Below are 120455 nucleotides of genomic sequence, written 5' to 3'. Positions count from 1 at the left end.
CTCTTCAGCAGCAATGAATAGGGTCTGAAATATGTACACCCCTATTCTAAGGCTGCTGGACTGAAAAGATGAAGATATGAGCTTCTGAGGGGGAAGAGAATGAGAATAGGAGAGGGAGGTTAACAAGTTATTTTAATACTTTATGCCTCATATTAAATGTTTTTATATTTGTTCTTTTTTGGTAAGGATAATGAGGGTTGTTTACGTTACTCAGGGGTGCCACACAGAAGGGCTGCCAGGAAGGCTTAGGAAAAAAAAGGCTTTGTGGATGAACTACAGGTTCAAAGGTTCAGACTCTGGGCTGCAGGGTGTGCCAAGGGCATGTGATCCTGTGCAGCTATGTAGTGGTTTGCAGGGATGTGTGGCATGCAAGAGGCAGTCCGAAGAGCCCTTTGGAGTCTGAACAGGGATTTGGATGCTTTTGAACCATGTCTTAATATTATTCCTGCACAATTTTGTTGTTTCAGAAAGTTCAGAGAAACAGATTACCTTTGAAGAGGCTTAAAACCAAACTGTCAGGTGTATTCTATTTTTTCCATAATTTACCCCAGCCCTCAAAGTGTTCCACATATTCTGCAGATAAGGAAGGAGGCTGAAGGATAATTCAGCAATCTTCATGCACAATAGCAGCCTCAGCAGCAAGGCTTACTCTTCACTGAGGGATTTATGATTTCTTAGAGAAGGGGCAACTAAATAAAGAAATACAAGAAAGTGATGGTGTGGGAAAACTTAGCTATGTCTTCTAGTTTGATATCACTTTGCTGTTAATTTTTATATTTATATTTGGCATCTTTCTGAAGTGCTTCTCATCACAATGGAAGAACAAATCATGTTAATTAATGAGAGTAGCAGCCAAAAAAAAAAAAGAGCTAGCACTTCTTTGCCATAGTCAAGAGCTCTTGAAAAACTTGTCCTTGATGTTGTTTTGGCTGAACAAAAATTAGATGCATAATCACTATTAGGCTTGATTGAGTACATAATTCTTTCTATTACACTGATGAAAAGCACGTGGCAGGAATTCTTTGCCTTGTAGAACTTTATTGCCACATGCACACATTGCTAAATATCTGAGCATCTCCTTGACTTGGACATTCATCACTGAGGGCGTTGAAATGTCTGAGGTAGCCCACAATAGTTTTGGCATGATGGAGGAAAAATCCTTCCTGTTGATGTAAGATCTCTGTCAGGCACAGGGCTGGGGTAGGATGTTGTGAATCAGCACAGTGAACCTGCAAACTCCAAACCCTTGGTGTCTTTCTTGTACTCATCCACAGTCATTCAGTGAGGCTGAATTTAATAACCCCCATTTTTACCTTGGGCAGCAGCTCTCACTGCTCACTGTGGCATGCTGTCCCCAGGCCACACAGCAGCAGAAAGGCTCCAAGAGACCACAAAGTCTTCTTCGGTCACCAGACACAGCAGTGCAGCCCGTAGATCCCATGCCAGAGGGGAAGGGTGCAGGTAGTAAAGTGCTCAGCAAAGGCTGCCTTGTGTGCCATTCAATTCATAACCTATCCATCGTTCAGTGCCTGCTCCCCAACCCTCCCACAGCAGCCAAATGTTTTTCCTGTGGGCTCAGATATGACAGTGAAAGAGAAATAGAAATTTACAACCAGAGTTGATTCAGTTCCTTCCCCATCTTTAGATGAGTGATGATGAAAATGGCTCATCATGGCTCACTCACCACCAGCATCAAAGTGATGCAAGTGGCTTAGCAGGGACACACAGAGTGTCTGAAGGACAGACTTTCCCTGCACTTACTGCTCATCTCAAAGCTGAATCAGGGTTATATGTAAACAAGGAAGAAAATGAGCTGGGTTTCCCCACAGCTAAAGATCAATGTAGTCTGAAGATTTTAAGTGCAAGACTGGTCTTGAAAATGCACTTACAACCTTCCTCTTCCTCTAAGAGCCTGCCATCGTTCAGAGCTGCTGTCTTGGCAGGAGTTAAATGGGGCAGAGCTGGGTTCCTGCCCTCCCACCTGAACAGATAATCTCTGAGATCCCTGGTACAGTAGCTTGGTGTTGAGTCAATAGGCAGAGAAACAAAAATACCTCAAATTGTTGACAGCTTAAAGAGCTTGAAAGCTGTGGCTGACACAGCTGCATCTGTGGCATTACTGTGGTGTCAGTCATGTGCTTGGGAACCATTCTTCTGCTCTTACAGCAGATCACCTCTTGGTTCTTCTCCCCTCCTAGATTACTCTGTCTTTAATGGAATGCTGTTGATTGCTACTGGGCTAGCCAGGCACAGATCAGGCTCTCAGGGAAAATTCAAGTTGTCTTTGTGGCCAATTCTTGACCGTGTTGTGGGGTGGTGGGATGGGAGAGGCTGCAAGGGAACGCTTTCATCCAGGAGGGGAAGGGGGAGAGGATCAACAACAAGCAGGGGATGTCGGTGGGAACAAGGAAGCTCCAACAGCCCTGAGTCAGGCAACCTGAGCTGAAGAGGGCAGCCAGAAAAGGCAGGCAGGACACAGCAGGATGTGGGAGAGCATCTGAGGCTGGCTGCACACGGCCAGGGGTGAGGAGGGGTCTCAGGAAAGGGCGGATCTGCATGGCTGGAGGTGCCAGAGGGTCAGAGCAGGGCTCTCTGCTCTTTGAGCAGCAAGTGGGCAGAGCAGGAGCAAAGGGAGCTGTGCAAGACAAGATGTAAACCTGGATGTTACCTCGTCTGGCAAGCACAGGAGGTACTGCTGGAGATGGGGCTTGAGGAGAGGCACAGCAGAGCTGGATTCCTTCCTCTCAACTGAAGAGCAGCCACAGCAGACTCCAGCAGGATCCCCAGGAGTTGGGGCCTGGCATAGAAACACATTGAGAGCTGCTATTCATAGGAGCAGTGCAAACAACCCAGGGGGCTGGCTCACAGCTCCCATCAGTCACACATGAAACCCTATTTATACCTTCCTACACAACCAAATGAGCTGTGATTAACAAACACAGGCCATTTCAAGCATCACAGACTAGGCTTGATGGTAATTTAAAAAGGGGATGGAGAAGGGAAGAAAATGTTTTCCAGCTTCCCCTTGTGCCTCTTCTCTGTCTTTGTTTTGTTCTCAGTTTTGCTGGCAGTCTCCATGTCCTGCCTCCCAGAAGTGATTTAAAGATTGTTTGATTATACGAGGACTGTTTTGTCTTACAGGACAGAACATCATCCCCTGGGAAACTTGGGAGATGCTCCTGCTGCAGGTCCTTGGCTGCAGCTGATGGTCCCCATCCAGCCCCAGGTGCTGGAGCCGTGTTTGTGTGTGCATGTGCACTCATGGGTGTTTGTATTTCTGTGTATCTGTGTGTGTGTGTGTCCGTGTGTGTGTGTGTGTGTGTGCATGTGCACTCATGGATGTTTTGTGTCTATGTGTGTGTGGGGGCATGAGCACTCATTGTCTGGCCAGGTGGAATCTCTGTGTTTAAACAGGAGAAAGTTAACTTGTGAGCCCTCCTGGGTTTGGGAAGGAAAAAAAAAAAAAAAAAGAAAATCAAGAAAAGGTGAATCCTAATACACAGATACAAAACAAAAACAACAACAACAACCAAACAACAAAACAAACAAACAAAAAACCAACAAAAAACCCCAAACAAGCAATAAGTAAAAAGGAGGAAAGTTAAAGGTATCTGGTATTATTATTTCCAGCCCCCAGAGAAAGCACAGAGGCTGGTGTTGAGCCCTGTTCTGTAAAGGGCTGCTTGCTCTCAAGGCTCATTCCCTCATCTTTCCACCAGCAGAAGCAGCAGCTGAGAGGGGAGAGGAGTGGCAGGAGCCATGGGCTGAGACCCCACAGAGACATCCCTTTGATGCTCCAGCTCTAATGCTGCCACACCTCCCCCCTTCCCTCACCAAGTGCCCACTGAGAAGCTCAGCAGACCACGTTGCATCCCAGTTATGCTCAGCATTGTTTTGGGGCTCTTCCCCTGCCCTGATCCCCATTTCCCTCCTGCTGCCTTGCTGTGTTCCAGGGCCTGTGCCTGTGTGTGGGGCTGATGCTCTGCCCAGCCCCGGTGCAGAGGCTGCAGTGAGGAATGGCTGTGCATTGCTGAGCAGCTGGAAGCAGTTATTAACTGAATTTGGCATCCAAGCTGAGCTACAAATGCATCTGGGTGGCTTGAATTGTCCTTAATTATATTTTTGCTTTATTGTTTTCATTTCGCGCTGTGCTCCACCACCGCTCTCTGTACAGCTCTGTGCTGTGCATTTTCTTTGCTTCCAGCCCAGGGTAATTGCTCCTTGTCGTGCTGTGTTTGCCATTTTAATTTTTTATCATCTCAGATACTTTCTTTTCTTTCTCCCTTTTGATTATTTGGTTATGTCATTCCCATTTGCCCTGACATTTCAATAAATTCACTTCTACATTATCTTTGTCCCTAGAGCAGCAGTTTATCCCTCTCTTTCTAATGTCTCTGTCTCAAAGCTGGATATGAACTGTTTATTTTTTCCCGAGTCCCCCTTTTGGGCTGAGCAGCAGCCAGCAGCAGAGCGCAGCGTGCTGGGCTGCAATCCTGGAGCCAGAGTGCCCCCTTCCAGAAATTGTAAGGAATAACACAGTTCCCTTCAGGGCAGGAAGCACAGCCAGGCAGGACCCTGCAGCTCAGGGTCTGGCCACAGGTTAATATCCAGGTGAGATATTAGATGAGACTAACTAAAAGGATGGTGCTGCAAATGATGTGTAAGGAAGTGAAGTTTATGGAGTACATTCCTAGACTGAGGGAATGGCCTTTGTCTACTGCATTTCTCACTTCCCTCTCTCCTTCAGGTGCTTCTTTTGTCTCTTTCAAACCTGCATTTTGATCCTCCCAGCTAAGAGCTCAGAGGAAGGGTGTACAATGGTGGTGGCCCTCCTGCAGGACAGCACCTCTTCCCTTTGCAGCAGCTGATCCAGCCCAAGCAGGCAGCTTCTGTTTGGCCAAGGCTTTGAGCTTTGGCAGACTCTGACAAATTTCACTCTGTGGTTAAAGACTGCTCTCAGCTGGCCAGTCCAGTCACTTAGGGAGGGAAGAGCTCCTCTTGCAGCATCGCTGGAGAAAAAATGGCTCAGGGGAGACCTTATCACCTGAAAGGAAGTTGTAGACAGGTGGGAATTAGTCTCTTCTCCCAGGAACAAGAGGGGGTAGCCTCAAGTTGCACCAGAGGAGGTTTAGATTGGATATTAGGAAAAGTTCCTTTACTGAAAGTGTGATCTGGCATTGGAACAGGAAGCCCAGGGAGGTCTGGAAGCAGCATCCCGGATGTGTTCACAAAAGTGTAGATATGGCACGTGGGGGCATGGTTTGATGTTGGACCTGGCAGAGTTAGGTCAATGGTTGAACCTGATAACCTTAAAGGTCTTTTGATGCTTCTGTGATTCTTACACTTTTTTGCTCAGCAGGGTGGCAGGAATGGAAGGGTTCAGGAGCCTTGTCTCTGGCCTTTGGCTGCCATGGAGCAAAATCTGGCAGCTCAGTTTGAAGAGACTGATGGAGATGGGTTTTGAGGGAGCTGTTGGCCTTTGTGGGGTGGCGCAGCCAGCCACTGCATCCCGGTGTTTCTGTGGGAGACACAGAATACTGCTGGGGTGGATACTGCAGGTGGAGAGGTGAGTGGAACAGAGGAATATGATACTGCATTAACCTGCCTTTTGGGGGCTGAATAGTGCTTACCTTGTCACCACTCTCTAGAGGGCCTCCCAAATGGTTTGTTTTCTGTAGCAACAAAATGACCAAGACCTTGAGCTGTGTTTGAACTGTGAGTTCACCCCAGCAGCTCCGTGTGTACAGGGCTCTCTGGAGTGCTTGTGTTGAAAACATTTGTCCTTTTGAAGCTAGAACACAGAGACTGAGACAGACCTTCATGTAAAAACTACTCTCAGCACAGAGGAGGCTGCAGTCACACCTGCATCAAGAGGAAATGTGAAGGAAACAGTGTCCACACCTCATTCCAGGGAGGTATGAACACAGATGGTTCGTTTGAAACTCTAACACCAGGTTTAAGGTAACTGTAACAACATTATGCAATCTCCTTCAAATACTCTTCTTATTGCTAATAAACTTTATTAATATAAGAATATAAGTGCTTCAAGGCACTCCTTTTAGACTTCAATAAAGTCCTCTTGTATTGACAAGCCGCTGGAGTCTTGCTCTTTCTTGTAAGACACTCCAAAGGCAAAACCTACCCTGGTGGGTGTGTATTTAAGTTCCAGGGCAGGAAGGTCCCTACATGGCAGCTCCTCAGCTCTTTGGGAGACACAGGCTCCTGTCTGGGCTGTCCCAGCACCCAGCTAACATCAATCATGGAAGGGGAGGCTGTGCACCTGGTGAGATCTGTGCTGTGCAGCCAGGGAAGTTTGGGCAGAGCGAGGGAACACGACGTGTCCGAGGGCACAGAGTGAGTAAGGACAGAGCAGGGACTGAGCCCAGCTGCTCCTCTCTAGGCCTTGCCTTCACTACACCACTTATCCTTCCAAGCCATGGCTGCAGCAGCAAGAACGTGACCCACAGCCACGCACTCACACTCATTCAGGTTCTCCCACTGCCAGGCTGGACAGACAGAGCAGCACCTCAGGCTCTGAGGCTCTGACACTGCTCTCCCAGCTGGGGATGCACACTGCTGGGGATGCTCACTGCTGGGGGATGCACACTGTTGGGGATGCACACTGCTGAGGGATGCACACTGCTGGGGATGCACACTGCTGGGGGATGCACACTGCTGGGGGATGCACACTGCTGAGGGATGCACACTGCTGGGGGATGCACACTGCTGAGGGATGCACACTGCTGGGGATGCACACTGCTGGGGGATGCACACTGTTGGGGGATGCACACTGCTGGGGGATGCACACTGCTGGCTGAGGACGCCTTCCCATCCCTGATCCAGCCTCAGGAGTGCCCAGCTGAGCACACAGGAATGCCCAGGTGCTGTGCTGGCAGAGCAGCAGCCCAGAAATGAGGCTGCAGCCCAGCAGGATGAGGCTGGAGCTGATCTCTCCTCTGTGGAAACCTCAGCAGCTGCTGGACATCAGGGGATTTGTACAGAGCAAAGTGCTGTGGCTGGGTCACTGGGCTGAACCAGGCACTGAGCCTAAACTGGGCCAGTTGCAAGCCAAGAGGCAGCCACTGCACCAGGACTGCATCGAAATCAGCATGGCCAACAGCTCAAGGGGAGGTTCTCTCCCTCTACTCTGCACTCCTGAGACCCCATCTGGAGCACTGCATCCAGGTCCGGGTCCCCCAACATCAGAACAACATGGGCCTCTTGAAGTGAGTCCAAGGGAAGGCCATAAATATGCTAAAGCAGCTGGAGCACCTCTCCTATAAATACAGGCTGAGATGGTTGGGGATGGGAAGAGAAGACTGGGGAGACTTTATAGCAGCCTTCCACTGCCTAGAGGGGATTGACAAAAGAGCTGAAGAGATTTTTTACAAGGGTATGTTGTGATAGGACCAGGGTTAATGGCTTTGAACTGAAAGGAGGCTGGTTTGGACTGGATGTTAGGAAGAAATTCTTAGTGTGAGGGTGGTGAGGCACTGGAACAGGATGCCCCACCCCTGGAAGTGGTGAATGCTCCGTCTCTAGAAGGGCTCAAGGCCAGGTTGGATGGGGCTTTGAGCAGCCTGTTCTAATGGAAGATGTCTCTGCCCATGCATTGAGCTGACCTTTAGGGTGCCTTCCAGCCCAAACCATTCCATGGGTCTGTGATCAGCAACTGCACAACAGTGAGGGTACACATCTGCAGACTTTTGTGAATAGGCACACAAAGCTGTGCCCTGGTTTTGAGGGCCTTACAGTTTTATTTCTCTTATTTCTAATTAAATGATAGGGCTAAACAAGGAAACTTGTATCACTAAGGAAATGTTAGCTCTGTCTGTTTCTGGCCATTTTAGGGGCTCAGATGGGTGAAGAGGCAAAGCAGCCACCCAGGGTTTGTGCTGAGTGTGTTTGCAGGCCAAGTCACAACTGGAAATCCTCACCACAGACAAGCACAGTGTGGACATCAGAGCCTGCAAACACTTCACCCTTCAGGCCCAGAACTGTTTTTAAAGATCCTGACCTGGTTACAGACCTGCAGACACCTGGCGGGTGGGAAGGAGCAAACACAGGGACCTTCTCCATGATCTGAAAATAATTATTAGCTGTGAATGTACTCACCAAGACCTATTATCCTGGCCCATCCCATGTTTGTCATCTCCTCAACTCCTCCAACCCCCCCAGACGTGACACACTCTTGTCTTGGCTGCAGTGCATTAGGAGGTTTTTCAGAGCCCCATTTTCAGTCTGAGCGTGGATCAGAAGCTGTGGAGCCTGGGGCAGCCAGGGGAGGCTGACACCCACAAAGCAGCAAAGGCTGAGCCCACAGCCTGCTCGTTCATGCCAAGGAATTTTGGCTGCAGGTGTAAGTTAATTCCTGGTATTGCTGGCAGGAGATCCCCCTAGCTATTCACAGCAGTGCTTTAATTCAGCCCACCTATGCTCAAGAGAGGATCCTGTGCAAGAACAACCCTGTGAAGAACTTACATGAATTTAGATACCAAGAAAGGCTTTTTTATGGTGAAGTTAAAAAGGGATGTGTGAAGTTGAAAAGTGACACCCCACCTTGTCCCAGGAAACAAGGGAAAGACCTCTCCATTGGTGAAGCACCTATATAAAAATGGTGCTTTTGTGCCCATGATTATCATAGCATTTGCTGTGTGCAGAGGTATTAAAACCAAGCAGCCATTGAGTGATAGCACTGGGCTTCCTGATATATTGGTATTGCAGCACTGAGCTTCTGTGAGGCACAGGGCAGACGACTGTAAATAATGATAGAATCATAGAATCAAAGAATCATTTGTGTTGGAAAAGGTTTCTAAGATCACCAAGTCCAACACTGCCAAGCCCACCACTAAACCATGTCCCCAGGTGCCACATCTGCGTGGTTTTTGAACACTTCCAGGAATGGTGATTCCGCCACTTCCCTGAGCAGCCTGAACACCCTTTCAGTGAAGACATCTTTCCTAATTCCAATCTAAACCTCCCCTGGCACAACTTGAGGCCATTTCCTCTTGTCCTGTTGTTTTTTACTTGGGACAAGAGACAAGAGACCAATCCCCACCTGGCTACACCCTCCTGCCAGGCAGCTACAGAGAGCAAAAGGTCCCCCTTTGGAGCCTCCTTTCCTCTGGGCTGAACACTCACAGCTCCCTCAGCTGCTCCTCATCAGATTTGTGCTCCACACCCTTCACCAGCTTCATTGCCCTCCTCTGGACCCAGTCCAGCCCCTCGGTGTCTTTTTTGCAGTGAGGGCCCCAAAACCGAACTCAGGATTCAAGGTGCTGCCTCAAGAGTGCTGAGCACAGAGGGACAATCCCTGCCCATGCCCCTGCTGGCCACACTATTGCTGATACAGGCCAGGATGCCACTGGTCTTGTTGGCCACCTGGGCACACGCTGGCTCATGTTCAGCCACCCCCTGCCCCCCTCCCAGAACATTTTCCACCTGGCAGCTTTCCATGAATTCCACAAATTATGGAAAACATGACTGAATTCTCTTTGTGAAGTGTAAGAACCAGCATTCATTGATGCATTAACCTGGCAGTTTTGCTCATGCTCTCATAAAGGCACTCACAGGACAGATGTGCTCCTGCAGGTGTGTGTGCAGGGGGTCAGTCTGGCCCCGTGTCCAAGTCCCAACAAGGGGGAGCCTGTGCATGGGCACACACAGGGCAAAGGCACACTGCACAGTGGCAAGCAGGCTGCCAAGCCACACACATGCTAAGCAGAGGCTCCTAGTGGGCAAGGATAAGAAGGCAAAAAGAAAAAAAATCTTTCATGCAGCTCTGCACCACAAGCCAGTCTGAGGGGTGCTAGTTTAGACGCTGGAAAAATGCAACAATGTTAAATTGGTAAATAATTTTTGCCATCTGCCTCTGGGAAGCCAGGTGCATGTCAGGCTGACCCTTTACCCATGTGTTTTCTCTACCCCAAAGTGCTGTGCAGAAGAGAAGTCAGCTATCAGGATGTGCACAGGTCTGGATTGCTTCCTTGTGCTTCTGCATGAGCAGAGGGAAGGGGACCAAAGGATACTTGAGGTTCTCCCCGAGATCCTCCCATATTCTGGAACTGTGCAAGAACCAAATCAGTCAATCTCTTCTCCTTGAGATCCTCCCATATTCTGGAACTCTGCAAGAACCAGTCAGCCTAGGTCAGAGAGTCTTCAGCTGCGTGCTGGCAACTGAACCTGCCAAGGTGGCAATACAGGAGGGCATTGGTGTCAGCCTGATTTTATACAGCAGCTAATCCAGGGCTGCCTACATGAGGCCCATGGAGCATCACCCACGATGGAGAAGATCTGTTGTACAGCAGCAATCCAGCAGCAGGCCTCTCTAGCTGTGCTTCATCTTGAGCTGCAGTTCCTGACCCAGATAGGATTCTGGCTGCTTTCCTCTGCCTTGTACCATCTCACAAGCAGTGCTCAATGCTGCTTCATGGAATAATTTGAGTTACAGTCTTAAACTGAGTGAGTAGGTGGGGGGCAGATAGAAGGGCCCTTTGGGAAGATATCTGCCCCATCAAGTTTTAAGCATGTAATTTTACAAGTAATCCCCTCTCTCTAGCCAGAGGCAAAGGCAGTCCTGGGGCACAATGCAGGGGAGCAAACCCTGCCGTGGGAATTCAGGCCAGGCAGGAGACAGAACAGCTCAGTCCTGTATCAGTGCAAGCTGTGCATTCAAACACAATTCAGGTGTGCATTTACAGCGGGTATGAACTGCTCTGTGAAGGAACCTGGTGTGGCAGAGCAGTGTCTGCACAGAGGAAGGTTTTTTTAGTGTGAATGGGCATTTTTTTCCCAAATAATCAAGAGTGTGCAGCCTGTCAGCTTCCACACACACCTGCTCAGCTCCTCTCTTGCTGGTGATGTGTCTGTGTCCTTGACCAACTTTCCTGCCCAGCAAGCACAGCCCCTGCAGTGCTTTCGGCAAGCTGCCCATTGCAGCTCAGCCAGGGGCGGCTGCCTCCAGGCTCTGCTCATACCTGGACGTTCCTCCCTCGCCACTCCAAACTTCAACTTTAAATGAAAAAAGTAAATTAAAAGGGGGGGAAAGGCGGCATTCGCTGATGAAGGCTCTTGCAGCTGCTGGCTGCGCTCATCAAAGGGGAGGAAGTGGCAATTACTTCCTTGTAGGAACTGTTTCTGTAATCAAAGCGCTCTGCGGCGGAGCTGCCAACGCCGATTCCCGCCCGGCACAGCCCCTGGCTCAGGAGCCACAACAGGAGGCAGCCGGCAGCCCACGCCCTCATCCCTGCACACTTTCACACAGGACACTCACACCTGTTTTCCTTGGGACACTCAGGATTTCCTGGGGAGTGAGGGCAGGCCAGGCTGCTGCTGCGGGCACACTGTCACCCTCAGAGCCCAGCAAACCCCCCAGCAACAAGCACAGGTGCTTCCTGCTCCCAGCCCAGAGCATCTTGCCACACGGGGAGGATGGGAGAGCGAGGGGAACTGGATCACGTTTTTTCTGGGAAATGTCCTTCCTGCCCCCACCATTTGCTGTGGTAAGGCTCTTGCAGCCAAACAGGGAAGCATTACTTGGGGCCCATGCATAGACATTCAGGAAGAGTTGAGAAGAGCTCTTCCCAAGGACCTCCCAGGCTCTGGAACCTCTGTGCCTTGTAACACTATTCACAGAGGCTCAGACTTCATGGCAACAAGAAAAGCCATGTGCAAACATAGCACCAGAGAAAACATATCACAAAAAAAAAAAAAAAAAAAAAAGGCATTTTTGTGCAGGTTTTTTTTTTTTTCCAATGCTGGCAGTAATAATTTTGTTCAACTTTTTTTGGTGTACACCTTTTTTAAAAAATACCAGGAGATACAACATCTGCTGGAGAAGCTTCTCTTATCTCCTAGAAGAGTGCACACTCTAAAGTAGGAAATAAAGCTGGAAAAATAACAGATCTTTGCCTCTCCTATTCTGTTTTTTTGTACACTTTATAAACCCAAGACTTGTCTTAACCAAATAGTATTTTTTTCAGCTTTATTCTTTAGCGTCTTATCCTTTCCTCAGTTACAACGTTATATTCTCCACATTAATGAAGTGTTTAAAATAACTATTTTAATGATGCACCCAAAAAATCTCTGTAACTGTAGCAAGTGGAGTGCACCAGGAAACCCCATCCAAACACCTGGGAAGGCAGAGCAGCAGCACAGACAGAGGGAGGTGCTGGCTCTCTCCCTGCTGCTGTGCCCCAGCACAGCCCCGTGACCTTACAGCAGCTGATGTTCTCATCCAGAAGAGAATCTCTTCTGCTTTGTTCATACCAGCGTGCTCTCCTCCCCCCCCAGATTTCGTACAGAGGAATACAAAGAACACAGACACACAAGTTTAGCTTGCTGACATAATGCCCATATTTAATCTTTTAAAACAAGAACAAAATCAAGAATAAAATCAAGAATAAAAATTTCATTTAAGTCATACAGTACATTAATCTTTCAGCAATGACCCAATCTACAGTACTCAAATGCCTGGCATGAAGTCTATTATCTCAGCATTTAACAAGTGTATAACCAGTGACACAGTAAAAGAAGAGCTCACAATACACAGCTAACACAATGAGTTTAGATTTTCTTCTAAGAGTCCAGCTAGGGTTTGTAATACATGGGTCATTTTTGAACCATACTTTAATCAGCTTTTTGTTCAGTCAATCTGTTTGGGGCTTTTTTTTTTCTGTTATGTGAGTTTTTCCATTATGTACAGGAAGATTATTTCAAATGAAATTGCACAAGTTAGAATATCTATCTATAGGCATACATGGTCAATCTAACTAAAAAAATTTAATAAGCAGTAATTACTCAGTCCTGGTTATACATTCCTAAAGGCTTAATAATACAGTTTTAAGAAGAAAAAAAATAAAACAAAACACAACAAAACACAGCTGAAGGGTGGCAATCTCTGTAAGAAGCCTTCTTCCCTCCCAAAACAACCAAGGGCTAACTGTACTTTCCATGTTTGAAATGGGGTCTACAAAGAAGTCATTTCAGCAAATAAACAACAAAAACCGTGTGACTCTCTCCTCTCTAAAGTCTGAATGGTTCAATGCGTAATTCAGTGAAGCTCTCAAACAAATAATACTGGTAGGATGCAGACTGTTAAAGAAATTAGGACAATATGCCCTGATAGAACATTTGGGTAGCAAAACTGTATGTATGAAAGGGCCATTACCCAGTGGTTAAAGCAGCTTGAAGCAGGACAGCCCTGCCTGGGGAAAGGGTGGGCTCTTCTGCTCCTCAGCCAAGGCTACAGCTCAATTCTCCCCATCCCTTACCAAGCACCTGCCCCGCCTGCCCTCAGCCCCTTCCTCCTGTCTGAGGTGGAATCCCCAGCCCAAGGGCCAGGGGAGCACGGCAGGGTGTGAGCTCTCCTCTTCCCATCCCAGATCCTGATGCTGAGCAGCAGGCACGGCTCTGCTTCTGCTGCAGCTCCACCACAGGCAGGAGGGCTCCTCTCAGCCCACCGTGGTGCAGGCAGGAGGGCTCCTCTCAGCCTACCGTGGTGCAGCAGGAGCTCTGCAGGCTGGAGGCTCCCTCCATCCTGGCCCTGACTGCCAGGAGCAGCCGCCTTCCCAAGAGCAGCCAGACACTACAGACCCTGAGGGCTAGCTCTAAGGCAAGTTAACTGAACTAGGGTGATGGAGCATCTTCTTCCCACGTTAGCAAAACATAAATGTAACTAATTAACACAACTGCTTTGACTTCTTTTAGTCCCTCTTTTCTGGTGCCAGGTCCTGCTACAAATGGAAAAAACCCCATAGAGAGCTGCTTTCCTAGATGGAAAAGCAGCAGAATTTTACGCCTTGTGGATCTGCCCCGTAATTTGCTACTGGCATAAACAACAAAAAAAAAAGTCCCATTTATTTGGTTGGTTTTTGTGGTGTTTTTTTAAGAAAAAAACAAAAACAATCCAGACCATCTAATGCACCTTCTCTGCACATCACACACGCTCACATGCACACACACCAATGGAGAGCTCCAGAAGAACAGGCATGGGAACCACAAAGCCCAAATGGAGAAAAGACGTGGGGAACCTCACACTTCTGTTTTCAACTCTCATTTAGCAATGAAGCAGCAAAATGATGTATTGCAAGAAATAAACAGTCACAGAACACACATACACCCGAATGCAACCATGGGTACATTTTTCCCATTTTTTCTTCTTCTGACAGATGTTGCTATTAATCTGACAGTTTCTTTCTGGCTGTGCTGAAGTTTTTGAAGAGCATCTGGTGCTTATTTAACCTTTATCAAAACACAAGAACCTCAGTGGCAATGGACAATCCATCTCATTAGTGCCACAACCAACCATCTCTGCTTGAGATTCTCTACAAAACCCTTTTGGAAGCTGAATCTGACTCTGCCTCTTTAGTGCCACTCTTGGTTGTTGTTTTTTTTTTTTTTTTAAATTAACAAACACAGCATATTAATGCAAATTCGATGTTTTCTAAAAAATGCTCAGATAATTAGTTCAGCAATATGCAAAGTGCATCTATTTGGTTCTTTCCATAGATCACCTTCTGTTTTAAGTTTAAATTCCTTCACAGTTTAAAATATTGTGAAGAAATTATATGTATACTTTATGTATAGAACTATTTATATACATACACATATATACACACAACTCTGTACTTTATATAGCCATAAACACTCACTACTTAACTATTTATATTATATACACATGGCATGAACACACGCTCAGTGAAGAGTTGGTGCAGGCTGAAACCATTCCATCGGGTTTAATGGAATAACAACAGTGAAACCATGGGTGAGTTATCAAGAGACACAGACATACATCTATTAGATAAGTGAAAGACCAATTAAATCAGCTCTTCCATTTTCCTATTAGCACAGGATTGTTCCCACCCCATTCCATGCTCCGTAAGCACATACACAGCTACTCTGCATTCAGCTGAGGTGAGAGGGCAGTGGTGGTTCTTTTTCCTAGATGAAAGAAGAGTCCATATTCACTCGGGCTCACCGCAGCCTCTCCTGCAGGAGCGGGCACAGCTGGGCCTGGATGCCGTGCAGGATTCCAAGGGCTGCGCCGCCGCCAGCTGAAAGCACCTGCCAAAGCTTTATTGCATGGTTATGGGACAGCTATCAACTGTTCACAGTCTGTGAACTCGCTCCAACAAGTGGTACAACTGTATAAATACATACTTTAGCACAAAACAGTTTAACACGAGGCAAGTCCAAGTACAAATGAGACCTAAAGGCCTATGGGTGAACTTTAAAGGCCAGCAGTTCTTCAGAGTGCATGTTGTTTAAGGAACGCAAGTCGGGTAATTTCAAAAGGAGTTTTGTGAAAATAGAGGCTTCGTTTGGGTGATTTTTCATAATTAAGGTCCTTAATGCACGGATTAGTGTTTCCTGAAGTGCCTCCACAGAATTGACATTTTCTATTCCGGAGCGATCTAAACAAAATGGCAGGGTGAGAGGGAGAGAGAGAAATTAAAAAACAGGAGGGTAGGGGGGAAAAATTGACTGAACAGATGTAGCCTGCAACATAAAACCAGGGCAAGAATCCCTTACTAAATTAACAAGCACAAGAAAAATCAGATACTTATGCCAGAAGTTTTAAATCACACACCGAAAGTCTTTCAAAGGTTATTCAGCATTAACTTTTCAAAGTACTAAGTTCATGCCAAACTGGCAGCATTCAATCACTATTTCTGTGATCCCTAACCCATGTTTCCAGAGGATCACAGATTGAAGCAAATGTTTAAATATGTTGCTGAATCACAGCTTTCAACCCAAGGAAAAAGACAGGGTGCATGAAAGTAAAAATTTCAAATGTTTCTTAAGGCTAGATATAGAATCCTAAAATTAAACTGAAGGTTTGAGGAGGAAATCCCACTCTGGACAAGCCACAGTTGTTATCTGCACAATGGAATTCTCAGGGGCAAAGGGAGTACAACCCTTCATATGACTGGGCACTATTTCCAAGTGTGTTCTGAAGCACTTAAAAAAATGAAACATGATGCACCCAAAAATTCCCAGCTGAGGAAAAGAAGAATGTCAACATCAAGACAAATATTATGTTCTCACATACTGCACTCCCACCACACCTGAAGCACTGCTTTCAAGAGAGCTGTATTTAAGCTGAACACACCTGGTATCATTAGGTGGAACCTCAGTAAGCGGCTTGAAAGGATGAATTTTTAAGTAAAACATCTCACCACATAATCATGCACAGTAGCTGGGTTTTTTTCCAAGCTGTAGCTTCTTTTCTTAAACACTATGTAAATTCAGCAGGGCACACACAGCCGAGTGACTGGCACAAACAGAAATGTGCTTTGATGTGTACATGTACTTAAGCACTTTGCAGAACTGGGACGTGGAATGACAACAGCTTTCTGGAGTAACACTGAGTCAGATCCTACAGAGTGGGAATCCCTTCCTTATGCTGTCAGTGCCAATCCCATCAGATTGCTCAGGTGAACAGGCTAGGAAGTCCTCCTGGACTACTCAGTGCAGTTCCCTACTGCTATAGGAAAAATTATTATGTAATCCAATTAAGGATGCATCTTGAAGCAGTTGCATGTGTTTTGCTCCTTTAGGATGATTGTTCCAGAATCTTCTACAATTAGGAGCTCTGGTTACTATGAAGCAATTTTTATTAGCACACATTCCACTTTTCTGTGAAGACTGTCCAATAGGTTTGACAGCTGCTGTCCAAGAGAACATGAGTGAGGAGACATCTCTGCCTTTATTTATTAAATTATCTCTCCTGCTTGTCCCCTGCTCTGCAAAAGCTTTGCTCTGTTCCGAGCAGGTACAGTGACATTTGCACAGAACATGCCCAACAGAGTTCCACAAGAGCTCTGGACAGTGAGAATAGCACTGCCTTGCCTCTGAAGGTGGAAGAATGCAGCCCAGCCTCTCCTGGCTGCCCTGGGTGAGTTACTGTAGCCTCCTCACTTCAATTAGTCCAAGTCTTTCTACCCCCTCTCAGTCACTTCCAGCTCCTCCCAGTGGCCAGCAGAAGATTTTAGTATTATGCCAGCAAGGGAAAATAATAGAGGGTGTGTACTTCATATTCTTCTACCACAAAGCAAGACCCTTAGTTAAGGGATTATCTGCTCTCTAGACCTGCACAAACCACATTCCTTCAGCTTTGCTTCCGCCCTGCCTTTTCCTCCTCCAGTGGCCATGATCCACCTTGCTACCTCTCCTCCATCTTCAACACATCCAGCCAACTGAAGCCAGAGGTGAAGCATTCTTTTAATTCTGGAACAGTACCAAGATAATTCCTCAGCACCACCCAAGTGTGATCCTGCTTTTTCTTTCTTTGTCATATGACATGGGAAGGAGAGGATGTACAGAGTTACAAACAGTCCTTGCTACTACCCCTGCTTCTTCTGTACATTCTAAATACTACTCCTAAGAGTGGTTATTCATCCAGTGTTAAGTGGAGATGTTTCTCACAAGCATTCTCCCAACTAGCAGTATTTAGAGACCTTATTTCTTTTTCCATTGGTGGGTTTTGTTTTTTTCTTAGTTTTAATCAAAAAAAGTCTTTAAAAAGATCTTTAATTAGTGCTGCATCGTACTTTATACTGTGGATCACTTAATCAACATTCAACAGCCACACTCCTTTCTGCTTTTGGAACTGATATAAGTTTTGGTAAGTTTTGACTACTATCTTCCTTTCAGTCTTTTCTAAAATAACTTGAATTCTGAGATGAAGAAGTCATAATGGCCTTTTTCTTCCACCTTCAGTCCTTCTTACATTTATGGCATTTTTCCCTTTCCCTGTATCCCCATGTTATTATCTCTGATCCTGTTCTTCAACTCTTCATCTCCAACGAGGTGCCACCTCCCCTCATAGGAAATTACTTTTTTGGTTACACTACTCCTCAAAGAGTGGGATGCAGGGATCTGTCTTTCAAGATCTGTTTTATCAACACATGCCCACAACCCTTCAGTTCTATGGGCACCTTCTCCTCCTGGCAATCCCTCTCACTGTAAGCATTTTCCCCAGGAACTCTGCTGAGGCCACTTCTGTTCTGCACTACCTGCCTGAGCATGAAGCCTGCTCATTTACTCACTTGTGCACAGTAACAAATGCAGCATTTCAATCCAGTCTCATGTAACACAGCAAAGTTGCTCTGAAAATTTTTGAACTCACAGTGATCATCAGGGTTAGCCTCGTGTCTGGAATACAGCCCCAACATTGGCTAATAAAGCTGTACTTTATAAAACCCTATAAAATTTTGTGAAGATGTCCAGGAAGGCCATGATCAGACTGCAGATCAGATCATGAGGCAGCTAAGACAGCAATAATATCCAAATTATGATCCGAAAAACCCTCAGCAACTGCAAGAAGCCTGAACACCAAACACCTTCTCTTTGTCCTGCTGCATGTCCTGCTGACACCACATGCTGCACATGTTACATGCCATCCCTAAGCTAACCCCTGCTGGGAGCTGGCAATCAGCACAGTGAATTAAAGGCTGGGGAGATGGCACTGTGCTGGAAGCACATTTAACAGAACACATACACCCACTTAGACTGAAAACAGGTGGCACAGAGATTGAGATATTCTAGGACCCAGGAGCTGAGCAAGCAAGAAGAATGGCTGTAAGCCTAGTTAGAGTGCACAAGAAGAAAAGAGACCTGCTTGTCAGTCCTTATTTTAAAGGCTGCCTGCAGTTCTTGTCACAAATTTCCAGTCTGGAAAGACAACTAAGACCTCAGGTTTCTCTGTGCTACCTGAACATTTTCATTAACAGATTCCATGCTTCCTTCAGATCATAGTGCCATGCTTCCTTCACACTGCCATTTGTTCTGGCTCTTCAAGCTTGCTAATTCTGTGCCACCCTCTGCTCATTGTCATGAGCAAGTGACAGCTGCCCTGTCCTGTGCTGTGACATTTCAGCTCAGCCATGCACAAAGCTAACAGACTGAACTGTCCTACCGTGTTACAGAGGCCTCATGTGCCTACAGCGCCATGCCTGGGTGCCCTTTCTTGGTAACACATAGATCCAAATTGCTCATGTGAAAGGGCTGCCCTTGTTCAAGGAGTTCAGTGCTCCCAGCTGCTGCCTTGCTGTCTAAGTGGGCACTGTGAGCATTCCTGCTACCTACCCCTAGGAGAGCTTCTTACCCAGCAAGCAGGGATTCTGCATCTTGCATTCCAGGCATTATATGCAGAGCTAATGTGCCTAATTTGAGGCTTGAGATAATACTGCAGAAGTAGGTGCTTAATCCTTCTTTGAATCTGGGCCAGGGTGTTCTGTCTATCCAGGGACTGAAACAAGATAGGAGGCTGGTGAAGATGTCAGTGGATTGGCAGGCCTTTAGTGGAGAGAAGTCACGATGCAGATGATGGGGCTTTCTTGCTGACATAGGCAGAGATCAAACTGGTGGATTTAGACTTAAGCAAAATACGCAATAGACTTAAATGACAGCACTGGGAAGCAAAAATACCACCTTATCCAAAGACTTATGCTGTGCAAGTCAGGAGTAATTTCAGTGATGCTGTCCTGTGAAACTCAGAGGAGCCAAACAAATAGCATCTTAATGGCCATGGAGCAGCTATTTGTTTTTGCATTACATAGAAAGCAGTAGGAAACATAAGCCCATTGTCACCTTTTTTTTTAAAGGCAATATTAGAAAGACTAGGTATCTTAAAAAGTACATTACAGGCTGCTAGTACCTTAAAACCTACTCAACTGCACTTTTACATGAAATAACAGGGTATACATTTTACAGAAAACTTTTAATAGTCACACTCAATTTTTGGCAAAGGTGCAAAAGTAAACTTTCTCTCCTTACCAGCAGATACCAGGACAACCGCTGTAAACAAACTCATCTCCTCATCACTAAGTTGCAGGGCATTTAGTTTCTCACTAAATTCAAACATTGAGTTGAGCAGATCACCAGCTCCCATTGAATGCAAGTCATCCACACTGTACTTCTTGCCACTCAGGAAGGTGACAGTACGTTCCTTTGCATCAAACAAAGATGCAAATCGTACCATTAAAACCTGGAGAAAGAAAAAGGAAGGAAAAAAAGAACAACAAAACCAGATAAATGCAGATGCATTTGTAGAAAAGCCAAAGGAAAAAATTAAACCTTTTAACATCATTCAAAGTGTCTCATTAACCATTCTAAAAGCATTCTATACAGAAACTGTCAGCATGCTATTGAGCTGCAAAACACAGTGCAAGCTCTGGCCCCATAATCTGAGAGGAACAAACAAGTGACAAAATTAGGGAGTGGATGCAGGGGAGGGGCTACAGCATATGAAAGGCAGAAAAATTAAAATTTAAGCCTCAGACAGCCTGAGCCACACAGACCATGTCATTCATAAATATGCCAGTAGGACAATTTGCTTAAGCCACACAACAGCCAAAGGCACGCAGAGCATTAGAAGAAATGTTTTCTTGGCCACACTCATGAGGAGCAAAATGAAGGTACTGAACCAGATTCTCACTTGGCATAAAGTGGAGCAGCTCTATGGAAGCAATGCTTATTTACACTACCTGATGATCGGGCCCCCTAGGCATTCTTTGGAAAAGTACCATGCCACATCACTGTACCCACAGGAATGTTAATGAGCTCTGCTAGAAAGGAGCCACATGTACAGCTTTGAAGAGGCTGGGGAAGCACAGCTTGAGATGGCACCTGGTCTGCAGCAACTGGGAATACCCCTTTGGTACAAGCACCTGGGCTGGAGCAGTTGAGGTGTGCTAAACTTACCCCTTTGGGCTGAAATTTCTCTTGTGGTTTCTCGGTTGTACTGTGAATGTTTCCTTCTGGAATGGCTTGTAAACTTTCATTTGCTCATGTTCAACAACCTTATTTACATTTTCAAGGTTTAAGTTGCACAGAACAACTTTCTTATTTGAAGAAAATGAACTAACTGGCATTGGTTAAAACTTCAGACTCACTGTAATCTCTTGGTGTGACAGTTGTCTCTTCTCATTTGCCCTATTAACTGCATGAATTCAAATGTTTATTACAGGTGAGAGGAGAACCAGGTTTTCAAAGACTAGTACCTTTGACAAGCTTAAAGAAAGGAGTGTTCAGAACAAACAAAAATAAACACTGTTCATGCACATGACATGACCTGCTCCTAAATTTAACGAGCCAAACAACATGCAGCAACCTCGATGGACACAGGAGCACTACATACTATCCACTTTGGTCAGCTAAGCTATCTGTCCTTTGATGACATTAACTACAGAGTGCAGAAACCCAGATGCAGAAGCCATCAGAATACAACAGAAACAGGCAAAGGGCAGGCAGACAAAGCTGAACTTGTGCATTAGCACAGACCCACCAGGTATCCAGCAACCTTTCAGTTCAAAACGGTATTCTCCCTATAGAACTGGGCTTTAGAAACATCTTTAAATAACAGGAGCAACCAGGATTAGCGCTGATATTCAAAACTGAAGCCCACAAAGTTGTGCTGACTTATTTTAAGGTAAAGACCTCACCTATTTCAGTGCCACCATTCTAAACAAAGAAGAACAGTTTGGACTATGGCATAGCACAGGATTGATTCATTCCCATTTCACTTCAAACCAGGCTCATACTTGTGCATGCTGAGGACACACCTGATCAATCCTATCACCTGACCATAGCAACACAGGCACGTAAAAACCTCCACTCTGGGAGGTTGCTTGATCATGTCCCTAGCAGCTGTAGTCAAATCTGAGTCACTACTCAAAGGGATCCAAGGCCCTTGTTAGCTCTACCATCAACTACATTTGGAGGGGAGGTGGAGGAGGGCCCACTCAAAACCAGTCGAGTTCCTTATTTTAGGCTCAGTGCTGTTTCTGAGCCGGCTCTCAGAAGAAGCCATGCAAATGCCACCACGATACACAGAGCTCCCCAGTACTCCCAGTTCTGAGAGACCTTTACAGCTTGCCTGTGTGTGAATACAAATATAGCTGTGCAGCTTCTGCACCAACATTGTCTCCATGTGTCCTCTTACCCTCACAGGAACAGGCACTCCTCAAACATGAACTGCTAAGAAGCACAGTGCCAAGCCAGCCACACCAGACCTGGAGGCAGCACTTTCACTCAGGTTCTTCTATTAACATGCAGACATTGGAATATCCTGGTTCAGTTACCCACAAGACAGAAATGACCTTGGATGCACCAGGCTTTCAAGATGCTTCTGCCTCTATCGCAATGGTTTCATTAATCCTGTTGTGGATTTTTCTCCACTGTTCTGCAGCCCTACCTTATTTTTTTTTTCCTGTTGCTAAGATGCCACATAGGCCTTTAACTGCAAGTTGTAGCTCACTAACAGGAATCATTAATGTTTCTTATAAATAAGTGAATAGTGACAAGCATGCAGCCATACATTATTACTAATTCCCTGGATACAGAAACCTCCTTATCAGCAGGGCTTGTAACCAGCAAAAAAAGCACAGGAGTGAGGCTTGAGAAAAGCTTCAGGTGAAGGAAGGCCAAGACAAAATGTTTTACTTGCAAAACATGAAGGTTTGGCTTTACATTATAGAGACAGTTCAAGCCAAATTTTTCACTCTCCTCCTTTGCAGAGGAAGGAACCAACATTTTTGTGAAAGGTAAAAGTAGTGAAGAAGCAAAAATACAGTCCTTTCACTACAGCAGTTGTAGATGAATATTAAAAGGTCAAGAATAAGTATAACAGAAAAAAATACATAACAGCAAAATGAAGGAAGCAAGAAAACTGAGAGACTCCAGGCAACAAGTCTTCCTGTATAACTTTTATCTTCCAACCCAACAATTATTCATTTTAGAACTGAGCTGTATAAATGCAGACAGAAGACCCAACGCATCACACAAGAAATGTCTTCATTTCAGGTAAATATAAAATCCAGCATCTCTCTTTGAAAGAGTAAATCATGTAAACAAGAGCAAAGGCATCACCAATGCTACACTCCCCAGAAAAGCACAGTAACACCAAATACTTGGGACTTCGGCTCCTCTGACCCTCTCTATTCAAATTTCACATTTGAATATTTATGAAATGTGTTCTCTCTACTAAAATTTCACACTTGAATATTTATGAAATGTGTACAGTCTCCAGTAGACACAAGGGTCTGGAAGGGCAACTAAAACATGATGTAAAGGTCATCTAGTGAAGGTCACTAATTATAAAACAGCACCAAGCTCTGTGGTATCATTTCCAAATTAATACCACTAATTCACATATACGTCATGACCACAAGTGGATGCAATTAACCACGAGGACCTAGTGGGATTAGTCTAGAGTAAGTCAGGCTGCAGCTGGCACACAGCATCTACAGAGCTGCAGCAGTACATGTATTTATCATTGTTACTGCACTGGACATGGGTACTTCAGACACTCCCAAGGTGCCACCTAAGTGGGGACTGGTCAGGATTGGATACTCTGGCTTTTGCAGGAAGCAGAGTGGCACAAGGAAGGACATGCAGAGCAGTAAACACATTCCTGGACAACACCTGTAAGTCAGACAGCTTTCTAACCTATCCACCCTTCCAGATGCAGTACAGCTCCCCAGAGTAAGCAAAGGTAGCTAGAAACCCATAATTATGCATTTATTCATGTCCAGGAAGGAGGGAAGAGTAGAAGGGCTGAGTAGTTTTGAGCTCAGCGGAAGAAGGACAGGTCACCAAAGTCTGACCAAACAGATCCCTTGGACACCATCACCTCAGAGAAGGCTCAGAGCATCCATGACCACGCTGGTTTCACCTGACGCACCCCAGTCCTATTTGGTTCTGTTTGTACAGGGTCAGACTGATGCACAGCTTGTCAGGTTTGCAATACACACACAGTGGTCTCACCTCAAAGGTCCCAGCCTTCAGAAGATTGACCTGGTCATGCTGGGAGAGGTCTCGGAAACCTGGGATGCGCTTGGCAAACTCCACCACTTCCTTTACTGCAGGAGTAAAACTCATGGAAAACTCTTCCCAGATTTCATGGCCAGACTTGTTTGGGTCCACATGGGGAGTCTTACTCATTGGGCAGACCTGATGTTTGCAAAACACAGACAGAAAACAACTTTTAAAGGTATCATCATTCCAAATACCGACAAATACTCAAGGGAAACACGTTTATTATTCAACAAAAGTCTGCAATAATGACACGGAGAAAAAAAGAGATCAGTATTCATCAATCAATTCCCAAAGAAACTGGATTTCTTCCCCTTGCTTTAAAACAAACAAAAGAATCCACAGGATTTTTAGCAATCTGTTTATAAATTCGTTAACTCTGGAAGCTACAACATTGTGTACTGCAAAAGACCTGACACAACCAAGGTTATGCTATTCTTCCCTGATCTCAACTGATCTGCTCTGACATCTGAATTTCTCTTTACTTGTATTATCCCTGTAATTTCACAGCAAATTGCAATTTCACAATCAATCAGTTGCAATCTCACAGTCACTACGACATTCATTCTCCTATCTTTCTTGTTCTGCAGGCATCTGAAGTGCTTCAGTCAAGGTGACAAAGATGTCAACACCAGAGCAAGAAAGCAAGCCTTGGTTTCCTGAGTCACAGGTTTACACCCTCATTACAAGGATAACCCTCTTCTGCAAGTTTGCTTTTACTTGTATCACTGAAGGAGAACACCAAGGAACTGGTATTCCAGAATTTCTCAGTCACAAGATGACAAAATGCTCTTTCTTTTATACAAATATACAGCAATTTTTTGTAGCAAAGTCTGAATCCATTACACTGAGATCAGACATATCAGTCAGGGCTGACTGCCAATAAATTCCCTCTGCAAGAGCCAACCAGAAGCTCTGTGATATTTTCAGTTCTAGCTTCTAAAATTTACATCTTTTAATGAAGCTTAAACCTTTTAATATTCATTTCACCTGTCACCATCAAGGACAAAAATTCCTTTTAAGTATTCCTCACAAGTATACTAAATGGTGTATGTAATCCTACATAATGTCAGCAAAACAAAGAGAAAACAGTGAAATAAATTAGCAATTCCTCAGAGCTGTGCTGTTTTTTCAGGACATCTTGAATATGGTAACTGCCTAGCTATTCTTTGCGTGGGAGGTCCCAAGATTACAAGACTATAATATTTTGGCAAAAGAAAAGGCCTAGGCATACAACCAGAAGGACAGCAGATGCCAACCACTGCTCTGCCTGTGATATTGCAATGGTTCACACATAGGTACTGTTATAAATACAGCACTTTCCAAAAATAAGGAATCTCTGGTTCAGTATCCTGCTCTGTAATGGACACAAAAATCACCTTAATTTCTCATTCTACAAAAGCATGCCCTTACCCACAGGCACTCAGTCCCAAGGGGAAACTACCACTTCCACACCCAGTGCATTGTGTCTGTGGTCTCTTGATAGACCTCAGCCCAAGAACCAAAATATTTCAAATTAGAGGAGACCCATAAGGATTGAGTCCAGCTCCGTGCTCCTTGCAGAACCACCTAAAACTAAATCATATGCCTAAGAGTTCCATCCAGGCACTCCCTGAACTCTGACAGGCTTCCTATGGAAGCAGTTGTCAGCTTGTGCAGTCACCAGTCTCTTCAGAGGAACCTCTTCAGGAATGACCTGTTCTGCTTTTCTGGTTACAGGGTTATTGAGTAAAAACGACCAAACCCCTGAACGTTTGTCTCCATACAGGTTCAGAGCCTAATTACTTGCCCTTATTGCTGATGACTCATTTTGGTCAGATTCTGAACTCACTGAGTTCTTGGGCAAAACCCTCATTCATATCAGGGATGTGGGGTGGGGAGGGAGCTGCAGTGCTCTGCTGGATATGGCTTTGTCTCTTGATCACTGATTAACTCCTGCCTGCAGCTGCCATGCACAGGTCAACCCGACTGGTTGAGTCTCTGCAAGGCAGCAGCACTCCCTGCCCGCCCATACTGCCAGGCTTAACCTCTGCTTCTCAGGAGTGCCAAGAATGCCGCTGTAGTGACACCACATACTTTCCCTGCAAGGAAGAAAAGGCTGGGAATTATTGTTTGCCATGTTGCAGTGCCTGGAGTCTGCAATTAAGGTCAGACCCTGCTAGGGATGGCACGGTCTATATATGCAGTAGACAAAAAGATCTTTTTTTTTTAAAGAAAAACCCAAAAAACCAAAAAAAACGCCATGGAAGGGCAGAATCCAAATAAACACCTTTACTGTGGAGACCTTTGGGGGTCTTCAAGAACATGTGAAGGATCTTCACAAAGTAGGAGGCAGAAAAACACTGGCAGCTCAAGTACCTCAGAAAGGTCAGGAGCTTGCGCTTCTCACCAGGAGAGCAGGATGAGAACGAGGATGTTATGTTCTCTCATCCCAGGCTCCAGTGATAAAGAGAAGGACAATCTATTTTAAGGGGCTTACAGAACTGGTTGCCTGAATGGCAGAGAAACAGCAGGTGCAAGGCAAATGAGAGGGACCCGTTAAGCAAAGGCAAAAAAAAAAACCCAACCAAACGAAACCAACACCCATATGCAAAAAACCAGGAAGCATCCTTGTAAGGAATTCAGTGAGAAAATGATCTAGCAAAGTCATCTAAGGCACCCAGAAGTGTGTCCAGTGCCTCATTTGCATAAGTACTACAGAGAAGACCCTGAACTTCTCTCTAATGGTTTAACTATGCATCTTCCTCCTGCCTCTGTTTAGATGTGAACATGTTCTACAGTGAAAAGAATGCACAGCCTCATTAAAACAAATCAAATCAAAAAATCACCAAAAAAGCAGCCTACCCTGCAACAGAGATTTTAAAGCCCATAGTAAGGCCTGTAGACTGGCTTAAAATCCTAGCCCTGGGGTTTGACTCCAGAAATTTGCTCTTAAAACCCTTAAAGAAAATACACTACCTCTGACTGTACAGATTATTTGAAAGTAAAGTCTTCAAAAGGACCAAGTGAAAAGGGGAATTTATAAACTCCTGTTTTCATTTTAAAGTCAAGTCACATAAAAAAGCCATGACTTTTTTTCAGCCAATACTCTTTGATGTTATTTTACTTTCAGTTAGCTAAAAACCAAGCCAAGAAACCCCATTACTTGTATGATTTCAAATCCTTCACACCTTGAGCCATTTTTGTCCTTCATCACAATTTGCACTATCAAACTTGTGTCACCCTTTAAAATTTGAGCAGTTGTGCCAACTGTGTGCAGCTTCACTGACTACTGAGGCACGGCTGGATCACACCCACCAACAACTAAGTCAAATCAAACAACTGATATCAATATACCAGATGCATTCTTCCTCCAGTGCTGCAAGAGTAAGTGGCGTTCTTGTTTGGAGAAAAGCCATCTTCTGGGATCCTCTCACACATTCGCTGAGTGTAACCACTGGTGAAGTTCATGCAGTGGCTGTTTGTGAAGCACACAGGGTGCCCACCTGGATAATGCATTGTGCTTCTCCCTTTGTACTGTCCACCAAGGTGCTGCTCCCTGTCAGGGTACTGCGGGCCACCGAGGCCACCAACACAGTGCTCGCTGCTCAGCATGTACTGCTCGGTGCTCTTTGACACCCTCTCCCCACTCTGGGGCTGCATCATCTCTGCTGGGTTTTGGGACTGTTCTTGGTTGTACATGAAAGTGTCCTTGTGGGCCCTGGTGACCATGCCGATCACCTCCTCCTTGGCCATGTCAGCACTAGGAGGGGGAGAAGGGCTTTTGATGGTTTCTCGCTCTTGTTTGGGCTTGGAGGAAAGATCTTCTTGAGGTGCTTGGTCTTGATGTTCTGCCAATGCTTCGTTGGGCAAGTGACCGCTGAACTGACTGTTCATCATGGTTTTCATGGCACTCTGCATTTCAATCAGCATCCTCTGTTTTTCACGTTTGGGAATACGGCCAAATCGAACAGCTACCGAGGTGGAGAAACGGATAGTGGTGGAAAGGGGGGGAAAAAAAAAAGAAAAAAAGAAAAAAGTCAGTCCTGAAAGCGTTAGCATGCACACACAAAATAACACATCCCAACAAAAACATCCTGTCTTTTAAGGCAAGATTTTAACTGCTCTCACCAATACTACAGCTTGGGTATTACCAGTGAAGTTAAAGAGCTTTTGGGGCACAGGACTGGCATGAATATAAATGTATGGCATTGTTTAGGAACAAGGCAGCTCTAAGGCACACAGTCTGTAATGCCTTTTCCCCTTTTGCCTCAACCCTGGCTATGCATTATACACATAGTTGTGTTAACTGCAGAAGTGTCTTTATTAAATCAGCACACCTTCACGAGCTGATAATTAGCTGAATGTAAACACAGTTCATATCTTTGTATAGAAGTCCTACAAGACAGGTCCTTACGGATCAATTACGTAACTTACCAAAACAAGAGAATCAAAGCTGAATGAAGCTTACCTTGGCAAATTTTCTTGGTAACTTTGACTTGAAAAGGACACTTTCTGCTGGCAAGGGGATGGGCATCATTGTGGCTGCAGCACTTTTGACCCTGTCCTAGGGAATCTACAACTGCCTCTACCACCCTGTCCAACCGCAGCCGCACAAGGGCTCATAACCAGTTTCGACTGATGTAATTATGCAGTAGTCCATCATTAATGTAACTCTCTTTCATTAAAGCAGGTGCAACCTTGTGCGCAAACAAGCGCCTAGGGGATGAAATAACTCCTATGCACGACAAGAACTCGGAACAATTATTTAAAATAAGTTCTGGCACTCCACCCACTAAATTATTAACAGCCTGAGATTCCTAGTTCTTGTGAAATAAACACCCAGAGAAAATTTAAAAGTGAAACAGAAGGAAGAGTTCTGGTTGTGGCAGTAAGTTGTAGCACACAAATGAACTACACTTTCAGTATTATTTATTAAAATGGCTCAAGGAGTGGACAGTAAGCAAGGCGGTCAGAGACACAGACCGATATCAACATTTCCTCCTTGCCTTTCCTCTCCCTCTAAGAAAAGAAAGAAAGAAAAAAAAAAAAAAGGAGCAGATACATGCCCATCCTATACACCCAAAGCTAACTCTTTAGGCTCTATGGTGACTACTCTAAAGCTATCAGGTTGGGCAGAATTCCCTTTCATTGAAAAAGCAATAGGAACAAAAGAAAATAGAAAAAAAACAAAAGACAAAAAAAAAAGAAAAATATGAGTCTTGTTCAGATTCAGGTAGGATACAGCTGTAAGTCTTAACATTAAACAAAAATTGAGACACTTGTTACAACCATCCCCCTAGCAGGCCACTGCAGCAGATCCCACTGCATCAGCTCCACAGGCAGAGGTCAGCTCTGCAGCTGCCTGCAGTACCACCTCACCAGCCCAGGACACTCATGGAGCAAAAAGACAAGCTGAACTAAATGCTCTGAGACAGGAAACCTCTCCTTGACAATAGGCCTTGGCTGCATTATCTGTCATTAAGACCTCAGCAACTGTTTTCAAGGTGGGCAGTAGATTCCCTCTCAGAGGATCCCTGCTCAGTACAGGAACGTACCATCTCTCGACATCCCAACAGACAGGCATTTTTTGAAACGACACTGCTGGCATCTGTTCCTATTCATTCTCATTATAGAACAGTTGTTATTCTTCAAGCACTTCTTATACTGGATGTTTTGCTGAATGCTTCTTCTGAAAAAACCCTGTAAACAAGCAAAAAAACCCCACAACTATCATTACAGCACATGTCAAATCCTTCCACCAAGATTCGTGTCTCTGCGAGCACAGTAAACCTCACTGCATCGCATCAGCAGCTTCAGAGCCATCAGCCCCAAGAGATTTTAAAGAACTTGGTACTCCTCATGACTTACTTCCCCTTTGCGTGTGATCTGTATGTAACGTGAACTAGTTATGATTTCTAATTACAGAAGATGCTAAGTTGCTCCCTGCAGAGTCAGCACCTAAGAGCAGAGTATCTCCAATATTACCCCTATCACTGCACCAACAGTTCCTAAGACACGCTCTCAAACACCTATGATATCAAGTGCAAAGGTGGGAGTCAAAATAACTTATTTTGACTTTCATCTCTGCAGTTTGCAATGTTACAGATTAAGAAAACACATATGTAGTTCTGGCTTTCCTCGTGCTAAAGAATTGCTTTTCCAAAGCTGTTTTGTTCTGTGTCCCAGCCCAGGTGACAACTCACACCCACTATCTCTTAATGCCATTAACATGCACATGTCTTGCGTGACATGGTCCTTACCACCTCTGCTTCCAGTTCTTGCTCTCTGCTGTGTGCTCCAAGTCAGGCAGGACTGGACAAGGGGCGGGAACAGAAAGTACTGCAGAGTCTGGAAAATGCTGTATACTCCTAAGTGGTTTGCCTGTTCCCTACAGCTTCTGCAATTTGTCATCTTTAACGGAGAGCTATACCAAAATCTGTTTTGGCAGTATCATCCCTTTTTCCCCTATGGGGAGAATTTGAGCATTTCACCAGCAGAAAGGTGAGCAGAAATATAGCTCACCTTGCAGCCCTCACAGGCATGAACACCATAATGAAATCCTGAAGCGACATCTCCACAGACTTTGCAAAGAAGAACCATGCCATTAAATTCTAGAATCAAACAAAAAAGTCAAGGATATAGAAACCAGTGACAACTGCAGGAACACATTTCCAGCTTTTAAAACCTGGACTTAAATCGAAATATGTCAGGTCAGTTCAACACATGACAAAATACAGCAGAAGAACAGACAACATGAATGTACAAATGCCCTGAACAGTGCAGAAGGTACCAGTGCAAGGGTGGGGGGAAAAGAGGACAAACATGAAGCACTCAAACAAACAGGGAGAAAGCACACATTCACTGGGCTGTCAGAGTAGCACTGCACTCAGCAGCAGAAAAAGAAAGTCTGCTTACATTTAAGCACTTTTAAAAGGACCATTCAGTTAACTAGGCCACCAAAGTTCAGGCTCAATCTGTTTTTTCCATCAGGACAAGAAAGCCTGTGAAAGGCTACAGTTTCCCCAACAGAGAATAAACACTTTTTCTTAAAAACCAGAAATACTAAAGGACACTTTAGAATATATTCAACACTGGCTATACACTGTACCTATCTGATAACAATTTAGGATAACTCAGCCATATCTACATTTGTAGAGACCACTCATTTGAGTGCATACCCAGAATGGCTTGCAAACTTGAAAATACCTTCTCAATCCCATAAAAATGCTCATGGCTTGGGCTTTTTTAAGCTTTTCCCCACCTATTTTATTTCAGCTTGTCAATAAAATTTTTTTGCAAGTTCTTAGCGCTGGTCTAACATGGGTTTCACTGAAGCCAATGGGAATTTTACCAGTGATTTTAGTAACCACAAAGTTACCTTAATTCAACAGAGACAGCTGGAAATACTCCCACAGAAACATATTCTACCAGAAGAATAACTTATTTGACATTTGGGTTTCATTTGTAAAGTGGAACTAAAACCTTTTTTTTTTAAGGTTTTCAAAAAGAAAAAGAGCCAAACCGCAACTTTTTCTTTTTTTTTTTTTTAAGCATAGTTAGTACAGAGCTAAAAAAGTTATCTATCTAGCTGAACAATTTACAACAGGTTTCATTCCAGGAACCTCTGCCCTGATACCAAAAATGTAGTTACTTAAGAATTTTTAAAAAAAGGTTCTTACTAAGAACTTAAGGTAGGAATACTTAAAAAAATACCCCAAACAAAAATGCAACAAAAAAACCCCTATTTGAGGTAGAACTATTAGACAGTTATTCTAGCTTCATAACAATCCAAAACAATAAAACAGTTCTGCCAGTAAAAGAATTCAGCCTCCAAAAGACTAAATTCTAGCTGTTTGCTGAATCACTCATTCCTATACTTATTTTGAATCCTGCCCTTCCAAAACTGTTCAAATATACTTCTCTATCACTGATCTTTTCTGATTACCAAAAGAAGTGTGAAGTAAATATGTAGAGATAGATTGTTATGTGTATTTTAAAAGGCCATTCTTTAGTTCCAGTTTATTAGTGTTTTGTTTTTCACATCCACAGAATTATGACTTGGAATCAAAAAGACAACTGTTCCACCCACAGCTATAAAAGTATTACACTTGGGTAATTTATTTTGTTCCTCACAGCTGGTGGGGGAGGGAAGGTGAAGGGGCAGGGGACAGAGTATGAAAGAACAGAAAAACTAGATTTCCAAGACAGCTCCATAAATACTCTTGAAGGCAATTTCTGATTATATCACCTTTACTTCATCACTTCTTTTTAACCCACTGTTTGATTTTCCTAAGATCAGTTTTCACTAGTGACAATTTGAAGTAAAGCTGGACCGTATTTATGGGCTGTCTGAGGTTGGCAGCAATGGGACCCCCATCGTATGAGCATTTGTATGGCAATACCTTATGCATTACCACACACATAATGCCAAAAGATAAACATGGAGGCTTTGCTATGCACCTACACCACAAGCCAAAGGGAGACCTGGTTGTAACACACGGGGCTGTAACACAGAAGGGGAAAATGGTGTTTTCAGGAACTGGCACCAAACATACTTGTGACTCCATTATGGCCTTTTGTCAAACCAGCAACACTCGACTGGTTTGTTTTAATAGTCTCCTCCAGCCGATCGCTCTTGGGCGCCCCGTCAGAGCCTTCACTGCTCCGGCCATTGCATCCGCCTTCCGAGGAGGAACTGTTTGGAGGAGATGGAACAGGCGAAGAGGACGACTGGAAACCGCTGTCTGAGCTCTCGCTGTGACATGAGGCTGGGCTAGATGCCGAGCTCGAAGAGCTGATGTAAGCTATCACACCCCCTAAGGCAAGAAAAAAAAGGCAGCACGTAGTGACATAACCAGCAGACATGCACCGCTGCCATGTGAGCCACGCCGTGACCCAGCACCACCAGATCAGCCATTACGTGCTCCTGGGAGCACTCCCTGCCCTCCCTCTCTCCCTCAAGCTTGTTTGTCTCCATTCGTTTTCTACCGCTGACCTCCCAGTCTGCCTCATCCCCTTCTCCCATCCTATCAGCCTCCTCTGGTCCAGGCCAGGATGAAATGGCATAACCAAAAGATGGAGCAACAAGCCATGGTGCAGGAAGGATGGGGCAGCAGGGACAGGGCATGGAGTGACCCAGAGAGGGCTTCCCTGGCCACCCTCTGAACAGAGTTCCTCTGGAGCCAGAGCCAAGACAGGATCTTACAGCGCTGTGGAGCCAGAATGCAAACAAGCTAGGTTAGGGACAGAAATAGGGCAGAGAGAAAGACTTCATGCAGGCTACACGCCAGAGGCACAGAAAGGAAGGGCTGGGAGGTGCTCACGATGCAGAAGGAAAGGGGGCAAGGGAAGGAAATAGCACTGCAGTCTGGTTAGCCTACTGAACGCCATTTGTCCGACTGCAAGCCTTTGTAGCCTTCCTAGCAGCAGCTAAACTCAGAGTGCCAGGCTGCTATTTGCAAACAGCCTCTGTCCTGCCACGTCTTGCAATCTGACACACTTGAGAATCCCTCCTATGAAACAGCTTTTTGTCCTCGGGCAGACCTGGGAGCAGTTCTGGCTTTTCACAGGCTCCTTCTTCTTGCTCATAAGCAAGAGAAATTGTTTGCGCTTCACATGAGTTTGTCTCCAAGACACAGCATTTCAAAAGTCAATATAAAAACATTTGATATTTCACTCAAGAATTTCAAAAGCCATAGCCATGAAACTGTTTAAATAAATTACACTCAGTATGCTCTACATTTTATGCCCTTATTGCTCAGTAGACTCTCTTCACTGATGACTCAGGACATTGCAGCAAGGAACTCCACACACCAGTAAGAATTCAAAACTTTAAAAGGGCCATGCACTGCCTTCCTTTGGAGGAGAAAAGCACTGGTGTCTGTAGAATCCTTGATCAATAGAACTGGCACGGCAGGCAGAGGCTGTAGCATCTTACATCAGCCATACCCTCCTCACAGACAAAAGCAGTGGTATTATACAACCCTGAAACATCACTGCTTGCAGGGACCAATTCTGACTTACAATTTTTCAGTACTTTTATTAGACATAACGGTCCCTTTAGCACCTCTGCAGCAGCAAAACTGGCCCACTTCCTCTTCAACATTTCATTTTTTCTACCAAGTAAACCTTTGGCAGGAGGGTTCCCTAAACAGGACAGAGCCCAGGACCTCCTGGCAGCGCTGCCTGGGAGCAGAAGTCAGACCAAGGGGCCATGTGACACGTGCAGGACAGACAGACTGCTCACGTTCCCAGACAGCAGTGTCCCTGCACCCTGCCACACGGGCTGGTCCTGCACAGATTTTTTTTTTTTTTTTTTTAAGAAATCCTCCACTCAGCATAGCACGCATTCCGGATCAGGTTTTCGGAGAAAGGAGGATTGGCAAGGGGCGGGGGGGTCATGAGTTCAGCCAGGGCATGAGAAGCAAGGCATCATCAGGCACCCGTGCTGGGCTAAGGCACCACCTGTTTGACAAAGGTCTGTGCCATCCCCCAGCGCCGCACGCGTCTCTGCCAGGTGCCAGGGCAAAGCTCACTGTTCACCTGGCCCCAGGGAGGCACCGGGCTTCCCAGCAGGCGCCATCCTTATCGGCAGGGGCAGATCGGGACACGCAAGCACAGCCAGCCCCTGCAGGGAGCTCCACGTTTCTCCACGCTGCCACCGCGCCCCATTATCTTTAAACCCTGCTCGTAAAAGAGATGCTCTTTTCCCTCAAGGGTAGGGCCAATGTCACCGAGGAGCACAGAAAGTGTGTGCCTGTGGGGCAGTTTCACCCCTCTTCTCCTCAGAGCTGGAGGAGCTCCAGAGAGCTGGGCTGCTCTGGCACCCTAGAGAGCTTGGCAGGCTTGCCAGCGTCACAGTCGCAATTCCTCGTACTTTCTGTTATTTTAGAAATTACACTTCCCTGTGAACCCTGCTTTTGTTTGGTCAGCAGTCAAAAGTTGACTCTCACGCAGAGCGCAGGGTGACATCTCAGAACAAAGAGCACAGACACGGAGCACGTACACGTGCACACGCACGCCGGCGCTCCGCAGAGAGGGGTACCGGGCTGCTCGGTGGGGGAGGCCGCCCCGGTTCCGGGAACCGCCAGGGATTTTCCCAGGGAACCCACCTGCCGGAGGGTGGTGAAATGAGTCCTCTGGGCTACGCGGATCAGCGCTACTGCTGCTGCTGCAGCGGCGGCACCGCCGGCTCGGTGACAAGGACCCTTTGGGCTCTACCTGGCCGGATTTACTTTCGGGATGGGGCGGGGGGCACCGCAACCTGCCGGTGTTCCATTAACACAGATCTGGCAAGCGGTAACGCCGCAGGGGCGCCAAGCAGGCGGCGAACTGCCCGGGCGATCCAACCGGCCCCCGGGACGCTGCGGCTGCAGGGGCTCCCCGCGGGTAGCCCCGATCTCCCCGGCTAACAAAGCGGGCAGGGAGCGCGCTCGCCGTGCCCGCAGCCGCCCTCCCGCCTCACCCCATTCCACCGCACCGGGGCTGCGGCTTTTCCCTGCCGCGGTCACGCGGCGCCGGGGCTGGGAGAGCCGGGCCCGCCCTGCGCTGCCCCCGGGCCGCCCCCTCCCCGTTACACAACACCGCCCCCGCGCATCGGGACGGGCCGCGTGCCACCGCCGCCGCCGCACACGGCCGCACCGCGTGTCCCTCCGCGACCCCGCGCACTCCCCCGCACCGCGCTGCGCCGCCGGCCGCCCGGACCCCCCCCCGCTCCGCCGCGGCGGGGGCGGAGCCGCGGGAGCCGCGGGGGCGGGGCCGCCCGGCGCCGCAGCTGCGGCGCGGCCCCACGTGTCCCCGGCGCGCCCCCGCCGCCGCCGCCGCCGCCCCGAATGTAGGTCACCAAAACAGCGGCCGCCCGCGCGCCTCACGTGTCCGCGCCGCTCGCCGCCCCGCGCCGCCGCCCCGCCGCTATTATGCAATGCGCGCGTCACCGCCCCGCGCGGCCAATGAGCGGGCGCGCCGCGCGGAACGTAAACACAGCGCGCACATGGCTCGCCCGGCGGGTCCATGTGAGGCGGCGCGGGGCCGTCCCGGCCACCAGCGGGGCCGCGGCCGGGCAGCGCCGCCGCCCGCCGCGCTCCCCTCGCCCCGCCGCGCCCCGGCCGACCCCCGCCCGCACCCCCGCGCCCGCCCGGCCCCGCGGGACCATCCCGCACAGCTGCCCCCCGCGGCGGCCGGCCTCGCTTACCCGCGCTGACTTCCATGGCGACCTCCTCCCGCAGGGGCACGGGCGGCGCCGCGCTGGGTTCCGCCGGGCCCGGCTCGGCTCCGGTCGGCGCGGCGCGGCTCCGCTCGGTCGTTGTCTTCCCAGCTCCGTGTCCCCGCCGCAGCCCTACATGCAGCCGGCGGGAGGCTGGCTGGCTGGCAGAGAGAGGGAGGGAGGCGACCGCGCTGTCTCCTGTCAGAGCAGCGGGTGCGCGTCCCCGCCGCGGCGCCCTCCCCTTTACAACAAAAGCGCTCTCGGGGAGCCGCGCAGAGCGAGTGCGGCACCGCCGCCCGCCCCGCCCCGCCTCTGCCCCGCCCCGCCCCGGCGGCCGCCCCGCCCCGCCCCCGGCCGCCCCCCTCACCCAGTGACACACTTTCCGCGCCGGCGGCCCCGCTCACGTGCGGCGGGAGCGTGCGGCAGCGCGGGGCAGTGCGGCGGCGGCGGCCGCGGGGGCAGCGCCGAGCGGGCTCCCCCCGCCCCTCGCCGGGACAGCCCCGCCGGGGTCACCGCGGCTGCCGCAGCCGCAGCCGGAGCGGCGCTCGCCCACCGCGGCCGCGGGGCAAGGTGAGGGGCGGCGGTGTGTGTGTGTCAGCTGCTCCGGCGCTGAGCACCGGCAGGAAATGCCACCGCTGTGACTGCCGCAGCTGACGAGCTCCCTCCTATCCCGACACGGGCATCTGACAGCTCCCAATTCCAACTGTCAGCGCTCCCTGCCCTTTTAACCGCGTGTTTTCTCACTGCCTGGAAAAGGGAATATCCGGGAGAGACCCCTCTCGGCAGCGCACACACACCGCTGCAGCCATAGTCTCTCCCTCTGCAGCCATAGGGAGAGGCCATCACACAGTTGATCCCAATCTCCGTCTCTCCTGTTTTCTGCCAGGACGTGATTTTGTCACTCCCAGAGCGATTCCAGCCTCTAATACCTTACACCATGCAGTGATGTCCCTGGGAACAGATCCCCCGCTATGGGGGAGGGATGCACCCCCAGAGGACCTAAAGCAGGGGTGTCCCCACCGGGGTCCCCAGACTCCCGCTCCCAGACGAAACCCGCGAAGAAAATGCACCACAGCAAAAAAGGGAGCAGAAACTTGAGGAAGGCTCTCCATTAAGCTAATACAGAGCCCAAAGTGAAGCTCTGGCCCTCCCTGACCCCGGGGTTCAGAGGCAGATGTGTGGTTTCATGGACTATATTGACCCCCAGACTGAGAGCGAGGCAGTGGAGTTAAATGAGGTTAGCCAGCGGAGGTTAAATGCAGCTAAATGTAGTTTACTGCCTCCTAATTTGGGTGAGTTTCCTCTCCTCTCAAATGAGGTAAACAGGTCAGTTTGTGTGAGCTTCACTGCTTCTCGAATAAGGTAAGAGGGTGAGTTTTCCCATTTTCCTGTGCATGGTCAGCAGCTGGGAGGCATACAGCTTTCCTCTTGCTCCACACTCAGTATCCATCACTATCTCCAGACCCTTCATCCCCCAGCCCCAATTTCCTACAGAAAAAGCTCCTCATATTCCCAGTTCTCCTCCTCATACCAGTTTTAAACTACATTTCCTAAGCCCTGCCATGCTGCCCTCTGGGCTCTTGTACAGTCCCTGCCTGCATGACTGGCAGCCAAGCAGAGCTGCTGCCCTGGGCACGGTCAGGTGCAGGGCACGATGGCCCAAACTCCCTTCCCGTGCTCAGGGCTCTGGCTCGCTCCTCTGCCTGGCTGCTGGTCCTTGTGGACAGAGCACAAATAAAACACATTTGATATCAGCCTATCACGGCATCTCAAACCTCTCAACAGATTAAATTGGCCTACAGACTCAAAGCAGAAGGTAGGGAATACATCAAATGCTATTAGAAAACCAGCTTGGACATCAGGAACAACAGCAGAGCAAGTTCTCTCTCTCTGTGTATTCTGTGTCTCTGGGGTTTCTAATGCTATATTTGGATTTTAACAAAACAGATGTTTGGGTAATGTTTATTGAGTGATGGATCATCAGCCCCAGGGTCTGCTAAAAAAACCCTGCAGAACTGCACTGGGTGTGCTAAAAAAACCCTACAGAACTCTTGATTTTGGATAAGGCTTCAATTTGCAGGTGGTGGTGGAAGCACCCAAAGATGAGTACGGAGGCACTGGCACTCAGACCAAAGGTCCTCCTGGCCTGCAGGCCGTTTGTGGTGCTCAAGGGAGGCTCCTTGGTGCATGGGTGCATGGACTCCATTCCTGAGAGTGGTCAGTATGGGAAGGACTGCTTGTTCACTTCCTTTGTGGGCAAGGATAAATGCTGCTGCTCCTGCCTGGCGGGACAAATGGGAAAGGCAATGTACGCAGGTTCGTAGGGAGAGGCCATCACATTATTGCTCTCAATCTCAGTCTATCCTATTTACTGCCAGGACAGGATTTTGTCACTCCCAGAGAGATTCCAGCCTCTAGTATCTTTTACTATCTACTTTTGAGACTCTCAGGGATCATTATAGCAGTTTCAGCCCGCTCTTGCCTCTGGTGCCACACTTGGCAGTCCTGAAGCCAATCCCCATCCATCTTCTATAAAAGAATATATTTATTTTGCTTCCCTCTCCTATCTCAGAACAACCCATCCAGACCTAGGAGTGCTCTCTGCGTTCCCATACTCCATCCTTTCTGGTTCCTTCCCTGAGATGGCTACAGACACACACAGTTTGCAAGAGCCAAGCACTTCTCTTAGGGATGTAGTATGGCAAAAAGCAAATGATGGGCCCACCACCCAGCCTCACACAGCATCCTTGTCCGCATCAAGGGCACCAAAAGGTGTGTTTCCTGAGAGGGTCCAGCAGGTAGAGCTGGCTGTGGGTGGCCACAGGATGCAAACAGTACGATTTCTGTCCTGGAGTTTCCACAGGAGGTGTCAGAAATGGCCCATCCACTCCTGTGCTCTAGTTCTGCTGTTCAGCACAGAGCTGTGGACTGCCACAGCAGACCATGAGAGGCACTTCAATGTTTGGAGAAGAAAACTGTCTTAGAGAGCATTAAGGTTTTTATTCTGCCCTCTAACCTGGAAAAAGACTCCACTCTGCCAATGTAATAAGAGGGTCAAATTTTTCTTAGAGCCTCTTTCTGCCTACCTCTTCCAAACCCACACAAGCAAACACCTGGCTAACTAACAGCTTGTGGCTCTGGGTGCTGGCCAAGTCGTGGTGCCTGGGCTTCTTCTTGAGGAGCTTCTCTGACTCTACTTTGGCTGCTAAAGCTTTAGCGTTACTTGCTGAGCGGCAAATAACATTCCTGTAAAGATGTGATGCTCAGTGGATGTTCCCTGGTCCCCACAAGGGTCTGGGATTCAGCTTTTCATGAAGGGCAAAACAAATCCTGGCTTTATGGAGAAGCAGTGTACTGCTGGCATTCACAGTGGCATGGCACCTCTCCAACCTGAAGGCTGGGCAGGCACTTGAATGATCAGTGGAGGAGTGATTGGGAATTTGTGTGTTTGGTCAGTCCTTAGAATCCTTCAACCTCTGTTTACTGCTGCTGTCTGCAGAAGACTTGTGGTTCTGGGAATGGACTGAAGCGAGGCATTGAAACATGAAGGGGCAGAAGAAGGGAAAAAGCACAGAAGGTGGGACAGACAGCTTCTCCAAACCCCTTCCCACCCCTGGGAAGGAACACAAACATTTATCCCTCTTTCCTCCCAGCCCACACACATGGAGCAGCTCAAGCAGCATATTTAAATTCCAGAGGCTGCAGAGTGATTCCCATCTGTCCTGCCTCTGGGTGGGAGATGGCACAATGTTGTTGCAACCAGCTAATGCTGACTTAAATGTTAAGTGCAGCCGATAGCTGGATGGTGGGACAGGATGCACTTTGGCCACCTCAGCAGAGGTATGTAGAGGCTGATGACTCTTTTTCCTCAGGCCTGAAATGCTGGTGGTTCCTCAGGTTGGATCCGAATGCCTGCACCTTTCTGTCCCCGTGGAGAGGCCCTCCTAATCCTGGTAAACATCCACACATCAGCCAGGAACGTGTGAGTTTCCATCAGCAGGCGTTTCTGCTTTCGGAGGAGTTGGATTTCTTCAGTGCCTGGCACATTTACAATAATACTAGTTTCATCCCAAAACATAAACTTTGCTAAGAGAAAAAAAATTGTTTACTTGAACAGTGCCAAGGAGCAGCATTTTTTCATGCCACAACAGCTCCTGAACTTTTCTATTTCTTTTTTTCCTTATTACCGCAGGAAAAATTCCTAACCTCTTATTTGTCTTTTTGACTGATGCTCAGAGCAGTGCTGACATTTGCACAGTAGATCTACAGTAAGGCCAGGTTCTCTTCCCTGGTTGTTTACAGCATACAATGGTTTAAATAGAATAAAAGATATTTTCCCCCATATAAAATTCTTTGTCATTCTGGTCAGTCTGTGTGAGGAGATCCTCATGAAACCTTCTGTCTGCCCTGAATAATTTGTGCTCCACAACTGCAGATGGAACTAGTTCATACAAGTACACGTAGGTGAGGCAACTGATACCAAACCCATGCTTGCATTTCCAGTTTCTTTAAAGCAGATTCACTTGCTATCTACAGTAACTACCTTAAATACTGCCCTCTAAAAGTCTTTATAAAGATAGCTGTAACTGTGACTTTCTTTCGTACATTAAGCGATATAAATAGCCAGAAGTCATCTAACTAATCTTAGCCTCTGGAAGCCAGTGGAAATTTTTCTATCGATTCGAGTCAGCTTGGGTCAAGCCCTACACAGTGTTTTCTGACCCCCTGCCCTACTTTTTCTCCATTCCAATTTAACATATATATCTCTAGCTCTTTCAGTCGGTGCACTTTTTTCTCTCTGTCAAACAGAAATCCTGATAAGGAGGTCCCAGAGGTCTTTAGCTTGTCATCACATCCCTTCATAGGCTGAATGCGTGCAGAATGCTTTAGGAAGAAGCAAAAGCTAAATATAGAATAATTTAAAGCTGCCCATTAAGGGCATGCCTACATGACACAAATGCAGCTAGCTTAGGTCCTGGGAGTGGTGCAGTCACAGAGCTAAGTATAACCAAGCAGAGGATGTGGCTCACAAACCATCCCCTTGCACTCACATCCTGTCTCTCGGTATCAGAGCCTTAGAGGAAGATATAAAAACTCATAATAGACAGTCATATACTAACTTGCCCATAGGGTAACTCTCTTCCTGATTAAGCTCCTCAGCAGTCAGTTTATAGCCTGAAGCACACAACCCTGCCACGTTTTTCTCTTACCCAGCATTATTGCAGGCGTGCTTTTTCTCACAGACTTTGGTGGTACAACTGGTGGCCTGGGCTGGTCAAATTGATGGGAAATAACCTCATGCAATAGTGATGTATTACCACTAGCCTCATCTGCCCCTGTAGATTTTAATGGAAGGTGATGACTTGGACTTTTAGTCTAGGAGGATAAAGCATTAATTCTATGTTAATCAAGCCTATCTGATATGGCAGTAATATCACTGCCCACCTTTTTCTTTTTGTGCTGTAAGTTCCTTAATCTGTCAGTACATCATCTATTTATTCAGAAATCAAATCATCACCTAACGAGACAAAGATGAGAATATATACTGCTTGATTGGGCCAAGTGGGATTTTTGGGAGAGAAGCAGAATGGATAGTGCAAAGGATGTACAAGGAGCTACCCTTTGCCTTCACTGAAAAAGACTCACACAACTTAGCTACAGGTGATTTCTGACATGTTGTGCTGTCTCAGAGAAGGCATCAGCAGTGTTGTATTGAAGGCACAGTCAGCATCCACCTGCTGCCTTATGCTCTGACAGCTGCCAGTCCCTTCTCCCCACCACCCAAACCTCTCCAGGGGCAACTGCATTTCCCACTCTGGGGTCTTTTGTACTAAATACCCTTCTAATTCTGGATTTTTGTATTTTTCTCTGCCTTTTCCCAACTCTTTTATATCACAGTGTCCTGAAGAGCACCTTATTTCAAAGCAGCGATGCTCTCTAGGAAGTTAGCTAAGCTGGAGGCTGGCAGCAGTCACCTTGGCACTGCATGACATGCTGCTGGCCAGGACATCCCTGGTGTGGTGTCACTGCTGTCACCAGATCAAAACCATTGCTTCAGAAGTCTTCTCGTAGCTCAGCTCCACCATTCCCCTTCTGAACCCTCCAGGCCACCAAAACATAAGCTCAGTTTGATTATTCTCTTCATAAGCTATGCTCATTCTTGGAGAGATGTAGTGTCACAACACAAACATAAAGCTCACCCCGGGCAGAGCAGAGATGCAAATGATGCCTTCTCCTTGTTCTGGGGAAATTCTGCAGGTTGTATGAAGGGGACACACAGACAGGAATTATAGCCCCAGCTCCTGCAAGGCTTTATGTATCACCCTTTCTTCTCCCCTCTGCAGCAGCACAAACTTACTGTGATCGCTGGTGTAATTTACAAGAAAAATTCCAGAGAAAAGCCAGCTCAGTCACCAACAGAGGCAAACATGACTTGCATCTGGGCCTTAAATATCATGAGTTTGTAGAAAATGAACAGCTTTCATTACAGGTGCCATTGGTCCCTGTGCACTGGTCCAGAGAGTGAGAACTGCCTTTTACGTCTGGGCAAAACAAAGGCAACTACAGTCAAATCTGAAAGAATTTTCTGGGAAATAAACTAAAATGCATTTTTCCCCTGAGACTTATTATCTGTAACTACCCAAAGGACAGCTGGCAGCTCAAGGGCCAAGACAGCTCCAGGCTCTACACAGCACAGTGTTTTTTTCCCCTGATTGTTGTCTCACTTGGAGTCCAGAAGATGACTTACAGCTTCAAGGTGCTGTGTTGAATCAAGAGATGATGCATGGGACTCTGTATTGGACCTTGTGTGCTGCATGATTAGGCCCAGGTGGTCAAACTCTTCTTCTGAAAAGCTGGCTTCTGTATCCTGCTAAGAGCCTAAAGAGTTAAAGTTATTAACTGGCTTCTGAATAAAATGCATTAGGAATAAATATGCTTTAGGATAAACCTATTAAATGGATAAAAATGCCATTACCAGGGGTGAAATATGATTGTGTGACCTTTTAAATAAATAAGCCTGCTATGCACCAAATTATGTCAGATAATAAGCTTTATACATGATAAAGTCATGCAGTAGGTCTCAATCTTCAGGCATTCCATGAAATATCGCTAGCCATAAAGGGCTCCTGAAATGTTACACTAAAGAAAATTGCTTCCAGCTATAAAAACTTAACTGTTAAAACAAATTGAGTCTCTCTCATAAAACCTTTTGCAAGGCATTGGTAGCAAGAGCAAAAGCTTACTAGAAACAAACCTGAGGCATTTGCAAGTACACAGCACTTCTTAAAATAACTCAAGTTCCAGATAAATCTGGAATAACTCTGTTGAAAGCAGAAGGGTGTAACACCAAAACACCAGCATGAGATCCAAATCATATTTGTAGGGCCTTAGAAATATGCTGGTGGGATAGCTCTGGGTACAAACATTGCTGTGTATCCAAACTAATCTGACTTGCAGTTTTGGCACTTGTGCAGGCAGTGGAAATGCTGACCTCTCTGTCTGTCCTGAATCTTGGGTCTGGCTGTGTCATGCCTCAGCGACTTGCCCAGATTACTCCTGACACAACAGTGTTCCTGCTAAGGGACTATTTGTATTTGATGGGATGGAAACAGAGCTGGACATTATCAGTCTTGTGAATAAAGGCAGACGTGCATTTAGCCAGATTCAGCTACCAGCTTCACATGCAGCAAAACTGGCTCCCTGCATCAAGTCAGAGTAAGAACTTTCTGCTCTAAACCATGACAAATAAGAGGGAAGGAAGCCAATTCTCTCATTCCTTCTAGTGATCACAGGCAAACCCACAAAACCTCCTGGTGAGGCGCTTGCAGTTTTAATAAAATCATCATGGTCACTTCATCTCTTGTTACATGAACATCAGCAAATAAACACAATTCCCAGCTTGGGTCTTGTGCTGGTTTTGGCTGGAACAGAGTTAATTAGTTTCAAACATAGTTCCAAGGACTGGAAATACTCTTGGAATTCCCTGACACAATCAATTATCTTCTTAAAAAGTTGATGTCAGACATTGACAAAAAAGACCATTCCTGTTTCTTCTGGGTTTTCATTTTTTTGTTTGTTTTTTTGCCGGAGTTTGTGTGGAGGATATTTGTTGGTTTTTCTTCCTGTGAAGTGGGAGAATGCATCCTAGAAAGGATCTTCTTAACCTTCATCTACAAACACTGATAATTTTCACCAAAGCACAATCCAGTGCAGTCTTTTCCAGGAGGGGCACTTAAAGAGACATAGCAAAATTCAAGCACACAAAATTAGCCAGCCCTGCTCCAGTTCCCAAAGAGTTCACTCTCTGATCCTTAGCAAAGAAAGAGGTACATTCTCCACAACTAGTTCTGGTGCTCCTGCTAAACACAGTGAGGTACACTATGGCAAACACAACCTAAGCAGGACCACTGCAAAGGAATGGGTGGCATCATGAGGCTAGCAGTGAAATTTTATCTCGTTTTCCTGAACTGGAGTGCAATGTCTAGAAGCAAATAATAGATCTGTTCCAGGCAGGAGCTCAGCTGCATCCTGAAGATGCCTCCAGGCACTTGCCATTTTGTTTTATTGCTGTTCCTCACACTGGTGAATGCTAAGCATTAGTCTCACAGAGAAGACACATTACTGGGGTGAAGGACAATGGCTTGTTATATAATCCTGCCAAATCCTTGATACAGCAGTTCTCAGCAAACAACCATCTTGCTCTGAGTCATCTGGAAAGTCTCTGGTTCAGTGAGCTTCCAGGAGCAGACCATCAAAACAGGTTGTATTTCCACTTCCCATTTCAAATTACAGGAGGCACTTATGAGTCAAGGCAGTAATTTTCTCTTTATCTGCCTTCAGATGCCATGCTGCACACGGATCCAGCCCGTGCACCTGCTGAGCCAGAAGCCCTGTGGGAGTTCCCAGCCAGTGCTGGATGTCACAGCTTGCAGCTGTCCTGGGTGGCTGCTGGCACGAGGGCAACCACAGTGTGAGGAAATCCTTACCCTGCTCTTCAGAGAACTGGAGATGCTCCATGTGGGGCTGGACTTGCTCCACACTCACCAGCCTTTTTCCAAATGCCCATGGCTGGTCCCTGTCAAAAGCAGGCACTGTGCCCATTAGGCCTCTGGGCTGGCCCTGCATGGCCATTCACATTTTTTTCTTGTTTTATTTCCCTTTGAGGCAATGCCAAATCATAATTCAGTGCTAGGTCACAGATCCCACCCAGCAAGACACATTACACTGTGTCTGTCTTGGAATAAGGAGGTCTCACCTCAGAGCTCGCCAGCTCAGACTCACTGCTCTCCCACCTCTGCCCATACCCACTGCTCTCCCACCTCTGCTCTCCCACCTCTGCTCAGCCCCACGGCTCTCCCACCTCTGCTCCTCCCCACCATGCCTGACAGACAATCACAATCAGCTCTTGTGACAACAGCATTGGCACAAGAGGCTGACCAGCTCATCTTTTACAAACCAAACAACCACAACTTTGGCAATCTCACTCCTACTGAATAACAACAACAACAAAAAGAACGGAGTCAGCAGCAAGCAGTAGCTGTCACACAGGGATGTAAATAAACCCAGGATAAACGAGATGAGGCAGCTTGGGTTGGCTGGTGGGTGCTGAAAGAGCTGGTCCAGGGTTACCCCTTCAGGGTGGGCCAAAGTGGGGGAAGATGGAAGGCAGCCACTTCCCTGGTTTTCTAACTCCCTGCACAGGACAAAATTGCTTCAGCCTTTACTGCTATTACACACTTCCTATGAAAGTACCATACAATTCAGTGCTCAAGCTGTAATGCAATTAATGTGATTCTAGGACAATTTGCAGCATCTGCAAAAACCATCAAGTTTCATATCTGTGGTTCATTTCAACAGTCATAATTTGGCTAACAAAATTATTCATGCTCAAAACTTCTCTTAATTTTTTTTTCTTAAAACAGGTTAAAATTTCAGCATGTGGTCAGAATAGCACCTACTAGAAGGTGAGATTGTTTGCTAGAGAGGCATTTTGAAGTTTAAGTTCTAAACAGATGGGACCATCAGTGGAGGAAATAGAACTCATGTATGCCATATGCTTTACATAGTTTTATGATTCTTGTATTTTTTATTAAACTAGCCAATGAAAGTAATAACTATACTGGAGATTTTCATTTAGTCTCAGGAGTCAGAATAGTGATTCAGTTTTTCATGGTGTTTTCACTTCTGTTTTCCTTCTCAGCAACATAAATCATAAATCTAAGAGTTGGATTTTCAGTGTAACTTACAGTAATCAGCTTATTTTGTGTTTCCCATTGATATGGTGTAATTATTGCTTTAAAATTGCTGTTTACAATGGGCAGCAATCAGCTTCGCAGCACAAATCATTGGTCTAAAATTAAAAACTTAGTATCTTACTATTAGCTTATATGGATTTTAGACTCTGCTTCTTAAGAAAGGACTACCAGGCATCCATCAGAAATAAAACTACTTAGATTAAGATTGGGGGTTAGATTCTACAGATTCAACAGAACCAATTGAATCAAGTATTTTCTATAATTCTATTTTAAAAAAAGCAAACCTCAAGAGAAGTCCTTTTACTTGCACACTGACTTTTCAGCTACACTGTGTAGCTGAATCTTAATTTGTGTCCTTTTCTGTAAAAAAGATCTTAAGCAGATGTTCTCCACCAACACCCATAGCAGTAACTTGCAAAGTTAAAATAATACAAAACTTTCTGTTTTGCTTGAAAGGTTCATTATGACTTTGTTTAACTGTGCCTTGGCAAAACTGCTTTCCAAATAGTTGCAAACAAAGCAACTTATAACACATTATTTTTATATATGGCTCTGAAAGAGCTGAAAACACAAAGCTCAAAACACATAATTTATAAAGGTTGTGTAACTTGCTATCTAAACTTATCTGACTAATCATGAAACCCGTGAGAGAGGCAGGTGGATTGTAACAGCAGATGAGTTGAAGGGCTGCGATTCTCATACAAGGAAAGGGTTCAAATAATTGCTTGTTAGTCACAGAAAAACAATGCTGCAAGAAAACTGTATGAATAAATGAATGAGTGAACACTGGACTAATGAGCTACTTCCTCTGCTTGGTGGATGAGCTCTCAGGGGATGACGACTCCTTTTCGTTACACTCGTGAGCACAGTGCAGAGTTAACAGGGTCTTGGTTTCTGCCTGCTGCTCTAGTGACACACAGCCTGGTGACAGGCCTGGAACATGGAGGGCTTGAGCACCGGACACAGGACATTTACTTCACAGCACCAACTGGGAGCTGTCCTCCTGCTCTAGGTTTGGTGAAGTGCAGCCGCTGCCTGGTGTTTCAGGAGAGCAGATTGATACCAGAGACACGGTGGAGCTGTTCTGAGGAGCTGTAGATTTGTTCAGCCAGGTTTATACTGTGGGCACTGCCCCACACAGGCCTGGCTGATGAGCCCTGAGGGACCCTGGCTAGCTGTGGCCTTGTCTATCAGGTGTTCCTGCCCCTGAGCAGCACCAGAGTACTAACAAGCCCCACTGAAAGCCAGCTTACTTGTTCTCTTCTTCTTTTTTTTTTTACTTCTCCTCTGGTTCTCCCCCTCCCCTTCATGTGCCTCTCCATTCCTCTGTCTCCTCAACTTGCACACGGACAGCCAGGTTGGGTCCAGAGGCACTCCTCTGCTGCTCTTGTGCAAAGAGATACAGACTGCAAAACCCCTATGGAGTCAGCTAGGGTCCAACAGACTGACTAGAGAGGTTTTCCCAAAGCCTGGCACCAGAAGAGCAGGGAGACCTGAGAAGGCTTGGAAGAGGGGTACCCGCCATTTGAGAGAGCAGTGTCAGCCAGCACTGGTCTTATCAGAGCCAGGCTTAATTTAATCATTCATCTGCTCTCTGATCTCCAGGATACCCCTGATCTCAATTTCCCTGAATGATGGAGAGATGACAGTATTTAATGAGATTGACTGTCATCTTCATTACAATAAGAGCCTTTAATTATATCATTGAACATCATTTGATACCAAAGAGAAGCATGCTCTCTTAAATTTCAGGCAGTGACAAGGGGTCCAGAAGAACAGGGTTCCAGTCCTGGCTTTGCCAGAGGCCTCCTCTGGCCCATTAGGTAAGAGCAGGACAGCCACTGAATTAAAGGTTGTGTAAGCAGTGTAGCTCAGACACTTCCTAACTGTAGGGAGCGAGGCTCTGCAACCTAAACACTCTGTGTGTAATTATTAAATTGAAGCTGATTCAGAACCTTGACACATAAAGAGAACAACCTACAGGCTCTCTCCTTCCTTTCATACAGCTTTACATTTCAAACAATTACTTTAAAAGGACTGGATCAAAAAGTTGGTGGTTGCTCAAAGCCCCAGAAAAGAGCATCCAATTCAAATCCAAATTGGATTTTTTTGTGGCTGCAGCAGTGTTTCCATCACTCTGAGTATTTTGGCTTGATACTCTCCGAACTAGACTTGTGTCTGCTGGAAAAGAGAAGGGATGTACAAAAATATGGTGTTTTTTCCCAGCCTGGAGAGTGAGTAGATAATAGAGTAGGAATCAGGATCTATTTTTAGAGCCTAGCTTTTTAATTCATTAGCTGTACAGAACTCTTCACAGGCAGTCACTTTTCTCTACTGGGTCAAGGCTAGGGAACAACTGCTGCATTACAAGGACAGAGATAAGTGAGAAAGTCGAGCTATAACTCTCCTCCATCGCTAATTACTTCATTCTAAGGCCCCCACAAAAATCACCAGTGAAATTCCATGACCTTCTGCTGCAAGGAAGGAGCCAACTGCCTCCTCCAGCAGCATCTGTGCCTTTTGCAGGCATGGTGCCAGCGTGCCTCTCCCAGCCGCACACAGCTGCCTTGCAGAGATTCCCAGTGCTTCGGAGACAAAGCAAGGAAACAATCACACTCGCTGTTGATTAGTGAGTCCCTGCTTTGCAACCCAGCTCGTGTTGCCAAGTAATGAGCACTTCTATTAGCTATGTGGAAGGGAGTTTCCTACTTGCTTATTTAAAGAACATCCTAAATCACACAATCTGTTTTTACACATCCCACCCTTCGGGACAGAAATAGTGCCCTTGCCAGGTCCTCACCTTGTACCAAAAGCTGAGTGATTAACTAATCTAGGCAGCTGACACAAAAGTGAAATCCAGCCTAATAAAAGCTTACAGTCAACTATTTTCAACAGCACCTAAACCAGGCTGAACCAGCCTGGTACTGTGCAGCCCCACTTCTCTGCAGTTTAACTGCGGTATTCATTTTGTCTTGCATAGAAACCAGACAGCTCTTTTAATTACATCCAAAACATGCCTGCTCAGACTGAGAAATGATCAGCCCTGCAAACAGAGCCAAGTAGATGGCTTGGAAACAGATTACTAGATTCCTCCATGTCTTAATAGATTTGCCTAGTGAAATTCCTGAAGCTTCCTCTTCCCTCCCCCTGCCCTCCTTCAGCTACAGCTTAGTGTCCCTGTTTCAGGCAGACCCATGGTGTCTGGGGAGGACTGAACTCACATTGCAGCCTCTCACTAGGACTGTCTCAGGTGACTGGTTTCTACCATAATCTTAAGGAACACAGACTACCTGCAATCTCTTGAACTTGCACAACAGGTTCAAGAATCAAGTAGGAAAGGCAGAGATCACATAACCTCTCTCTAACCCTGGCTTCCCAAGCCAAGAACCCCAAACAAAAAAGGTTTTCCTCAATGTTTTGCCTTTTAAAAATGAAGATTAGTAAAATATAATTAGTCTTTCTACTTCACATAAATTCTGCACAGCAATGTCCCTTCAAAACCAAAATCCTGTTTTAAGAGCATGAGACACTTGTAGCGTGGAAAGACACAAAGGCTATCTCAAGGACTTGGAATGAGCTATACAAACCCAGAGCATCCTCTGAAGGCACCACCATCTGTTTCAAATTCCCTCACTGGACTGCTAGATACCACACTCCTTTAGATACACTGTCATCAGCAGTTTTCAACAAACTTCAGAGGGAACAGTATTTTCTTTTAAAGTTCAAAGAATTACAGGACCACAAGGGCCAACCTAAGGTAGGTCTCTAGACCAACCACCTGCCAGACACCTACCATGTGCTGCAAGGTTTGAAAGCTGACACAGCGTTAGTGCTGACTGCCCTGTCACCTGCTGTCACCCTCCCCCATCAATGACAAAGGTCCCAAACAGCTTAACAACCCCCAGTACATTATCACCAGTCTTGAAGTGTTGCCAAAAAAAAAAATCATAGATTTGGGTTGAAAGAACCTTCAAGATCTAGTTCCAAATCCCCTGCCATGGGCAGGGACATCTTTTTCTAGACCATGTTGCTCAAACATGCTCTGTACAGCTAATGAATTGAAAAGCTGGGCTCTAAAATGAGAGCCTGATTCCTACTCTGTTATCTAAAATAATTCCAATGGAATGCACACATTTGCCATACTGGCACTACCTGAAGCCATTAAATCTACAAAGCAGACAGAGCAGCCCCCTCTCTGCAATAACCCCCTCCATGCTCAGGGGAGACCTCACTCATCAAATCTGCTCCGAGGAACTTCCACTTCCTGTCCTACAACATCACAGGACTACCTTTCAGGAACATCAGTGACACTTTAATAGAGTGGCTAAAAAAATCTCCCATGTTTAGAACAGATAGCTTTAATACTTTTTAACAGATTATTTTGCATTTTTCTTGTTTGAACCAAACAAAACATCATAAAAAAATTGCCACCTTGAGCTGTAATTCCTGGCTTTGAGAACACACTGCCAAAATGTCTCTTCCTTAGACTACCACCCTCCTGTAGGAACTTACACTTATGAACACAGTGGAGTATTAAGTGAATTTCTCAGTTGAGGGGAAAATCTTAACATGTTTCAATGTTTACCATGTTTCAGGAAAAAACTCCAAAACATTCCACATACCACGCTGAAGTTCCAGGAAGACAGAAGACACAGCTACTTCTGTCAACCTTCTTCACAGCCTTCTATCAACCTCTTTTCCTGTCACTACCTAATGGATATAATACAGAATCTGCGGAAGCTATGACAGCCATCCACCTAATCTACCAGGACCTGCATTTAATTTCCCAGCCTTTATGTGCAAACTGACTTCATGCTGAAAAGGTCACACTGTGATTTCACAAAAAGTAGTCTAGATACATTCATCTGTAACTGCTACCCAAATGTGTTTAGTTCTACCACCTAACCAGGCAGAGTAAATCAGAATGCAGCTCTTTAACACAGATGCATGTTTTCTGTACCGTTATCAAAGGAAGGTTTAAGAAACTGTCTGCTCATCAATCTTGACAAGTGAAATACCTACTCTACAGTCAGTATTTTACTATTCAGCCTAAAATCTTATCATTCTTTGAAATGTGTCCACATTTTTAATACTGTGCACCGCAATGAACAGAGCAAGCTTTACCTTTCTATTCTGCGCTTAGCTGATTTAGACAATGTTTGTAGCTGAGAGGCCCAAGAGCTGGTTTGACACTGAAGTACAAAAAAAACAGAACTTGAAAAATAAAACAGCCATTAGTATTTAATTACCCATAAAAAATAAATGAGCACTTTCAGTTTACATCTCATTGCACAAGATCAAAGCTGGCCTTCAGTCCAAGCACAGGACAAACACAGACCCTAACCTACAAACAGTGACTAAATAAAAGAGAAAAAAGAACATGGACCAGCCCTTGGGCTTTCAATACACACTGCACACGTCCTTCCACATTATCCAAAGTGAAACCCATCACAGAACACTATACTCAGGGCCTACAATCTCCACAAGTATCAAATCACATTTTCAAAAGCCTGTCAAAATACGGAAACACCCGAACTCCCGGAGAATGCTACGCTTATCCACACGACCCAAGAAGCAGCAGAAGCACAGCTGAATTGAACAACCAGCATGATCTTTATTGGGTGGCCGCGCTCACAAGGCTTAGCGGTAGCGGTGCAGCTGCAGGGTGTTGCGCCTCCTCCAGGCGGCACGGCGCGAGCCCCCGATGGTGTGGTGGAATTTGTGGCCCTTGCCGAGGCCGCGGCTCTTGCGCCCGGCCGACGTCAGCCCACGCATCTCCCTGTGCTTGTGGACGGGCTTGGTGATCCATTGGGTATCGGGGTTCCTCCGGATGGTCTTATGGAAGGGATCGATCAGGATCACTTCAAAGAACTTGTAAGTGGAATCCTCGCCCACCCAATACGAGTTCAGGACTCTCAGAGCCCCACAGTGACGGCCGGCACGCTCCTAGAGGCAAAAATAAATGCGACAGGCTGTCAAACCATGGATGCAGGACACTCTTCATGCAGAAAGATTACCAACTCAAACATGAAATTTCCATTTTCCCTAGGACAACCTCTTTTCCTATAAAAACCCATCCCCTTACAGCTGCAAAGGTGCAACTGAAAAGAAAACTGTGTTACAAAAAAAAAAGGCTGTTTGGATTCCTGCATGAAACAGGATTTGTCAACCAAGCAGGAAGGTGCTTGGTTGACAAAAGAAAGAACTCCTTGTACACAGAAGCACCCAGTCAGTAAAAACACAACGTTAAGAATAACTTCAACATGAATATGAAGAGCATTAGCTGCACTTGGGGTGATGGAACAACCTTTTATGGAAAGTTATGGAAGTGATTAATTTCCACATCCAAAGCTACAGGGGAGAAAGAAATTTCTGCAGAGTGTAAGCCTGTACTGGTAGGAGTAAAGGAATAGCTGACGCAACAAATCTTTGCACCACTGCTGGCATATTAGTGTGTGCTACTCCTATCCTCACTTGTGGTTAGGAAGACACAATCTTAGTTCAGAAAACAAAACAAAGCAGAAAATAGCAATTATGCAACTCAATCTGCTTCTCCTGTCAAGAATACTCCGTATTTAAGACACATTGTGTTTAACTGTAGAACTTTATCATCACTATAGGGAAGCATGAACTAGTGGACTCCATTCATCTTCTTCCCCAATGTGATCTTAACCTATTGTTTCAGGCTTCCCTAAACAGCTTGACTATTTTCTGCACATGGAATAACATATTTTTAAGTCCTTTTATTCTAGTGTGAGAGCAACACCTGTATGAAATATTAGAACACCAACCATCCTCAACCAGCTTTTATTTGAGGATGGGAGCTCCAACTGAGGCTTTGTATTTCTGTAATCTGAAAAATATAAATCTTCTGGAAAGACTGTGTCAGATTCAGAAAATTTGAAGCTAAAACTGAGGGCAAATAACCTCTTCCATAGCTGTCCTAAGTGAGCATGTCATTAGCCCTCAGGTATCTGGGAGTAACACATATGAAGACAATGCCATGAGCACTGAAAACAGAATAGCATTTTTAATTCAAACTCATCATCTGTGTTTCTTTTAAATAAGCATGTCCCATTTATATTTTTCCCTGAAAAAAAAACCCCACCATATTTAACTAGCAGAAGTCACTCAGCAATATTTTAGAAGTCCTGAGAACAGAAAAGTCTTCTGCTTCAAGATGGAAAGGCAATTACACTCACCCTTCTTCCACAATGTCTAGTTTGAGAATGCAGCCTGGTATTAACTCTAATCCACTGAAAGAGGGTTTTTTTGTAAAGGTGAGAACTCCATCTCTTCCAGACTACAACTGTGATAGCAATGAAGCTTACAAGATCTCATCAAATCAAAGTTTACATTTTGAGCATTTCAGTAACAAGATCTCACCTAAAAATAGGTTAACCACCAAGCTGTGTGCTTGTGAGGTACCAGTTTTTCATAAAGAAGCAAAAGGTCTCTGGCACACTGCCTCCAGCTCCTGCAATACATCTAAGGCTGCTGTGCAGCACCACTACACAAACAGGTGCTACAGGCTTTAAGACAGGAACTCACGTGTACTTTGTGAAAGGACATCACCTACAGCTGGTGATCCACACCTTAGCACATGCAAGTTCTTATTTCTCATGCCTAGCTCTTTATTTTACTGTGGCTTGGACTAGTTATGTGTTTTTCATAACAAATATTGTGGCATACTTGAGAAGGATGAACTTCACTAAACCACTCAAGTGGTTTCCATAGACCCCATTTTAGAAGTTTGTTTTTTATTGTCTCAATAGAGTTTTAAAAGACTGCTGCTTTCCTGCCATCATTATTCAAAATCTTACTAACAACTCATTAATAAAACAGCTGGTTTGATTCTGTATTTTTTGTCTCTGAGTATTTTCAGCTTTTACAGACTAAAACTTTCCGCCCCAAATTTGTGAGCAATAACCAAAACACTCACCTCTGCTACAGACTGAAGACTCCTGGCAAACTTGAGCTGGTTAACACCATGATGCACGGGTTTACCATAGGTTGCACCTTTGGGGACTGGGCGTTTGCGGCCACCGCGGCGAACGCGGACACGGTAAATAACATAACCTGAAACAGACAGTGACTCAGGAACTACAGCAATTCTAGCAGCAATTGTACTGCATTTCCAATCCCCCAAATGTACATGAAATGCTGCAACACAGAGTCATTTTACCAATTTTTACCAAAATTTACAACTTGGGGTGGATAGTGCAAGATGGTTTTGTTATTTTCATTACAACTGAGTAAGGAAAGTGATATCCTGAGGCAACTGGTTTTGGCTCCAAAGCAGAGCTTATGGCACCTTTTCACTATCCAGTCCCAAACCAACTAAGATCAGCTACAGCTATACTGTAATACAATCATAAAAAAAACCCACCAACCAGCAGAATCACTACCCAAACTGCACAATTCAGATGGCAGCACTCAAAAAGCACTGAGCTCAAGCCATCCACAAACCCTGCTGAAATCTCGTCACTGAGAAATGACAAAACTAGACAGTGACAGAAGTGTCAAGTCCTAGCTTTTTATTTTCTTTGTGAATAAACATACTGGGTTTTTAAATGGATTTCCAGAAGTTCCACATGGATAGCCACTTATCCCATTTCTTTTCCTGACCAGTAACTGTTTTTCAATGACAGTACAAACTCCATAATCTTGCTCAAGTGCATGCAGCTGTAAAACAGTCATAATATGACTTGGGTTGGAAAGAACTTTAAAGATCCAGTTCCAAGCCCCCTGCCATGGACAGGGACACCTTCCACAAGACCAGCTTGCTCAGAGCTCCATCCAACCTGGCCTTGGACACTGCCAGGGATGGGGTACTCACAACTCCTCTGGGCGATCTGTTCCAGTGCCTCACCACTCTCACAGTAAAGAGTTTCTTCCTAGCATCTAACCTAAACCTGTTCTTTCAGTTTGAAACCATTCCCCTTGTCCTGTCACTACATGCTCTTGTGCAAGTCTCTGTCCAGATCTCTTGGTAGCTCTTTTCAAGGTGCTAGAAGGTTACAGTTCAGTCACCTGAAAACAGTCAAAGTAACAGATGACAAAACTTGGGAAGAGTAAGGACATCTCCCAACTAAAACCCCTGCTCAATTGTGTGGCACTAACGCTGCACAAGAACAAAAACTGAGGCCAAAGCTCACTTGAGCTTCACCTGTTAGAACACAACAGAAGGCACAGATGTGAAATTAAGTGAAGTTATGGTTTTAGGCTGTGGGCACTGCTACCAGCTGAGGACATTTACGATATCCTGTTCATTTCATGCAGGACACTTCAGTTTCTTGAGGGATACTTCAGTTTCACTTTGATACTGCTGTCACTGCAGGAAGCCATGTCCCTTCGTGGTGAGGCACAGGGACCTGGCCTGTGGGTGCCATTACCTTGCTTGGCCTTGTAGCCCAGCCTGCGGGCCTTGTCGGGGCGCGTGGGGCGCGGGGCGCGGTGCAGGGCCGACAGCTGGCGGTACTGCCAGCAGCGCACGCGCAGCAGGAACCGCATCACATCCGACTGCTTCTTCCTCCACAGCTCCTGGATGTACTTGTAGGCACCCATGGCTGTCTACCTGCTGGATGGAGAGCTCAGTGAAACACTGCAGCAAGAACAATTCCCAGCTGGAACATCTTCCACCAAACCACACACGGAGCAGCACTGGAAGACAGGGAGCTCTCACGCTTCTTTGTACCACTGACACATCTGGGAACATGGATCACACCTGGCAGCCTTCAGCATGACACCCTGCAGTCACCATTCCCAGCCATTTTCCTCCTCTTTTATTTATTCTGGAGTGTTTAATTCCTCAACTGAGAAAACTTCAGCTGCGCTATGTCTGATACTACTGAACCCAACAATTAACACCTGGATGGAGTTTTACACACAAATCTATCAAGACCTACAGGACTGTGAGGAGTTATTGTTAACTCTGACTTAAAGTAAGTTTTATTAGTAAGTGGAAGTTTAACAGTTGCTTAAGGAATTAATTGGATTGGGACTTTTGCTTCTTTAGAGCTATTCACACGGTGTCTCCCACATCCCAGGAGAGACAAGGCCTCCCTCCACATCCACTGAAACTGGGTTTTAAGTAAAATAAGCCTCACTGACCGTGTCATACTAAAAGAAAGTGTCACATCTCAGTGTCCTCCTGCTGCTGACATTTGTGTTACGCTCCACAGATGCCCTGTGGAGGTTTTTTTAAATTGTTTTTAAAAATTGTTTCTGCTGGGCACCATTGGGGGTAGTCTGTATTGCCTTCAGCAGAGCAAGGGCCCAATACAAAATTCTTACAGGTCAAATTTTGTCTTTAGAAAACAATGATTATAACAAACTCCCTCTTCTGAACTGAATGTCTTAATAACATGAATATAATGTGAATATGTCTTAAATTGATATATCTTAATAGTTGAAGGCGTTTAAAAAAATGACATATTACTTTATTTTGTCATCATGTTTACTGCTGTTTTCCCAAAAACCTCTGAGGCCTTACAGATCTGCAGCAATCAGCACGTGCACCTGAACTCCACCAAGCCCCCAGCCCAACTCACCATCAGATAGAGGCAGCTCACTTTATTTACACGTAAACCACTCCACAAACAGTTCGGGTGTGATTTTGGATACCCCTCTTGTTTGAACCTGCCCAGCTAGAGCTCATCCATTCCCATCCCCAGCCACCCCACCCTTTCACGGCCTAATGGCACAAAAAAATCCCCACGATCAAACGACAAACCCGGAGCAAAGCAGGGCGCGCCGTCTGTCCCCGACCCACTCCCGCTGTGGCGCGCCAGGGCCACCCGGGCTGCCCCGCTCCCCTCCCCGCCCCGCCGAGGCGCAGCCCGCGGGCCCTCCTCCACCGGCTTCCCAGCGGCTCCGCGCCGCAGCAGCAGCCCCATCCCGGCCGGAGACGGGCGGGCGCTGCGGCGGGACGGGCGGATGGGCGCCCGGATCCCGGGATGGCCGCGGATTGAGGGAAAGGCCGAGCGCGGACCGGCCCTCACCTGATGGCGCCCAGCGACGGAAAGGAAAGGCCCTACTTCCCACAAACCCTCGGGCCACACCACACTTCCGGCGGCGGCAGCGCTGCCTCATGGGTAATGTAGTCCTACAGAGTGCGGGCGAGCGTCGCTCCCCGCCCGGCCCGCCCGGCCCGGCCCGGCCCCCCGCGCCCGCCAATGGGCGGCAGGGGCGGGCCCGCGCGGGTCCGTGGGCCGGCCGGCACGGCTGTCTGTCCAGGTGCGCGCTCGCGGCGGGGGGCGGCCCCGGGGGCGCGCTCGGGGCCGGGGCAGTGGGGAACGGGGGCTGCTCCTGGGGCAGGGGCTTGGAGAGACGCGGCATCCCCCGAGACACCCCCGCTCCCCAGCCCCCATAAGAGCCCCCGGTCAGGGATTGGGGTGGGACTTTGCTTAAAACCCTGAAAAGAAGCCTTAAAAAAATCTCTAAAATAATAATTATTTTTAAAATGGTAAGATTATGAGGAACGGCTGAGGGAGCTGGGTTTGTTTGGTTTCGAGAAGAGGAGGCTCGGGGGGAGCCTCATCCCTCTCTACAACTCCCTGAAAGGAGAGTGTGGTGAAGTGGGGGCTGGTCTCCTCTACTGTGACTGCAGTGAGAGGACCAGAGGCCTTCAGCTGAGACAGGGGGGACTCAGATTAGGTATTAGAAGAAAATTTTTCACTATTAGGACAGTCAGGCATCAGAATAGGTTGCCCAGGGAGGTTGTGGAGACATCATTCCTGGAGGGGTTTAAAAGGCATCTGGGTCTGGTGCTGGATGATGTGGTTTAGTGGTTACAGTGGTAGTTCTGGGTTGATGTTTGGACTGGATGATCTAAAAGGTCTCTTCCAACCTAATGATTCTATTCTATCCTAAATAATAAATGCTAAGGGGAAAAAAAAAAGAAGCCCTAAAACCAATACTAAAACCTTTTCAGTGGAGGGTAGGGAGAGGGCACCATGGAGTCCCTGGTTCTGCAGGCCCTGGCTTTGCCCACTGATCTGCTCCTGTCCCTGCTCCCCTCCCTCCTGCATGTGGCATGGCTCAGGTTGGATGGGGCATTGAGCGACCTGGTCTGACTGGTGCCATCCTACCCATGGCAGGGGGCTGGAAAGAGAGGACCTTGAAGCTGCCTTCTGGCCCAAGCCACTCTATCATTCTGAGTTAGGCTTTCCCAGCCTGCAAGTCCTTTCTGCCTCCCTACCTGCAGCTGCAGGATGACCTTTCTGTTTTTCAGGGTATGCTTTTCAGGGCACCCTGGCTTGTGAAGCATTACCTGGTTAAACTGGAACTGAAGCAGGACAACGCCAGCCCCTCCTGGTCCAGAAAAGGTACTCTTCAGCTCTCTCTGTGGGAAATGGCTCCAAACAGCAAACTGAGTCAGGGCCTGCTGCCCTGCCATGGCTCACTGGCAGAGGGAAGTGCCCCAAGCTGCTGGATGCCTCCTGCTAGAACCAGCCCCCACTCATCAAACTGCTTTAAAGCAGACAAAAAAAACCTGCTTTCTGCATTTGCTTTCCTGTGTTTCTGCCTTTAACTCACCTGTTTTGTAGCTTCCAGTCCATAAAAGCTAGAAACTTTCTGTGAGCAGAATAAAAGGGAAGGAACCATCATTTTCTTGCATTTCCAGAAGCCATCCTGGTACCATGAGATACCATCAAGCCCACTGCAAACCCAGGAAGCTCGATAACACCGTGCGCACACACACACCAACAAACACAGCCCCTGCCCCGGGGCCACGCATGCTCCAGCGCTCCCAGTCTCCCCAAACCTGACAGGACAAGTGTCGAGGCTGCAGGCAAGCATCAGCACCACTGGCAGCAGCCTAAAACCTGAAAAAAATGGTGTGGGAGGAAACTCGAGTCCTAAAAATATCAGTCGCTGGCAGGCGCTGGGAGGGAGCTGTGCCCCCGCTGCTTCGCGCTTTGCCTTGCGCCTTCCGTGGGCTCGGCTCCTGCCCGTGCCCATCCCCATCCCCATCCCATCCCCATCCCTGTGCCCATCCCTGTCCCCATCCCCGTCCCCATCCTCGTCCCCAGGCTGCACCAGGGCTCACAGCCTCCCGTGTCTGCACAGGGCTCCGCCGTGGAACCGGCCCTCGGGAAGCATGGGAAAGGGCTACAAGGTGGTGGTTTGTGGAATGGCCTCAGTGGGAAAGACTGCGATTTTGGAGCAGCTTCTCTATGGAAAGCACACTGTTGGTGAGACATTTTTACTTTTGGGGGGAGGTGATTTCCTTTTCTAGCATCTTGGTCGGTGTGAGCCCCAAAACACCAATAATGGAGGACTGCGAACTGCGCTGAGGTGAAGGAGGAAATTTATGGGGTTTTCTGGCATCTCTGGGCTGTTCTTAAAATTCATAGTCCCTTGCTTATGGATTTTTAAGAGAGTTGTGGAGAAGAACCTGTTCCATGATGTTCCCAGTAATAAAACACAAGAATGTTTAAAAAGAAACAAACACTGAAAGTAGGTGATGTGCATGCTGCATGTTTACAAAAGAAATACCTCGTTCCCTGAAAGATGCTGTAGACATCTGAAAAATAAATAGCTGTCACATGATAAGTGTAGACACTGTTTAGACTTTTGTTTCATCTTCTTAAAGCTTTATTTTGCTTGGTTTTGGCTAACATTTAATCAAAGCTCTGGAAAGAAAAACAGCTCAGCTTTAGGTTCCACGTTGTATGCTGAGTTTTGAAGGCCAAGTGTCTCTGCTCTCTAAGAAACCCCATGGGGAAAACAGACTTGACAGAGGAACAGAGGATGCCTGATATTTGCTGTGCACAAAAGAGAGGGAACAAAGGCAGAGCCTGCACGTTTCCCTCTGTTTCCACATTTGGCTTTGAAAGGAAGGGCAATGATCATCAGGCTGACAAATTATTCCTGCCTCACCTAGAAACAAGGGGTGGCAGCAGGGCTTTGACAGAGGATGTTTAGTCACTTTGCATTTTTTTCTTGAGCCGGTAAATTAGGCGTTGGGGATAAGTTGTCGGATAAACACAAGGATTTTTAGCATGGTGCTTTGCAGCACTGCACCTTTAAAATGTGTGGATGGGAGGAATTTGCTGGCAAAGCGATACAGAACTGTGTGCTAATACCCGTGTTTAAAAGGAGGATTTCCTCTAATGTTGCAGCAACATCTGTTTCCAGCATCCTACTGAGCGCTAGGCACGTAGCCCCGTGTAGCTTTCAACGTGAAGGCTGCAAAGCTTTGCAGGCTGAAGGTTTTTCCCTTTGCTGCTGACCTGCCTCTCCTCTGTGCCGGCTGGGAGACTGTCAGAGACACCCGAGCAGCATGGGCAAGGCCACGTTACTTCAATCGTATTGCCTTGCCTTAATTCCTGCCTGCTATTAGCAACCCTGCAGGAAGGATATTCGGGTGTTGCTGATCAGAGGAGCTATTTATGGAGCCAGCCATGTACATGATTATACAACGTCATGGACGCTGGCTGACATAACCAGAGGGAGGCCTCGTGCCTGGGGTTTAGCCGTGGGTGTCCCTCTGTCACTCCCAAATGCCCTGCTCCAGCTTGGCCAGGGAGCAATGCAGACCTCTCCCCCGGCCCCCCTGCACTGAGAAAGATCATTTTTCCTTGCCTGCAGCTCTGCTCTAATTTTATGGAGTTACTGGTAGGGGAAGGAACAGCTGATAGCAGATGGGGAGTGCAAGGGGAGAAGGAAGAAGGTAGTTTCCTGTTTTCTGTGATTTTGGTCAAATCATATTCCTAAGACATTCAGAGAAAGAGGGCAAATAGCAGAGACAAGATGAAAATATGGAGAGGATCATTACAGAGCTGCTGCACCCCCAAGAGATGAGTGGCCATGGCCCAGCAATTTTGGTATCCCTTGCACAGGCCATCAGGCACATTTGAGGGGACAGACCAATAAGCTGGTGCTTTTGGCAGTCCTGCTGAGTGGGCACCATCCTCCCTGCCTCTTCCTCAGCACACAGGCAGTTGTGGCAGGGGGTGCCTGGAGTTTGGGTTGGTGGAAATGGTTTTCCCAGAGGACCTTCAGCTACTGTTCCACTCTGTATTAAGTGCTGTATTGCAGAGGCAGGATGCCATTGTGAGGATCTCAGTACACAAGGACAGAGTTTGAGGAATGGTGAGTCTTTAACTGCTCCTTAGCTGAGCTGCTTTAAACTGCACAATGGTGCTACCATTGCAGGGGTGGCCCTTCCACACCTGAAACACGATTACAGGACCCTGATCCTCGTTTCCTAAAGCTTGTGAGCTCCAGAAAGCTGATCTGTACATCTTGGCTGCTGGCCTTTTTGGCCGGAGGCAAGAAGGGACCAGTGTGTTTGCTGAAAGCCTGTCTGTTCAGAGCCAACCAGCAGGGCAGCTCACCAGGCATGGCAGCAGGGACACAAGCTGTTTCAAAACCTGTGCTTCCTGACTGACGTCAGGGGCAGCTCTGCGGCCGCTCCAAGGGCCCGGGAGCCGCGGGGAGGATGGCCGAGCCAACAGGGGGAGTCTTCCCGTTCTCAGGGCAGGCACATCCCCCTCTCAGTGACAGGAGGCACGCTGGAACTTGGTCGGAGGCTCAGAGTGCAGGGTCTGCTGCCGTTCTCCAAGGTGTCACAGCCACTGTCACGAGGGTCTCCTCCTGGCTGTAAATCAGCCACGGGTCTGTCAGAGCTCACGTGCCTCCTGTTGACTTTCCTGCACAAAGGAGTGGTGGCACAGCTGGTGGCAGGGAAGTGATTAGAGCCCTTGGAGGTTTCACCTTGGAGGTTTCACGCTGCTATGTAAAGCCCTTGGCTTTGAGCCCGTGCTCCTGGCTGTGTGCTTGGTGGTGGTGCTGTAAACCCAGTTGCACTGTTTCTTTTCCTAGAAAAACAAGCACCTTCAGGTCTCCCTGGCAATGGATGAAGTCCCTGAGTGCCACTGTTACTTACATGGTCAGCAGCTAACACTTTTACAAAGGCACCAAGATTGCTTGAGGTCAAAGAGGAAAAAGTACTCAGGAAGGAGGAATAACCCAAAAAAGGACTATCTGTTCCCTGTAGCTTGTGAGAAAAATTGGATTTTGTGCTAGGCTTTAAACTGCAAGGGAATTTACCTTATGTCCCAAGATGGGAAAGGAGAAGACAAATAGATGAGAGACGCTCTCAGAGCCCTATAAAACAATGTAGCTATTGCAGGGCAGACACTCTCACCCAACTAATACAAGGAATTAAAAAAAACCCAAAAAAACAAAAGAAAATGTTTGAAATGGGTTCAGATTTAGCATTGAGTTATGTAGGGACTGTATCACCATAGGTCAGGGCAAATAGCTGCTAAGGATTGCACAGGTGTATGTGGTACAGACACAGGTACAGCATGTGCCCAGGTGGCCAAGCAGGCTGATGGCAGCCTGGCCTGGATCAGACATGGTGTGACCAGCAGGGCCAGGGCAGTGATCATCCCCCTGTGTTCAGCACTGGTGAGGCAGCACCTAGAATCCTGTGTTCAGTTTTGGGCTCCTCTCTATGAGAAACACATTGTGGGGGTGGAGTGGGTCCAGAGAAGGAAAATTAAGCTGGTGAAGGATCTGGAGCACAAATCTGATGAGGAGCAGCGGAGGGAGCCGGGAGTGTTGAGCCCAGAGGAAAGGAGGCTCCAGAGGGGGACCTTTTGCTCTCTGTAGCTGCCTGACAGGAGGGTGTAGCCAGGTGGGGGTCGGTCTCTTCTCCCAAGTAACAAACAACAGGAAAAAAGGAAATGGCCTCAAGTTGTGCCAGGGGAGGTTTAGATCGGATATTAGGAAAAATTAGGGAAAGGGTGTCAGGCATTGGAGCAGGCTGCCCAGGGAAGTGATGGAATCACCATTCCTGGAAGAAAAACCAGATATGGCATTTGGGGACATGGTTGAGTGATGGGCTTGGCAGTGCTGATTGAACAGTTTGACTCACTGATCTTAGAAATCTTTTTCAGCCTTAACTATTCTATGATTTGGTGAGTGGCTGGTACCTGGGATGACCTCTCTTTTTGTGATTTAAGTGTTGGGTTCATCCAAATTTTCCACCTTGCTGTCCTGAAGAAAGAGGGGCCAGTCTTGTCTCCTCAGTCATGAAAAGGGTCCTTGCCTGGCAGCAGGAGATTGTCCCACTGAGTGCCTGTGGTACCTGGCACTGCTTGGCCTGGCCTCTCTTGACCAGGCTAGCAGAAGACTTGCTGGCTTAGCTTTGGTACACAGGACATGTCTGTAAAGAGGATGGATATTTTTCCTTAAACAGTGTTCCTGTTCAGTGATGATGCGGAAGGGAGTCTTTCTTCTGCCTTGAAATATTTCTGACCTCTCAGCCTATACTAAACTTATCAGCTCAATGGGAGGAGATGAGAACTCTCCCTGTAGAAAACTTATCTCTGCCTCCTGGCTGTGGAAATAGCTGGTATGGTCACATTATTCATAAGCAGCTAGTTCAGATCTTACTAGCTAGGAATGAAAACACCATATATTACTGTGGTGGAAGCCATAATGAGAGAAATTGCCTCACTTGTTCCAGCTGGAAGGATTTGGGGTTTTGGCTTACACACTTTGGATGTGGAGGCTAATTAGCCTAATTATGCATTCATAGAATCATAGAATGGTTTGTGTTGGAAGGGACCTTAAAGATCATCTCCTTCCAACCCCCTTGCCATGGGCAGAGACGCCTTTTTACATCTTCACTTCTTAAATTAAAACTACCTGGTGACAGAGTTGCAGTCAGCTTTGTGTTTTAGAAATAGATGAAAATGGAACTGAATGTATGTAACTGAGGGTCAAAACCTGGCTATTTGTTGGTGGGACCAGTACTTCCCTAGCAGCTAAATCTAAACTGATCAGCTCCTCTTGAGGTTTATCCAGCTCCATCCCACGTCAGGGATCCTCTGACACACTGTCTCTTGAGATCTAAATAAGAAAAGCCTGTTATTCTGCAGTTTACAAACATAAGGAATAGCAGGTCTTAGGAGCTCTTTGCTGAATTCCTCTGGAAAAAGGGAAAAAGAGATTACACAGGAGATCTTCAAAAGTACTCAAGAAGACACAAAATTTGTACTGCATTAATGTTCAAGATCCAACTGGGAACTTTGGAATTTCCATCCCTCTTGAAATTTCCATTTACTTGGGTATTTGCAGTTTATCTGCTGTGCCTGGCTAAGTGTGCAGTATTCATTAGTATATTGAGCCTTTTCTTTTCCTCATTGGGAAGCCACAAGGGTTTGAAACAACACCCAGTGTATGACTGAGGCTTCCCGTTGGAGTTCCTCTGCGGCAGCAGTTGGTAAAAAACAGAGACCTTTCTGCCTCTCCTAAGATTTGCCCCAGCTAAGTAGGTGCTAGAGAGTGGCATCACTTCTGTCTATTCCTCCTTTCCCTCTCCAAAGTTTTTATATCTTCAGTTTTCAAAGGAGGTGTGACTTTGTGCACTCTCTTGTTAGTTCCCCTTCACCCCTCCAGCTTCTGAACCTGAAAGCTGCAGTGCTCTGCTCCATGGAAAAACTAGTCAAGCTGGCAGCAGTCTGCAGGACAGCAGCTCCCCAGCACAAGCTGCCCTTGCCCACCCAGGCAGAGGTGGTGGAAGGATGCCCAGGGATGCCAGTGAAGGGAAGGAGAATCAGGATCTTTGTGGCAGGGAGGATGGGATGGTGCCAGCATCTTTCTAGGACACTGACTAGTGTTGCTTCTCTTACAACAACTTGCCTGACCCATTTTGAATGGAGACCTAGGAAGTGTTTGAATGGGATGCTACTAACAAGAAGTGTAAATGCCATTGTCAGCAAGATACAGCTGGTACATGGCCTGGGCTTTAGGAGCAGGGCCTAGAATAAGGTGGGACAGGTATTTCTAAAAATTGTCTACGTTTACTTAGGAAACTATTTGTATACACTCCCTCCCCCAGTGCATGTAGGTGAAATTTCACCTCTGGAATCTGATACTGGTGCATAAATTTCAACCCCCTCCTAAGTGCCCCCCCCTTATTTCACATCAAAATTTGTTGCTCTATTCTGCTGAGTTAAGTCCCAGGTCTTAAATTTTCCTCTTCACTATTAAATAGGATGTTAAAAGACACACTTTTCACTGCTGCTTTTAATGCTATTAGGAAGAGATTGTCACAGGATAACAAGGATATATTAGAGGCTGTTGGATTACCGTATAGCATTTAGAGGATGAAAAATTGTACAATATGATTTGTTGCTTTTGAAAAAGAAAACTTAGGTACTTATGGTTCCTTCCTTCTTGCCAAAGCCATGTTTACTGATGCTAGATATTTCCTTGACCTGTCTGTACAATGCAGCAAGAATATAGTGCTGTGTCTAAACAGCAGTGCTATATCCAGAAAGGGCTTTGTTACTACCTCAGTCTTTAAAAGTGACCCTTTGACACATTCTACAATCACACAGGATGCATTTGTGCTTCCTCTTTTCATTAACCTTTGCTTTGTCCTTCTGTTCTGAGTTTTGCTCCCACACATTAGCGTGGCTATATTTGGAGGTGAGATAAATTAAATCTTTGGAAACCTAATAAGAGCTTGATCTATGAAGACTGCACAGAGAGGGGCAAAAGAACAGTTTGTGCCACTTTCCTGCACAGGAATGCTGCATACATCACGGGAAACCATCAGCGTGGGTGGAATGCTTTAGCTTGTTTGGCAGCATGAAGTGTTTTGAATAGTGTCATTGAATATAGCAAAATCCTTATTTTCATAGGCCAGATAATCCCTTGTGTTTTCTTAAACAATACACTAAAAATGGTCCCTTTTTGACAGACAAAGAGAATAAAGCAGGACTCATTATTGTAGTCCTGCAGCAGCAAACAATTGTATATAGGAGTGCAGTGGAGGCAAAAACGTGGGTTGCAGAGGGCTTGTATGAATACTTAAAACCAACTCTGAAAGTGGCCCAGCTACACTATACATAGATTGTTTCAACCTGTAACCTTATGCACCTGCATCCAGGAGGAACACAAAGCTGAGGTGATTGATGTGTTTTTAGGTTTGGCTTAGGAAAAAATAGTTTTAATTAGTTCAAAGCAAGCTGCCTTGAATTACCTCAAATTTACTGTGTGGAGAGGAGGAGGGAAGGAGGGCCAGTATGCAGAGAGTCAGGGTGGAACAGGTGATACATATATGAAAGCTTGTTACCCTGTGCATGCTCTTGCCTTGCAGTAAACGAACTTGTTCCAGTCTGAGTAATTTTAAACCCCTGGAGGATAGAAAAAGCTCACTGTGTATTTGAGTGAGTATAGTATGGAACTTTGTTTGTCTGTAAACACCCCCTTCCCTCTCTGGCTTAATTTTACGTATGGGTTAGTTATACCCCTAATACACATTCATTTCCAGAATTATCCCTTTGGCTCCTGCTTCTGCAGTATGATCCAGCTCATCATGAGGCAAAGAAGTAGGTTAAAGATGTTAGTACTTGACTATCTGGTGTTCCCTGGCTGTTGTTCCAAAAGGGTATGTTTGGGCAGGCTTGTTTTGCAGCATGTTTGGCACAGAACTGGTGCAACTGGGTGGTTGGAGTTTGGAAAACTTGGGAGGAGAGCATATATCTTATCCTATTCTGAATGTGCATGTTGCATAGATTAATTTTACAGGCATAATCATGTGCTTACATATGAATGTATTTCCAGTGTCACTATTGGAAATAGCTAATGCAGTCATCTATGAATACAGCCCTCCACGGAGATGCCAGGCAAGGTCAAGGCCTGGTCAAGTCACTCTGTAAAACACACACTAAAAGCTACTATGGGGTAAAATTCTGCTGCACTGCAAAGCATTCTTATAGTGAGGCTGTACTTAGAGCAGTGGAACATTCCTGCTTGTTTTCAAACAGGCTTAGAAGAGGGTGCCACGATTGAAGATGTGTATTTGGCATCGGTGGAGACAGACCGAGGCGTGAAGGAACAGTTGCGGCTTTATGACACCAGGGGTCTGCAGGAGGGCGTGGAATTGCCCAAACACTATTTCTCCGTGGCTGACGGCTTCGTGCTGGTGTACGCCGTGACCAGCCTCGAGGCGTTCCAGAGAGTCGAGCTGCTCAAAAAGGAGATCGATGTCTTCAGGGACAAAAAGGAGGTAAATGCATGCTTGGCTAAACTAGGAAGTTAAGGTCGCAAAGCCCAGCTTTTGTTTCTGTAAACGTCGTGTACAAAGGAAAATGAAGGTACCCACAGCCTTGGGCAACCCAGCAAAAATGAGGCCTTCACATGCCAGGGAAGCTTAATTCACATGCCATGCAGGTGTCATTCAAAGGAATGCTTTTTTTTCCCTCCTTATTTCCTCTACTACAGCTAAAATTCAGTCAGCTGAATGCACCAGCCAGGACACTTATGACTAATAAAACATATGGTCCACAGCAGTGCAGCTCATGTTTTTCTAGATATTGTACAGGGGAAGTCAAGTGCATAGAATAATGTAACGAAGGGCATTATCCTTGTTTGTTTTGTATTCATGTACTTGATGGCTTACAAACTAGTGTAATTGACAATGGGTCTCCCAGACATTAGTCAATTGGCAAAGCAGCTTTAATGTATTTTAACAACCATATTGAATCAATTCAATTGTGTGAAATGACTGCTCTATTTTCCCTTAGAAAGCAGCTAGTGTTTTCAGCTGACAGCGTTCCAGCTTAGCTAAACAAATATAACTTGCACGTGGCATTAGCATTACGGCTTTTCCTACAGTATCTATATTCTGGAGTAGTTTTCCCTGTTAAATGTCTTTAGCCTACAGCTTTCCAAATGCCTGTTTTATGCTGTTTAAAAAAAAAAAACAAAAAAAAACAAACATGAAGAATTAATTGGATAATGGCAGGGAGAGACTTTGCAAAAATGTAACTTGTTTTGTACTGACAGCACACAGGGTGGTAGAGAAGGCAGGCTCAAATTTGATGGCAGATGAATGTCCAGTCACAGGAGAGGCATGTTAGGTGGTAGGGCTGGTGTGAGCTGCAGACTGTCACGTATATCAGGGATGCAGGAGTCAAGCATAACTCCCCTGCAGGGCAAGGAAAGGTGGACAAGCAGGAAATTTTTCCTAGGCACTGTGTTTTGTGATGGCCCTGATTTGGTACTACACAGCATGTTGTAATGCAGAGAGAGAGGCACAGCCCCAACAGGATCTGCATCCTGCTCATCTGTGTTACCTGTTAGAACTCTTCTCTCTCAGTGCATGTAGGTATTTTAGAAAAAAGCCAATTTGCTTATCCTTCTGGAGAGCTTAAAACTGTGATTCTGACTGAGGATAACATGGTTAAAAAAGTGGTGGCCACAGTCAGATGCATAAAATAGTTTTCATTCCTATGATTTCTATAAAAAATAGGCTTTAAGGTGTACAAGGTGAGATGAGGAGTCTCACCTTAAGATAAACTGTTAATCAGCAGATTAATGATTCTGTGACTTAAAGTCTGAGCTCTGCTAAAATGAATTCTTTACTGAATTGGGGATGTATCTCCACACATGGTGCTTCTGAGCTGGCAGAACTTCAACTCGTTGAGTGGCACAGTCCCCTGTTGTGTGGCAGATGACAGAAAGCATTGATGGCTGGTTCCTTGCCTCTGCTGGCTGTGGGGGCTCTCCAGCACGCACCTTAAAGCCTGGCCAAATTTTATACTAAATAGAGGTTTTGTTCTGTTACACTGACAGAGCTTTGCCATAGCTAAAATTCAGCTGGAGCATGCAGTAAATACACATGAAGATTATAGCTTCTTTCAAAGCCTTCACAGAGGGGGGAAAAACTCCTAAGCAGCATTTTTCCAAAACCCTGGACTGCTGTAGAAAAGAAAGGAAGTCTCAGACCTCACAGGAACAGGATGAACATCTCTAGCTGGAAAGAAGCAGAAGGCTTCTGGAGTTAGCCTGAACAGGAAAGAGCAAGCAAGAGTGGCCACAGCAAACCCCACAAATCATCATCAAGAGAGGATTTTATCACTTGATCTTTGTCAAACCACTAGTGCGGAGATGAAAACAGAGTTTGACTAAGGACCTTGAACTAAAAATGTAGGCATGGTTTCCCCCTAAGAGCTGGTGCTGGTAAAACATTTTTAGAGAACAGTTAAAATAAGGAGGAGCAGTATCTTCACACGGCCAGCACTGCCTTTGGCACTTCCTAGAGCTGAAGCACTGGGAAGGCTTCATGTACCTACTGAGCTCAGCCACGCTGGACTGTGTGGGTGATAGTGACACAAGTCACTCGATGGATCCTCACAACTGCAGATGTGATAGAGCTCTGCTGCTCTTGAAAGTGCTCCCCAGAGGACGCTGCTGGTGCTCACTGCCCCTCTCAGCAGACTGTCCCCTGCAGCCCTGGGGCTGGGCAGCCAGCAGGGCTGAGCTGGGAGAGGGGCCCATAGCCCAGCCTGCCTGGGCTGCTGGCACGGTTGGCTTTATTTATATTGTGGGATGGGGCTTGGGCAAGAAACAAACTGGGCAAAATCCACTGCTGTGGGATCCAGGCTTTCTCTGCTGCTGTGCATTTTTTCATCCCTCAAGCATCTGCTGCTGTGACTTACTTGGATGTCATGCTCTCATCATTTGTCTGGGGCAGCTCAATTGCCAAGTAAGTGGAGAATGGGGCTGTGTAACTTTGGATCTCTTGGCTATTGTTTCCCTTCAAGCAATCATTGGGGGCAGGGAGTGGGGTGGCAAGAAGGGGAAGTCCTGCATATCCTATAATTAAAACAAGCTTCCAACCCAGAAGCAGATGAGGCAAATTCAAATCCCAGACCCTGGTATTCCAATCTACATGCAACTTACCTTGTGCCAGTGCTAAGTTACAGAACAAGACTGAACAGCGTTGCTTTTTGCCCACTGTTTAAAAGGATGGTGACTGGTGGATGGTTTTGGTATAAAGCTCACCCTCTTGTTTGGTTTGTAGGTTGCAGTTATTGTCTTGGGGAACAAAACTGACCTCGTGGACCAAAGGCAAGTGGAAACAGAAGCAGCACAGCAATGGGCAAGGGCCGAGAAAGTGAGACTGTGGGAAGTGACTGTGACAGATCGGAAAACACTGCTTGAACCCTTCACCTTCTTAGCTAGCAAACTGTCCCAGTCCCAGAACAAGTCAACATTTCCCTTGCCTGGAAGGAAGAGCAAAGGGAATAACTGTGAAAACTAGACTAGCTTAGCATTGTCTCCTGCTGCCAGGTCACAGTCTAAGTCCTTTTTGTGCCATTTGCTCCTTGCAGTTTCACTTAAAGCAATAATATCATTCAGCAATAAAATCAGCAAGCTTATAGCTAAGAGGTATCCTTCCTTCTCATAGACTTGGCTTGGAAAAGCTGCTGGTGGTAAAAGCCTCAAAAAGCACTTTAGGAGAGCAGTTATTTTGCAGCCAGAGTTATGGAGGAGGAAGGGATAGATGGATACCTCTCCAGCAGGGGCTTTTACCATGCCTGGATACAGCCATGTTGAGGGACAAATCAACAAGCTTACCAGTATGTAATCCCTCTGCAGATCTATAGCCTGTAGTCACAAAAAGTATTAACTGCAATAAAGCATTCCATTTGGAAAGGTGATATATTTGAAATGGCAACAGTTCTTTTACCTTGACCTTCAAGAGGGCCACAGGGCTTTTTGATGCTGCAAGAGGCTGAGATCAGTGTCTTGCTGTAGGAGAAGGATATGGAGCAGGAGGAGCAATTACCAGATTTAGCCACTGATGTTTTGCTAGTGTCTGGAAGAAAAAAACCCCAGCAAAATCATAAAAAAACCACCCCCACATCTTATGGGAATTACCCCAACATGAACCTTGTCAATGAAGTCTAGTAAGCAGTGCTTTCAGGTCAGGAATTCATTTGTAGAAACCAGAACAGCTCTCAGAGCTCATTGATTGAACAACAACCTAAGGACAACACAGCTGTGGGTTTGTTCCAGTATGTCCACTACAAATCCCAGAGGTGTCCCACATTCCCACAGGTGGTTGTGTTACTGAGGATTGTATGGATTGATTTGTATGCAGGAGGTATTGCTGAGCTCTGCTTAGGGCACGCTCACCTGGCTGCTCAGGCAAGCTGCAGCAATGCACCCTGCCTAGGCCAGGCAGCAGCTGGCACAAAGCTCTGTATGGCTCTGCAGGTGGGGCCAAGGAGGGCAGGAGGCTGCCTGCCTTTCTGGGGACATCCCTGGGCAAACAGCCAGCAATGCCCATACAAATGGCCCTGGTCTCCATGCACTGCACATGGTCTGGCTGCAGGAGCACAACTGCATGTGCTGTGTTTGACTCAACGCTGGCAAACCTGTGTGCTGAAGGAATCTGCTGTCCCAGGCCAGCCTGGCACTCAGCTGAACAAAAGGGGATATATAGAGTGACAGAATGAGCAATTTTTCCTAGAGACAGGGGCCAGTTTTTGGCATCTAAGAACCTCCTGTACTAATTGATGCTAGCTTTTCTTTATATTTGAAAGCAAGAGCAGGGAGAGAGAGAGTGAAGTACCCAGTTTCTGCATTTTCCATTAAATTAATCCTCTTTTGAACAAATACTGAGAATTTCACTGTGAATCAGCAAAACCACAAGCATTATTTGCACTGTCATATCATAACTGCTAAATAATGTGCTTAATGATCACAATTAAGCTCATAGTATTGCTCTTCCTGAATACTGATTAATAAAGCCCGTCAGCATTACTAAGGTCTGTCAACATTATTAATGTTAGAGCAGCAGTACACTTCACTAAAAATTAAACAGGAATCCCTACCATTATAATGAAGGTAGACGAAACTGTTTATGTGCTTTGCTCAATGTGGTTTGAATTGCTGTGGCCAAGGAGTAAGATAAGAGAGCAATTATGAATGAGCAAGCTCTTGTAATGCCCTGCTAGGAACATACAATTGTTTCCACACTGCAGCTGAGTAAGCACGATAGCACGACCTCTCTGCACCTGGCCAGTAAGAGTCATTGTCCCCAGCAGGATGACACTCCCTCCTCACTCATTTCCTACTGAACACATGTGTGCTCCAGGCTTCTCCCTACCCAGAAGACTCCGTATCTACCTGCATGCTTGGGAGGTGGAGGTGACTTCGGAGCAGCAGTGGCTCACCTCCTCGCTGCAACCTCTTACCAAGGAATGGGTCATGTTCCTCTTCTTCAGCTCTGCAGAACCCTTCTGGAAGGGACTAGAGTCAGCCTTGGATCAATCAAAATAAGTGAAGATGTCTCCTAACAGCACAGCACTAAAGCTGACCCTTGAGCCAAGGGAGTGCAGGCTGACAAGTCAGAATGAACTTAAAATGCCTGGAGATGAAAGAATGGGGATGACTGGTTCCTGTGCATGCTGCAGACTTGGTGCCAATTCTTCTGCCAAGACTGATGTCACCTGTAGGCTGCCAGAGCTGTGCAGTGCAAGTGCAGCTTGCTCACTTGCTCCACTGGACTCCCAGGACCTGACAGTGTTTTAAGACAGGCAAGAGAAACAGTATCTTCTAAATGACTAAGGCCATTTTTCCTAATATGCTACATAAAGGCAAACATATTTTCTTTGATCTGGCTAAATGTAGAGTTTAAATCATTCGAGGCATTCAGATAAAAAAAGAAAATCACCACCCACTGTTTTCTTTCATAAACTTACTCTGATGTTTTTCTAAATATCATAGTGTTTTACTGAGAAGTGATGGAAAATCTAGTGTCTCCTCTGCAAATGATATGCACACAGTGGCTGGTACTGAGTAAAAATGAAACTTGCTGTAGTAGAGTTTTACACAGGGTGAACAAGTAAAGTGCAGAATATAACATAGTACCTAATGGCCAGAACATTTATTTTGTTCTTCCTGTTCCACTGATTCAAACCCTGTTCTAGGTCACTGGGATCACTTGGCTTCTGCAAAACCAGAGTCCCTTCACAAGACAACGGAGAAAACTTATAATAAAGAAGAAAAACAAATTAGTAAACAAAACCATAGTTCTCTGTTCCTCTAAAGCTTGTTGAATAAACACTGTACAAATCACCTGCCCCCACCAGTTAAAACAGTTAATTTGACGTGTCCTGGTGGCACAAAGAAAGAAGCTGGCAAAAAACTACTGAGATTAAGCCATTTACCTCTTTACTCAGTAGAGAAGGAAAGATTACCAGAGATGCTCCTAGTGTGATGTAGCTATGTACCAAACAGGTAAACAGCTGAGGGAGCTCATACACCAAAACGTGCACTGTGTCAAATGATGGCAGTTCAGCCGATGAGGGTACAGCGCTACTACCCACCCGGCGAAGGAAAGGACACCTCTGATTAACAGATTACTTTGGACCAAGTTAGATTTGCTCTGTGTCTAGACAGCAAGAGAAGTGTGTAAATGAAATACAGACAGATTTATTTTAAAGCACCAAACCAAATCCAAGAGCACAGATGACCACCCAGCACTCACAAGAATGTCGCAAGGTGAAGCACTCGCCATGAAAAATGAATCTGTGCTTCCGGCCCTCACCTTAAGGGAGTGGTCAGAAATGCCATCTCCACAATTAACTGCCCTGTTGCTACACACCTCAATGCAAACACCATGTCTCTAGGAGATAATCTTTATAGGTAGTTAAAGGATGTACAGATACTCCTTTATGGTGTTGTCTGCTACCTTACCAGGACACGATTCCTTCTCTTCCAGGTGTGAACAGACCACCAGAAAAGTATCAAGACATTCTTTTCTTCCTTTTACTTCCTGCCTCTTTCCCTTCCAGATGGCTTACACTTTTCTGGTAGTACTTTCAAACAACATGCCAGTCCTGCAGAGGCAACAGTGTGAAACCTTAAGCTAAAAAGTAACTATTATGGACTCTGTGGCAAGTTACCTCCTCACGGCCAGGTCCCTGCACAGAACACTTAGGGAACAGTTGTAAAGGTCTAATGCTGTCATTCACTGTATGGCTGTCTAGAACTGTCTTTCTAAAATAGCAGCAGTCAGTGCACTCACCTGCAGATCTCCCTTGTCCTCAACCACAGCATAAATCCCACAAAGCTTACAGAGACACCATTCTGGCAAAATGACAAAGCAAGGGACTAAGCAGAAATCTTTTCTTCTTCTTTTTTTTTTTTTAAACATCTTTTTATTAGCACAGTAACAAATGCAGACTTAAGTAGCCCACAACATACAACCAATCCACTGAGTGACTCCTATTCCACACCTTACAGTTAAACAGCTTAAGGTATTTCACTACAGGTTACCATAAGTCCTGATTAAACCCTTTATTCTTTTCACAAAGATAGATTGGCTTATAAAATAATACATTAACTACTTCTCATTTCATATATGAAGCCATATATCCACCTCTCCTTATAACAGATCATGAGATGACAGTCTTTAGAAAGGATTTGTTAAATACCAATGTGCCCTCCATAGGGAAAAACAATCCCAACATCTTTTTACAAGGAAAAAAAAAAGAAAAAAAGGAAACTCAACCCAGAACAAAATAAATCCCTCAAACCCAAACAAACAAAAAGCAAAAACAGTGTGTAGAGTCTTAAAAGGACTTTTACATAAATGTCAACCTATGTACCTGTACAAAATTAAGCTGTTTTAATCTTTTACATATTGCAAGCAAACTGAAAACCAAAGAAGTCTAAGAAGTTTACATTCTTCTCGGTACTATATGTGAGCTAATATTGCTGAACTAATTACAGTCTCAAAGTATGCTATTCCAAATCCTAGCTGTCTACTGTAGCAAGATACCTTAAGTTACAACAACAAAATCTTAGGAAATAAAAGACTGAATAAAATCTGTTATAGAAATACCCTACTCTTTACCAGCACCCTCCCACCCCCCACCCCTTCAAAATCATAAGCAGCTCTTTCCATCACAGACAAATAATATAAGAGTTTGACGAAAATCCAATTTATGTAGCGTATCTTTTGGTCCATTGTCTGGCCATTCTGTCATGCTCTGCTCTGTTAGTCATATACTGAGTGGCAATGCTTCCAACCAGGGGGTCAGCTGAAAAGGAAACACAGCACTTATTTCAGACAAGTTACTCAATAAAAGCTTTTAAATAAAGCTGAAGTGTAAATTTCATACAAGGCAAACACACAGGTAAGGTACATTGTAACAACCTAAACATACTGAATTGATGATCTATATCTTCTCTGATTTTGTGTATTTATGGTAATGTACTAATCTGTAATTTAATAGTGTGAATTGCCAATAAAGTTTTAAGAAGTTTAAGGCACAACAATCAGTCATATTTTGCATTACTGAAGGTTTTCACCAATTCATGCATTTCAGGTTTATTTTATTTCTTCTAAGGGTGCCTGAGGTACTCATGCTAAGTACTTGTAAACAATGTAAAGCTGCCTTCTAGGAAAGATGAAATCTCAAGAAGCGGTTTAGTACAAGTTTAGAACACTGTGAGATCTGGCCTTTCTCTCCTCTTTAGACATATAAAAATGCAACCTGTAAAATGACTTTGGAAGTGAAGACACATTCCTCTTAACTCGTGTGTACAGTGGGTGGGTTAGAGAAGCAGCGATGACCACTTGTGGCATAGTCGGCTACTTCTTTTCAATGGATGATGGAAAGTAAAAGGTCAGCCCCCCATTTTCAGAGCTGTTTGTGGCTCTTCAAGCTCCATTGCTGATTTACCGCAGCCCTACAGAGCAGCAAAGGCTGCGTTTGGAAGTGGAAGGAGTTTTCATGTGCAGGAGGATCGCTTGTTTCCCCGTGGGTCAGCCTGAGGAGCAGTGAACAGCAGGCTGCTAAGGGATATCTCCCTCCACCGCCTCCAGCCCCTCTCTGACTGCCTCGGAGAGGGAAATGTGCTCCACACCGGAGGCATGAGCTGAGCTGGCCATACCAATGGAGTGAGGAGGGCCACATTGTTTAGCTGCTGGGAGGAATGCAAGGCGCGGGTGGACTTACCGGGGTTACAGTCTGTGAGGAGGGAGCAGATGGAGAGGAGAACTTTAGAAATGGTTAACGCTGGACTCCAGTTGTCCTTTAAAATGTCCAGGCAGATGACGCCTTGGCTGTTAATGTTGCAGTGGTAGATCCTTGTCCGGAACGTTACCTGCAAGAGAGGGCTGTGAGGGCTGTGCGGAGGGACGGGGAGGCAGCCCCGAGCAGGCAGCGCCGGGCCCCGGCTGGGCCACGCCGGGCTCCCCGCGCCGCCGCCGCCCTCTCGCGGCACAAACAAGAAAGAGCCGGGCTTGGAACAGAAACGAGCAACAGTCTCAGGAGCCGACTTCCCGGTCACCGCAAAACCCAGGTCGCGGTGGGTTTAATTTCTTTTTCCCACCTTTTTTTTTTTTAAATTAATTTTTGTATTTTTGTTCCCAGTCATAAAAGGGCCCAGGGCCTTAACACCAGCATTTTTCTCCTTCTGCACTCCCAAGGATTTGTAAAATCCTCCAGACAGGCCAAGGCACTTGGAATCACAGCTTCCATCACTTCTAAGAGGCTCAGCAATAGGAGAAGTTAGTCAGATTTACTTATTTTCACAATGTGACTGAGCAAGGCAGCTTGCCACAGAAGCTATCCAAAAGGGAAACACAAACACCAGGAGCCGTGCTCAGAACACCATGGGACCTTACCCTGACTCACTGAGTGAACAGCAACAACAAATTTGGTGCAATTTGCATGGATTAGGATTATGAGCATGAATAATTAGGATTAGGAACATGAGCTGGTGGGTTCATGTCCTAAATCTTCAAAATTTGTCAGCTACCCACATATAGAAATGTTATTGTCTGTTTAGAGGTCACAGGAATATTTGCAAAACACACTTGGTGTTTGGTATGACAAGAACACACCAGTGCTTTCTCTTGAGATGGGACCAGCCCACACACAAAACTTGCCAGTCAATCCTCATTTTTTCTACCGCCTTTCTGATGCAAAAAATTTCCCTGTGACCCTCACTCTCACAGGCCTGGGAAGCAGGCACAGGGTGGGGTGACAGCTACAGAAGCCTGGTGACTGGCATGTCCCTGTGCACTGAATCCATGCAGTGTTTCCAAGAATGCTCCCAATGCACAGAGCACGTGGGCTATTTTTGGACTTGCAAAAGCGGTTACTTGTCACACAGGAGACACCCACACTGCATGCTTGGGGAGATTTTACGCTTTACTTCTTGCGAGCTGCTTGGATTTTGGATTAAAACAGGAAGCAAACAAAGGAAACCCCAAATCCCTGCACGTTTGCACATTATGGGGGAAACAGCAAAATGACTGCAAGAGAGCAGAGATGTGTTACCCTCCCACACCTTCTGCAAAAAGCTGCCACTCCAAAACCAAGAACTCCAGATGCTTTCTACCTAGGGAGCCTTGGAGGTATAGCAGACAAGAAGCCTGAATGACCTTTGTTTCCCAGATCATCTAATCTTTGGAGGAAAGGCAGCAATTACTCCCTGCAGTCATGTGGAAGTCCACGTGCACCAGCCTGAGCAGAGGGCAGATCTGCCCCTGCTGTACCTGCCCCAGCCCACACTGTCCAGGGCAAACACATTCCTGGCATTGGCAGCTGCTGGCAATGGCCCTGCCTCGGGCTCCTGAGCAGCCCTCAGCCCAGCCCTGCTGCTGCTCAGTATTTCTGTGTTTGACCTGCACCTCTGGGCTCCTTCCAAGAAGGTCTCTAACTGTAAGCGAGGTAACCATTTTGACAGTTTGAACACCTCCAGAAGGGGAAGCATGGAGTATTTCCAAGCTGACACAACAAGGACCAAATTAACATATGTCAACAATTCTAATTTGTAAAGACAGAAAGTTGTTAATCATGATTCTCAGCACAAAAGCTAAATACTCTGTAGACAGTCTCTCAGTCCAGTTGACTAATAGCTGATAACAAAGCATGAATGCTGTTTGCTTTTAAGAGTAAGATTTACTTTTAAGTTATTTTTCATGAAGGAGGGGAAAGTGAAAATGAAAGAAGACTCCCATATACTCACAGAACAGTCTGGTTCCTTAACACACCTTAAGATACAATCCTTAAGGGATATATCTATGGCACTGAAAGCAGTTTTCTCCTGTTAGAGGAACTCTACCAAGCACTGTGGAAAAAAAATCTAAATTTGTTTTCATTTTAGCAGCAACTCAGAATGAGGATGGTGTTAGGCACGTGTAGTCCAGCTGTTTGCCATTTACGATTTTAGCTGATGGCACAAAAGCCAGCAGTGCAGGGAAAGCAAATGGAACTGGAAGAGGGAGAAACTGAAGGCTCACTTTAAAACAAACAAAAATATTTGAAGTAAATGCTCATTACACCCTTAAGAGGAAAAAACCCCTCACTCAACCGAGTACATTCAGACCAAAATCAAAAGAAACTGAGTTACTTGGAAGGTAGTGAAGAGAACAGCATGTGGAATAGCAGAAAAATATAGTGTAACTGAACAATCCTTTGGAAATGTCCCACCTGAGATTACATTAATGCAGTAACTACATGGAGTTAAGCACAGCTTTTGAAAAGACATAAAAGAAGCTAATCTCAACCTTACCCTGAAGTGATAGCAGAGGTTAATTTACACAAGCAGCAGAATAGGAGTGGGTGGAAGGAAGTGGTTAGAGGTTATTAATACAAATGATCAAAGCACACACCCCAGGTCAACACAAGCTACTGTTTTCACCTCAGTAAATGAAATCAAACCCAACTATAATGTAACTCTTGGGAAAATGTCCATTGTAATAGTACTAATACTGAACTCTTAAAGTCTAATTTTACTTCTTTACTGGATTCTCCTAAATACGGGCACACCCAGCACGTGCCTGACTCATTTGCTATCTGAAACACAGGCAAAACCAGAATACAACACAAAATGAGAAAACTTAAAAAGCAGAGAACAGATTAACACTAACATTTTCAAGGTGTTGTGTAGAATGCTCAATTAAAAGCAAAAGAACTCCATGAAAGAGAGTATCTGTCCCTGTATGAGACTTCTCCCACTGAAGTTCCTTGTACCATGCAACACATTTCCAAGTCAAATTTTAAGATCTTTCATTTCTTCAACCTCAAGCACAGTAGTGCAGCCCCTCTTAATATCCTCACAGGAATCTAAATATCACTTGTAGCACAGTCTTTTAGTTCTCCTACAGGAAAATCCTTTCCAAGCACATTTGCTCCAACGTACTGAATCAAGCCCTCAACTGGAGCTAGACCCAGTCCTCAAAGGCTGCACCTGCATATCCTTCATCACACATCTGTAAGATGCTCATCAACCACACTGCATTTGTCAGTGTTTATGCCTCAACACCCTCTCTCACACATATTCCTAACGGCTTGGAAGCTTGCCAGGATGACCATTTTCACCTAATTTTATTTAAGAAAGTAAATCCTTTAATGGCATTTTAGTTTCAGGTTATGAAATGTGTTCAACTACAGGCACTTCATCATTGGCAGCCCACCATGGCAGGAACTGTCCTCACAGGAGTTACCAGGGACTCACAGAGGTTTTCTTCCACTGGTCTTACAGGGCTTACCAAGGAAGATTCAAGGCTTGCAAGTCCTTTTTCCTTACAGAGCTTCATCTTTTCAGAGATCAAGGCTTTTAAAATGACATTCTACTCTATTTTAACATGACTCTACTGTTCTGAGAGTGCTTATCATCAAAGCGATGTACACCGGGTTTTGTCTCAATTAGCTGTTTCTTTATTTCTTGCCCTAAAAGGCACTTACAGGAAGGCTACTGTAATTACATTAGCCTACCACTTAAACATGATCCACAGACAGTATTTACTCTCTACTGCAAGTAGCTGGACAGTCTGAAATCAACAAAAGAGCAGGAATAAAGCAGGAGCAATATGATAATCATATTTTCCACATTACCACTGATTAACACCAGTGTAGATTTTAATACAGGAGCAGCTTTGGTTCTCAAAGGATGGTTCTTCATTTCAACCTCAAGTGTCCAAGTAGAAAAAGTGTGTTCTATTATAGCACCACCATGCTTTCTCCTATATATCATCTCAATGAGACTGAAGTTACACATATTTTACTTCCATGCCTACATGTGGTTTGTAAACTGACTTGGACTTTGCTAGATAAAAAACTCCATTTAAATGAAACTGCTCCAATACAGTGAATCACCACTAAACTCAGCTTTTAAGGCCTCAGCAAGTGGTACCTATCTGTTTGGTGCTCTAATCCCACCCTTCTTTTCATCTGGGTGAGGGTTTAGATGCAAAGCTAAAAACAAAGTGATCTCAGTCAGAAGCATGGAGCAGAAAGCAGGGCTGAGCTGGAATGACACAACTGTTTATTTGGTTCTGCATGGGGGAACTTGGCACACAGGGCTGTCTCAGCAGCTCTGGCACTTACAGCATGGTCTTGCAAGGCATGCTACTTGATCCTCGAAGCAGCACGGTGGGAACACATCTGAGAGCAAGGGCTGCAACTCTGGCTGGGCCATTTGCACCACCTGCCCTGCACATGGCAGATCCTTCTACCCAGACGGAGCTGCTGAAGGGAGAGGCTGCAGAGTGGATCTCTGACTGCAGGCAGTGTCAAGGCCTTTCTCCTGGGCAGGACAGCCAGCAGGCCTGCCTGCAAAAGGTGCTGCCCAGGTGGAAAACCTCCTGCAGCAGCTGGCTGAGCTGTAGGAGGCAGTGAGAAGCATGTGTGGCATCAGGGCTGCTGAGGAGGAGTTAGACAGCTGGTTCCAAACTGCACTGGACCCACATCCTATGGCCAAAGAGCCAGAAACTCCCACCAGCACACAGGGAAGGGAGGGGGGCCAATAATGCAGAAGAATGGAAGCTTGCCATGGCAAGGACCTGCAGGAAGAGACTTCCCCCCCAAAGACTGAGGTGTCCCCACAGAAAAAGACTGAGGTGTCCCCACAGAACCACTTTGCTGCTCTGAGATTGGAAACACCCATCCTATCAGAAAAGACACTAAAGCCAAATAAGGCAGTCCTGGGAGGGACAAGAAAGGACTCTGGAGCATGGAGAGTTCTTTTCATCAATCCTCCTGGTCAAAGGGAAAGGGTTCAACAGGGCTAGTGAAATCTAACAAACCAACAAATGGTTATGGACTGGTACCACAGCCAGTGTGGCTAATTAGACCATGGGACTTGCCTTGGGAAACCTGGTCTGCTGGGCACTGATGGGATCTATCTGTCAGAGAAGAGGAAGGAGCCTGCAGGGATGAACAAAAAGATCCTGGACAAACTCAAATACACAAAGGAACTGTACAGAAAGTGGAGGCAAGGAGAGGCAGCCTAGGAGGAACAGAGAGAGGTGGGTCTGTGAACTCATGAAGTTCAATGAGCCCATGTGCAAGGTCCTTGTACCTGTGTCTGGCAATCACAAGCACTTGTGAGACCCCATCTGAAGTGTGGCATCCAGCTCTGGAGCCCCCAACACGAGAAGGAAATGGACCTGTTGGAGTGAGTCCAGAAGAGGGCCATCAAGACAATCAAAAGGCTGGAGCACCTTGAAGACAGGTGAAGAGAGGTTGAAAGAGTTGGGCTTGTTCAGCCTGGAGAAGAGAAGGTTCTAGAGAGACTTTAGAGTAGCCTTTCAATACCTAAAGTGGCCCACAGGAGAGCCGGAGAGGGACTCTCTACAAGGGCATGGACAAGGAGTCATGGCCTTAAAATGAAAAAGGGTTAATTTAGACGAGATATTAGGAGGAAATCCCTTATTGTGAGAATGGTGAGGCACTAGAACAGGTTGCTCAGAAAAGTTGTGGATGCTCTATCCCTGGAAAGGTTCAAGGCCATGTTGGATAGAGCTTTCAGCAACATGGTCTAGTGGAAGGTATGTCTTCACACAGCAAGGAGGTTGGAACTAGATGATCTTTAAGGCCACTTCCAACCCAAACCATTCTATGATGAACAAGCCTGGGCTGATAAATGCTTCTGACCTGTAGCACAGAAAGCAAAGGTTTAACAAAGCACACATGGAAAAGCAAAAGATTCCTCTTTAAATGCTTACTGGGCTCACAACATAATTCCATACAGTTGGTTGGACAACAAATTATTCAGCAAATTAAACAAAAAACCCAAACCAAAAACAAACAAACAAACTACTCCAAACTGAATTAAATTCTGACATGAGAACCATCTGAGAATGCCAGAGAATTTCCAAAAAGAGATGGACAGATGTCAGCAGAAAAGCACTAGAGATGTCCTAAGGCAGAACATGCTGTTTGTGAATTGGACCCCTGTCTTTGAGGTAGAATTTAAGGATCTTCTACCACAAATCCTGAAGTTATGTGAGCAAGAACAGGCAAACAGTTTCCTTAATTTGGCAAGCTTGTATTAATTTGTCTTGTGTAAGTAATTAGCATTGCTCTGTTGAGATGGATGATGGCCTGAAGAGGTTCTTTCTGCTGCAGACTAGACCACAGTCTGAAAGATGTGTAGTCACTGGCATTTATCTCATCAAACAACTTTTAAGTAGAAAGTTAAACATGCACATAAATGCTTTCAGACACAAGACAAACATCAAGTGTATGCACAAGCACCTCCTGTAACCCAACACTTTTCCTGTGGCCACATATTGGAATCACCAGATAATGTTCACTTGAACTGGTATTTGCCTTAGAGCACTGGAACACAACAACACTGGAATGTAAGAGCTTCACAAATATAACACACCTACAGAAAGTTTGTTACTGTACAAATAGGTGAACAACACAAGTGTACAACAAAACTGGAAAATTAAATACTACTTTGGTGGCCAAAACACATGTAACTCATGCTTACAGTACCTGACTTGTTTGAGAAATAAGTATTTGTAGCATTTCTCCTCTTCTCAAGTTTATTTACTTTTCAGTTTCTCAGCCCTGTCCTAATGCTTGCACTAAATGCGTCTTAGAAGCAGGAAGAAAGAAGTCAAGCTCTAGGATAATTATCAAGAGGACTGGAAAAGTTGTTAACATTAGCTAATAGAAGCTCCTGTAACATCTAAAATTAGCTTAAGTTTGTTCTTAAGAAGAGTGGATTTCAGATGGGCTGTGTTCCATTTACACTGCAAACTATTAATGTTCAAGATGTTAGGTACAGGTCTCTTACCTTTGGAGGCTTGAAGGGATATTCTGGGGTAAATGTGATGTCAAGGAAGAAAACACCTCCCTCATAGACTGAACCTGGAGGTCCTAGAATGGTTGATCTCCATTCATAGATGTTATCACCTTTGGGGCCAGCACTAAGAGATAAAAAAACCAAAATAATTTAGAAATACTATCACAGCTCAAATTAATACAACTTCTTACATTCTTCAAGTATGATACAGAAGAAATATTTCAGTGTTACTCTTCATACACCACCTGAAGTAGAGACAGGGATTAAAAGAAGATTGAATGCTTCCAAACACTCAGAAGTCTTACCTGAACTTATCAGTGTTCCAGACTGTTTAGCAAAGCTGAGAAACCAGAGGTGGGGTATGGTTTCCATTTTCTCTTTCTTGGTAGTTACAAGAGCAGCATTGCCCAGAACTACTCCTAAACATACTACACTACCAATACAATACAAGGGCTAAGTTTCAAAGAACAATTTCCTACTGTATTTCAGAAATGGCTCTTCCATCTCTGTCTTAATAAAACTGTACCACATTAAAGACCATACTAAACAAATTAAGGATTTATGTTCATTTTATGAATCTTGTGTGTTCTTTAAAATTAAAATATATCCTGCATTATTGTTAAACAAAGGCTCATAGGATAATTGAAGGAAGCCAAATGATGATGCTCTGAAATGTCAAAATTTTCTACACTTTTATCATTTCACTGCACACGATCTTATCCTGTTGATATTGCTTGCATTGTGGAACTGCGTTTTTTAGGGGGAATCAAAATCACCGTGCCAAATTAAAACAGCACTTTCTCAAATTAGCTCTGCTTATCTGAGATTCTGCCTAACCTGCCAGCATGTCACTATAAGCAGCACAAACTAAAGGTGTTGCAGAGATCAAATGTCTGCTTGGTAAAGTTAGTTTTACTGATATCCTCAGACACTTGTGCTCAGTAGTGTGCCATATGTCACTGAGTATTTCTAAGTACAGCTCAACCTATAGAGCCATTTATTGTGTAGGACTCCTTTGCTGGCACTTCCCTTCTGTACTGCAATGGTAGTGTTTTGTTTGTAAGATGCCAGAGCTGGAAAAGCATTTGCACAACGGGAGATGCTGACACAGCTTTTTCCATCACGGATGTACCATGGATTCAGACATCTCTTCTCCCCTTGTTCTGAAGGGGATGGATCTTAACGCTCCTAATACAATGAAAACTAGCCTTGCTCTTCTTTCTTCCTTCTTTTAATGAGGCTCCTCCAAGACAGAAGGTAAAAACCAGGCTCTTTTCATATTATAATAATCACAGAGCAGTATTACTTGAGAGGGAAGGCAATACAATAAATTCAATATACACTTGACAATGTGCATTTGATTAACATGCAGGAAACCACAGTAATCACTAAGTGTTAATAACAATGTTACAAACAGAGATACAATTGCAAGAACATAAATTGTCAACAGTGATCAGAGACATTTTTTTCCCCTGCTCTTCCCAGTACTGGTGAACATCTTGACAGCAGGGGAATCAGGAGAGAGAAAGGGAATTAACTCTGTTATCAAACCTAACATTTTTTTTTCCAGATTAACCTAATAATAAAATTTCACAATATGTTGGTGCTAGATAATTCAACAGTGGTGAAGTTATGATTAAAAGCATGCTACTAGGGAAAGGAAAGCAGTAGACAGATTCTCTGCAAATGATGCACCAGCCACAAGGGAAAGATTTTTCTCTCCAGAACACAAAACCCCACACAGCTCAAGATCAGTATTAAATTAAAGTAAAAGCCATTCCATCCTGAACACTCTAGGCATCCCACTCCACCTTTATGACTTGTCCCTGTCCTATGCAGGTCCATATATTTGGGCACTCAGTACTCTCCAGCTACCACTTGTGCATTAGACTGGAAAAGTGTTGTATTTCGAGGGAAGCTCTGGCTCTGGAAAGACACCAACTTAACTGTGCAAACTTACTGAAAAGGACTCTCTGGGGCACCCTTAGCCACCGCTCCAAGGAATCACCTCTTTATGTACCTATTAGCAACCTACTGACACACTGCCATTACTGCAAGTTGCGCCGGCAATCATCCCCTCCTCCCTCCCTTGCTCCCCTGAAGGTGGAGCCACCGAACGGGAACAGGTACTTGAACTTCGTCAGCACCGACTTACTGTTGGAATTTATATCGCCACAACTGCCAACGGAGAGCACTTCAGCACTCAAGAAGTGTGATGTGCCATTAGCACTGAATACAGCCCTCTGAGCCAATGAGAAATATTTCAGCATTTTGCATTTTATTTCCAGCTTCAGCCCAAGGGACTGTCAATAAAAAACTCCCACAGACTTAAAAAATATATTGTCATTAGTAATAGTCTTAGAAATCTCTCGTATCCTATTAGGTTTCCAATAAGAGCTATCACTGCACACAAGTAATATACTGCCATATTAAGAGTGCACCATCTTTGTAAGACATCAGTAGGCTTTAACAATGATGTGCTAAGCTTTCCTTTTAAGCTTTTCATAATTCAATTAACAGCGTAAAATAGCTGTGCATGTCCAACTTTTACACATTAACATTGATTTCTTATAAAAGAAAGACTGAAAGAGAATGATGCAAGTCAGCTTCAAGTATGATACTTAGATTTAACTTAGGATTAGTAATATCAAACAGCTCATGAAGACCTAGTGAATAGTAGAAAAGTGACAATACTTGACCACAGCGTAAGAACAGTGGCATTAACTATTGGTGGAGATATAGAAACTATCAAAGGCTAAAGATTACATTCTTTGTTTAAAATCCTTGCAACTTATGTGCTTCAAAAAGAAAAATTCACTGATGCATGGACATAGGGCTCATTGGCACAGCTGTCACCTTGGCTGATATGTGTCACCACTGTTGAAATTAAGTGTCTAGATCTACTAATGCAATGCTTTAAAGCTGTCCAACATATGACCACTAGGAAGACAATTTTAACCAATTAAATAGAAATTGTTTCCACTGCAAGATGAGAGTACGTGAGCAACAACTTTCTGTATTAACTCAGCAGCCCACAACCTCTTCACTTCCAAAGAGAGAAATGAATAAAAGACCAGCAATACAGAGTGAAAAATGACTCCAAAAGAAAACTGAAAAGATCCCAACCCATTATTATTCTATCAAGCAGCATGTGTTACACTTCAGTGCAACTGAGATCTCTCTTGGAAAAACAGTGATATATTCTGTGAAGATGCACTGCACTCACAGTAACAACTGATCCTGATTGTTCCCAATGATGCTAGCCTATCCCCCAGACTGATGTTATGACAAAAACACTCCTTGGGAAACCTCCCAGAGCCAAGGTACTGTTCAAGCAATATCTAATTTTCCAAGTCTAGAAGCAGGAAAATGCAAGGCATTACCTCCTGGTAAACCCAAGGCAGAGAAAAAGAGCACAAGTGAGACCAAGCTCAAAGTCCTGCAAGGGCCAAGTCCTAACCAGCATTGAGCTGCTTTGGAAAAACCTGATCTTGCTCTGCCTCTCTTTGCTGGCAGGCGCCATTTTCTTTCCCAACTTAAAAATCCAACAGGTAAATTAGAAATGCCTGGAGCAGAGGCTGGGGAGCACAACGATGCCTAGGCAAATTAGCTGCAGATGCCTTGCAGTACTGAGCAACTGTAAACACAGAACTCTGTCTCAGAGATTCAGTGCTCATGGAGAAGACACACACACACACACACACACACACACACACACACACACTCACTCACATTCTCTCTCTCTTCCACAAATGGAAAAAGCTGAAATGACAGAAAGTCTGCAAAAACACCCAGCCTGTGGCTTTTTTGTATGAAGCCTGCCAGATATAACCTCCACCACAGGTCTGCAATACAGGATACTACCCTGATATTTTGCACACACAAACTCAGCTTCCTCCTCTGCCCTGGCATCCTGGGCAAATCACTCAAAATATGCCTATGCCACAAGGGAAGGCAGGACTTTTTGGCATTCATCACATATAGCTAATGTATGAAAATCCCTGGGAACACAGTGATGGTACTTTCCAGGAGAATGACTCAGTAAGACTCCATTGTTTATGTAAACATGCTAGTTCATTTAGAAACTACCTGGTCCTTTCTAGGAGTTGACCAATGACAATGTAAGTGCTCCCTTTAGAGAAAATTCAGACTAGCAATTTAATTTCTCTTCTTTGAGATACAGAAGCCACAATAGCAGATCACTGTGATAAATCAAAATAGCTGATGCTACAGACACTTTGGTATATCAGGACTTTGGTCCTGATATACCAAAGCAGCACATATTCCTTTTAAAAGCTAACTAATTTAGCAGAGTAGTTTAGAAGTGCCACAGACTGCTATCTGTCAGCATGATGAGAAGAAGAGCAATTCCCTGGTACGATGAACAAAATAACACCTAATGAAAACCTGCAATATATTCTGGTAAAATTGCAAGTAACAAACCCATGAACTCATACACCAACTACTCCATATTCCTAGGTGCTATTTTTGAAGCTATTTTGCCCTAAACATGAAGAGTCTGATGCTAGTAGCTAAGCTGCTTTGAAGTTGCACACTTGGGGAAAATAAACATAAATTCTAAAAACACTGCAGACATGACCTTTTCCAAGGGACATAGCTCAAATCAGAAAGCAAACAACATACTAATGCCACATGGGAATTTCAAGGTGGCAGAGAATCTAATGATCTCTAAAGTAAAACTTCACACTACAAACTGACGGCAACATAATTTTTTTTTGCTGTTGCTTTGTTTTCTAGTAAGAAACAGTTAATGGCTGAACATGGAAGTGCATCTTAGTTATGGACTTACTAGGCAGCTTTAGGAAACAGCTGACTGTTAGAAATCCCTTTTCTTTTCCCACTCCCTTTTTTTCCCCCCATATTTTCTTCTCCAAAGGTGTAAGCCTAGAACACATCAGAAGTTATGGCTGCCAGGCAGGTAGCACATCATTCTCACATGGAGTTCTGTTGCACCTTGATTTTTCTGAGGAACCCGCCCCACTCCTGACCTCGGGGTAAATACACTTTCTTTTCTCATAGCCCACTGGGTGGGGCCACCCTTGAACTTGCTCACTTATTTTGTTAAGCTGAATCCAGTGGAGAGATTGGAAAAGCACCCCAGAAATACTGGATCACTGGGGGAGGCAGGTGCCACCTCTACAAAGAAGCAGGACAGCTCATCCATCTTAGCCATTGAAAACAAACACCAAATCCTCCATTCAAAGAAATTTTGCCCTACAGATCTTTAAGCAAGCTGTCTTAAAATAGGTGTGTTGAAAGACAGAGTGAAAATCCACAAAACAAAATGCAGCTAATCCTTTGGCCCAAACTTCACTTCAAAACCTCCATATTAATGCACAGTTCTAATTTTAGAAATAAATTGCCACCTTCTGCACATGCTTTAGCTACCAAAATCTATTATTATTATTTTGATTACTATAGCACCAAGACACTCCATTCATAGGCAGGACCCCACTATGCCAAGCCTGCTACAATACAATCCAAAGACCTGTGTACACAATTTACAAAGGTTTTTCAATTATAAAATAAGCATTAAAACATTACACAGTTATTAGGAAGAAATCCAAGTAGACAAAACAGAAGCAATTAAAAGGATACCCGGGGCCATCCATTTAATTACTATTTTTTTGGCAAAGTAGTTTAAAAGTGAGATGCCTCTCATTTTTAAGTCAAAGAATGGAAATTAAAGGAAAATAAAGGAAAAAAATAATCACAACACAAGAAAACACACCTGAGCAACTGTGGTAAATTAAAGGTAACTTACTGAATTACCACGTGCCTATGTGAATCAGCAGCAATTTTTGCCCACTGTCATTACACACAACCAAGCTGCTCCTCTGTGTTAACATAAAAATGATGGACTGATATTATCAGGTGAAATTCCTGCAGGCTCAATGAGAGAGAAAACATTTTCTCTTGCTGTCTTTTCCCTCAATGAGAGGGAAAAGACAGCAAGAGAAAAAGCTGCAGCCAGCTTTAATTAAAACATAAGAAGGGAGCAAGAGAGGCAGAGAGGTAAGTGAGCAAAGATGGAACATAATATTGCTACAGCAACCCAAACATAAAGTTTTGAAAATAGAACTTAATTCTCCTTCTACTTCATATTCAGGAATATGGTTTTCCAGTACAAAGCTGTAAATATTATTATTTTTGTAAGTCATTGAATGTATTGTGTTTTCTGTCTTCAATTTAAAATGCAGTCACAATACTATTGCATGAGCATAAGTGCCTTAAAAATCCCACCACATTTCCAATAGAGTTAGAGATAATATCATTCTTCTCTGCATTTCATACACAAAATTTTTGTTTTAACATCTGGGAAAGCTTTTCCCTTAAGTATCAGCCTAATGTAAAATTAGGAAGGTTTCAACAATTGCACAAAGCTTAAACTGGAGGATAAATGGTGCAGTGAATTACTTTCTTGCTAGGTTAAAAAAGGAACTAAATAACTAAATAGCTCTGATAATGGAGCTGATAAGGTGCAATGCAGGGATTTATGGGACTTCAAGGAAAACTGATCACAGGGATTTCTTTGTAGGAATATAAAAAAAGAAATTATTACATTTCCAATTTATATAAAAAATACTTGGCAATAAGATCACACAACAACCAAGAGTTACCACAGCCAAGATCTCATTCTTTTTCTATTACAATAGGAACAGAAATGCCATGGGGTACTTGCAAGTTTAGGACTTTTACCTGAAATATTTCAGTCTCTGAAAAAGATTACTGAGAAGTTACTACTAAGCTACCTGGTGAAAAGGCCAACCCTCTTACACAATTGCACTGCAGAGTCTGATTTTTAAACCAGGCTCCAAAGATTTAAAATAAAATCTCAGTTTTGACCTCAGGGAGGTCAGGAAGAGACTTGTGATATTCTCAGGAGTGTGCTGCAGCTCTATTTAGTTTAACAATAATCACTCCAATTTAGGAGGAAATCCTTATAAAAAGGTTCAAGAGAAATTAATCCATTTAGCATTGGTTCCAAAATTGAAAGTAAATCCAGCCTGCTCAGTTCTCAAGGGTTTCAGTTTTTCTTTCCAGTGGCTTCTTTGTAGCCTTCTCTATGCAAAGTACTGGAAGTTTGTCCCACTACACAGGGGGAACATTTTCAGTATCAAACATGACTGCAGAAAGGCTGTTTCTCTAAGTTGGAGACTTTAGTATGTACAGTACAGAAATACAGAAAATGCCAGACTAAGTAATGAATGAAATTATTTTCATTGTATGCAAATCTTTTTGTTTTCTCCTCATATATTTAGTTTGAGGCTGTGAACAAAAATTAAATACATTAAAATGTCCCAGCTTATATGTGACCTTACACATCCCATTAAATAGTACTTGGTATAAGAAACAATGAAACAAATTGGGAAAGAGTAACACAGAATCTGACCTACCTAACAACAAGCAATTTCTCATTTAAAATGACAAGAAATGTGATGGTAGAATCTGAGGTCTGCCAACATAACCCCATGTTATTTTTAAATTAGTTTCCTTCCTCCATTTGTCTGTTGACTATCAACTACCAACATGGAGACAGAAATTATTGCACATCATCAGACCTCATTTCCAAATTATTTATGTATTTATAGCACAGATATGTAATTTACAGTTGGTAAGCAAAACAAGGCAGTTTCACAAATGCACTATTTCTTCAAGTACACCATTTTTAGGGGGTGTCTTCATATTCCAACAGGTTTTTGGAAATTGGTGTAGAAATATAACTAGTGAACCTATTTATTTCTCCAACTTTAATGGCTGCATAAAGCAAGCATACCCTAAACTGGTTGCCTAGAATCAAATTGACAGGCCTATAATTAAAGACAAATAAAAGACAATCAATACTACTGATAAATATGAATGTTCTTGTTTCACCAATCTCAAATGTGGCATATTCCTGGAAAGAAAGTAAATCTACTTCCTTCTGGCACAGACTGGGATATAGTAGGTTCTTCATACATGGAAAAGAAACTACCCACTCTGCCAGCTAAACAGTTCAATAATATCCCCTTCCCCTCCATAAGTTCTAGAGGTGCTACACTGAGTGATAACAGGGCTCTTTCCCAAATACTGTGCTTCATCCATTAAGGAAAATAGAAATCTACCACAATTAACCTGCCATTCCAGAATCAAGGTGGGACCTACAGCTGTGTTTCTGTCTATCATGCTCATCTTCTGTGCTGTTCTCACCAGTCTGAGAATATGGAAGGTGATCTCACTAAGCAGATAAAACTCCCCAGTACATCATAAATATTTAGGAGCCCTGTAGTACATCAATTGTAAAAGTAATCAATGTGAACCCACATGATCTGGACACTTCTGTCTCTTCACAATTTGCTTGCCCTGTCAAGGAAAAAAAAAATAGAGAATCCCACCTATTGCATAAGCCTACCTATCCAGCACCAAGCTAACATAGTGGACTGTTTATTTTGGACTTTATCATGCTTTTGCCCTATAGATTTCATTATCATTCTGTATATCAAGAAATACATACCCTAAATAAATTAAATTGAAAGGACAATGTCAGCTACAAACCAACTTGAAAAAAACAGCCCCGGAAAGTTAAAGATGCTATGTAACAACTGGCAAGGTACCTCCGCTATGCTGAAAATTGAAAGCAAACAAGACTCTCGAGCTTCCTCACACTAATAAAGACAAGGTTCTTGAGGCTTCACCCAACTGCCTCCTTGAGCTAACTTTCTTACTTCCATGGGAAGGAAAAGGGCTACTTGAAAGAGAGGAGTCAATTCATTTCCAGACTAGAGATACACTACCATCTCTCTTGCACTGAATGGAGCAATTCTGCCTAAAGTCTGTACTAGGAACAGATGAAGTAGTATTTTAAGATTACTAGTTTATATGCAATTTCTAAGTTTTCAACAGAACATAACCTAAGGGAAAAAAACCTTCTCCTGTACCACATGCTCCTAAACTGTCCCATCATCTACCTACCTACCAACCAACTTGCCCTAAAAAACATGTTACAAATTAGAACAATCCATCAGCCAATCAACAAAGAGTCCCCTTCCCACCAGATGTATGATAAGTAGAGTCAACATCACTTAACCAGGAAAACAGGCCATCCCATTATCTTGGCTTCACATCTTTATATCGCTTTCCATCAGCATACCAATGCTGATACTGATAACATTATGTTGAGGAACAAAATACAGTATGTCTTGAAGGACATATCTTAAAGATACATGAAAGATAGAAAGAAAAGAAGAGTCTAATCTCAATGTCTTCCCCTTCTCCTTTGCCTAGATTAAACCTCCTTTCCTTGCCACTCACTAAATAAATCAAGATCACTGCATTTGAATGAACCCATTCCACTGTGGATGCTAACAGCAAAACTACACAAACCAGCCAATAACAGCTCAAAATTTGGTTACTCTTCTCAAAGCAACAATAAAATATTCTCAGTTATGCTGTACTACCCACAGAGAAAATTTTTCCTGATTTTCACAGTTCTAAACTATCAAAATTACCTGGCAGAAAGTAAAGTAATTTGAAAACACTGTCTTTGAGTTTTGAAACTCTGGCATGCACAGACTAGAAACAGAAATCTAAGATGAGTTTGCTTTAAGTAAAATAAGATTACCTACACTGTAATACAGCACAGCTGCCAGCCAACTACATAGCAGCCACTAAAAATTGTTTATATACCACTGCAAGTTGTTCCCATTAATAACACGAGCCAGTTACAATAGCTAGCTGACATTTACTGTAGTAGATACAAATATTTCAAAGCTGGTTAGAGAGAAAAAATTTCCCAAAACCCCCAAAAACCTATCAAGAGATTTAGTAAGAAAAACAGAACTTTGATTTTTCTACAGCAGATTCACATGCATAAAGGATAGCCTAAACAGGTGCCTGCAGTGACTTTTCAAACTTTCGCTTATTTTTTTGTTTTCAAAGTATTAGGAACATTAAATTTAATCCTAATTAGGAGCCAAAACAGGACTAAGCAGTGCTCTTAAATGATGCATCCAGTTTTGTGGCCAACTTGCATGCCTCAACTTGAAGAACACATATAGTCCTTCACAAATGATCTTTTTTTCTTCAGAACCCTATTTGGCAATCGATATTAAGCAACTTCACCATGCGTTGCAAAAAAAATTCGTAGATGAATTTCAAACTTCCCAATACCTTTACTTCATGCCCCTTTTGTTTGGAAATGTCCCAATGTCCCAAATGTAAGGAAACATTAATGACAATGAAGCAATGAAGTGACAAGCAATAATAGTTTCAAGTTAGGGCATTATGTCAGACCTTTTATGAAAAACATGCTACATTCATACAAGTCAACACTTGGTGTCTTCTCCTCCCTGATTTCCACCAAAGAGAGATGACCTAGCAACAATTTAATATGCTGAAAGACAACTCCCTTGTGGGGCAGTTAAATTCTGCTGACAGAGAACAACAGCAGGCAGGGAACAGGGAATTGCTAGGAAGCACAAGAAGTTCAGGCATCCTCAACATCACTCCTGGTCCCACATGGCTTAGGAATTTGCTTCTGCAGCTGATCACTGATATCCTTATGTTTAAACTAAATTTAAACTTTTCAGTGCCATGAAGAAAAAAAATCATGCTAAATTCACACTTATATTACCTGAAATCACTCATGTTAAATAATACTTCATGTATGTTGCCATGGAGGCTTTTCTAGTCATTAAAAAAGGAAAGACATTTTCCTCACAAACTTCTGGTGCAATCCAAGAAATGTACAAAAAAGGGTCTAAAATACACATTTCTTCATTGGATGGTGGTAAAATTGAATTGGTAATAGTTCTAGCAAGATGTTTTCTATCGTACAGGCAGAAGGAGGAGAGCACACCTCACAGAAACATGCAAGCGTCTTAGAGACAGAGAACAGCATACATTTTCTAACCTTTTAACCTCAGTATTGTTGCAAGTTATACTCTGAAGCAAGAGTGACAAGATTAGGTGTATGTTTTGAGAGCTGAGCCTTGCTTTTGTTATGCTATAACCATTTCCATAATGCCAAGGAAACTGCAGAACTGACACAGAGATAGATGAGCAGTTTGCACCTAATATTACACTATTAAGTTTCTGAACACTAACTGAACACGTTGCTTCTAATTAGGCACAAATATGAAAACAGCATAATAGCACACAGTGGTATGGCAAAACACCTGGAAGAACTGCCAGCCTTAATACTCATGCTTGATGCAATTTTCCATACATAACAACATAAGAGAAATAAATCTCCCACTAGCTACAAATTGCAGGGTTTTCAGGTATGAAAGTAGGGAAAATATCTCTAAGCACAAAGAAAAGTGATTTGTTTCCAGTCACCCCAGATTCATTCACTTTGATTTTTCTTATTAAAAGGCATTTCAAGTATTTCTTGTAATGAAATAAAGATGTTCAAACAGCAATACATTTACAATGTAAATATATTTACACTATTTACACTATGTTGGAAAATTTCTCATCCACTCTAGATAACCCCACCTGAACTTTCAAGATAAAATGACAAGCAGGTATTGCTTCATTTAAGTTTCTATGTCAAGACCTCAGTTCAGAAAGGCCAGTAAATAAAACTCTTAGAGTACACACAAAAGGCCTTCTCAAAAAATTAGTGAGAACAGAATTTCCAAAGGCAGCTGACATTCCCATAATGAAAAGTGATTATCCTATTTTTTAAAAAAATATATTGGGGTTTTAATCAAATGTAGCTACAGGTTATGATGAGCCAAGTTTTTTTCCAATTAAGGAAAAAAAGCTGAAACTAGCATTCTTCTGCTGAGTTTGTAAGCATCAGAAGAGTAGAACACATCACTCACAAAAATCATCCCCATGACAGTATCATTAACAGATTAGCAAACAAACCAATATTAATATGATTTTTTAATTCACTCTACATAAATATACACAAAACACATGGAACTTTCAAGCCATGAGTTAATGATACTACAAACTTGAAACCTGATCAGGTAAAGTCAACCTTAAGCACTGAAGTGAAACACCAAAGTGAGTCCTTATTTTGTGCTTTAAGACTCAATTCACTGAGAGACATACTAATTTGACAAAAACATAACAGAAAATAGTTTTAGAAATCACTCTTAATAGTGTTCTTTTATATATATACACACACATATATATATATGAGTGTGTGTTTCATACAACACAAATCTTTTTACAACTTGGCTTACAAAGGGTTTTTTTTCTAAACCCATTTTTCCTCCTATAGAACAATGTTAAAATAAAGTTCAGTTCACATATTCGTATACTAGAGATAGCATTACTCCAAAGATTTTGATAACAGGTCAAGTGCAAATTTTATCTACTAGCTTATCAAAAGAAATATAGATCCATCTGGCTGGATCTGATCTGAAGTCCACCTAGTTTAACACCTCGTATCTCACTGGCTTCCAGTGTCAAATGGGTCAGAGATGGGCATCAGAAGGTTTCTGCCAAGTTTTCTGGTTTCCTCTGCCATAACAACACCCTCAGCAGTCACTGCTTGAGCCTCCAACACCAGGCACCCATGTTTCCCTTCTGAAATCAGCATTATGAATCAGCTGCAGTAATTCTGTCTGATTTTGCCCCCCGTAGAAGCTTGAGACTTTTTGAGGCTTGCTTAATTCCTGCTTTCAGTGATGTAATACAGCATGGAACCCCTATGCCTCATTTTGTTCTGTAAAAAGTGAACAAATTAACTTTCACTATCTTTTAATCTCATTCCATATGCCTTCGTTCTTGTCTTAGAAGAGGGAAAACCGTTCCTCTCTTCTCTTGAGGTTAAAAAAAATGAGGAAAAAGGCTCAGACTCCTCAGGGAAGAGGTCACAGCACCAAGCCTGATAGGGTTCAAGAAGTGTTTGGAAAACATTGTTGGGCACATAGTGTCATCCTTGAGGATGGAGCTTTGCAGGGCCAGGAGTTGAACTTGATGATCCTTGTGGGTCCCTTCCAAGTCAGTATATTCTGTGATTCTGTAAATGCTACATTTGTGGGTTTGGTTTGTCAGGGTTTTTTTTTAAGGAAGCAATCCTTGTGTCTTCACATGAGAAGTTCCTCCAGTTCCTTTTTTAAAATAAATTTCATCTTTCCTCTCCAAAATCTGCTTACTCTTCCAATACACTCTTTTAGATAAAGTGGGCAGCATTCCACAGATGCTGATAGATGAGCCATTACGCTGTATGTATTTGAATTTAGCTTTTTTCTCATTCACATGATCCTTTTTTCAAAATGGGAAAACTTATCACCATAGATGACAATACCTCTAGTGAGCAGTAGGCCAGGAAAGAGTAAGTTTCTTGCCCTACTTCAAAGTTTGTGGCAAACCACTCATTGTTAAAGGTCTATCCTGTGAGCATACATTTGTTAAGCCTCTTTCTAAAAGCAAGTACTTCTCTATCAGTCTGGGCTAGCTGGAGTCAATGACAAAATTCTATCAAGTTCAACAGAACTAATTCATATGCAATGCAGGGCACAGCAATCTCTTGGGAATCCAGCACAACCCCCCCAACACAATCAGTAGCAACTGCAAAAGCCAGATCACTGCAGAGCACTTGGATTGGGAGGCTGCCTCATCACACTTAGCCCAGCCAGTAATTATGGCATCCCTAACTCCCACTGTCAGCAAAGAACACTTTTGAAAGCATCCTTGTTGCACCTGCATCCCATGAAAATACAAAATACTGTATTTTTTAAGGAAGAGTAAAGTCAAAAAGTTTATCAATCAATGTTGCTGCTTGGCAACTTTACAACAAGAAACAAGCTTTGCTTCTGTCATTAAACTGACACTAGGTTATAGACAGTTGCAGAAGAGCAGAACCTTATAAGGAAAGCACAGAGCTTCACAGAGAACCGAACTCCTCTGCAGGAAAAAATTTAAGGTTCTTTTGTTTAAAACCACATTATTAATTCAAGTTACCCTTCCTACACTCCCAATATGAGAATTTGGAGGCCAGGAATATTTTGACCAAAGCCTAGATATTTCTGTTTCTATTAGTTTTTGCTCAACAACCTTTTTCTTTTCTCTCTGAATCTACAGATGTGGGTTTGTGTTGGGTTTTTCTGTTATGTGGTTTTGGGTCTGGGTTTTTTTGGAGGGGTTTGTTGTGTTGTTTTTTTTAAATCTTTAGCATATCAAGATATTTCTCCTCCCTAGTCCCAACATGTAGAAACTGTGTAGTTTAAAGTCCTGCTGAGATTTGCAGGCACAAATGTCAACTATAATAGCCTAGCCTTTTAACATATTTCCTTCTTCACTCCTGATATTTTTACACTCTGTGGAATTAATTCTGTAACCTGAAGTGCCACTTATTAAAAAGGCAAGCCATGGTAAAGAGCTTGCTACCATCATCACTTCCTTTACAGAAATATAGTGATTTCACTCATTACAGCACACTCAAGTTTAATCAACACCCTGGCTTCTGCTCTGTGTAGGTATTAATCATTTATAAGTTCCTGGATTCTATTGCTCACTTTGTAGGTCGTTTCCGTAGGCATTCCCTTGCAACCCGATCAGACATGATGCATAAAATTAATTTCTGGGATGACCTGATACAGAAACGGATGTGAAAAAGGAGCATGAAAAGGGATGACACCAGTAAGGGGTGAGGATTTCTGGTCCCAAAGAGATACAAGACAGGTGTGCACATGTGTATGTGCAAGGAGGGAAAAACACCCTTTGTGCAAGCCCGGACTGAACAAAGATTTCAATGTAATGCTCAGAATTAAAGCAGATTTTAGTCCATAAGCAAGTTTAATTGGAAGAAACAAACAACTCTCCCCCACCCCAAAAACCCCTCCATGATGCTCTTCTGGTACAACATCCCAAGGTATCTTGCTTAAACCTAGGAGCATGAGTTTAATACTGCTCCCAAATCACCATAATGAATAACACTGACTTTGAACATTGATGGTAGCCACATGCCTCCCCAAGTCTATTTCAAATTCCGTTGTGTTCTTGGCCTCAATAATCTCCTATGACAGTACGTTCCAGAGACTAATTATATGTGTGAAGTACACATATAATACCTTCCTTTTATTGCTCTTCTATTTGCCATCTTTGATTTCAATAGAACATCTCTCTTGGTTCTTCTGTTATGAGAAAAAGAAAACAGATGTTTCTAATTTATTTTCTCTTACACTAGAATTCAGTGCAGCATGAAGTTAGCAGTTAAATGACTGAAGTATTTCATCCTGATTGTGTTCTTCCAGACAGAGTAAATGTCTGTTCTTACAGACTAAACTTACCTACCTACTAAGAGAATCAGAGAAAGAGGAGCAAGGAAGTAAAGAAATTCAAACCTATGAACTTTAGGCAAAAGGTTTATGACAGAAAATGAGAAATCAAATACCAAAAGCATTAAAAATGCTCCCCTATTCAATGCTGGTATGTCTGTATTTGGGAAAAAGCTAAACCAAACAAACCACGCCAATGAACCACAAACGAACCAAATGAAATAGAGTGTGTATGGCTGACATACATGCTAGTGAGGGAGAGGGACAATTAAAAAGGCAAAAGAACAGAACTTTATATGTAACATCACCCAAACCTCTGGTATCACACATACTCAGCATGCTATTTTAAATCTCACTGTAGAAGCAATAGTAGTCAACAGTAGCAGCTTCCTTTGTGAGCATAAGCAAGTTTTCAGGTGCCATCATCATGGTCATGGATGAAAAGCTTAACAAGGAATTGTTAATTGTTAAAGGAATTTTGCAATGACACTTCTGGTCACTTTCAGGAAGGGTGTATATCAGTATTTGCGTGTAACTACCATTATCTGGGTGTAAGCTGCATCAAACAAAAGCATGACTTCAACCAAAGCACTTCATTGACTAAGGATGTCCATGTAGAAGCAATGAATTTGTAAATGCTAGTGGAAATAGATTTCAGAGGGAACACACCAGATTGCAGACTCATGACATTGGTGTTAAAACTTCAGTGGAAATCTTGCTTGATTTAGTTATTGCAGGATAGGAAAGGATAATTCAGAGAAATTACAGAGCTTTTATGTTACTTCAGCTATAGGACTGATCCTTAAATACAAAGGTTGCCTGCTCTTAGACCTACTACCAGCCTGCACTGTGTCTTACTACACCCAATTCCAACTTTCCTTATTTATTTTAAGGGAAACAACACTGCAGTTGAGGAAAAATACATACTTCAATGATTCATTCTGGAGGATGATGGGACCCTTGTTCTTTACACTGGATTCATTAGCATTTCATTAGCATACATTTGATACACGTGAAAAAGCCTCACCTATATTGCCCAGCTTTGAGGACTTAAAAACAAATTTCTGGAGCAGAGAAAACATGTATCATTCGGATCAGAATTTTTTCTTTTAGGTGTATTTTTAACAGTGAAACAGATAATAAATAAATAAAGTGTTCTGTTACAGCTAGGAAGTTCATTGCTCTAAGTCAAAACACTGAAAGGACTGGAAGAAAGCCACTAGTCAGCTATGATTAGCCAAGGGCACAAGAGCACAATTAGTTCTTACTCGATGACAGGACCAGATACAGAAAGGAAACCCATGTGGGTGATACACAAAATGAGATGTCCTGATTGAGCGCAACAACATTCAGACTGAATTTTCAAAAAATGTCATACATCTTTTAACAAACTTGTGTGCTAATGGTCCTTTTATATCTAGCTCTGATCATACAGACACTATTTCATGTGTAAAATTGGAGTACACAAAACCTCTATAACCCCAGAGCTGCACTCTGTTCAGTGATGTGATCACACATACTCCCATAGGGTATTCCATTACAGAGGATCTAGAATTGTATTATCATTTTTGCTACAAAATAACGACAAGAATATACATTATGGCAGCACTGATCCCTCTCTGTTATGAAAAAAAGTTTACCTTTCATCCCACTGGTATTAACTGGCAAGTCAGTGTTACCCTTAGAGTCTGTTTTGCACACCCCTCCTAAGAGACTTTTCTATGTGTGCTTCTTCTCCTGGGTGATGCAATGTTTGCAGTTTTTATAAAAACACATACTCTGTCAACTTCTACAAGTCAAATTAAATGCTGAAGAAAAGAAAACATGATCTTGCAGTGATTCTTTTCCACACAGCTACTTCTGCACATTTAGGAGGGAAAAAATAAAGAAAAAAAACCGCAACTCTTTACTTTCTCAAAACTTCCACGGCATTGTGGTAAGTGAATGGAAAATATGTGTTTGCACACACATACATGCTTTAAATACACTGCTGACAAAAAGCAGATCTGATTGAACACTGTTCCCTAGAGTTGTTGTCCCAGATAGCATTGAACAGTTTTAAAATGTGCAAATTACTATGAATTACCTCAAAATTTGCAAAGTGAAATGGCGGGCAAAATAAAAATCAAGCTAAAATTTACTTCATCATTTCAAAGTTGAAGTCTGGTAGTGGTTCAGTCTTCTTGAACAATTCAACTACAGCAAAACACATATTGAGAGGCACCATTTAGAGTCTTCCTTACTGTAAGGGATTTACTTTTAACTGCTGGCAAAAGCCAAGTACATGTTCCCCTCCTGAGCATCTTTTAATCTTCATAGTTTCTGTTCCTTTAATCCATGTAGAACAGACCCCCACCAAGTAGGTACGTCTCCCCAGGCCAGGTTACAGAGGGAAGGCAGCTCTGGTTCAGTGCCAACTGAGTTCAGGTGTATTTCTGAAAAGACTAGAAAGCAAGATTTAAGCTGTGCAAGCTCCAATTAAAGCAGAAAACTAGCTTAAACTAAGAAAAAGTCTACCTATTAAAAAACTTCTTAGCAGCTGTGACCAGCATGGATGAGAAATGGTGAGAGAGGTTGCCCAGCGGCTGTTATGCTGGTTTCACACACTTTTCCCACTAGGGCAAAGAATGATTAAGAGACTCACCATCTCAGTGAGTACTCTTTGTGGAAAGTCAGACCCTTAAATGTACCCATGTCATAATTTTACTCCTATGAGACATGGTGTTCTACTACATACTTAAAGACATACAGAAAGAATCAAAGACATAGCATAATTTAAGCCCTTGTTTTCTTCAGTACTACTTGTAAAGAGAAACCTTGTTTTCTTCAGTACTACTTGTAAAGAGAAACATAAGAGAAGTCACCTTTCATAGCCCTGTGAGTGTGCTGAGGATGCACGTGGGCCTGACTGCCCACAGGCATGCAAGTACTGAAGAAGAGGAGTTAAACAGACCTCCGCTCATCCAGATCAATGTCTTACTGCACATAAATTTATCTTCTTCCTTTGTCTGCTCTACACCCACTAGGTCTACAACTCCTGAAGTCTCCTAAAATCAGAGGAATTTAACAGCAAAAGCAATGTAAAGGAAAGACAAAATCCCCAATCCTCCCACCAAAAAACACCCCAGCATTGCATGTGCTCCCTATCTTTTCTTATCCTGAGAAACAGAATAATTAGTAAGGAAGCAATGTGAATCTGTGCATAACATTACCTTTCTTTTTAAACAGTCTGTATGTTTGCTTTTCATTAGCTCTCTGTGGTGGCAAAACTATAAATGTAAGAGTTAGAGACATAAAGGGAAAAAATAAAGTAGCCAATAGCAAAGATTTCAAATACACTTACTCAACCACAGTTTGTTTTACAGCTGCTTTACATAACAATAAAAATGTAATATACCATGGACTTTTGGCAGTGTGTAGAGAGGCAGCATCAAATGGCAATAACGGAGTAAGCACAAATGATCTCTTTGGAACAATTAAGTAATTTTAATAAGACCATTATGTCCAACAAGTAATGGGCCCAAAGAGACAGAAAGGTCAAAGGTGTGAGTTTCTCAGCACTGACCAGAGATCACATTTATAACCCTTTGGAAGAGAGGATACCTTCATAATCATATTATATAACCCTTACTAGAAAACAACCCTATTTAGCACACTAAACAAAAATAGAGATCTTTCCTTCAGATGCCAAAGGCAAGAATGCTTTCTCTCAACCAGTTGTCTCAGCATAATTAATAAATAAATAAATAAGGGCAAAAAAATGCTTACCCTCTGTGCATAACCAGCTGAGAAAATCACTGCCTATACATAAAACAGTGAAGTGCTCACACAGTTCAGTAAAGAGTCTGGCACTTTAAAGAAAAAAAATGGGTAAATAATACATACTGTACATTAAACTCTACAGAACTGTTTTAGCGACCTTGAACTCTAGTAATATAAGCAGGGACATGCAAACCCACTTATTTCTGGACACAGTTCATTCACTATCTCCAGCAAGGACTGAAATTTAACACTGGACCCAGTGTGTCATTAGGATCTGACACATTATCTTTCAGGAAAGCCAGTCTAAGCAAACATTATATTTCCATTACTTTAACACCTAAAAAAAAAAAAGAGATTCTCCCTCTGAAAAGAAATCATTTGCTAAAACAGCAACTAAATGACTTTCCAGGTGTGACATTTAATGTGTACATGAGAGGAGGGTTAGTAAAAATACTGAGCAAAGAACTTTTCATTTGCCTGGCACACAGTTGTCTGCTGTGTAAATGCTCACACAGGCTCACCTTCTGCACAGCCATATGCCCTCATAACTCCAAAGTGAAGTTTAGATGTATCCTCTTGACTAGAAACCTTTCACGCTAATAAAATACTTTCCCAATGACCAAGGAATAATACATAAAGAAAGATAACAAATTTCAATTTCTATGTTACCTTGCACTCAGGATTACCCCATTCGCCCATTTAAGCACTTTAAAAACACTTTCCTCTTTCCTTTTCATCAAGCTAGTCTGATTCATGACCCAGATACTTTAGCAATTTAAAAAAAACCAACCAAACTATATTCAGTAGTTTAGTTGATCACTGCTACTTCATTTGCAAGTAAATTAATAAAACAGGAATGGTTATGTCTGCATATTTTTTAATTCCTAATATACATTTTCTTTCTGTCAACAGCACAACCTTGCCTTTTCAGTTCTCTGTAGGCACGAATGTTTGACAGATATAATGGCTTAGTGCTGAAGGATCAGTGCAGCCACCAGGAAAGAGAAGGCACCAGAACATGCTCAGCTCAGAAGGATAAGGAAGCAGGAGACACTATCACTGTTCTTTACAAGGCTGAGATGGCTTGCAGAAAGAGGCACAACTCCAGGGGCCAGAATAGGCACTCTAGCTCTTTCTTCCAGAGCTTACACCACACTGGCAACTTGGAACACACTGGATTATGATGAAGGAAAGGAAAACCTAGAAGAGAGGCACAGAGATTGCTCTGTCTCTGCAAGAGACAGTAAGATTTACTGCTGGAAAGGGACCTGGCAATATACTTTTCTTCTCTCTTTTTTCCTGATTTTAAGAGTTACATCTAATCCCACCCTATATTTTCATTCTTTCCTAGTATGCCATAGTTCAGCCATCAACTCTAGCTCCATCCTTTTTTTCCTCATTTGTTCTGAATCACTGAAGACTGTTGCAAACAGAACAGATTTCAGTAGGTAAAAGATAGCTGTCCTTCCCAGAGCCAAATCTAAATCAGCACTCCAACCTTACCTCTCTAAGGGAAGCTGTGAATCCCTAACAAATCTCACCCAGCTGTTCAGCCAGCCACCAAAGAGGTCACAGCACACTCCACTTACCCACAGCCCTTCATTCTGCTGCCACCACTTAGAGCTGGACCCTGCCACCTTGTTGTATCCCCACCACAAAGTGTTACCACACAAGCCTCTACTACCCAATCCCTACTTTTCAGTCTTTCCTGACAAATCCAGTACTAGTTAATAAACACATCCTAAATGACTAGTTCTGTGCTACTCAGCATGCAGTGAAATGTGCACCTGAACAATCCCAATGCTGAATGATTTGTCTGGACTTCACATTTCCTCATAAGTAAGACTCTTGTATGAAATACAAGGCAAAATCCTTGAAACACAATGCAGAAAGTAGAGACTGCACAGTCTATGGGGTTAGAAAATTTGCATTTTCTGTGGGAAAAACAATGTACAAGACATAGCTAATACATTACAGAACCTCATATGTAACATAGTATTTATAGCCATTAAGAGTACACACACTGAATACTAAGTACTGGAAACTGGAATGTCTCAACACATGTAATAGACATGCATTTTAACTTGTATTTCCCTAACAAATAGTTACAGTCCTCCTAGATATTGAGGTGGAAGGTGAAGTAGGAGCACAAAGACAGCAAAGAAAGAGATTAGCTGTTGGACAGCTTCATTATTTCTCTGCCACTATCCAGGAAGAAAAAAGCCCCCAACACTAATATATCTCAAAATACACTATCCTATTACAAAGTAGTGTATCACAAAGTAACAGCTGTGATAACCTTGGTGTGCATAAAACCAGAAAATAATCAAATCACATATTCAAGATAATACAACAGCTGCTGAATAAAACAACTCACTTATTTTCCTCTATCAGATAAGGGGGAAAAAATTACAATTTTGCAACATAAGCATAACTTTTTTGGGGAAGAGAGGATAGGGTGACACCTAAAAGCCCAAAGACTAAACCTACTTTATTAATAAAGAACATTTAAACACAGATGGAAATTTACATACCACTTTGCCAACACCAACAAAAATTAAGGAAGTGCTTTACTCTGAAAAGTTTACAATCTAAATTCAGCAACACAAATGCATGAAGGTTAATCCTTCACAAAAGCAAGGAGAAGTGGCTAAGTGACAGGAAACAAGAGCTTGCTTTAAATGGCAAAGCATAAAAAGAAGAGAGGCAAGAAGGGCAGAAGTTGAACATTTTCTGTGGCTAAAAGCCATGTCAATTGGAACAAGGAAATAGAAAAGAGCCTGAAGTTAGTGGAGTGGAATGAGGGACAATAGGGTGGGGGAAGGAGGTCATTTTGTGGGTATTCCACACAGAACATAAAAAACCATTTGGAGTCATTTAACTCGGCCCCTTACTCCTGGCAGTGGTAAGGGCCTACTCCTCAGAATAGGTGATGGTGGATAACTCTGCAGTCCATTCCCTTTGTACTCCCTCAGAATCCACAGCCACTGGATTAGGGGTGCTAAAGGCTACTTGCCTGACTTTTCTCTTTGTTCCTAGACTTGTTACCCATGAATTTGTTCAACCCACCTTTGAACATGCTGATACTATCTGCCTCCACAACCTCCTGCAGAAGAGTTTCCAGAACCTCACTACCTGTTGGGTAGAAGGACTTAAACTGTTCTAAAATGACCTTCAGCAGTTTCAGTGAGTATGTGTTTCCAGTATTATGGAATTTACTGAATAACAGCTTTTGACATACTTCTGTTTCAGTTGCTACAAAAACAAGGTGTGCTCCTTTGGGAGATTCAGTTTCACATGGCCTCCAACAAAATTAATTTGCAACTTCCTATCTTAAATACTAGTCTATTTGTTTGGGATTGACTGAGTCATTTGTTTCTCTCTCGATTTTCTGCCCTCTTCCTCCATTTCTCTGCCTGCCTTTCACTCTCTCTGCTTGCTATCACCTCCTCAGTTTTTTTTAACCCCACTCCTCACACCTCACTGATGTGCTTCTGGGAGGACATGGCTAAAGAGTCACAAGTGACTCAAGCAGCACTTCAAGGAGGTCTGCAAAGATACAGTGGGGCACCTGTTACATATATACTTCAAGGTACAGTATGCTGTTCCCATGATAAGATCATATAAGTGCATTCACTTTATTACTAATTTATATTTTATCTCCCAATTTGGGGTGCAAACAATCAGGGCAGCAAAACTATTGTTGCAGCTTGTATGCTTTACTGTTTTAAAAATCTACTCATACCCAAGAAGAGGGTGGCCCACAGATAGTCCTCCCCATTCACCAAGAGGAAAATGCCCTGTCTTCTGTCCCGTACAGTGCAAGGTGCAGAAAGTGGAGCTAAATTGCTGGAGCAGAAAAAGCATCAGTCTTGTCTCTACTTCCACCTTTGCTGCAACTATTCCAGCAACCAGCACAAAATCACCCCAGTCACCCTGATGGGCCACCTCTCTCTGCTGTCCCTTATAATCTCCATTAATGCTTTACAACCTTGCTACCTTGAATGATTTTATGTCCTTTTCTGTTCCTCATCTGCAACTCATTCATCTCCCAGTCTTACCAACACCTGCAATCTGATTAACCTCACAAGAGGAGTGAGGGGATGGGAAAATTGGAAAGATGCTATTCAAAAGAAAACATTAAGATTTCACTAGAGATTTCAACCCAGGGATGCAGTGAAAGACAAACAGCAGGGCAGCTGAAGGCCTGGCACTAGTTACATTCAAAACTTACATCTCCTAGGTCACTCTTGTCGCTACTGTACATCTTCCTGCCTGATTTCCTAGGTTACAAGGGTGCTGTTGAAATTCAATCTAAAGTAAGAAGGAAAGCATCACCACAACTTTAATGCAATGGAGAACTCAGCGAGATTCATGATATTTTGAGACTTAGCATAGCTATTTAAAGCCTTCAGTCTTTTCTCTCTCCCACAGTCACCCAAGTGTAAGGAGGCATAAATACTTTTACCATAACTCAAAGCACTACAAAATACAATGAGAATCTCAAATTAAGAATTACCCCATCAAAAAGAAAGCTAGACAATTCTCACTGATAAATAACTTACAAGGAAGACACTAACTATAAAGGATTGTATGCAGCACCTAATTTACCTCCTTTAAAAAGATTAATAAGACATATAGAAAACACTGTGCAAATACAGTATTACAACAATCTGATTGATCAGAAACTCCTGATAAAATGACCTTGTGTAGTATACTACAGGATTGACCTAATTACTTTAAAACGGTGTTATTACAACTGTGTACATTTTAGCCATCTTTCAAAACCTTCTGCAGCAGCTAAACACTGCTTTAATGAAATAAACTGCACTTTCTCCACCGTTTATAGGCCACTTCTCAGAGCTGCTACGCTTGTTCAGAATATAAAATAACACACTGAAACTTTCTAGAAGTTGTCCACTTAAGAACTGCAAATATGTGAGATCCTTAACACTCATAACCTAAATTAGCACCTTAAAACGTCAGTGAAGATATTCAAACTGCATCTAAAACCTTTGAGACAATTACCCTGGCAGTCTTCTTTGTAGAACAATCACTGTCTCAAATAAATCTGACAAAGTTCTTAGACTGTATAAGAATTAGGTTTTTTTAATGAATTCTCCAATTGTGAAAAGACACTTTTGATTTCAGAATTAATTTTAATGTCTGGGGGCCTTTTCACTGCTGTGTGCAACTCCTGTGTGATCCCAGGCATCAAAAGAAAACACAGCAAGACCCCTCTCCTGATTTCTCCCAGCAAAACACTGGGATTAGCACACTGACCAAAATATTGCTCAGATACCCACAGCAGAAAAAGCATTAAATATTAGCAGTCCACCTGCTCCAAAAAGCTCCTCCCCATTTTGCTTTTACAATTCTTAGTACCACATCAAAATTCTCTGTGTTTTCAGCAAGCCCAGCAGCTCCAGAGGGAGAGATGAGCAATCTTTTTAAACAGTCATTTACACTGATACAAAGTACAAAACATATCTACTAACATGCTTATCTGATTAGGTCCACACTCCCTTTTGACTCTAAAAGTTGAAGCTCCTGAAGGAATTGAGACGTAAACTCCACACTGATTCACAGAAACACAGAAGCAAAGAAATCTAACAGGACTCTACATCATTAACCATACAGCCTCTTTAATCCAATTACTTTGTATTTTCTCTTAAACAAATGAACTGCCAAAACTTGGCCTGGACCCAGTTCTCAAAACAGCTCAATTTCATCTTACCTGATCCATATTTTCAGATGTGAAACTATGGAAGACACTGGAGGGAGTGAGGAGATTCAAACACCACATCTGCCCTGAGCTACAGTCTGCATGCCCCACTCTCCTTTTCTCCCCCAGCTTCCTTCCCCCAGAGTCCAGGTTAATAAAGAGCACTGCAAATTGGATATTGAAGTTAAGCATCCAGCTCTACAACATCTCCTTGTAATGTCAATTAGCCCCTTACACACAGAAAATATGTATTAAATGCATGGTTGCAACCATTACACTTTCCCCAAATGCCTTGGAATTTTAATTGCCTGTTGCTGAAATTTGCAAATTGGCATGAGAAACAAGAAAACCCCTCTGAATTCTTGAGCACACAGTGCTTATTTTGACAGTTGTAGTTTATTTATAGTACTTGACAATACATGTTCTCTCCTCGGTTTTGTAACATAATGAAGTGAGCATTCAGACCTCCACTATTAAGCCTCAGAGGGAAAAAAAAGTATAAATTTATTTCATTCAAATAAATGTACAGATTGGCAAGATTTTACTTATAATGACTAAATTGCATCATTAATTTAACTTAGTTTGAAGCACTTTGTTTTGAGGAGAAAGCATAGCCCTTAACTTTGAGCAGGGTGTGTGCCTGCACAGGTGTGCAGTAATCTCTTAACCCATCCACATGAAATGGTATCCCTTTTTTTAGTACATTAAATGCTTCTGAAAAGGTGCTGCATGGAAGGCTGGTCTGTCATGTACAATTACAGAAGAGTGCAGGCAGAGGCTGCAGAAGTTTCACTACACACAAACTCACTGATAGCCTTAATCTGATGTACTGGTGCAGGTGAACTCCATCTCCATCCCAACACAACCCCTCCAGCAGCAGGACCAAAGCAAACATGTGCCAGACACAATGACACCGGCTCTCAAACCAGCCCGTCCTTCAGAAACCACAAGGCCCTGGCAACCTGCTCTTGCTGAAATCTTCAAACACAAACCCATCCTCCTTGATACCCTAGACAAGCCACTTATCCAAGGGTAATTTTGTCTTCATATAAAGAGGCAAGATAGATTCAAGCCCCAAAGTACAAACAGCACACATACATTGTTTCCCATTTAAATCTATGAAGTATCATACACATACAGTGTATGTTTCTTAAAACAAAACCAGACATATAAACTGCTACTATACACATATCCAATATAAAAATCTAGATAAGCAGCACTGGAAATACAACTGAAAAACCAAACAAGACTGTGTAACCAAGAGGAAATATAAGAATTTGTCAGATAAAATATATATGCAGCATCATAAACAGTTGCACAATGCCCTCCAAGGGCAGCAAAACTGAAAGTCAAATAATAAAATTAAGTGGTATACAAGGCAGGGTGCACAGAAGGGATTTCAATCCTCTTTGTTCTTAGCCATGATACAATTTCACAGCCGCTCTCAGGATTCATCGTTTCCATGTTTGGCATGCAAGAGCACAGAACGCAGTTCATTTGGGAATTACCGAGCCAGGACGTGCAAAGCAAAATCTACCACAGCATCAGCCAGCTCCTGCCACAGTGTCCAAACAGCCTGGCCATCAAAACATTTCTGACAGTTAAAATAAAAACAGAAGTGGCCTCAGAAAAGTTAATTCCTGTAATATTAACTAATCGATCCTCAGCAAAGGAGCTGCTCCTGTGCAGCCTTTGTCTGAGTACATCGGGCAGGGGACTTTGCCTGCAGGAGCTGCTACCTCCACGTACTTAAATTCAGCCAGTGTAGAAATGTATTATTTTTATGGTTTGCAAGCTAGACCATACACAGCTGCAGAGGATCTCTAAATTAGTTAATACACCATTTCAAAAGGAAGAGTTATTTCTCCAGGGATCATGTGCCAAACAAAGCAAGGAGGGAATGCTGAACTGCTGGTAGTTTATATGACAAAAGATATTTTTCAACTACACACAGCACTAATTATGTAGGTCCTTCCTATCCTACATCTGGAAACTTATCACAGAAAACACTCACATTTTCAACACAATACGAGGTGAAAAAAGAAAAAAAAAAGACTTCTAATGCCACTTTTGTAAGCTGATAATTTCACTTTCTTTAAAGGTGATAATATTTTTTTATTTCTACAAGGAAGCAAAAGCTGGCATTTGTGTCATTCCTGACCTAATAATTTGACTGGGCACACTAAGGAAAAAAGTCATAATGAAATTAAACTTAGAAAATGTAAAACCGGAAAGTTGATGCTATAGAATACAATACTGCTCAGGAAGGGCTATTTCACACATGAAAATAACAAAACCAACACTGATGTTAGAGTTTAACAGTGACAATTCATCCTTAAATAATATGCTAGATTTAAAAGCAAAAGCACTTAAAGCATTATTGGAGCTGAAAGTATTGAAAAAATACATTTGCAAAAAATTACAAGCACCATAAAAAACAAATGTAAGCAAGACAAATGCCAGACCTGCATGGTATGTAGATGAAATATATTAATTATAATATGAAACTGTTGAGTTCAAAACTGCCTTTGAGCCACACATTTTATGCAGACTTCTCTCAAGCCAAGAAATCTTAATTCCACACTGCAAAGTTTTGAAAACTATTAATATTCCATACGTTGTAACAGAGAGCACTTCTCCCCACCATCTTTACTGAGACACATATTTATTATGTGCTGACAGTTAACTTTCACGAGACTCTCAAGGAGATCTGGTCCTTATTCTGCAAATTGACAAAAACTGGGCTGAAGGTGCCAAAAAACACAACTGTATTTTATTATTATTTAAATAATGAATTTGTGATAGCATTTTACTCTGAAGCAATGGAAAGCCCTGCAGGCAAATGCTTCCTTCAACAAAGGTTTGAAAATTATTTTTGTTTAAATAACAGCTGGTCTCGCCTATATGGACTTAAATGAGCCATGTGGAGACAAACTTGTTTCAGTTTAGCTAAGATAGATTAAAAAACATTAATTCCAGTTAATATCCATTTTGGTCCATCTACACAGATGGGAAAAATAACATTAAATTACCATGCTTACATACAGTCAGTACCAGACACCCAATAAAGCACAAATTCAAAGCCCTGCTCATAATGCAACTGATGCACACAGTTCCAGCAGAACAGCTCAGCTGCAAGTTAGCTGGAAACAAAAGAAATTTACATTAATTTCTCCACTTTGCCAGAGACTTCCTGTATGACTTTACACAAGTCACTTGTTTTTTGTGGGCTGTAACTCCCTACCCCTAAAAATGGGGAAAACCACTTGTTCCATAACCTCGCATCAATAAGCAGATCTACCATGAAGAGATGCTTAGATACAGAGGTTGAATAAATGACACAAAAGTACTTAAAGCTTGAATTAACTTCTCTTAAAGCTTTGGATACCTCATCACTGAGACAGAAGGTCTCAGACAAAGCTTCTGCACAACACTCCTGTTACCAGCAAACAAAAGTCAGGACTGCTTACATAGCAAGACAGAACTGTATTTTGACATCTGCAGACCCAAAGCAAAGGCATGACACCTCCTCTATCACTAGCATATATCAAAGACCAAAAGTAAGAAGTTTTTAGTTACTTTTTTTGAGTTCAGCTGGAGTTAAACTCTCTGATATAACACAAAGTAGGAGAAGAGATCACCAGATACAATCTCAAAAGATTTTGAACACTTTAGGTCCAAACAGTCACTCTCCAATTTGTCTTAACCACTAACCACCTTTTGAACTTGAAAGTCATATTTAACTTTCATAACTCAGTATTAATATTGGGAGTCAAATCATCTTGCAGAAATTAAAGACCTCAAGAGCACTGGCCTACTGAAAATAATGAAGAGGACTAAAATCTATTCAGAAGTAGCTGCCAAACATACATTACACTAGGACAGTCATGAGGACACAGCACTGGTCCCAGCAGGAACCCATGAACTTGCAACATGTATTAAATATATCTTTTTAGAAAATGTTTTCAAGTCCAAAAATCTAAGTTTGGAATGCAGGCCAAACAGAGACTGTTTCCACGCACATATTCTGCACCTCTGCACAACTAACTGCACTAGTCTGTGAAAATAAAAATCACAGCCTGAGGAAGGAGACACAGGGAGTATGAGAAATGAACCAGCCAATGACACATAAGCCCAGGTAAACTTTTGGGGGACACAGCAAGCTATGGAAAAACCAGAAGCAAGGAGAGGCCCAGCAAGTGCTGAGGAGAGAGGAAGTTCTGGAATAAGCTTCCCCTCATATTACCCACATATGTGTAAAAATCACACAGCTGATCAATCACAGGGTGTTGAGTGTGCTTGGGGTTTGGGTTTCTTGGTTTTTGTTTTTTAAACAGATGATCTGTGGGTTACATACATGAAAATACAGACATTGAAAGCTACAAAAATAAAAATGAAACATTTATTTTTAATCTATTTTGTTTGAAATGTCAAATGGTTGTCATTATTTGTAATTGCATCTTGCTTGTCATGTTTTATAAGAAGAAAAATACCTCATGTAAGATATGGTAAAACAGTTACTAAAAATCATTCACAACCTGAACCTTTATCTTTCAATATGCAGAGCTGCTCTGGGATGTGTTAAATACCTTGAACTCCCATTACTGCAATAAGACTGAAAGAATAACACTATTTTGCAGTAAGGCCAAAAATTAAAGCACAGCCAACCATGAACTTATATCAAACGCCAGACATAGAACAGGGGAAAATACAAACATGGTAGTGGGGGGTGAAAGAACAGATGTCCAGAAAAAGAAAAATGATTATGGTGTTTCCAACATAACACAGGATACAGTTTCGGACAAACATTTTCAAATGTGAAAATGTTGAGGCTTTGGCAATCCCTAAAACTGACAGTACAACAGGTAGTACATGACATCATACATAATGCCCTGAATATGTAAGTTCTAAGATTAAACTTACAGGAAAGAGTGAGATGCCTAAAAGGAGAGGACTGGCCTCTCCTCCAGTGACAAAAAGTCTGTAGAGGCACAAAGGCAACAGAGATATGAGGGGCAAGAGGTCAGAGGAAAGGTTAGAATAAGCAAAGTCATAAAGGCAGGAAATTGAAACTAAGTTCGCAAACTATGTATTTAATACCTCCTTCACAGCATGCCAGTAATGTTCATACGAAAGGAAAAAGTATAAAGCAAAGCAGTGACACTGTTAGCAGGCTTCCCAAGAACAAATTCTGGCAACCTCAAACATCATACAGCAACCAGAGTCTCTCATTTGCTTAATCTCCTCATAGTCATAAATTGACTATTTCCATTTTTTTTTTTCTTTTCACAAGAGGTGAACTTTCCCCACAACTGCACTAGCTGAAACTCATCTCACTGTTGCGGCAATCAGCACCTGCCTGCCCTTTTACAAACCAGCCACTACAGGGACAAACTCCCAGTGCTTGACTGCACAACTGGAGCCTTCTTGGCCATAAGCAGAGCTGCTCTTCTTGGCTCTCAGCACCGTGTTTACAGAAGTAGGATGACTTCACCCCAAGATGAGCAATACCAAAACTCCTTTGGTCACACATACACATACAACAAACCCCTCCACTCACGTTTTCCTACCTATCACCATATTAAAAGGCAGTAACAACTACACCAGTTCCATGCATTACTTGCAGGAGTTGCCAGCCTTCACTGTCACTCATCTGAAAGCCAAAAGGAATGCAGAATACTTTAACTCCACTATGGATGAAGATTAATCATTGCTATTTGTACTACACGCTAATTTTTACCATTAGAAATATTTGTAATGGCTGAAATAACACAAACTTACTATGTGGGCCTTGAAACATGTTATCTTCAATTGTCTATGTAATTAAAAAAGAAAAACCAAAACTATACTGTATTTTGGTAAGCAGTCTGCTAGTTCATCTTTACCTGTGAATGAATCTAATTAAAACAAGGACAAATTAGGGTTCTAATATCATTTACACAAACCTTCAGAAGAAACACACAATCTGATGTACTCATATACTATCACAGCTTTTGGATAGACTTGCAAAGCTCAGCCTGAAGTCCCAGCACCTTGACCATCCAGAAAATTAGTGTTTCTGCATAGTTTCAAACTAACACCAGCACACTCAGTTTTCTAGAGAGCAAGCAACAGTATCTGAGATGTGCTTCTGTGTTTCTTTCCCATGAAAATCAGATTAAAGTGGGAGGAGGAGGGAAAAGCATGTGGACTTCGTCCTGACACAGAGCTAGGACGCACACGGGACATCTCCAGCCCAAGAACTGGAAATTTTATAATATTCAGGTAAGTCATTACTGTCCCTAAAAAAGTATTGTCACAAATAAAGATTTCAAAACTTACTGGTTATCATCCCAACAACAGCACAAAAATCTTCTTAGTATCAGATTAGATGTCACACATCACATTCAATCTCTCCTTCAATTAATTAGGATCCTAGGGACTGGTACTGAAAGGATGGCTCTGGATCTGTCAGGCTAACTCTTGTGCTAAAGCCTCCCCACAGACTAACAGGGGCAAAAAGCCTCAATAAAAAGGTTCATGTACATTTGTGGGTGGAAACTCAATACGAAAAAGACCAATTTAAACAGTTATTTATAAACATAATTTTCTCTGATTTCTGCCATAACCAACATCAAAAGACATCAAACCTCAGCTACAGCAAGAAGGTGGGAACAAGAGTTATGTGTTGGCAACTACAGCAAACACAAACCAGACCAAAAGCCTCTTTCCTCTTGGATGAGCAAGTATAACCAAAGATGTTACACTACTACTGCCTCCTCTCCAAATGCAAAGAGGTCCAGCGACACCATGCAATGAAACAAATCAACCTGCCAGAGGTTTTAAAAAAACAATGTAAGTTTCTAAAACATACCTAAAAACAAGCTGCTTTATAAAGGGCAACAGAATATCCCTGCTTTCTGTTTCATCAGCTAAGATGTATGTTCCAGTGGGGCACCCACTGAGTGACGAATTTGCACTTCACTTCCACTGTCAGCTGCTGTTCACAACAGAACTCTGAACTAAAAACCTCAGAGCATTCTCTGCTTCCTTGGCAGGACTCTTATTTATATAAGATTAGTGCAGTCAGGCATTAGATTTATAAACCAAACCAAAAACAAACAAGAAGAAAGTTTTCACACTCCTCTTTATAAACCAGTTTCTGAAACGTACACACACAAAACAATATAACATATTGACATGCAATTGTTAAAAAAACAAAACAACCCCCAAAACAAACAGAAAACTGGTCAAAATACATACAATCTCTGGAGGTATCCCCTCCTGGAAACTATTTAAAGCATTCACAAAAGTACTGTGGATGGAGCCGTTCCTCAGCTCCATCCAGAGCCTCTGAGGGCAGTTACAACACACGGGCACACTTCAGCCCCTCACCTTCCCCCACCCTCCTCAGGTAAGGAATCGACACCAACCTGCAGTTGGGAGGTGGATCTAAGGTGATGTCAGCCAATTCCTTCTGAATCCTGTGGCAATAAAGCGAGAAGGAACAAAGGTAAGTCACTGAGTGGGACAGCAGTTGACACATTCTCCTTGCAGACCTCCTGCCACTGTGAGCTTGCCACAGCACCTAAGAGAAGCGCTCTCAGCTGTGGCCTCCCACCAGTGCAAACCCCCTCAGCAGGACGGGCACCCTGCCCTGTTAAAGAGACAGGCAGAAAAGCACACAGGCATCATGCACTGAACCCAGACAGGTGCACTGCTCTGCACTCCCACAAAGATGCCAATCACACAGTGGAAAAGACTGTCCTCTCTGCTCTGCCAACCAGCCTGTAAGTGAGGGGAAACCTCTGCAAATGTGGTGCACCAAGAGGAAACTGCAGCCTGGAAAGGAATTTTGTCTTACAGGATTGAGAGAAACAGTCATTGCCAAATTGGCTCCCTCCTCTCTCCCCAGCTTCTCATCACCATCCTGAGAAAAAAAAATCCACAGCCCTGAGGGAGTCAATAACTGCGCCATTCTCAAGGACACTTTAAGGAAGGTGAATGTCTATTTCCGACACTCCTGCACTTCCTACCACCTTCAATTCTCCCTTCTCTTCACCCTCAAGAGCCACACAACACCCCCATGTCCCCTCCCTAGGACTCCAGACGCTCCCTCTCTCCCCTGTGCTCAGCCAACACCCTGTCCTCCCAGCCCAGACTATTCTGGGCTCACACTGCCTCTGCCACAAAACGCCCAACCAGCTATCATCCTCTTCCCTGGAGTCCCATTACTGTCACTCAGGCTTCCCTTCCAGATCTCCCCACCCAGCACTCAGCCTGCCTCCTTCTCCTTTAAACTCAGCCAGCATCTCCTGCCACTTGTCACACACAAGAACCACAGCCTTTCCACAGGAGGCAGTTTAAAATCTTCTCCTTAGAACAGCGAAGGGCACAACACGTAAACAGTGCTTGTCACTATCTATGTCAGTTTGCCATGGAAACCTGCTGAGTGGAGATCTGGAATAACCAAACCACCTAAATTCTACAAAGCCACAGAGAACTCAGCTGCTACGACAGGGCATTTGCATAAAACCCCAGTCACTTTAGACACCTACTGATACAACCTCTCTGCTGCTTGGCAAAGCTCTTCAGTGAGATGGTTTATTATTCTTACTGAAGTACTGCAAGTTTGCTTGAAAACCTCCATTTGTCAGCTTAGCTGGAGCAGGATGGTGCTGAACTCAGGTGACACACAGAAAAAATAAGAAAGGGTAACTTTAAAAAAAAAAAATAGCAGCTCCAAGAGTCTGTCCAAGTGAAGAAAACTGACACAGCTGTTCTGCAATTCCTGTTCTATGCAGGTGTCTCTCCCTACACATTATTCTGGAATAAAAATTACTTTATTCTCAAAAAACGCCCAAAGTCACTCTGGGCTGTGAGCAAAGATTATTTTAGAGGAGAATGTCCGCAAGTGGGTCTGCTGTGGATTATTTATTCCAGTTAGCATCCAACCATACACAGAAAATTCAATATAAGTGATGAGCAGACAAAAATAACAGTAATGTATTTGTTGGTGAAGATCTGGGGCTATATTACACCTTTCGCACTGCAGTGCACTCCTCCAAATCAAGCAAACCCAAAACTTCACAAACATTAATTAATCTCCAAATCAGTTCTGGAAGGAAAAAAAGACACTCTGGTCTCCAACCCACAAGAGAGCAAAACAGACGTTAGAATACAATGCTGTACTTGGGACCATATAGCTTCCAGTTGCCGACAAAAAAAAAGGTCTAAATGTCAATCCTACACCATTCCCATAACAAATGCTACTAAGAAAAAAAGGAAAAGACAGCAGAAATAATTGAGGGTCAGAATAACAGCCCAGAAGAAGAAAAGCCAGGAAAATATTTGGAACAAGTAGGAAGAGGGACCAGAAAGCAGTGAAGTTGGGAAGACACTCACTGCAGCGAGACACCGAAAAAAGTGAGACAATAGCAGCTTCATGCAGAAAGGTTGAGTACAAGGGCTAGAGATGAGGAATGGGAGCAGCAGGGGAACAGCGCAAAATAAATGAGGAAGAAGGGAAGATGCAACAAACCAGTGAGAAAACTGACTGCAGCCTCACCTCTTGGCACTGGTAGATAGCAGTTTAGAGTTTTTACTCATGCTGACTTTGCTTTCCTTCTTCTTAGGCGTGCTTGTCTCTTTCTCTGTCTGTTGGTTGGAGGATGAAGATGAGGAGGAGCTGGTGCTGGCCCTCGAATCGTCATCCGACATAGCGACCCCCCCACCACACACCCCAACCTGGAGAGGAGACACCACGGGGCGTGGGGAACAAACAGTGAACACAAACACACACAGAGAAAGGCTGCTGACAATCTCGATCTGTGTTTGGGTCATGCTCCTTTTAAAGGATCCTTGTGTCTCCCTCTCCTCTCTAGGCCCTACAGCCATAGCAGGAGGAGCAATAGCTTCCCCTGCACTAGTAACACCGAGGAGCAGGGGGAAAGGGACTTTAAAAGCTTCCTCTCAGAAAGCAAGTGCGGAATGAGAGGAGACTGGAACGAGGACAACTGCGAGGATCAGGGAAGCTCAAAGCAATTCTTTCTAATCTCCCCCAAACTGCACACACAAGAGGAGCCATCACCACCACCCACCACTATCGAGCCTAGGGGTGTAGGAGATAAAAATGGCACAGCTCCGGTCCCTTGGGTTCCCGGGAGGCACGTGGGGGAGGCAGGAAGGGACGAGGCCAGGGGGGTGCCCGTCGCCAGTTCTAAAATGGAAGTGGGGCATCACTGGCAACACAGGGAAGACCCTGGCAGATGTGTGACCTGTGGTGGGGAAACCCCTGCCTGCTGGATATCCCCTGTCTGTGGGATCGGGCGTTGGAAGCCGTGAGGGGAGGCGGGCAGGACGGGAGCAAACCAAGGGGAAGGGCTGAGCAGGGAGTGGGGTGCACTGGTGGCACCCACCGAGGCCCACTGCACCGAGGGGCATGTGCCAAAGGAGGGGGAAGGGAGCAGAGGGTCTGTGCCGGGGGCGACGCGGGGGAAAGGGGGACCAGGGCCTACGAGGGGCGAGAGGGGAGGCCGGTGCCAGGGAGGGGGGCAGCGGGGGCCAGGGGGAGGCAGCCCGGGTCCATGCGGGCACCCCGGGGGCACGGGGGAGGAGGGCGAGCACGGCGGGCTGCCGAGGGCAGGTCTGCACCGAGAGAGGCGAGAAGCCGTCGGGAGGGATGGGGGGGGGCTGGCAGGGCACCCCGGGAGAGTTCGGGGGAAGGGCTCGGGGGACAGCCGCGGGCCCGAGGGGGAGGGGGGGGCGACACACGGCCGCCTCCCTCTGAGGGCCACGGGCCCCCGGGGAGCTCCCCTGCCCCCGCTAGCCGAGAGCCGGAGGGGGCCCGGCCGAGCTGCCCCGGCCGCGGGCCCGCAGGGCCGGGGGACAGCGGTACCTGACAGCCCCGGGCGCGACCCCCCTGCCCCGCCGGCTGCCGCCCCATCGCCGGGCCACGGGCGGCCCTGCCCCTCGCCCCTGCCCCCGGGGAGGGCGGCGGGGGGTGCCCCGTCCCCCTACCTCTCCCTTTGTGTCTGGCTGCTCCTCCTCGGTGCGGCTGGGCCTGGCCACTCGTGTCTCTCTCGCTGGGAGAGAAGCGGAAGTGCTGCAACAGCAACTATTAAACAGGCAATGGCTTCCCTGGCTGCCTCCCCCACCGCCGAGCGGGGCTGGGGGGCGGCGGGGCCGGGGCGCCACCCGGTGCGGAGCGGGGGGCGGCGGGGGCGGGCGGCGGAGCCCCAGCTCCGGGGATGGAGGGGGATCCCGGCCGCCACGGCCCCCTCTCTTTTCCTTCCCCCCGGGGAGGGAAGAAAGGGGCACACGGAGGGGGACGTGAGTTTTTAATGGAGACCCTCTGAAAAGTAACCTGCAGGGGTGTCGGGGGGCGCAGGGACAGGCGCCCTCCCCGGCTCCGCTGCTGCTTCCGTGCGAGAGCCCCGCGGGGACGCGGTGGAAGCAGGTGGCTGGGAGAGGGGCAGCTCCCGGGGCTGCTTTTTTTAAGGCTCAGAGGGGGTGTTAGGCTCGGCGCGGGGGCTGCTTGCTTTCCTCCTATTCTCAGAACTGTTTCAACCCCAAAGCTTCCCCCCTGCCTCACCTGCTTTGTCCCTCCGGCGGCAGCAGCAACTTCTCACCTGTCTCAGTTTGAAAGCAATAAGGGGAAAAAAGAAAAAAAAGAAAGGGGAAAAAAAAAAAAAAGGAGCCTAGCCCAAAGCCCACTCGCCCCCACCAATCCAAGCAAAAGGAATCCCCGGCAGCTTTCCCGTCTCTCACCTGTTTCAGCCCTAAAGCAGCAGCTGTGTCCTCCCTTCCCTCCCCCGGCTCAGCCCTGAACCAGCAGCAAGAGCAGCCGCTTCCCACTCGCCCTCGCCCGGAGTTCAGGATTCCATTGTCCCCCACACTGCATTTGGTGACATCACTGACACACAAAGAAGGGGCACTTCGTGATGTCATCAACGCATGCTGGGAGAGAAAACAAAATTCTGGGCTTGGCAACGGCACCACTAAAACACAGGCGCACAGAGATACACACACAGACCTTTCAATTTTCCAAAGGTAAAAGTGTTGGGGATTTTTTTTTTTTTCCCAGTCCCCTGATGGGGAGCCCGTCTGCGGAAAAAGGCGTGCTGTATTCGCTAGCGTGTTGTAATCGCGAGGCGATTTACTCATTTCTCCGAAACCTCTGCCGTCCATCTCTCGCTCCCTGTCCACCCAAGGCAGAAAAGTGATTTGGCCGGAGCGACCCTCCGCCCCCGGCCCAGGCGCGGGCAGCAGCCCCGGTGGGCAGCCGCGGCTCTTCCTAGAGGTGCCGGACCCACTCGGGAAGGGACAATGGGGACCAGCATTCCCACCGCCCTCACCCAGGGCACATTTGGCTCGCTGCCGCCAGTTTCCACAGCCTATCGAGGGATCGCCTATCGAGTTACTTGGTGTCTTCAGTGGCCGAAAATACACTGGATTGTCACCACCACGCAGCACGATAATGGATCGGAGTTTGTATGTCACCCTCTCTCCCACGGGAGGACCTCGAGGTGATCCGCAGGCACACAGCACCGCTGGCTCCACAGGGCGCTGTTACGACACGACACCTGGGGAGTCCCGAG

At 44.4% G+C, this 120455-nt stretch overlaps 4 protein-coding genes across 9 annotated transcripts; 1 reads left to right on the top strand and 3 right to left on the bottom strand.

Annotated features, from left to right (window-relative positions):
• Window positions 1-12330: 12330 nt before the first annotated feature.
• Window positions 12331-36291, bottom strand: NR1D2 (nuclear receptor subfamily 1 group D member 2). The gene is made up of 8 exons (XM_054274324.1): window positions 35990-36291; window positions 32355-32615; window positions 30322-30410; window positions 29355-29499; window positions 27154-27770; window positions 23770-23955; window positions 19780-19990; window positions 12331-15413 (listed from the first exon to the last, which is right to left on the bottom strand). Exons 1-8 carry the CDS (start codon window positions 36003-36005, stop codon window positions 15217-15219), a joined length of 1722 nt encoding a protein of 573 aa, XP_054130299.1. The 5' UTR covers window positions 36006-36291; the 3' UTR covers window positions 12331-15216.
• Window positions 36292-51851: 15560 nt separating this feature from the next.
• RPL15 (ribosomal protein L15) lies at window positions 51852-57347 on the bottom strand. Of its 2 annotated transcripts, none has more exons than XM_054273676.1 (4): window positions 57261-57347; window positions 55653-55837; window positions 54200-54336; window positions 51852-52203 (listed from the first exon to the last, which is right to left on the bottom strand). In XM_054273676.1, the coding sequence occupies exons 2-4, from the start codon at window positions 55822-55824 to the stop codon at window positions 51898-51900; spliced, it is 615 nt and encodes a 204-aa protein (XP_054129651.1). In that variant the 5' UTR covers window positions 55825-55837; window positions 57261-57347; the 3' UTR covers window positions 51852-51897. The 2 variants fall into 2 exon arrangements, with proteins under 2 accessions (XP_054129651.1, XP_054129652.1); XM_054273677.1 differs by having other exon boundaries at window positions 55653-55834; window positions 57261-57330.
• Window positions 57348-57448: 101 nt separating this feature from the next.
• Window positions 57449-71847, top strand: NKIRAS1 (NFKB inhibitor interacting Ras like 1). Of its 3 annotated transcripts, none has more exons than XM_054273611.1 (4): window positions 57449-57495; window positions 58493-58586; window positions 67059-67300; window positions 70100-71847. In XM_054273611.1, the coding sequence occupies exons 2-4, from the start codon at window positions 58496-58498 to the stop codon at window positions 70337-70339; spliced, it is 573 nt and encodes a 190-aa protein (XP_054129586.1). In that variant the 5' UTR covers window positions 57449-57495; window positions 58493-58495; the 3' UTR covers window positions 70340-71847. The 3 variants fall into 3 exon arrangements, with proteins under 3 accessions (XP_054129586.1, XP_054129584.1, XP_054129585.1); XM_054273609.1 differs by lacking the exon at window positions 57449-57495 and adding an exon at window positions 59332-59456 and having other exon boundaries at window positions 58507-58586; XM_054273610.1 differs by lacking the exons at window positions 57449-57495; window positions 58493-58586 and adding an exon at window positions 59310-59456.
• A 2376-nt stretch (window positions 71848-74223) lies between these two features.
• LOC128935338 (ubiquitin-conjugating enzyme E2 E1) lies at window positions 74224-119805 on the bottom strand. Of its 3 annotated transcripts, none has more exons than XM_054273606.1 (6): window positions 119626-119805; window positions 117425-117603; window positions 115290-115340; window positions 83140-83272; window positions 76056-76203; window positions 74224-75134 (listed from the first exon to the last, which is right to left on the bottom strand). In XM_054273606.1, the coding sequence occupies exons 1-6, from the start codon at window positions 119803-119805 to the stop codon at window positions 75037-75039; spliced, it is 789 nt and encodes a 262-aa protein (XP_054129581.1). In that variant the 3' UTR covers window positions 74224-75036. The 3 variants fall into 3 exon arrangements, with proteins under 3 accessions (XP_054129581.1, XP_054129582.1, XP_054129583.1); XM_054273607.1 differs by having other exon boundaries at window positions 117425-117513; XM_054273608.1 differs by lacking the exon at window positions 119626-119805 and adding an exon at window positions 118876-119015.
• Between the last annotated feature and the right edge of the window lie 650 nt (window positions 119806-120455).

This window comes from Melozone crissalis, unplaced genomic scaffold (assembly GCF_028551555.1).
Source record: "Melozone crissalis strain CALT ecotype California unplaced genomic scaffold, PUWL_Pcris_2 ptg000016l_1, whole genome shotgun sequence".
In the NCBI taxonomy this organism is placed as follows: Eukaryota; Metazoa; Chordata; class Aves; order Passeriformes; family Passerellidae; genus Melozone; species Melozone crissalis.
Note: the sequence above shows the minus strand (reverse complement) of the source record. Positions and strands in the feature narration are given on the sequence as shown.

Excerpts from the sequence above, each read along its gene's own strand:
- NR1D2 (XM_054274324.1), bottom strand. Across the intron at positions 29,500-30,321 it reads ATGCCTGTGAGGGCTGCAAG|GGTTTTTTCAGAAGAAGCAT; the intron begins GTGAGCTATATT and ends GCTTGTTTACAG. Across the intron at positions 23,956-27,153 it reads CTGGAGGAAGAATGCATCTG|GTCTGCCCAATGAGTAAGAC; the intron begins GTATATTGATAT and ends TGCAAACATCAG.
- RPL15 (XM_054273676.1), bottom strand. The coding sequence starts at position 55,824 with ATGGGTGCCTACAAGTACATCCAGGAGCTGTGGAGGAAGAAGCAGTCG. Across the intron at positions 54,337-55,652 it reads GGGCTACAAGGCCAAGCAAG|GTTATGTTATTTACCGTGTC; the intron begins GTAATGGCACCC and ends TGTCTGTTTCAG. Across the intron at positions 52,204-54,199 it reads GTCTTCAGTCTGTAGCAGAG|GAGCGTGCCGGCCGTCACTG; the intron begins GTGAGTGTTTTG and ends TTTTGCCTCTAG.
- NKIRAS1 (XM_054273609.1), top strand. The coding sequence starts at position 59,363 with ATGGGAAAGGGCTACAAGGTGGTGGTTTGTGGAATGGCCTCAGTGGGA. Across the intron at positions 59,457-67,058 it reads CTATGGAAAGCACACTGTTG|GCTTAGAAGAGGGTGCCACG; the intron begins GTGAGACATTTT and ends GTTTTCAAACAG. Across the intron at positions 67,301-70,099 it reads TCTTCAGGGACAAAAAGGAG|GTTGCAGTTATTGTCTTGGG; the intron begins GTAAATGCATGC and ends TTTGGTTTGTAG.
- LOC128935338 (XM_054273606.1), bottom strand. The coding sequence starts at position 119,805 with ATGACATCACGAAGTGCCCCTTCTTTGTGTGTCAGTGATGTCACCAAA. Across the intron at positions 117,604-119,625 it reads CTGCTTTAGGGCTGAAACAG|GTTGGGGTGTGTGGTGGGGG; the intron begins GTGAGAGACGGG and ends TCTCCTCTCCAG. Across the intron at positions 115,341-117,424 it reads CTATCTACCAGTGCCAAGAG|GATTCAGAAGGAATTGGCTG; the intron begins GTGAGGCTGCAG and ends TTATTGCCACAG.